The sequence below is a fragment of the Salarias fasciatus genome, chromosome 4 (genome assembly GCF_902148845.1).
Source record: "Salarias fasciatus chromosome 4, fSalaFa1.1, whole genome shotgun sequence".
Taxonomy (NCBI): Eukaryota; Metazoa; Chordata; class Actinopteri; order Blenniiformes; family Blenniidae; genus Salarias; species Salarias fasciatus.
In genome coordinates, this window is record NC_043748.1 from 26,625,452 (window position 1) to 26,767,844 (window position 142,393).

At 49.0% G+C, this 142,393-nt stretch overlaps 4 protein-coding genes and 1 non-coding gene across 6 annotated transcripts; 4 read left to right on the forward strand and 1 right to left on the reverse strand.

Moving 5' to 3' along the window:
• Positions 1-25,807: 25,807 nt before the first annotated feature.
• Positions 25,808-60,907, forward strand: LOC115387289 (cytosolic phospholipase A2 gamma-like). The gene is made up of 14 exons (XM_030089954.1): positions 25,808-25,959; positions 39,378-39,488; positions 41,953-42,095; positions 42,453-42,639; positions 47,311-47,416; positions 47,492-47,632; positions 50,124-50,189; positions 50,264-50,404; positions 50,511-50,657; positions 51,451-51,534; positions 51,747-51,901; positions 52,800-52,971; positions 58,643-58,811; positions 58,994-60,907. Exons 1-14 carry the CDS (start codon positions 25,864-25,866, stop codon positions 59,001-59,003), a joined length of 1,728 nt encoding a protein of 575 aa, XP_029945814.1. The 5' UTR covers positions 25,808-25,863; the 3' UTR covers positions 59,004-60,907.
• A 19,373-nt stretch (positions 60,908-80,280) lies between these two features.
• Positions 80,281-101,182, forward strand: kri1 (KRI1 homolog). The gene is made up of 17 exons (XM_030089883.1): positions 80,281-80,512; positions 80,806-80,882; positions 80,972-81,074; positions 81,368-81,467; positions 82,025-82,079; positions 82,162-82,211; positions 82,308-82,398; positions 82,481-82,558; positions 84,340-84,449; positions 84,537-84,765; positions 84,845-85,015; positions 94,686-94,761; positions 95,547-95,656; positions 95,734-95,890; positions 96,219-96,349; positions 99,927-100,087; positions 100,167-101,182. Exons 1-17 carry the CDS (start codon positions 80,437-80,439, stop codon positions 100,537-100,539), a joined length of 2,148 nt encoding a protein of 715 aa, XP_029945743.1. The 5' UTR covers positions 80,281-80,436; the 3' UTR covers positions 100,540-101,182.
• LOC115387804 (Z30 small nucleolar RNA) lies at positions 99,764-99,861 on the forward strand. Its single transcript, XR_003931420.1, has one exon. It is a non-coding gene; the product is annotated as a Z30 small nucleolar RNA (small nucleolar RNA).
• Positions 101,183-109,059: 7,877 nt separating the features above from the next.
• spc24 (SPC24 component of NDC80 kinetochore complex) lies at positions 109,060-116,580 on the forward strand. Of its 2 annotated transcripts, none has more exons than XM_030089886.1 (6): positions 109,060-109,191; positions 109,995-110,169; positions 110,564-110,708; positions 110,794-110,898; positions 115,628-115,704; positions 116,408-116,580. In XM_030089886.1, the coding sequence occupies exons 2-6, from the start codon at positions 110,004-110,006 to the stop codon at positions 116,509-116,511; spliced, it is 597 nt and encodes a 198-aa protein (XP_029945746.1). In that variant the 5' UTR covers positions 109,060-109,191; positions 109,995-110,003; the 3' UTR covers positions 116,512-116,580. The 2 variants fall into 2 exon arrangements, with proteins under 2 accessions (XP_029945746.1, XP_029945745.1); XM_030089885.1 differs by having other exon boundaries at positions 109,157-109,429.
• A 4,522-nt stretch (positions 116,581-121,102) lies between these two features.
• Positions 121,103-126,118, reverse strand: s1pr5a (sphingosine-1-phosphate receptor 5a). The gene is made up of 2 exons (XM_030089884.1): positions 125,986-126,118; positions 121,103-125,515 (listed from the first exon to the last, which is right to left on the reverse strand). Exon 2 carries the CDS (start codon positions 125,302-125,304, stop codon positions 124,099-124,101), a length of 1,206 nt encoding a protein of 401 aa, XP_029945744.1. The 5' UTR covers positions 125,305-125,515; positions 125,986-126,118; the 3' UTR covers positions 121,103-124,098.
• Positions 126,119-142,393: the final 16,275 nt, after the last annotated feature.

The following is a 142,393-nucleotide window of genomic DNA, read 5'->3' on the forward strand; positions in this document are numbered from 1 at the left end:
TAAATATACCGCGATGCGATGATTTTCTCTCATGTTAACTATTGTATTTCATGCTGGTCACAGACAAGTGAACCAACATTGAACCTTTAAAATCTTTGTATAATCAAGCTGTAAAAGTTCTTGATAAAAAGCCCGTTAAGATACCATCACTGTCAGATCTTCGAGAAATACAAAATGTTAAACTTGATAACTTAATTGTGTTTCCAATGTGCGATTGATTTTCAAACTTGTGAACAACTGTGCACCTCCACCACTGAAAAAATGTGTCCAACTTTGCTCAGAGGTGTCAACCAGGACTTCTAGATCCACGAGCCATCATAACTGCAGACTGCTTCACGCGACTCTTCATTCTCGCGATCGCCTTCTCATATAAAGGGCATCGAACAATGGAACAAACTCCCAGACGAACTGAAACTATCAAAAGACTTAAGAGACTTCTCTTGCAGTATCAGAGAAAAACTTATTGAGAACCAGCGGTGTTGCCATTGAAATGTGATTGTAATTTATTGTTTTAATGTTTATGTCTTTTAATTTGAGGTATATTGTATGACTGATTGGGATTGAGTGATGTGTCAGTGTGATTGTAGAGCTCTGCGATTTATTTTACCAGCTCAGGGACTACGGATGGAAATTCGCCAAGGCTAATCTGGTGTGAAGCATCTTTAAAATAATGTTTTTCACACATTGTCCTGTTCTCCTTATTGTAGATGTTCCATGCTCTGTTAAATGTTCTTTATCTTTATATTTCTGATCTTTACATAATTTTTTTCTCCCTGTGAAGCACTTTGTGACTGCGTATGGCTGCTGTAGGCTGTTCCTGGTTTCTCCTCCAGAGCTAACGTCAGGATTTACCTGGTTTCTCTAAAGCTAACCTTCAGGATGAACCAGGTTTTCTCTTATCCAGCTAAGTTTAGGTTTAAGTTAGCCCAGCCTGGTCATCCAGGACTGACTGCTGTCTCTTTTCGCTCCACAGCCCGTCTTCCTCTCTGAAACTCCAGACCTCTGGACGTTCATTCTCTCCCAGCTTTTGTTTTTCCAGTCTTGGGGAACATTCACGCTGTCGGTGAGTTTTGTGCCGGATGAGGAAACCATCGAGTGTTGAATGAACCTGAACACTGGACGCTCCCGTCGGCCAGGAGACGGCGGCCGCGCAGCCGTCTGGACGTCTCCAACGTCCCCGTCTCACATGGAGGACAGGGTGCAGGGTGCAGTGGGAGAAGGGTGCTTTGTCTCAACTGTCTGAAATGTTTTGTCAATTCAAAGCATGTTGTGGACGCATGATGAGAAAGATCTTCTGTCATTAAAGTCGGTCGGGAGCTGATGCTGAGCCACCAGGGTGTGACAAGAGAGCCACCTGGTGGCTCAGCTGCATGAATGGGATGCTTCACCCACTGTGACCCTTCATTCAGGGCTGAAGAACGACCATGAGAGCAGAGGGGCAGAGCTGACTTGATCTTGATTTTCAGTGAGTGCAGACTGTGAAAGCGCCGCCTCTCCATCCTTCTGACTTTCTGACTTTGAGCAGGAGGCGTCAGAAAAGTTTCCCACGGGAGAACCGGCTCGTGGACTCCTCTTCATCAACAAGGACACTGAAAGTGATGAAGTAAAAAACTGTAAACTGACAGTAAAACAGAGGAAAGAACAAAGATACAAATATTCCATGTATTAAATGATTGAATCCATTTCCGTTCCACCTGGAGCCACTGAACTGAAGCATCTGTAAAGAGGTTCCGCTTCATTTTATGCTCTTTCCTCTTTGCGAGTGGCATCGGCTTCTCTCCCAGGAGTCAGAGGGGATTTCCCTCTCAGTAATGAGTGGTTCTGGTTCTGACTCGGCGGTGGTGATCGGTGCTTCACAGCTCTCCGCTCTTCATCTTGAGTGTCATCTCAGACGGGAGGGCAGGAAGCCTGGCCTGGCCATGCTCTTCATGGTTACATTTGATCGTATGGTCCTTGTTACGCAGCTCTCATCAAACCTGACTCAACCGGTGCATTTCAATCACAGGTACCCACAAAGCTTAATCCTCCCTGAGATTTTGGTGTTCGGTCCCAAATAACCCCTGCAAGGACATAAACAGTGTTATTGTCCTCTGTCCTCCTTCTGCCGTCCTTTTGTGAAAAACTTGGGGGTGATGGTCGACCCTCTGTTTAAATTTGACAAACACATCAGTTCTGCCATCAAGGCCAGCTTCTTCCATCTGAGGACTCTGGACAAAAGTAAATCTTATCTTCTTCTGGCTGATTTTGAAAGTGATCCATGCTTTTATAACTTCTCATCTGGATTAATGTAATGCTTTGTATGTTGGGCTGGACCAGGACTGGACCAGGACTGGACCAGGGCAGGACCAGGGCTGGACCAGGACTGGACCAGGGCAGGACCAGGACTGGACCAGGGCTGGACCAGGGCAGGACCAGGACTGGACCAGGGCTGGACCAGGACTGGACCAGGGCAGGACCAGGGCAATACCAGGGCTGGACCAGGACTGGACCAGGGCTGGACCAGGGCTGGACCAGGGCAGGACCAGGGCTGGACCAGGGCTGGACCAGGACTGGGACCATGCTGGACCAGGACTGGACCAGGGCAGGACCAGGGCAGGACCAGGGCAGGACCAGGGCTGGACTAGGGCAGGACCAGGACTGGACCAGGACTGGACCAGGGCAGGACCAGGCAGGACCAGGGCTGGACCAGGGCAGGACCAGGGCAGGACCAGGGCTGGACCAGGGCTGGACCAGGGCTGGACCAGGGCAGGACCAGGGCAGGACCAGGGCTGGACCAGGGCAGGACCAGTGTAGGACCAGGGCAGGACCAGTGTAGGACCAGGACTGGACCAGGGCAGGACCAGGACTGGACCAGGGCTGGACCAGGACTGGACCAGGGCTGGACCAGGGCTGGACCAGTGGCAGGACCAGGGCTGGACCAGGACTGGACCATGGCTGGACCAGGACTGGACCAGGGCAGGACCAGGGCAGGACCAGGGCAGGACCAGGGCTGGACCAGGGCAGGACCAGGACTGGACCAGGACTGGACCAGGGCAGGACCAGGGCAGGACCAGGGCAGGACCAGGGCTGGACCAGGGCAGGACCAGGGCAGGACCAGGGCTGGACCAGGGCAGGACCAGGGCAGGACAGGGCTGGACCAGGGCTGGACCAGGGCTGGGACCAGGGCAGGACCAGGGCTGGACCAGGGCTGGACCAGGGCAGGACCAGTGTAGGACCAGGGCTGGACCAGGGCTGGACCAGGGCAGGACCAGGGTAGGACCAGGGCTGGACCAGGGCAGGACCAGGGTAGGACCAGGGCTGGACCAGGACTGGACCAGGACTGGACCAGGACTGGACCAGGGCTGGACCAGGGTAGGACCAGGGCTGGACCAGGGCTGGACCAGGGCAGGACCAGGACTGGACCAGGGCAGGACCAGGGTAGGACCAGGGCTGGACCAGGGCTGGACCAGGACTGGACCAGGACTGGACCAGGGCTGGACCAGGGCAGGACCAGGGCTGGACCAGGGCTGGACCAGGACTGGACCAGGACTGGACCAGGACTGGACCAGGGCTGGACCAGGACTGGACCAGGACTGGACCAGGACTGGACCAGGACTGGACCAGGGCTGGACCAGGGCTGGACCAGGACTGGACCAGGACTGGACCAGGACTGGACCAGGGCTGGACCAGGGCTGGACCAGGACTGGACCAGGACTGGACCAGGGCTGGACCAGGGCTGGACCAGGACTGGACCAGGACTGGACCAGGGCTGGACCAGGACTGGACCAGGACTGGACCAGGACTGGACCAGGGCTGGACCAGGGCAGGACCAGGGCTGGACCAGGGCTGGACCAGGACTGGACCAGGGCTGGACCAGGGTAGGACCAGGACTGGACCAGGACTGGACCAAGGCAGGACCAGGGCTGGACCAGGGCAGGACCAGGGCTGGACCAGGGTGCCTGCTGCAGCCGGTCTGCTGACTGAAACCCAGCAGGAGCTCCTCCCCTGGGCTGAGCTCTCTACATGGGCTGCCTGTCTGCTCTCCAGTGGAACTTAAAGTTTTCCTGCTCACTCCTCAGTGCTGGCTCTCCCTTCATACCTGAGTGACTCTCCCACCAGAGACCGGAGGTCAGCTGACCAGCTCCAGCTGGTTGTCCCTAAGACCAGGCTACAATCCAGAGGTGACAGAGCCTTCTGGGTAGTCCTCTCAGTCTGTAGGACAGTGAAGTCCAGACTGAAAACACACCTCTTCTCACAGACTTTTAACACCAGCTAAACTGGAGGACATCTCGGTGTCTTATTTGTCTTATTTGTGTTTCATAAATATGTTTAGGTGGGCCTTTTTATTTTCATCTATTTATTCTGTCTTTTCTTTTTTACTTTTTTGTAAAGCACTTTGGTCAACCGAAGTTGTTTTTAAATGAGTTATATGAATAGAATTGAATTGAATTTCCTCCATCCTACCAGGAAGTGAACGGCTCTTCTGACGGTGAACAGAGGACAAAACCCTCAGAGACAGAGACCCTCAGAGAGAGAGACCCTCAGAGAGAGACCGTCAGAGAGAGAGAGACCCTCAGAGAGAGAGAGACCCTCAGAGACAGAGACCCTCAGAGAGAGAGACCCTCAGAGAGAGACCGTCAGAGAGAGAGAGACCCTCAGAGAGAGAGAGACCCTCAGAGAGAGAGAGACCCTCAGAGAGAGACCCTCAGAGACAGAGACCGTCAGAGAGAGAGAGACCCTCAGAGAGAGAGAGACCCTCAGAGAGAGACCCTCAGAGACAGAGACCGTCAGAGAGAGAGACCCTCAGAGAGAGAGAGACCCTCAGAGAGAGAGAGACCCTCAGAGAGACAGAGACCCTCAGAGAGAGAGAGACCCTCAGAGAGAGAGACCCTCAGACAGAGACCCTCAGAGAGAGAGACCCTCAGAGAGAGAGAGACCCTCAGAGAGAGAGAGACCCTCAGAGAGAGAGAGACCCTCAGAGAGAGAGACCCTCAGAGAGACAGAGACCCTCAGAGAGAGAGAGACCCTCAGAGAGAGAGAGACACCCTCAGAGAGAGAGAGACCCTCAGAGAGAGAGACCCTCAGAGACAGAGACCCGCAGAGACAGAGACCCTCAGAGAGAGAGACCCTCAGAGAGAGAGACCGTCAGAGAGAGAGACCCTCAGAGAGAGAGAGACCCTCAGAGAGAGAGACCGTCAGAGAGAGAGACCCTCAGAGAGAGAGAGACCCTCAGAGAGAGAGAGACCCTCAGAGAGAGAGAGACCCTCAGAGAGACAGAGACCCTCAGAGAGAGAGAGACCCTCAGAGACAGAGACCCTCAGAGAGAGAGAGACCCTCAGAGACAGAGACCGTCAGAGAGAGAGACCCTCAGAGAGAGAGAGACCCTCAGAGAGAGAGAGACCCTCAGAGAGAGAGAGACCCTCAGAGACAGAGACCCTCAGAGAGAGAGAGACCCTCAGAGAGAGACCCTCAGAGAGAGAGACCCTCAGAGAGAGAGAGACCCTCAGAGAGAGAGACCCTCAGAGACAGAGACCCTCAGAGACAGAGACCCTCAGAGAGAGAGAGACCCTCAGAGACAGAGACCGTCAGAGAGAGAGACCCTCAGAGAGAGAGAGACCCTCAGAGAGAGAGAGACCCTCAGAGAGAGAGAGCCCCTCAGAGAGAGAGACCCTCAGAGAGAGAGAGACCCTCAGAGAGAGACCCTCAGAGAGAGACCCTCAGAGAGAGAGACCCTCAGAGAGAGAGAGACCCTCAGAGAGAGAGACCCTCAGAGAGAGAGACCCTCAGAGACAGAGACCCTCAGAGACAGAGACCCTCAGAGAGAGAGACCCTCAGAGAGAGAGAGACCCTCAGAGAGAGACCCTCAGAGACAGAGACCCTCAGAGACAGAGACCCTCAGAGAGAGAGACCCTCAGAGACAGAGACCCTCAGAGAGAGAGAGACCCTCAGAGAGAGAGACCCTCAGAGACAGAGACCCTCAGAGACAGAGACCCTCAGAGAGAGAGACCCTCAGAGAGAGAGAGACCCTCAGAGAGAGAGACCCTCAGAGACAGAGACCCTCAGAGAGAGAGACCCTCAGAGACAGAGACCCTCAGAGACAGAGACCCTCAGAGAGAGAGACCCTCAGAGAGAGAGAGACCCTCAGAGAGATAGAGACCCTCAGAGAGAGAGAGACCCTCAGAGAGAGAGAGACCCTCAGAGAGATAGAGACCCTCAGAGAGAGAGAGACCCTCAGAGAGTGAGACCCTCAGAGACAGAGACCCTCAGAGAGAGAGAGACCCTCAGAGAGAGAGACCCTCAGAGAGAGAGAGACCCTCAGAGAGAGAGAGACCCTCAGAGAGAGAGACCCTCAGAGACAGAGACCCTCAGAGAGAGAGAGACCCTCAGAGAGAGAGAGACCCTCAGAGAGAGAGAGACCCTCAGAGACAGAGACCCTCAGAGCGGCGGTCCTCTCGGCCGTCTGCTCCCCGGGGCTGGCGGTTTGGACTCCTCCGGAGACGTCCTCGTCCTCAGGGCTCCTGTTCACGTTCCTCGCTGTCGGTGGGCTCGGATGTGCTAAACTCACCCTGGATGGATGTGGAGCCTGTACAGAGGCGGCGCCGCGCTTTAGAGATGTCTGGTAGGAAATGGAAGTAACTGCTGGACCAAAACAATGAAAATGTTTGGAAAGACAAACGTCATGATATTTCTGCTCTTTTTATCTGCATCGTCAAACTGGTTTATTTTTTAATCAGTCTTGGACCAGCCCAACAGTAGTTATTTTTACCCAACAAAGTGGGTTGGTCTGTTTAACCCAACAGATGGGTTCACAGATTTAATCCAATCATTGGGTCAAGTCAGTTTGAGTCCGGGTCGATTCTACCATATCGGGTTGAATATTGTGCTCATTTTTAACCCAAATGTTGCATCAAATTAATTTCAGCCCTGGGTCAATTTTACCATGTATACTGGTTGAATGTTCCCAAATTCTGGGTCAAATGAACTACAATTCTGTGTTAATTCAACTAAACACAATGGTTTAGTCTTCCAAAACATTTTGATCCATAGATAAATTAAATTAATATGCATATCTTGTAAACAGCTAATTTTCAAACCCTTTTGAAAATTGAATTGCTACTTAGCAATGCAATTTTTTTTTTTTTTTAGCAGTCTATCGATTTTTCAATGAGGGCGAGCTCTGTCAATCTCGAGAGAGATCGTGGACGAGCCAGGGCGTAGTTTTTATGGAGGAACTGATATGCCCAGTCAACAGATCCCGGTAGATCCCAGGTGCTGCAATGCACCGGGGCTCCACTCCGGATTATTCTGTACAGGAGTCTCCCTTTGCATTCTCCCTCTGCATCAGTTTCCAAATGTGAAGAATATTTTTTTAAATATAACACTCCCACCCCATCCAGCTCCTGTGCAGCGGCGCTTCAGTCTGGGAGGTTTGGGGCTCACGCCTAACAGAAACCAGCTTTCTGACGAAAGATTGAGAAACTTTTGTTGATGAGGTCCAACCCCTGGTTTACGGCCCCACTCCACAGTTTCCATCAAAACTCAACATCACAAGATAGGAGCAGGCCAGTGTAAAAAAAAGAAAGAGCTTTCATGTTGTTATTCACTATTTTAAGTCACTTTTTTCTGCTCTAATGCTGTGAACAAAAGTGAAGCTTCTTAAAATATGCTTAAGGTTTCCACTATTACATTCTGAAGCACTGTGAATTCTAAATGGTACAGTTTGCTAAAATTGAAGGATTAGTAACAATAAGCAGCTTGATAAAAGATGGGAAATCTTTGAAATATTAAAACATAAATATAACCTGGTTATAACAAGGTTTTTACAGATTCCTGCAAATACGACATTATGTAGAAACAAAGACAGGGGTGGTGTCTGATGTTAACACGGACTTGGTAAAGATGATAATTAATGCATACAACGGCAATGCCAACCAAAACTCTATCTCTTCTTTGCATAAGTTCTTGACAGATCATGTGCCACGTTGTACTGGGACTGTCGAAGCTCTGTGGCAGACAGAAGCAGGAATCCACAGAACAGAGGAGGAATGGACTTCCATATGGAAAAGACAATGGACATGCACTTCTTCACTTCTAACCCTTCACTTCAGGAGTCACCAAAGAAGAAGGATACGGTGCACCAGAGGCGGAATCAGAGTCCTCAGAACAAGGTTCCCCCACTAAATAATACCAAAATACAGATATAAAGACCGCAAGCAGACGCTGGAAGATCTGGAGCAGAGAGGAGGCGTTCATGTTATTGCTGTGTGTTTTAAACATTTAAAGACAGAGACATTTTCATTTTCATTGAAAAAATGTGGATTTGGGTCAGACTTGATCTCTTCAGTTAAATTACTGTGTTCAACTCCACGAGCCTCTGGCAGAACACATAACACACATTCAGAGGTCTTCACACTGATTGGCTCCACAAGACAAGGCTGTCCATGAAGCCTTGGAACCAGGTGAGCCGCTCTAAAACCTCAGCCCAGATCCTCCGCTCCACGTCAGGTCCGCCTCCAGGAGAGCCGCTTCAAGGGGACCGGAGTTCGCCTGTCAGATCTGGATCTGAGTTCAGGGGAGCTTTCACACCGGCACAGACGAAGCAGAGTTTCCCAGAAAGTCCCTGAAGTGGACTCTGGTCCAGATCAAACAGGACTGAAGTCCCTGAAGGAGACTCTGGTCCAGATCAAACAGGACTGAAGTCCCTGAAGTGGACTCTGGTCCAGATCAAACAGGACTGAAGTCCCTGAAGGGGACTCTGGTCCAGATCAAACAGGACTGAAGTCCCTGAAGGGGACTCTGGTCCAGATCAAACAGGACTGAAGTCCCTGAAGTGGACTCTGGTCCAGATCAAACAGGACTGAAGTCCCTGAAGGGGACTCTGGTCCAGATCTCACAGGGCTGAAGTCCCTGAAGTGGACTCTGGTCCAGATCTCACAGGGCTGCTGTTGAAGCTCTTTGGCTGTGTTCGAAACTGCATACTGCCTACTACATCCTTCCATACTCGTACTACCCATACTGCATCCTGCATACTCAGTCCATCAGACAGTATGCAAAGTGTTTACACTACAGCATACTACATAATAACCCACAATGCATTGCACTCCTCCCCGAGCCGAAATCGACCTGCTAAAGCTGATTTCACTTTAGCTCTAAACTCTTCAAATGTAGAACTTCATCCAGATTTTTATTTTTTCTTTTTTAATTAGGCGACAAAGTGGTGGTTTAGAGCCGAGTGTGTCGTTTATTTGTCCGAATATCAGCCGTTTAGGATTTTGTTCGGACGAATTCGGCGAAATGTGAGCCAGGCTCCAGCAGGAGGAGTCAGGGAAGCAGGAGAGAAGCAGAGCACACAGGAACCCCGACCCGCCCGGGGCCCCCCGCCCGGGGCCCCCCGCCCGGCGGCCCGGCCTCCAGGCCCGGTCGGGCTTTGGCGGCGGGCGACCGCTGATCACGCCGCCGGCCGCCCCCGCCACTCCGACCGGCTCCCCGCCGACCCGCTCGGCAGCGGGACCGAGAGTCTCACCCGGCGGTCCTACGGAGCGGGCCCGCCCCGGGCGTCGCACCGAGTCGGTTCCGGAGGCCCGGCGGCGGACCCCCGGGCCCCCCGGTACGGCCCGCCGGCGAGCGCAGAGTTTCTCACACCCTCCGGGCCGGACCCAGATCGCGGCCTATGAAGACTGTTGAGAGGAAGAAGCAGAGACAGGAAGCTGGAGGCTCTGCTCTGTCCTCTGCTGCCCCCTGCCGTCCGTCAGCCGCGTCCTTCAGTCTCGCCTGTCCCGGGATGTGTGCTCCTCTCTCTTCCTCCGGTGTTCACCGTTGGTACTATTCTCATTGCAGTGTGGATGATGTGAACCGCTCAGTTATTTCAGATATTGTATTTTCTGTGTCCCTCATCTTGCGGTCTGTGTTGTGATGAGCTCTGTCACTGACCAAACCAAGACGAAGTCATAAAAGAGGAAAAAAGAAAACGCAGTGCCGAAGAGGAGTGCAGCAAATCCAGAGCTGCAATAAAAATGAAATGAACAGTTTTTAATGCTCATCATTCTTTTTTGGGGATGAATGTTTAATTTCACCTCAAACTCAACAATTTTCTAAACAGAAAAAAGAACTGCAGAATGAACCTTGAACGCCAAGAGGTGCACTGAGATTAAAATAATAAAAACTAAATGAAACCCAGTGTCAGCATGGAGGGTGGGGAGCAGTGCTTATTTCTTTAGGAAAGTAACTTCTGATCTGAGCTAACAGCTTGATGGCAGCAAACTTTTCTTGTTGATCCCGTCACTAATCCTGCTCCCGGATTTTTACAAGTCCAGCATGGAGGTTTACCTAGGCAAACAGAGACTGAGTCTGTCCATAGTGCTCAAAGCATTAGAAAAAAGTCAATGGGTAAAAAGCTTAACACCTGTACGAGACAGAATAACTCTTCCAGTAGGAAATACATAAAATGTGGTCTACTAAACATTAGAGCGATCTCCACTAAATCTCTGTTAGTTAATGACCTTATCGGTGACAATAACATTGATCTCCTTGCTCTAACAGAAACTTGGCTCCAGCAAGATGATTATGTGAGGCTCAATGAATGTACCCCTCCAACCTATGTTAATTTCCAAACAGCTAGATCAACAGGTCGAGGTGGAGGAGTGGCAGTGATATCGCACTCCAGTCTTCTTCTTAAACCCAAAACTAATGTTAAATTCAACTCTTTTGAAAGCTTAAAGCCATACTTCAACATTTTTGCAAATTGGCCCATTTAGCGCAATTCATTAGTCATTTCGAACAGTATACTTACTTTTTTTTGTGAGGCGAGCTGTTGTTTATCCAGAGGTGAGTCGGGGAAGGTTTTCAGGACGGACACAATGGAAGTGGATGGTATTTTTGTTCCCCCTCGTCAAACTCATCAAATACACAATCCAACAACCCCAAAACACTTTGGTGGGCAAATTATAATCCACACATTCACTACGCTGTGGAACACCAACAAATCATATTGTAGCGTTACGACACTGAAGCAAATACTGGGAACTACTTTTTCTTTTGAAATCACTACGCCCAGACGCCATGTTTAGTAAGTAGTTCCGTCTCAGCAATCTTCACATAAACAACTCAATCTGGTAATTTTGCATTAATATTTCACAGCGTAGTGAATGTGCGGATTATAATGTGGAGTATAAGCGCTCTCCTCAGATCAAGCTCAGGGAATCCAGCCACTACCGCCACCTGAAATACCTGAAATACTAGATAGTTTCTCATCAGTAAATGGGGCTGAGATGGGCTGTCTCCTAGATCCAACTCCAACTAAGCTTTTCAAAGATATTCTTCCAGTTATCTTAAATACGATCATAACTATAATAAATACGTCTCTAGAAATTGGCTATGTGCCACAGTCATTTAAATTCGCAGTAATCAAACCACTGCTGAAAAAACCTAATCTCGATCCTGATATTCTAGCCAACTACAGACCGATATCAAATCTGCCTTTTATTTCAAAAGACCTGGAAAAAGTCGTGGTTAAACAGCTTCGTCGCCACCTACAGGACAATAGTTTATTTGAGAAATTTCAGTCAGGATATAGAGCTTATCACAGCACTGAGACTGCGTTAGTTAAAGTCACTAATGACTTGCTATTGGCGGCTGACGCAGGTCTAGTCTCAATCCTGGTTCTCTTAGACCTCAGTGCAGCTTTTGATACAATCGACCACAATATTCTCCTGCAGAGGTTAGAATGTGAGGTTGGCATCAGAGGAAAAGCCCTCTGCTGGTTCAAATCCTATTTATCTAATAGGTACCAATTTGTTCACGTTAACCAACAGTCCTCACCGTGCTCCCAGGTCAGTTATGGGGTTCCTCAAGGGTCCGTGCTCGGGCCAATTTTATTTCTGTTATATATGCTTCCTTTAGGGAACATAATTAGAAGCCATGATATCAATTTTCATTGCTATGCAGATGACACACAACTGTATTTATCTATGAAACCTGATCAAACTAATCAAATAGACAGACTCAGTGACTGTATCAGAGAAATTAAATCCTGGATGACTACGAACTATCTCCGTCTGAATCCTGGCAAAACAGAGGTCATTATACTAGGCCCCCATAAACTGAGAGAGTGTCTATCTGAACAGATTATCACCTTAGATAACGTCAGTGTATCCTCCTCCTCTACTGTGAGGAACCTCGGGGTCTTATTTGATCAGGATATCTCATTTAAAGCACACATCAACCTGGCTTGTAAAACAGCATATTTCCACTTGCGCAACATAGCTAAAATAAGAAATATTCTACCTAGAAGCGATGCAGAAAAACTCATCCATGCATTTGTTTCTACTAGACTGGACTACTGCAACTCCCTTCTTGCAGCCTGCCCAAAAAGTGCATTAAAAAACTTTCAGTTGGTTCAAAATGCGGCCGCCAGATTATTAACTGGAACTAGAAGACGTGAACACATTACTCCCGTTCTAAAATCTCTTCACTGGCTTCCTGTCGAGTTTAGAGTTAGATTTAAAATCCTTCTCCTCACTTACAAAATCCTAAATGGGATGGCTCCAACCTATCTCCAAGATGCTTTAACGCCTTATTAACCAATCAGAGCACTCCGCTCTCAAAATGCAGGGTTACTGGTGACTCCTAGAGTCTCTAAATGGACACTAGGTGGAAGAGCCTTTAGCTATCAGGCACCGTTTTTATGGAACCAGCTTCCAAGTGGTGTCAAAGAGGCAGACACAGTCTCCACATTTAAGGTTAGGCTCAAGACGTTTCTCTTCGATGCAGCCTATGATCAGGTCAGCTAGGGACTCTAAACTAAACTAAACTAAACCAAACTAAACTAATCTAAACTAAACTAAACTAAACTAAACTAAACTAAACTAAACTAAATTAAACTAAACTAAACTACCTAAACTATACTAACTAAATACTAGTTTAAATACTAGTTTGCTTTTCACCTGTTGTCCCCCCCTTCGAGGGGGAGTCTTCTCCAGTTTCAGTTGCTGACTCCACTATTACGAGGGCCTATGAACAAGCTCCGTCCGGACCGGGAGGACACCCCTGTCGGTCCTGCCCGCGGACTGGCTTCAGTTCTACTTCTGGGATCCGTGGTTCTTGTGCTGGACCGTCCAACGGACTGTCCTCAACATTGTCCTAGGCTTTACTTCTTATTGTCTCATGCTAGCTGTTGCCAAAGCTGTCCGTCCCTGGGAGAGGGATCCCTCCATACTGTGGTTCTCCCCAAGATTTCTTCTTTTCCCACTGGGTTTCTGGAGTTTTTTCTTGCCGGATGTGAGGGTCTAAGGCGGTGGTTGCTTCGTTTTGTCTCCTTACTGTGAATTTGACATATTAACATTATGCTTATTCACTGTTTTTATTTTTACCAACCAATGTAACATCTTGAAGCCTCTGAGGCAACTGTTGTTGTGATACTGGGCTATACAAAAATACATTGATTGATTGATTGATTGATTTTCTCTTCTGAAGGCAGAGAGAAAGCAGTCGTCCTGGTCTTCACTTATTTTTGACTTTACTTTAACCCGGTCCTGTGGCGTTGGATTTCAGCTGTGAGCCGAGAGCCGAGAGCTGCCAGGATGGATGGAGCTGTGGTCATGTCTGTCCACGAGGAGGAGGAGGAGGAGGAGGAGGAGGAGGAGGAGGAGGAAGAGGAGGAGGAGGAGGATGCGGTGGTCTCAGCTGGAGGTGGTCAGAGACCTGCTGGTCCCGGTCCTCCTCTGCGTTCCTCCAGACAGCAGTGGTCTGGTCGTCACTGATGCTCTGTCCACATTCAGGACGGTGGCGTCTCCTCTGGATGCAAGATGGCGGCGCCAGCAGTGTGCACAGCGTTCCGCCTGTCTGCACTGTGGCTAATACTAGCTTTAATTTGCAAGGATGTTTCATCCCCTCTTGTGTATGATCGCCAGGCTCTACTCGACATCGAAGCATCTTATGATCTATTTAAAAGACAGAATATACATGGAGATCACACAGATCCTTTTCCTTCCTTCCTCTCTGCGGTACCGGAGTACCACCTCTGGTGCCTCCCCGGAGACGCCCCAGGAAGCGAGGGAAGCGCAGCGGTGTTTTGGTGCGGATGAGGGCTTACCTCTGTGCCTCGCGTGGATCCGGTTGTGGGAGATCTGTTGATCTTTCTGGCGGCTTGTGCCTATTTTTGTCGGACTTTCCGATCCCGAGGAGGCGGTGGATCTACCCCGTTGTACCCGCTGACGATGCCGTAGCGGCGGCTTGGCTGCCAGTTCCAGCCGCAGAGTTTTTTTTCCCCCGGAGTCATCGCCCGGCTGGACGCGGCTGGACCATGGGAACCTCCGCTCGCCGTCACACGTCAGGCCTCCAGGAAACAGGGCCGACCTCGTTCTTCGGCTCGCTTTGATCAACGCCAGATCGGTGGGAAACAAATCATTCTTATTAAATGATTTCTTCACATCAAGGGACCTGGACTTCATGTTTCTGACGGAGACGTGGCTCAGTGCTGGTGAGTGCTCGGCGTTTTCAGAACTTCTTCCTCCTGGCTGTTCCTTCTTTAGCACTCCCCGCGCCACTGGGAAAGGTGGAGGACTAGCCACCGTTTTTAAATCCAAATTTCCCTGTCACGAGTCACCGTCGAAAGTATTCTCCAGCTTTGAACTGCAACTTTTTCAACTAAAGCTGAGCGTCCCCGTGCTGTGCGCGCTCGTGTACCGCCCGCCGAAGTTTAATAAGAGTTTTATCAGCGACTTCTCGGACTTTTTGACCGGGCTTGCTCTTATTTCTGATAGCTCTTTAATTATTGGTGATTTTAACATTCATGTCTGTTGTCAGTCTAAACAAATGGTTAAGGAGTTTTTAAATGTTTTAGAATCCTTTAGTCTCACCCAGTCAGTGTCCTGCCCTACGCATGAAAAGGGCCACACTTTGTTCTGTCATATGGGTTGAATGTTTGTGTTGAAGAAATTTGTGACACTTGCATATCGGATCATTTTCCTGTTTTGTTTGCCGTTACTTTGCCCTGCTCTGATGTTAAACAAAATATCCCTGCATGTCAAAGACGCTCTGTGGACTCACTGACAGCAGCACATTTTTCTACTGCTTTTATTGCTCAGGAGGCTGAACTCCTAAACGTGGACCGTTCAATGGATGAGCTCATGAATTTGTTTGATGTTACCTGCACTGGGATCCTTGGTCTTGTCGCTCCTTTAAAAGCCAGACGGCCAAAGCCGGCCGGGGAACCCTGGCTTAATGACACTACTCGTGCGCTCCGACGCAACTGCCGTCAAGCTGAGAGAAAGTGGAAAAAAGACAGGCTGCACGTTTCCTTGGAAATGCTCAGGAACTGCCTTTCGGAATATCAGCGAGCTGTTAAAGCTGCAAAGTCGGAATACATGTGTGATCTTATTTCCAACAACAGTCACAGGCCACAGGTCCTATTTAATGTTTTCAATAGGCTGGTTAACCCTGTTGCTTCTAATGGTATCGTTCCAAGCGCCACGCTGTGTGAAAAGTTTTGCTCCTTTTTTACTGAAAAAATTGTAAATATCAGGTCTCAATGTCCTGCTGCTGGTTCTGGTTTAGATACTGGGTGTTCTCTTGATCCTGTGGCTCTCAGTCTTTTTGAGCCTGTGTTTTTGTCGGAACTCTCTCAAGTGGTCCAAAGCCTAAAACCATCTGACTGTCCACTTGACAGTCTCCCCCCAAAACGTTTAAAATCTGTTTTTGATGTGATCGGATCCTTCATCCTGAAGCTGATAAATGCTTCACTGAGCTCAGGCTGTGTTCCTGACGTTTTTAAACATGCTGTTGTTCAGCCCCTCCTAAAGAAGCACAGCTTGGATCCTTCAGTGTTGTCTAACTAGAGGCCAGTCTCTAAGTTGCCCTTTCTGTCGAAGGTTTTAGAAAAAGCTGTACTTTCTCAGCTGCAGTGTCACTTGAATTTAAACAAAATTGCAGAAAAATTTCAATCTGGTTTTAAATCATGCCACAGCACAGAAACGGCATTGATAAAAATTTTTAATGATCTGCTTTTAACAACGGACTCTGGTCAGCCAGCTGTCCTGGTGCTGTTAGATCTCACTGCAGCCTCTGACACCGTCGACCATGAGATTTTATTACTGCAGCTGGAATCATGTGTTGGAATAAAAGTCTCTGCTTTGGAGTGGTTCAGGTCATATCTTACTGGGAGACAGTTCTCTGTAAACGTCGGCTCTTTTTCATCAGCTAAAGCTAGGCTTACGTGTGGAGTTCCCCAGGGCTCTATACTGGGTCCGACTCTGTTTTCTTTATATTTGTTGCCACTTTGCTCAATTTTTAGAAAACATCAAATTTCCTTTCATTGTTTCGCTGACGATATACAGATCTACATGCCACTCACATCTGAAAGTGGGTCATTCCAGTCTCTTCAAAATTGCCTGAAGGAAGTGAAAGACTGGCTGAAATTTAATTTTCTGAACCTAAATGAGAACAAAACTGAAGTAATTGTGTTTGGTGAACCTGTTCCTGCCTTTGACCTCGGAGTTCCTCACACTTCTTGTGTAAAGAACCTCGGCGTCATCATCGACAGTTCTTTTAAACTAGAGAAGCAAATCAGGGCTGTGGTGAAAGCCAGCTTCTTCCAGCTGCGACTGATCGCCAAAGTGAAATCCTACTTGCCCTCTGACCAGTTGGAAAAACTAATTCATACATTCATTACGGCACGTCTGGATTATTGTAATTCCCTATATTATGGTCTGGATGCTTCATCCATTCATCGCCTACAGCTGGTACAGAATGCCGCTGCTCGCCTCCTCACAGGGAGAAGGTGTTTCGATCATGTTACTCCTGCGCTTCAGTCACTTCATTGGCTCCCTGTGTCTTTTAGAATTCAATTTAAAATTTTACTGCTTGTATTTAAATCTTTGAATGGTCTGGCCCCTGAATATTTGTCTGAAATGTTGTGTTTGTACCTCCTGTAAGAGCCCTGCGGTCATGTGACCAGCTGCTCTTAACCTGTCCCCGATCGAGACTGAAAGCCAGAGGTGACAGGGCGTTTACGGTCGCTGGACCTAAACTCTGGAATGAGCTCCCTCTGAACATTCCTTCTGCTTCATCTGTTGAGTGTTTTAAGTCTTTGTTAAAATCACATTTATTTGCTCTGGCGTTCAACACAGGCTGAGCTGGACATTTTTGTAAGTTATTGTTTCTAAACTTTTGTATTTTTCTATTGGTTTTTTTTCTTCTGTTTATGGTGTTATCAACATGTGCAGCACTTTGGGCAGAGTTTTCTGTATTTAATGTGCTATAGAAATAAACCTTGACCTTGACCTTGACCTTGACCTCCTCTGAGGACGCTGTCCTCTGGCTGGACGGACCCTGAAGTCCCACATGGTGAGCTCCAGCAGGAGCTCTCCATGGTGCTGAAGAACAACAGCCAGGATCTGAACCTGGTCCAGAGTCACGGTGGAGGGACTGGACCACCCTGTTTGACACTATGGACAACACGAGACGCTCCAGCTGTGGACAGGATGGACACCAGAGGGGGACCTGTCCAGAGGAGGGGGGCAGTGGGCTGGACCAGGGGCAGGTGGGGGAGGATCCTCTTCCTGCTCAGGAACTTGATGGGAGGACCTCTGAGTGTCAGTGGACAGCTGGACACTTGCTGCCTGTCTCTCGTCTTTCTGTTATTCGTGGTTCCACTCACCACCAGATGTCGTCTCCCTGCCTCCACCTTCTCCACCTCCCCCACAACCACCTGTGTTTCACTAGTGGGACATGAGGAGAATCCATTTGCACGTCTTTCCAAGCCAACTATGACTGGGGAAACGTGTGCATGAGCATGTTTTTGATTAATTAAAAATTCAGTAGAACCAACTATAAATGAATGGTCTGCCTGATGCTCTTGGGCCAGGCACTCACACACTCTCAGTTTGAATGACACACATCAATCACCAGATATTGTCATCAGTTGTTGGATGAACAACCAGCATGTATTCATCAGGTGAATGAATGAAGCAGTTCCAGACAAGAGGAGGGTGAACTGAACTGATGCACTTTATTTCATATCATGATTTCTTATTATTTCCACTTGGCACATTGGTTTTCCCAGGATTACTTGATACAGTGTGTTTCAGTGATGTGCAGCTGCTCATCAGCCAAACACTGATCTTCAAACACACTCTCCCACCAGCACAATCAACACGAACCGTCCGGAAGCTTCTGGCAAAGTTTGGTTACAACAAAATGTCTGCTGTTCAACATAGTTTTACAATTACAGCAAAAGGAAAGACGAGCCGGCTGTGTGCAGAGAGTTAGGAGTCTCCGTACGGTGGAGGCACAGCAGAATCCAGATCCACTGGGTTTTTAATGATCTCCACCTACAAAACAGCAGAACTCCATCAGCTCCATCCAGAGATTCTGACTGTGGACTCACTTCCTTTACTGACCTGAGGCTGTGGCTTAACTCTGTCGACAGTTTGGTACTGGGGCGGCGCCTCCATGTCGATGGTGGTGCCGCCGTCTACAGTTTGAACGATGATCAGCGGCTGCTGCAAGACCAGAAACACCGAACGTCACCCAGACCTGCTTATGACCATGTTTCAGGAGAAAACACAGCCTGCTCTCTTTATCCCTGTCTGGATCTCCAGGAGGAGCACAAAGTCTCCTCTGGGTCTGGTCCTGCTGAAAGTCTCCTCTGGGTCTGGTCCTGCTGAAAGTCTCCTCTGGGTCTGGTTCTACAGGGTTCTTCCTGTTAAAGGGGGGGCTGCTCGTGAGGAGCTGCTGGGTTTCTCTGATAGAGTATGAAGAACTGATGGGTTGAAACTGACAGTTTTCTAGCAGATCTTGCGATTTTGATTTCATTTGTGATATTTCTTCAAATCAAGCTCAGCCTCTCCTCCTCCTCCTCCTCCTCCTCCTCCTCCTCCTCTTCCTCTTCCTCCTCTTCCTCAGCTAGCAGCAGATGCTAATGTAGAGCCTGACATCCGGCCTTATGTCTGAGCTGCTCTGCTCCTGGTTCTGCTGAGCTGGGTTCCAGAAATGTTCTTTAAAGACGCCAGTTTGTTTTTAGCCCTTTCTGGTTAATTAGCATAGCTGGTAGGTCAACGTTGACTCAATAGATCCGGGGTCAGTCAGGAGTGCGACAAGCCAAAGCTTCATGAGGATTGATGGTATTGTGTGATTGGACAGTTGGACTCACCTCCGAGCAGCAGGTGACTTTACAGGCGTATCCTGTCACGATGAGTGAAACAACCAGCTCCAGGAACTGGAACACTGCTAACACGATCATGTAGCCATGATTATGCTGCAGAGAGAATTTAAGGGCAAAGCTAAGTGTCTCCAAACATTCAAAGCACTTCAGAAATACTGCAGTTCTGGATAGAAGCCCCGACCCCGGCACACTGTCCAGAGGGTGACCCGGTGCTGCGAAGCTGTGGCTACCGCCAGATGTTCTGAGCAACCACTGGAGTTCTTACTTTTTCACTGGGGCCCAGCAGGACAGCGTCCACTATATAGATAGACACAGCGCTCACTGCACTCAGGGCTGCTGTGATGTTGAGGGCCAGAGAGGCGTTGATCTGGAGGGAGAAGAGAGTCCCGACGTTAGGCGGAAAGCTCGGTGGAATCTGAACAAAGGCCGGCGTTTCCTGTTTCAAATGTCTGGTGCAAAGACCAAAGGTGGTCTGTGACAGTCTGAAGTTACCTCTAAGCTAAAGAAATCTCAAACTCAGCATCATCTATAGCAGAATCAGTCCCTTTACTAATGACGTCACACTGCAGTGCATGCTGGGATTAACGGGCAGCTGAAGACGCTGGCTGCCTGCACGCCGTGCTTTGGTGCTGTTGGTTTGTTTTGGCAAGTGAAAGGCGTGGTGCTAACGTGCAGAGGAGGAGAAGCCACAGCCGATCACTGAGGCTCTGCAGGAACCAGGCCGGAGGGAGCAGCTGCTCCGCCTGAGGTTCAGTCACACTGAGCAGTTCACTCATCAGGGGTGTCTGGTCACTTCTGATGTCTCTTCTGTTCATTGAAAAACAGTCGGCAGAGAAATGATCCTGGTCCAGGTCCAGAGACAATGACCAGCAAAAGGCCTGCAAACAGACTGATGCACTCCAGCAGGTCCAGCTGGTCTCAGAACGGTCCAGAACAGGGTCCAGCTGGTCTCAGAACGGTCCAGAACAGGGTCCAGCTGGTCTCAGAACGGTCCAGAACAGTTCCCCGGCTCCTACCAGCTGGAACCGGCTCCCAGTTCTGCTTCACTTTCTTTCATGCAATGTTTCATCACTATGTGTCATTGACCATTTTTCCTCCTGTAGCCTCTGTTTGTTTATATATGAAATGTCGTAGATACAAGAACCTGTCTGTCCTCTCTCCTTCTCTCTCTGTCCCCTCACCCCAACCGGAAGAGCAGAAAGCCGCCACCTCTGAGCCTGGTTCTGCAGGGTTCTCCTCCTCTGAGCCTGGTTCTGCAGGGTTCTCCTCTGAGCCTGGTTCTGCAGGTTCTCCTCCTCTGAGCCTGGTTCTGCAGGGTTCTCCTCCTCTGAGCCTGGTTCTGCAGGGTTCTCCTCTGAGCCTGGTTCTGCAGGTTCTCCTCCTCTGAGCCTGGTTCTGCAGGTTCTCCTCCTCTGAGCCTGGTTCTGCAGGGTTCTCCTCTGAGCCTGGTTCTACAGGGTTCTCCTCCTCTGAGCCTGGTTCTGCAGGGTTCTTCCTTTCCACAGTGTCCTGTGCTTGCTAGGTGGATCTGTTGGGTTTGTAAAAGTGTCTGGAAATGACTACGTTGTAATTGGCAATTTATAAGTAAAATTGAATTGAAAAGCTAATGCCCATAAAAATGTGGGCCACAGCCCACAATGCATTGCGAGGTGACGCAGACTGTCGAGCCACATACAGTCTCTCTGTTGGACTATGCAGTTAAATTTTGAACGTTCTTGGATGAATGTCTGACAAAGGCCAATCCAGTACCAAGACCTAAATACTGAATACGTGGATTATTGCTGAGAAATGGAGCAAAGAAGCATGTTTAAAGATGTTTACATCTATAAAAAATGAATGATTTTTAGACTGAGTCATTTGAATAATCTGGAACATGTATGAAACAAACATTTAAAAATGACAAAAGAAAAATGACGAATCATTCCACATTTTTTTACAAACTAGTCCAAATATTTCTGAATAAAAACCTAAATCAAAAGTTGCATTGATGAGGATTTTTCCTGCTTTGCGAGTAGTGGGAACTCACCAGACATCGGCTCAGAGACTTCTCCGCCGCCACCGTCACAGACCCGGACGCTATGTACTGTGAAGACAATCGTCCTGTCAGTCACATCCACCCAAACCTCAGCTCATCCATAATTTACTGGACCGCCGCTGATCTCTGCAGCTTCCAGCGATGCAGCCGACGCTCAGCTGTGTCTGTCAGCAGGAAGGAGGGTGGAGGTGACGGAGCGGCTGCAGGTTGACCTCCAGTGACCTCCGTCCTGACTGTCCTGAGTCCAGAGGAGGACGGGACAGCAGCTGACCTGAGAGCAGCTGAAGACCAGCCTGGTTCATCAAGACCTTGGCCAGGGGAGAGGGCTGCCTCCACCCGCTCCACAACACCTCCTCCTCCACCACCACTTCCACCAGTGCCTCCACCACCTCCTACCAGTGTTGCTTTTGCAGCCTATTTTGATTTAGTTTTAGTCTTTTGGATGAAATGCTTCTTAGTTTCAGTCACATTTTGGTCATTTCGATAGTTTTAGTCCAGTTTTAGTCATTAAAAAAGGCTTAAACTATACAAGAGAAAAAAGAGACACAGGAAACTGTAAACCAAACAAACATAATAAAATACACTGAAATGACACAAAACCAACAGAACACACTGATGCCTTGGAACATCAAACAATAAACTGGACTAGCTTGATACTTTACAGCCTCAGTAATGCTGAGCTGCTCAGAATGAGAGGGCTGATGGGAGTTTTGCTATTTTTATAACGTCCATGCTGATATAAGGGCTGAGATCTTTTATTAAAACTGGTCTGTCTGGTCAGAGTAACTGCCTGGTATTACATTTGGAGGAGCGATAAAACCAATATTAAGAAATATTATGAGGAAAACACTACCATTAAAAAGAAACAACATTAACTCCTCGGGTACCTGATGGTATGAAACACTTGGAAGTCTTCAAAACTGAAATGACAAACAGAACTAGAGTTTGATAAACTTTGTAAGTATTCCTTACAGCAGCTGAGTTCTGGACAGAAGGCGTTATACACCGTTTGTTCAGAAGAGAGAGATAAATATGGATGCTTCACCGAGCATCACTTCCTTCCGTGTTATTCTCGCTGTCATTGTTGACTTTCTTGTCAGAAAGGAAAGCTTGACTTGTTGGGAAAAAGGAATGAAAATACCCGATGTCGTTCACTACGGATGAGAAAACATGCAACACTTGACTGCCTGTGGCAGTGAGCTGCAGCCGTCAGCCTCCGAGCCCAGGACTCCAGCAGAAATATGGAAAAGTGGCCACTTCGCAGATTCCTGGTGGAGACATCTGACCCACTGGGCAGAGCAGCTGGAATGTTACATGATGACAGAAGAATGAAGGTGATTCTGGGGTCGCAGGTCCAATAAATGACTCATGGCCATAAAGGAGGCAGATCTGATATCAGTTTGATATCTGCACTGAGCTCATGCTTTAATAACCTCAATGCAGATATCAGTTTGATATCTGCATTGAGCTCATGCTTACATAACCTCATTTGATGTTGCATAAGTGTTATTCAGCTGCTCTGCACCCCCCCACCCCCCACCCCCCACCCCCAATTTGGAGAAAGGTTCACAGGTTTGCTGACGGTTGAGGGCGTTGCACCAGCGGCACACGGCTGGCTGCACACTCAGAGCTCAGAATGTTGCGCTGCTTGTTTGGCAAACTCAGGAAATGGCAGTGGTGGGCCGTCAGGGCCTGCAAAGCCTTCTCTGCTGGCCTAAAAAGTATCTGAATTACAGACTGATGTAAATTATATTTTGTCCATAAATAATTACTAAATTATTCCAAACGGTATGTTCCAGTTCCTTTCATAGTTTTCCCGTGGTCGCGCTGCTTCCAGACATGTTTTTTTCATATTAAATCATTTAACCAATCAGATTTCAGGCATCATCTGTTGCTAGGGTCAAAGAAATCTGCCCGAGGCCTTCACTGTCCGTTCCTGATGGCGCAGTGAAGTAAAGTGAAGCGTCAATCAGACAGCTGCTTCAACCAATCAGATTTCGAGTTGGCGACTCAGCGCCTTCTAGCTTCTAACAACAGCAGATCCAGGCCTTCTGATTTACATTCACCAAGAGATACAGTAGGGGGCGGTGTGCACCTAAGTTGTTGGTCGCCTACAATTATTCCAAAGAAGAAGAAGAAGAAGACCTGAAGAGAAATAAAACTTATGCCAGAAATCCCACAGGACAGCTGGACTTTCAGTCCTGGCTTTATGGAACTGAAACACACGGATAATCTATATGACAGAGCAGTTGAACTCTTTTTGAGGAAGGAAAGGAGGATGGATTTTGTTTTCAAATAATCGGGATTTTGGTGAGTAAAATGTTCCTCTTTTCCTAAATAATATTGCTGTTTTATTAAGTTGTTGATGCTCATTGTATGTGCACAGATGTAGTAGGAGAATTGTGCACTTCAGCAAAGGCTTTTATTCTGGCTGCACAAGTATCTATCTGCTGTGCAACAACTCTTTATGTGCATATCTGCATAATAAGATTTTTTTTTGTAGACAAAATAGTTATTGAGAGGTGGATTGGTTCAGGCGGATCTGTTCTGAAGGCCTTAGTGTGAAATGCACGGTCCGCCACTGGGAAATGGTTTGACTGGCTGAGGAACCAGGAAGCAGTGAGGGTCTAGCTGAGGTTCTGCCCATACCACTCAGTTTGAAATGAAACCAACTGGACCTGGGTCCAGGACGTGGCTGGAGCTGGCAGACTGATTACAGTGGATGTTTCTTCAGTGACAGACGGGAGCGATCAGAATCTGTTTTACAGCACACGGAACCAGGCTGGTTCTGAGGGAACCAGGCTGGAAGCAACACTCTGCTCAGTGATGATCAGATTGAAGGAAAGCGAGCCCTGCTGGTGAAGACACACACATCGTGTCCTCCTCCTGATAAAACCTGACAGACGGCTCGACAGAGGAACAGGAAAACCAGACTCACGACTAAAGCTCCCCAACCGAAGACCCCGCTCAGGATGGACACGGGAACGTGTTCGACGGCGTCGGTGATCCCGAACAGGAAGGTCAGCACTCCGATCATGATCTGAACCGTCTGCAGACACACAAGAAACCAGAAACATGTTAGAAACCACAAAGAGAAACTCTGCTGATGCTGAGGGGATCTGACTTCTGACGGACGGACGGACCCGTCCAGCCAGAGCCACCATGTGATCAGAGACGTGAAGAAGTGTCTCACCCCGAGCGCGTTGGGCTTTGCCTTCATGAACCGGTGTCTTCCCTCCAGAAAGACCTGCTGGTCCAGGTTGGGGGTCTGTGGGAGGCCACGGGTGACCTCCGCCACTTTACCCGAAACCACAGAAGAAGAAGCCATGTTCCACAGCGAGATGCTCCGGTGATCCTCCGGGCTGCTCCGCTCGCCGCTCCATTTAAACCCTCCTGTTAATCATTACTGCAGTGAAGATGACAACACAGACCCAGACACACCCCCCACACACACACTACATAATGACATCTATGTGTGTTTGTGTGCGAGTGCTGACAGTAATTACAAAATACTTCACCATAAAACAATTAAAGACCTTCACCTTTGAGCCCTGTTTGCCAACACAAACATGGTGTAATGTCTTCCATGACTTGCTGAAAAGCGAAGGGAGCAGTGTGACCAAGAGACGCCACTCCACAGCTGCTCTCTCCTCACAAAAAACACAAAGGAACAGTTTCAAAATGCATTTTTCCCTCAGAGTGAAGAGCTTCAGTCTGAGGACAGCTTCCTGGGAGCAGCCGTCTGTCACCTGCTGTCACATGTTATCACATTAATCACAGCACTGGGATGTGACGGAGGCCTGTCTTCTACCCACGTCTCTGAGTATAAATATAAACTGTCACATTTAGTGAGCGTCATGGCCACATGTAACCCTGCAGCAAAGCTGCCGCTCGTTCAGCAGGAAAGAAAACACCATTAAAACCTCAACTCACTGGTGTCCAGCAAGGATGGAGGCAGCAGGGTGGAGGGGAGAAGGGAAGGGCGAGGGTGGAGGGAAGGGGGCTGGTGGTGGGTAGGGAGTGTGTGTGTGTGTGTGTGTGAACCCAGCCAGCTCTCCTGGCTGATCGTTGGTCTCAGGTGTTTCCTCTCGTCTCCAGCAGCTTCCTGAGGTCTGCTCCACCTCCTCTATTCTCCAGCTGAGCTCCGGCCAGGCAGCTCAACGCTCTCTTCACTTCCTCCAGCCTGGACTGCAGCAGTGTGTTACAAAATACATATGGAGACATAACCACACTAAAATCAAACACTTGACACTGAAACAAGATGAAGACATGATATTAAAACTGCCTTAAGCTTTTACTTGTTAAACTGAAAAGTCACAACACATGAAGTCAGTTTGGACTCGGTCATTTTAAATCAATTCATCTAACAAATGATACAGAGACACGAGCACCAACACTGAAGCTCAGAGCCAACAGTGAGTGAAGCACTCCACCTTCCTCCACATCAAGACAGGGAATGAAACCTGTCCAATCAGCAGCTGAGGCTGAGGGACGGAGAGCCAGAGAGAGCAACACGAGCAGAAACACCCACGACACTCCCACACGTCTGTCGGACATCTGGAGTGTGTTCTGCAGCCAACATGTGGAAGAAATCAGCTGAGGGAGTGTTTCTGACTCCTGGTGGGCGAAGCAGAGCGCAGCGGCAGAACGTTCGCTGCACTCTGAGCTGAAGGCTAGCGCTCATACCAGAATGATCCGATCTGCTGCTGCTGGGGTTTGTCTGTCACTGATGATTTCAGGAGTTCTGTCACTGTCCGTGGACTCCAGAGAAACAGCTGCTCCTCAGGTATGTTCACTTCTTTTCAACTGCATGATCAGGACATGGATTCTGTTCAGGATACTTTCCTCTCATTTTGCCATAGTTACTCTATTTATTTCAGTGTATGCCAACAGAAAAAAAACAGTTTATAGAATGGGATCAACAGCTAATGATGTAGTTTGTTTTGGAGAGAGGAAAGCTAGAGTTCAGTACGCTTCAACTGCAGGCGACTAAAGGCGGAATAACACTTTCAAAAAGATCGTCTCTCCGCAGGCCAGCTTCAGATAGAAAGACACCGAGACGTGTAACCCTGGCTGGCACATGGTGGGAGCTGTGTCAGGAATAACAGTTTTTACAATAAAACTTCATTTAGTTCGCTGTAATTACTCATATATGAAGACTTCAAGAAAGATTTGTTCTTAACAGTCAAGACCTGGTTGGCAGCCTGGTGCAGACGTGCCACACCGCGACGCAACAAATGTCCTTAAAACACTAATTTCATTACACTAAATAACCATGGGCCAGGTAATGTACTGCAGTCAAAGACTTAAAGATAAAGGTAAAGATACTTTCACCTTGAAATGCAGCAGAAAACAGAAACCACAGTCTCCACAAGCACAACAGGATGAGGAGGATGTAGCGACCAAGCTAACGCTACTTCAGTTTGGAGGATTTTCCTCATAAATAGCTGCATTGATGAAAACCTCGGTGAGATGGCCCACTCTGACGCAGCTCTAGAAGACAGGATGTCTCAGGACAAAGATGCAAGAGGCTGGAATCCAGATATAGTGAGCTGATGAACAGTTAAAGACTGAAACTGAACTAAGAGGGCCGAGGAAACGACTGTCCTGGAAATGAAGACCAGAGAACCGGAGAACTGGAGCTGATAAAAGAATGCACAGCAGAAGGAAGCTGAACACTGATGGAGTTCAGTCAGACCAAGATGGCTGGAAACTGGAGAACCCTTCATCCTGGAGAGCTCATCACTGCAGAGCTCCACCCTTCATCCCTTCATCGTGGAGAGCTCATCACTGCAGAGCTCCACCCTTCATCCCTTCATCCTGGAGAGCTCATCACTGCAGAGCTCCACCCTTCATCCCTTCATCCTGGAGAGCTCATCACTGCAGATGTGGCGGAATGAGTGGTGAGGTGAACAGGAAAAAACAAATCAAAGCACAACGCCACCTGGGGACTTGCACCCCAGGATCTCAAATGCTAAATACATTTTAAAAAAAGCAAGGACCCGAAGGTTCAAAGGATTCACTGGGTACAAGACACGAGTTCAAATTAAAACAAATTTTATTAAATTCCAATTGTTAAAATTAGCAGACTAATGCCAGGCGGACACTGTGCGATTTTATAAATCTGACTGTCGGGGAAATGCTCCCACTGCACGACTGGGTTCGTCACTCGTACTCTATCTGACCCGACGACATGCACTCATACTGTACGACTGCTGTCGGTCAAGATTATTGACAACCACGGCGTCAGTCGGCGTGTGACGGCACGACGTGCTCGAGTGTAAACAACGAAAGACCAAGGTTCTGCGTTCCTATGACGACCACAGCGTGCATGACAACAAGACGGCGAGAAGGCAGCAAGTTGCTGCAGCTGTGTGCGCCGTCTTCTGCGCTGAAACTGGAAAAAAGAAAAGGATTTGGGTACGTGAATGGCTGAGGAGACGTGGTCGTTATGGGATGTCCATCCTTCATCAGGAGCTTGAGGTAACGTTCATGTAAATTAGTAGTTACTGGATGTAACTCCAGTTCTACGAGTAAGTGCGTGCCCGCCTACGGGCTTCGCTAGTGGCACACCTCCAATCTCTGTCCAATCCACTGAGACTATACAAAGCTCGACGCACCAATCCCCTGCACGCGATGGCGCAGCACCACGCCCCACACCGAGGGTACATAACCTCGGATGGCGCTAAGCAAACCCTTCTTCTGACGTAGCAAAAACAAGGGAAGCAGACAGCTGGGCCAGCAGGTAGGCGGGCACGCACTTACTCGTAGAACTGGAGTTACATCCAGTAACTACTAATTCTACTTCGTAAGTGCTTAGCCCGCCTACGGGCTTCGCTAGTGGTACTCACCAAGGCGAAGGCCGTAGGTCGATGAATGTACTCCCAGCTGGCCTGCTGACGGGATTGGTGCATAAGACGGAAGTAAACAAACCGTACGTCCAGAACGGCCGTAGAACTCCCGAAGGACGAGGCGGGCACCTAGCGATGTAGCGCGGCCCACGACGTACAAAGCATCGCCACAGCGACACACACACACGCCGGCCGGGAAACCACAGCGGCAGGCGGTGAAGGGGGGGACCCCTGGCCCGCGTCCCACGCACGGGGAGCGGCAGCGAACCCAAAAACAGCAAGCGGCAGAACTCCTGCCCCTGCAACACCGTAAACAACATCCGCAGACCGCGGCAGAGCCGAGCGGCAGGTGGGGAACCCCTGGTCCGCGAGCCCACCCGGCACGCGGCAGCCAGGCCAGAAGGACCGGAACGGTGAGACGACTGAACTCCTGTTCTCGCCGAAAACCGACATGGCCACAGAGTCAGTGCACATATCCAACAGATACGAACGCACGAAGGTGGACGCAGAGGCCCAGGAGGCAGCCTGGCAGATGTCACTCACCGTGACCCCTCTGCACAGGGCCGCAGAGGCAGCCACACGTCGTGTGGAATGAGCACGAATCACTGCTGGTGGCGAGAGATTCTGTGCCTCGTAGGCAGCTGCAATAGCGCCCCCCACCCAGTGGGCGAGACGCTGAGAGGTCAGCGGGGAACCACGCCCCCGGGCTCCAAACCTCACAAACAGCTGGTCCGTGGTGCGAAAGCCAGCTGTGCGCTGGACATAAAGACGCAGAGCCCTGACCGGGCACAGTGACCGCAGGCGTGGGTCGTCCCCAGACGAACCAGGCATGGAGTCAAACGTCCTGACCCAGATCACTCGCGACCGGAAGTCCGAAGTGATCGCCTTGGGATGAAAGGCCGGGTTAGGCCAGAGGTGCACGAGTCCCCCATCCTGGCTGAACACCATGCAGGATGGGTGGACTGACAATGCGCAGAGATCCCCAACTCTCTTGGCGGATGCTAGCGCCAACAAGATGGCGGCCTTAAAGGAGAGAAAGCGGTCCTCCGCCTGCTCCAAAGGCTCGAAAGGAGGTCATTTAAAGCCCTCCAACACCACATGGAGGTCCCATGGAGAGACCACATGCCTGGGGGGCGGTCGCAACCGACACGCCCCGCGCAGAAACCGCTTCACAAGCGGGTGGCTGCGTGCAGAAAAGCGGCCGAAACCGCCGTGGCCCGCTGTGATGGCCGACGCAAACACCGCCAGGGTGGATGCAGCGCGACCGCTGTCCAGCAGGGCCTGGAGGAACTCCAAAACTCCACCAACGGTGCAGGAGACCGGGTCCAAGCCCCTCTCCGAGCACCATGATGTGAAGAGCTTCCACCGAGACCTGTAGGCCTTGACAGTAGAGGGGGCCCTGGCACTCTGGATGGTGGACACCACCGCTGGGGGGAGGTCTAGTTCCACCAGCCTCACCCGCTCAGCCTCCAAGCCAGGAGCCTCCCGCCCAGGAAGGGGCGGGACCGAAGGGCGCCTCCTGCCTGCTGCAGTGCGTCGGGCCCGTCGGGAATCGGCCACGGGTCCCCGACTGCCAACTGAACCAGGTCCGGGAACCACCGCGCACTCGGGGTGTCCGGAGCCACCACGATCACGTGAAGATTGTGCAACCTCACCCTGCGCAGCAGCGGGGTCAAGAGGTGGACTGGAGGGAACGCGTAGAGGATGCCCGACGGCCAGCTCCTGTGTGCGAAGGCATCTACCCCTAGAGGGGGGGCGTCTGACAACCTGAGCGAGAACCAGAGTGGGCACTGTGCGTTCTCTGCACTGGCGAAAAAGGTCTGCCACTGGGCATCCGAACCTGCGCCAGAGTCGGGCTGCTACCCACGGGGACAGGCCCCACTCGTCGTGGAGTGGGCCTCCCCGGGACATTCTGTCTGCACCGACGTTGAGGACTCCGGGCACGTGACGCGCCCTGAGAGACGCGAGGTGCCGGTCCGCCCACCGGAGGATCTCCGCCGCTATGCGATGAAGAGGGGGAGACCGGGTCCCCCCCTGCCTGTTCAGGTACGCGACCACCGTAGTGTTGTCCGTCCTGATGAGCACATGGCTGTCCTTCAGCCTGGCTTGGAAATGGAGCAGGACCCTCTGCACCGCCGTCATTTCCAGCACATTGATGTGAGTGGGAGTCAAATCCCAAGCACCGCCCACCGCGTGGTGGTCTAGGGTGCCTCCCCATCCCGCGAGAGACGCATCGGTGAACACTTCGACGTGATGCGACACGCAGCCCAGGGGAACTCCTTGCATTAGGAGAGCAGGATCCATCCAATAAAGGAGATCCTGGCGTGCTTGGGGCGGGATCGGGAACCGTTTGCATCCGTCCCACTTTCCCACGCAGCGGAGGCGTGCAAACCACCGTTGCAGCCTGCGCATGTGTAGAAGGCCCAGCCGGACCACTGGGTGGGCCGCGGCCATTAAACCCAGGACGGTCCTGATCAAACGAACCCCGACCAGGGGTGTGGTCACTGCAGACCTCAGGGTCGAGAGAAGGGAGGTCCGTCTCTCCTCGGAGAGGCGGGCAGTCATAGAGAGCGAGTCCAGCTCCAACCCCAGATAAGCCATGCTCTGAGCTGGGGTGAGTGCGCTCTTGTGTCGGTTCACCGTGAACCCCAGGAGCTCGATGTGGTGCAGGACCTGGGTCGTGTGCAGCACAGCCTCCTGATGAGAGGACGCCAGTATGAGCCAGTCGTCGATGTAAGTGAGGATCCTCAGACCATGACGACGGAGGGGCTCCAACGCTGCTTCGACACACTTGGTAAAGGTGCGAGGGGCGAGAGAGTAGCCGAAGGGGAGCCGGTTGTATTGAAAATACCTGGTCCTCACGGCAAAGCGGAGGAAGGCTCTGTGCCTTCTGAGAATGGGGATGTGGAAGTAGGCGTCCGTCAGGTCGATCGAAGTCATCCAGTCCCCAGGTCGAATGCTCTCCAGGAGGTGTTTGACCGTCAGGATGCGGAACCTCCTGGTGGCTATGTGAGTGTTGAGGACCCTCAGGTCCAGAATGGGTCTTACACCCCCGCTTTTCTTGGGGACCAAGAAGTAGGGGGAATAAAAACCCGAGTGCGCCTCTGTCGCGGTCAGCTCCGTGACTGCACCCCGGCGGAGGAGTGAGGCTACTTCTGCCTCGAGAGCGGCTGTCCCCGCAGGGCATGCGAGCCGCGTACGAAGGATGCCGTTGAAGAGAGGCGGACGACAGGCGAACTGCAGGGCATAACCGTTTCTCAGCGTCCTGGACAGCCAGGGAGAAAGCGGTCCCAACATAACACGCCACGTGTGAAACCGGAGCGTGAGTGGCTGTACCACGGCCAGCGGGGACGGCCCACCCGTCCTCCCGGCCTCGGGAGACGGGGGGGCCCCCGGCGAAAGGGCTGTGGAGCAGGCGTCCCCTGAATGAGAGCGGGCGGCCGCCAGGCGGCCGCGGACCGGCGCTTTGCTGGGGACAACCCGAGCAGAGGCAGCGAGATCCCGGAGTTTTCCGGGTCGCTGTCCTCGGTGCTGATGTCGGAGCCTTCCGGATCGCTGGCCGTGATGCTGAAGCCGGAGCCGGGACGCTCAATAGCGGGAGCCCGGGACGGCAGAGCTCCGCTGCTCCGAGGCTCCGCTGTGACAACACACGGGGAAGCCGAGGGAGCGCTGCCGGGAGCAACACCAATAAGGCCGGGATCGGGGCGCTTTACGGCGGACACCCGGGCCGGCGTGAGTCCGCCGCTCGGCGGAGAAACTCCGCTGGGAGCGGCATGAGTGGCGCCGGGGCTGGGGCGCTGCACGTCGGCAGCCCGGGGCGTCACGGCACCGCCGCTCTGACGCCTCGTCATGCTAACACGAGTGGAGGTCGGCGGACAGACGCTGCTGAGAACGCTATGGGTGCGGCCGGGGCCGGGACACCCCACGGCGGGGATCCGGGCCGGGCCGGAGCCGTCGCTCTGACATTTCGAAATGCTCACTCGAGCCGAAGCCGGTGGAGAGTGCAGCCTGAAGCGTTTGCGGGGCGCTGAAAAGACATCAGCAGCGCACCGCTTGCGTGACGCACACAGCGGGAAAGCTAGCGGCTCCAGCGCGCTGCTATGCCCCGCGTCCGCAGCCGCATTGCGGCCAGAGCGCGAAGAAAGCGCCGGTGAAGAGGCGGTTCCGTGCGCATTCCGCTCACCATCCTCAGCCGCCTTATCGCGGAGCGGGAGGAGGGAGGGAGAAGGGCCCAGCCGGGTTTTGCACTTTTCGATCATGCTAACACGGGGGAGAGGAGGGACTGCTGCTCTTTGGAAGATGTAACGGGCCTGACGGCCTTTATTTGCATGTTTGCTGGCAGGTGCGGGTCGAGCGGACGGGGCGCTCCGTGTCTCGGGAGCGCGGGACCGTCTGGGCTGATCGGCGCCCCGGGAGGATCGGCGGAAAGACGGTCCGGTCTGTCCAGGTGCCGAGGTGCTCCAAGGAGCGGGACGCCGCTGGTCCGCGGAGCGGCGGCGCTGCGGCGGCGGCTCACGGCGGCGGCTCACGGCGGGGCTGGAGGTGCGGGGCGAGCTGCTGCGAGCCTCGTGCTGCTGCCTCCAGGCGCTCGATGATCACCTGTATATCGGGCCCAAAAAGAGAAGAGGTGGACAAGGGGAGTCCCAGGACGCCCCGCTGGTCCCACTCAGATAAAGAAGACAGACCAAGCCACAGGTGCCTCATGGCGAGCTGTGCGTTGGCCATGACGCGGCCTCCACTGACGGCGATGGCTCTGCACATGCACATCAGGACTTCGGCCGTATTTTGGACTTCCACGATGTCTTCGGGGGAAAGCTGGGACTTCTCGTGGCAGATCTTGTCCACAGAGCCCAGGAGGAAAGTCATGTTATTGGCTAGGGCGAACGTCAGGTTGCCGCTAGCGTAGCCACGATCCAGGAAGCTCGCCATGCACCTGTCCCTTTCAGACGGCAGCACGGGCTTTCCGCCGGGCCAGGCGGAGGATCGGGGGAGGAGGCACAGCCGAACGGAGTCCTCAATGGCAGGCACTCCGGAGACCGGCGGCCAGCCCTCCACACAAGAATACTCTCGGTAGCCCTTCACCGTACCCTTGGCGGCAAGTGGCGTACCCCAGTCCCGCTGCACGTGAGCTTGAAACGACGGCACGGCGGGACATAGGACCGCAGTCCGGGACCGAGCCCGTGACTGGGTTGCCAGCCCGAGTGCAAAATCACGCTGCACCGGCTCCGGAGGCTGCGGCGGCAGCGCGAGGCCGGTGCGCTCGGCGGCTGAAGTGAAGAGCCCCGCGAGGTGCTCCACAGGCTCACGGGGGAGACGGGATGCGGTGGAGGCGGAGTCGAACCGAGTCGAACTCCGTGACACAAGACACGCTGCTGCTGCTGCTGACGCTGCCGCGGATCTCGGCCCAGTCGTAGGCGGCGGCGGTGGTCTCCTCGGCGTCGTCCTCACCGGCAGGAGCCGGGGAGGTTGTGCCCATGAAGGCTGCTCGCCGCTGGCTCTCCTCGAGCGGCAGCGCGAGGCAGGCCGGGCAGGAGGTCCGCTGGCGGTGATGCTGCCAGCCAAGGCAGAGGAAGCAGAGCTCGTGACAGTCCTGTACGATGAGCGGAATGCCGCAGGAGCGGCAGGAGAACGGCCCGACGCCCGATGGCGACTGGTCCCGGGCCGGCGAATCCATTCAAGTCGAATCTTGATCCGTAGAAGAGGCTTCTAAGTCTCATGGAGATGCTGAGAAAGAAGAAGGGTTTGCTTAGCGCCATCCGAGGTTATGTACCCTCGGTGTGGGGCGTGGTGCTGCGCCATCGCGTGCAGGGGATTGGTGCGTCGAGCTTTGTATAGTCTCAGTGGATTGGACAGAGATTGGAGGTGTGCCACTAGCGAAGCCCGTAGGCGGGCTAAGCACTTACGAAGTAGAACTATATATCGTTTTACTGTAGCTATGATAGTTTCACGTTAGCATTAGCAATTAGCATTAGCATGGAGCCGCACTGAGTCAGCCAGTGTTGCTTTCAACACTATACTGCCCCGGCGAATTCCTCATCTGTAGCCGATAACGTTATGATGAATACAGTTAGCTCCGCCGGCGTCTTCTGCGCAGGTGTGAACGTAGAATCGTGACGTAACGCCACTCACACTGTACGAGCTACAGCGAGAATTTCTGACATGCCAGAAGTTTGATGGGGAGGTTGCAGCATTATCGTTGGATCGTAGCAGCGATTAATCCTTCCTTGTGAGTGTTCTCACACTGTATGGCTCACGACCTCCCGACCGGACGTCCCGACGCTGCGATGTTTCCACGGTGACGCAGCGCGGTCTGCCACGGCAAATTCATGGTGAAATCCCCTCGAAATCGCACAGCGTCCGCCCGGCATAACTCAAAATTAACTAGGGGTTGAGGCCTGCCATAGAAACCTAAACTGGACAGGGCTGGGGCTGTTACCACGACAGCGGTAACAGAAAGGGGGAAGGATCCAAAAACACACAGCACCCGTGACACAGCAAACAAAAAGTGAACAAGGGACCACCACCAGGGACCCGCTGCCGCTCTGGAGCCCCCAGCACCTGCCAAAAGAAAAGAAGAAGAACAATTACACTCACGCAATGATGGCAACCCTCATACCCCAAAACAAAAATCCAATACCCAAACAATATTCAAAGGAAAAGGAGAACAAAGTAGTTTATACAAAATGACAAAACAGAAATCATTACAAAATACTGAACAAAATAATGAAACCAAAGGAATTGAATTTGATAGAAAACAATGAAACAAAGTAATCACTAATAAATGCAATCCAACAGAAGAAAGAAAAAATAAAGAAAATCAAAAGATTATTGTACATTTATAAAAATGCCCCAACACGGCGCATGCCCAAGCTCCAAGGCTCCATGCAGGTGAGCCGCACTTCTTCAGGAGCCCGGACTGTCCATCAGGCCCCGGGGGCAGCAGGGGGCACCGAGGAGCCCAAGGCATGACGATTAGGTGCCCAGCACATCCAGAGAAGGGGAGCCAAAACAGCAGTAAGCCCAGGAGCAGCCACAGCCGGTGACTGCACAACTGTAACACAAATCATGAAATCACACCAGAATATATTGAAATGAATCAAAACAATAAATTACACCTTCCTACCGAGGAGGGATGACACACCTGGCAGCATGAAAGAGAGCACACACAGCCCAATACGGCAGCGGCGGCGGCTGCAGGAAACACGCCACGCCCACACAGACTCCAGGGCAGTCCAGCTCCCAGCCGGTTCACACCGCTGGGAAGCGCAGGGCTGAAAATACCATAGATATATATAGAAACACTAGATGGCTCATGCGCGCTGTAACCCAATGGGGACTAACGTCGTCACATGGCGGCCATCTTGGTACAGGGCCGCTCACTCACTCATCACATTAATGTCAATTGAGCGTCAACTTTGAAATAGCTATAGATTGCTCAATTTTCAATCGATTTTCAAACAACTTGGTTTGTTATAAACATCAGACATGTAGGCATTTAACTGCATGCAAAAAGAAAAGTTGTGATATTAAAATTTTGTCTGCATCATAGCAACGTAACGTTAGTAATAAATCAAACTGTCTGTAAATCCATGAAGAATTCAGTGAGTTGATCGAGTATTTTAATTAGTGTAAATCACTCACCTTCCCTTAGATTACACAGAGCGGCCCAGAGTGGTCCACTGTCCTAAGATGGCCGCCAGTGAACGACGTTGCTGACTCCGCCTTAAGGCATCTAGTTAGGGACCGAGCCCGAGGGCGAGGTGGCCTCAACTGAGGCCACCTTGCCTGAGGGCAAGGCCTCTATTGTTCTTCGTTCGTTTATTCTTATTATCGTGACCGCGCGTTTGAACCCAAATTTGACCCCCTAAACATGCACGAAAACTCACCAAATTTGGCAGGCACATCCGGACCGGCAAAACATTTGATAAAATGGAAAAATTAACCCCATATCTCCATCCGCTCTCTAGCGCCACCTAGAAACGTGAAAAAAGCCCACCGTAACTCACAGGAATGTCGCAGAGAGATCAAACCAACTCTCATGCGTTCGTCTCCTTGAGATCTACAAAAAAGGATCTGATATTTTTATGCTAAATCCAACAGGAAGTCCGCTATTTCAATTTATATGTCAAATTTTGATGAAAATCAGCCGAAAATGACTCCTCCTTTAAAAATTATCTGCTCCGAGAGCGCTTGTCGTGGAGACGTCAGAGTAGTGCCAAATAAAAGAGGACAAGTGTCTCTCACAAAGTTGTTAAAAACTTTTTCAAAAGTCTCAGGGTGTGGATTTTATTAACCCTTAAAGTTTGAAGTCTGAAAACGCACTTGCAACACTACAATGGACAGTGCGACCCGCACGAATGTCGCAGAGAAATAAAATCAACATGGATGAGTTCGTCTCATCGAGCTCTACAATTTACCAAGAGACATACCTATACCTAAATCCAACAGGAAGTCCGTTATTTCCTGTCAAATCAAATGTGCCTCAAAACACTTTTCACTCAAAAACCACTAATATGGACTGTTTCACCCTTCACAGTGTCGTACAGAGAAAAGAAACATATGCACGCGTTCGTCTCATCGAGATCTACAACTTACTCACTCGTACCCATGACCTAAATCAAACAGGAAGTCCGTCATTCACACTTTTATTGTACATTTTTGCTCAAAAACTCTCTCCTTCTTCACCAATTAAGGCTTCCATGGTCAAAATTATAAGTCTGAATGCTCTGAAAACTTGACAGATGTAAAGACAACTAAAATGCCTATCAAAGTTGAGGGTGTTTTTTTCATTTTGGTCCACGGAAATGCATTTCCCCAGCTGTTTTGACCAAAGAGAAACTGTGTGTCTGCCGAGTCACACTCTAACATCATGTGACCTACTTATGCCATATATGGGCATTGAGCCTCAGGGCTGATCTGAGAGCTGCTGTAAAACATTCTGCATATTGTCCCTGCTTTCCACAGTAGATGGCGCTCCGTGACCATAAATCACACGAGTGATGGATTGCTGCTCAAACAGGCAAATGAATGTATGGAATCACACTCACATGGATATATTGGTGTTTGACATAGTGGAGCAGACATGACTATCAAAATAAGAGCCTCACACCCCATATTTTTGCAAAATATGACATTTTTAACAAAGCACAGGGATAATTTCAAATTCAACAGTGTTAAAGGGCAACTCCGGTTTTTTTGATACCTGGACCTTATTTATAGGTGTGTGCCTGCTCATATACTCACTCAGACAAACATGGTGCAGCTTGGATTCCTTCAGAAGTTATTTAAGTCCAACCGATTCAGCGGGTGCCACGGCAATGGAGCTTCCCGCACTGCAATCCATTGCCGTGGCCCCTGCTGAATCAGATGACAGATGCTAACAGCTACATGTTAGTGGATGGGAGATGCTAACAGCTACATGCTAGCGGATGAGAGATGCTAACAGCTACATGCTAGCGGATGGGAGATGCTAACAGCTACATGTTAGCGGATGGGAGATGCTAACAGCTACATGTTAGCGGATGGGAGATGCTAACAGCTACATGTTAGCGGATGGGAGATGCTAACAGCTACATGCTAGCGGATGACAGATGCTAACAGCTACATGTTAGCGGGTGGGAGATGCTGACAGCTACATGTTAGCGGATGGGAGATGCTAACAGCTACATGTTAGCAGATGGGAGATGCTAACAGCTACATGCTAGCAGATGAGAGATGCTAACAGCTACATGTTAGCGGATGGAAGATGCTAACAGCTACATGCTAGCGGATGGAAGATGCTAACAGCTACATGCTAGCGGATGGGAGATGCTAACAGCTACATGTTAGCGGATGGAAGTTGCTAACAGCTACATGCTAGCGGGTGAGAGATGCTAACAGCTACATGCTAGCGGGTGAGATATGCTAACAGCTACATGCTAGCGGGTGAGAGATGCTAACAGCTACATGCTAGCGGGTGAGAGATGCTAACAGCTACATGTTAGCGGATGGGACATGCTAACAACTCCATGTCAGTGGATATTAGATGCTAACAGCTACCTGTTAGCGGATGGGAGATGCTAACAGCTACCTGTTAGCGGATGGGAGATGCTAACAGCTACATGTTAGCGGATGACAGATGCTAACAGCTACATGTGAGCGGACGGGAGATGCTAACAGCTACATGCTAGCGGATGAGATATGCTAACAGCTACATGTTAGCGGATGGGAGATGCTAACAGCTACATGCTAGCGGATGAGAGATGCTAACAGCTACTTGCTAGCGGATGAGAGATGCTAACAGCTACCTGTTAGCAGATGGGGGATGCTAACAGCTACATGTTAGCGGATGACAGATGCTAAAAGCTCCACGTCAGTGGATGGGGGATGCTAACAACTCCATGTTAGTGGGTGAGAGGGTGCTGGAAGTCTATGTAGGAGCAAGGTTCCCAGTGACTTGGACTTCGGTCATCAAGGTACGAGGACGACCTCAGTCGGGCCACCTTGCCAGAGGGCGAGGTCCCGTCCAATGCCGCTTGCGGCTTTAATTTTTATATGATATCTATGGAAAACACACTGCTGGGGCTGCTAAGTGGACTAAAGAGAAACAGGACATGCGTACCTTCGTGGAAAACCCAACACTATCCCACACAGACAGGCCATCAGGACAGCAGCCACATGTCTGTCAGCCCCATGAGGGAGGAAGAGGAAGAGGAAGAGCGGGGCAGGTGTATTTATAGACGTCCGGTAATTACCGGCCACACTGCCTCTAGTGGAGGGGAGTGCAACTCCCCACCCTGCCACACAGAGCTCCACCCTTCATCCCTTCGTCCTGGAGAGAGCCCATCAGAGCGGAGCTCCACCCTTCATCCCTTCATCCTGGAGAGAGCCCATCAGAGCGGAGCTCCACCCTTCATCCCTTCATCCTGGAGAGAGCCCATCAGAGCGGAGCTCCACCCTTCATCCCTTCATCCTGGAGAGAGCCCATCAGAGCTGGGTTCCTATACTTTCAGGGCCGGCAGGGTGTTTTCCTCTAAACAAGGATATCACACATAACTGAAACAGACTTCTGCTTTTCCAGGATCCCTCAGCTGAAGCTGAGACAGCACCGCATGCTCAGCACCATCAGGACCTCATGGAGGGTTCTGTTGAGTCCACGTTGGACTGAAACCTGTGTGACCTGTCTGTAACAGTCTGTCAGAAACCAGCTGGCACCAGGCTGGCTGTCTGCCCCAGGCTGCTGAGCCTGTTTCGTCTGGTGGTGGACAGATGGATGTCAGATGGACCAGCTGGACTTTAGATGGACCAGCCGGACGTCAGCTGGACCAGCCGGGCGCCAGATGTCCTGTCCTCATGCTGTCTTGTGTCTCTGCAGCGGGCGGTGCGCCGCAGCCTGGCGCTGTGTGCCGGAGAGCAGCAGTATGTGGACCAGAGGAAGCAGCTGGTTGAGGAGGCTCTTCACAGGCTCCTCATCAACTGCAGCGAGGTAAGTCAGTCCGCCCTGCAGACACACCTCGTAGTCTTAATGTATCTGTGTGACCACAGGCTGAGGACGGACAGCGTTTTTGAGTGTGATGAAAGATGTTTGACCTTACTGCAAGTCTTTAACAAGTGAATGATCCATCTCCAATCACAGGAGTCTTTATCTCAGTGGGCAGGGAAACACTAATGAACTGAGACTGTCACCTTTATTTGTCTTTTGCTTCTATTTGCTAAAGTGCAAGGCTTCATTCACCATTGACCTCTATCTTGCCCTTCTTGCTGCTGTATACAAGTGAGTTTCCCCGTCGTGGGATGAATGAAGACTAATCTAATCTAATCTAATCTTCATGGTTGTTACTGAGAAACTACAAATGTGTTCTCATGCTGGGATCAATGACCAAACATGGACAACAGTCTCTTTTGTCCTCTTTTTTTTTAAACATAACAAAATAAAGTGGTGTGAGTGGTGTTTCCTGTGGAAAGGTTTCCATAAATGAATGCATATTTTATATCAGACAGCATTAACAGTTGGGGTTTATGATGTTCTTGCTAAATGCAGGATTATTCTGCACCAAACTATCAAAGCAAAGAGCTAAAAATAGGATGAGGCAACCTTTGGTTTCACCAGCACAACCAAAGTATGGATCAGCTGAAAGCTGGAGGCAGAACCAGTTCAAATGATAGGGTTTAGGGTCCGGGTTAGGGTTTAGGGTTAGGGGTTAGGGTTAGTGTTTAGGATCCAGGTTTGAATTCAGGGTTAGGGTTTAGGGTCCGGGTTAGGGTTTAGGGTCAGGGTTTAGAGTCCAGGTTAGGGTTTAGGGTTAGGGTTTAGGGTCAGGGTTTAGGATCCGGGTTAGGGTTTAGGGTCAGGGTTTGGTTTAGTCTTCAAGTTGACGACACATCCTCAGCTTGAAGACAAACTACTCAGTTTCAGAGAAAAGCCATCACGAACAGTGCCTCATCCTCTCGTGCTCGACTGGCCTCATGTAAGGCGGCGTTCAGAGTTGCTCAGTATTAAATGCTCGACTAAGAACTACGGCGGAGAAATGTGTTCAATATGGTCTCAACCACAGCTGATTACGTTACATCCGGTCAAAGTCAATGAGAAGCAGCCTGATCACAAAGCTTTGTGTTGACATCAACACCACCTGAGCAGTGATCACCTTCATCAGATGGTGGTGCTATTTCCTTTTCCTTCTAGAAACTTCCTGCATGCTTGAAGAAAGCCCTCAGCTAAAACTGCTGTATTCAAATGTGCTTCACGCACACTTTATCTTCACTGGGCACACTCACCAGGCATCTCCTGCCATTCTGGGACGGAAGTCTGCTTCCGGGCCAGACAGCAGTTCTGGTGGCCGGGTGTGGGGAAAGACGTGGGGAAAGACGTGGCCACCATCCCTGAGTGTGGCCTGGCTGCTGGTCTCCTGCCACCCTCTCAGAGCCAGGTCCTCTTTCGACGTAAAGACGTCCTTCATTCGTCCTTGACTTCATTGGATCTCTTCATGGTTGGACTCTGCTGTGGTTTGGATTTTCCTGTTACGGTGCGGTTCGAAGGCTCAGGAGCAGACTGCACGAGGAGACGGAGACGAAGTGGTCAGAGCTGGTTTTTTAAAGAACCAGTAGACAGAGTGTCCAGAGACAGCAGAATCGAGGTGGTCCGAGGCCAGGCTCGAAGGCAGTCCAGGGTCAGGACCAGGTGTCAGTCCGGGGCGGGCGGCTGGTGAGGCAGGAAGCCGCTGGGCGAGATGGCGAGCAGAGCGGGTCTCCAGACTGAGAGCAGGGAAAACAGAGTGAATTCCAGCTCGAGGAAAGCTGAATGAACACGTCTACACGCTGCGGCAGATGTTAGGATCCAGCGCCGGCATCCCGTCAGGACGCCACTTACATAGTGGCGACGGAGATTTGCAGCTGAAAACCATCCCAGTGATGCGGCGGCCCCACGCTTCCGTACAGCCTTCCCAGCACCCCCCACCTGAAAAACTAAACAAAGCAGCCACACAGCGCCCCCAAGAGGACGGGACGGACAGCTCCTTTGGGTTTCTCATCAGGATAACCTGGCCTCAGGCTGAATCTTAGGAACTATTGAATTATGTGATTCTGCTTTGGGTTTTGTCTCTGATATCTCACCTCTTCTTGGTTTTTTTTCACACCTGCTCTTACCTTTAGCCATGTGTATTGCAAAGATGGTTTCCATCATGAACACTTGATCACAAACTTTGCTTTTTATACTAAAAGAAACACTCACTGTGTGTCTTCAAACGTGTTTAAGAATGTATTAATGTAATGCAGAGTGAGAAGCCCACATCGCCCCCAGTGGACTTTCCAATTCCTCGAACCATATATATGTTCATGACCTCAGTGAAAGTCCATGGTGAGGAACAGAGAGAACAGCAAGAAAGAAAACTTGTTGAAAGCAGAAGGCAGAGTCATTTTCAGCCTGAGCCGTTCTCCGCCATCTCCCTGTCCAGGACTCGGTTCCCCACATCGTTCTGCTGGCGTCCGGCGGGGGTCAGAGGGCAGCCGTCAGTCTGGTGGGTTCTCTCTATCAAATGGCACAGGATGGCCTGCTGGACTCTCTGCTCTACCTGGGGGGAGTTTCTGGCTCAACATGGTAATACCGATGTTCACATGCCGAGCTGATGGATCTGATTGATCTCTCTTCATCTGACTGTCTGTGTTTTTCTGTGGTAGTTTACTATCAGTGCTATTTCACTGAAGAGAGTAGAGCCTGCTTCATTCTTTAAAGCGTCTTTAAGGTAACTGTGTTCTGACACACAGCCTCGTGTGAGCTGAGTCAGAATAAAGATGGACTGATCGGCCTTGTCAGTGCATGAGTATCATATATCGGTGCATGCAACCTCAGAACGTCAGTATATGCTGAGCTATATATGCTCAGAGTGAATCCATGAATGATCTACTTATTTCTATCAGAAATGCTCTTGAGCCGTGTTCCCTCTGCTCTCCACAGGTCGATGGCCTCTCTGTACAGTGACCCTGAGTGGAGCTGGAACATGGACAGAGCCCAGTCCAGGCTGTCAGGGGACGGGGTGGAGCTCCAGGACGCTCTGGGATGGTTGAACAAGACGGCAGCAGAGGATGGCTTTTCCCTGAGTGATGTCTGGGGGGTGTTGACCTCTGCAGGCATCATGAAGCAGGTGCTTGTGTCTGAAAAAGAAATGATATAACATTCGGCGTGTTAATATTGACAGTGTTGACAGCAAGTTACCTCAAATTTGAAGACAAATCATCTTCCATCTATTTTTTTTCCATCTGTCTTCCATGTAATTCAGAGTGATAGATAGATAGATAGATAGATAGATAGATAGATAGATAGATAGACTTTATTGTTCCACTGGCGAAATTTGTCTTGGGCAAAGTGCAAAGTGCTACATCAACATACGTATAAAACAACACAACATAAACCCCAGTAGCAGAAGTACAACATAATGAGAAGAGCACTGGCATGTAGGACACACATTCCTGAGAAGCAACACAGACCAGTAAGAGCAGGAATGTCAGTCCTGCAGCAGCCGGCAGCCGGCGCCAGTTAGAGCTCTTCACCATATGCCGGCTGTTCAATAATACAATAGAAACGTGAATAAAGGAAAGTTTCAAACGGTTCGTCTTGGTGTGACACTCTCTATGGCGTCTACCAGAAGTTACCAGCTCATACTCAGAAACAAGAGTGTGAGAAGGATCAGACAGTCCTCTGTTAGCCAGACTGAGCTCTGCCTTCTCCAAGATCCTCTGAAGAGATGGAGAGTCCTTCTTGTCCTTCATGGCTGTTTTTTCCATTTTGGCTAGTCTGGCTTTGACCTGGACAGAGAGAATCCCGAACCGAGCTGCCATACCATAATCCCAGACCTAATGATACTGCCGAGCACTGCATCAGAGAAGGTCGACATGACTTCCAAACTCACCAAGAAGTCTGAGCCTGTGTAAAAAATGCATTCTTTGGGCTAATTTGGCACACAAGCAATCACCATTCATTCATACTTTCATTCATCAACATTCCATTTGAGCTGGTTGTCCATTTGGATACCAAGATATTTATATGAGGCAACCTGCTCAATCTGCGTCTCCCCCAAGACCACGGGTTCATGGACACGTACACCTTTAAAATGGAACACCATTTCTTTGGTTTGGTAGCAGTCAGAATAAGGCTAATCTCACACCAAGCTTCAGAATGATTCACCTCTGATACCCCTTTCCCACTGCAACTAGCGGGTCGACCCGCGTCTTCGACCCGCTAACGATCAGCTAACGATCGGCTTTTTTTTTTTAAGACTCCTTTCCCACTGCATGCAGACGCGGGTCTAGCCGCCTGCTGGCTAGCAGCGATGCTGCGTTTCCCCGCGCTGATGGTGTCCCACGTTGATGACATCATCAGCACGACAGAGCAAAACGAAAGTAAACAACGCAGCAGAACATAGTCCCCGTTACCTCTAGACAAATCTTCTCTTCCCCACGGATCAAGAGAAGCTCTCTGGTCTAGGAAATCACACGCTGTGTCCAGAAACAACAACTAGCGCGCTAACCTAACCCCGCTGTGTCGACATCATCATGTAAGTTCCTGGATGTGTCCCTCCCACTGTTGGGGCGACAGTAGCTCAGATGGTAGAGCAGGTTGTCTTATAACTGGAAGGTTGGCGATTCGATCCCCGCTCCCGCAGGGATAAAACTGTTGTTGTGTCCTTGGGCAAGACACTTCACCCACCTTGCCTCGTATGAAGGTTGTGAGAGTGAATGGTTGGTGGTGGGAGGGGCCGATGGCGTCAGTCTGCCCCAGGGCAGCTGTGGCTACAGCAGCAGCTTACCACCACCCAGTATGGAGAGAATGAAGAATGCAATGTGAAGCGCCTTGAATGTCCAGAAAAGTGCTGTATAAAATCAATGCATTATTATTATTAAAAGCCGCTACAAACTCACCCGGCAAATTACCAGGTCGATTGCAGGGTCAACGACCCGGGTCGAAATCACGGGTCAAACCTTTTCCCACTGCCATGAGGAGCCAATAGTTAGCGGGTTTAAACAGGTTTTTTGGCCAGTGGGAAAGGGGTATTAGATATCCCACCGCACTTCCAGCACCTCTGAAGACTAAGAAGTACAGTCATCAGAGAATTTTAAGATGTAGTTTTTTAGCTCCTACAGTCATCTGATTAGATGGTAAAAAAAGAAAAGGAGAAATCACGCCCCCTTGTGGCACACCAGTGCTACACTGTCTAGTGCCAGAGAGTGCAGAGTTAACCCTGACCGGTACAGAATGAAACCATTTAATCATAAACAGATTGACGTTCATGCTGGAGAGCTTTTGTACCAGAAGCTTAGTGTCAAAGGCTGAGCTAAAGTCTGCAAAGAGAGCGCTGGATAGGCCTTCGGTTACTCTAATTTATTTTATCTATTTAACCTTTATTTAACTAGGAAAATCCCATTGAGATTAAAAACCTCTTTTTCAAAGGAGTCCTGGGGGTTACAAAGTTAAAATTTCAAATACACAGTGTTATAAATTACAAATAGAAAAAAAGAAAAACAGCTGCACATAAAAGATGCTGTCTCAAGATCTCTCAACCTTGTTTTAAGAGAGCTCAAAGGAATGAGTTCAGTTAGTTTGAGTCCTTTTGCAGCTTGTTCCATGTATCTGGAACTGAATATGCAAAGGCTCTTTTTACCAGTTCTGTGCAGGCAAATGGAACAGAAAGCAATAAATAATCATTTGAGCGCAGACAATGAGAGTCAACATTTCTCTGTGTGATTAAGTCGCAGATGGAGGAGGGCAACAGACCGAGCATGGCCTTGTAGATGAAAGTATACCAATGTCCAAGTCTCCCAGTGGACAACGAAGGCCGTCCCACACGAGAGTACCGATCACAGTGATGGGTCTCGGCTTTACAGTTTCTAATAAATCTTAGAGAGGCATGATAAAGACTGTCTATCTTGCGAAGGCATTGAGCAGTGTGATCCATATCAAGCAAATCTCCATAATTTAAAACTGATAAAAAAAAGTTGCAGAGACAAGCCTCTTTTTCACGTTAAAAGAAAAGCAGAACATATTTCTTAAGAAAAAGCCCAATTTCAGTTTGAGTTTCTTTACCATATTATCTATGTGGGGTTTAAAAGTGAGAGAGTCATCAAGCCAGACACCAAGGTATTTCAACCACCTCTATAACACCTCCTCCATAAGTGGAAACTGGTGGAATAGTACAAGAGGCCTCCTTCATTTTAGCTTTTAAAAACATTAATTTGGTCTTGTCAGCATTTAAAACAAGTTGTAGTGATAGAAGTGTGTGCTGAACCACATCAAAAGCTTTCTGCAGGGACCCAATGGCTTGGGCAGCTGTTGAACCACAACAGTAAATAACAGTGTCATCAGCATAAAGATGAATATTGGCATCAGACACATTTTGTCCCAGATCATTGATGTACATAATAATAATAATATTAATAATGATAATAAAGAATTGTATTTATCATGCACTTTACATTTGTAAAACAAATCTCAAAGTGCTACAGTGGAGTTTAAAAACAACAATGACAATTAAAAGTAACAAATACAGGCTAAATCAATAAAAGTAGTTGAGAAAGATAAAACACTCATACTTTTACACAACATAAAATACAATAAGGTACAAAGTTAAATCATTCAAAAGCTTTCATAAATAAAAACGTTTTCAAACAAGATTTAAATGAGTCCACCGACTGTGGCGCCCTCAGGTGGGCAGGCAGGGCATTCCACAGTCAGGGTGCTGCAGCCTGGAAAGCCCTGTCCCCCATAGAGCACAGCCTGGTTTTGGGGAACGTCAGCAAATTGATGTCGGCGGAGCGGAGGCGTCTGGTCGGGTAATAAACAACAGGGTCCCATTATCGACCCCTGAGGCACCCCCTTGTGGACATTGTCAAGGTCAGAACAAAGTCCATCATACTCGATACAGAGTCCGGCCGTCCAGATCGTTTGTGAACCAGGCAACAGCATCATTTGACAAACCCAAACAGACGAGCCTATGCTTCAAGATAGCATGGTCCACTAGCTGTTGACAGATCAATAAAAAGTGAAGCACGGTACAACTTTTTATCAAGAGCTACACATGTCATTGACCACTTCAGTAGCTGCAGTGATGGTACTGTGTTTTTTCCTGAAGCCTAATTGCAACTTTGACAGAAGTTCAGTTAAGGATAGGAACTCTTTTAGCTGATCACTGACAAGGGAGTCCTCCTAAGCAGCACGATGGTTCTTCCTGGCCTGCATTAGGAGCTGATCCAGCACTTTGTGCACCCCCCCGTCACCTCTGTTGAAAGCCCATTTCTTGTCGTTGGTGCACTCTTTTACCTCCTTGGTGTTATAGGGCTTGTTGTTCGGAAAGTGTCGAATTGTATTTTTGGGCACAATATTTTGCACACAGAAGTTAATGTAGTGTGTAGTAGTCTCAGGAGCCTCGCTCAGTTCCAAGTCATGGAAGATGCTCCAATCCGTGCAGAGAAAGCAGCCCTTCAGAGCTGTTAAAGGATTAATTCCACTAACACATCCAACTCTGTGGTATCACATTTCCTCATTTTGTGCTTGTGGGCCTTAGACTCCGTCCAAATAATCCATGGTTAACCAACAATAATGCACACAAAACCCTTGAACACTCCTCTTTTTAATGCGAGGCCATTCAGAGTGTTATTTTAAGCTGATGACCTCCAGCTATTCGTGTGAGCCAGTGCAGTTTTACCTCTTTATGTTCATTTAGGAACAACGTCCCCATCTCTTCACTTCATGAAGAAATGCTAGTTGTTAACTCAAGGTAGCACAACTTGAGGAAAAAGACAAATGTGTTTTGTTTGATCAGATGGATGAGCGGCGTCTTTCAGACGAGGCCAACAGGAATGCGTCCAACCCTTACCCCATCTACAGTGCTGTAGAGAAGCATTGCTATTCACATGGACCAATAGAAGGTACTTCAGTGACACGTCGCTCTGCTGGCACCGTGTGGATGTTTTTCTGATTTAAAATGTGCTTTTCTCTCTTAGCTAAGTGGTTTGAGGTAAGCCCTCATGAGGCTGGATTCACGGAGCTGGACCTTTTTGTTAATACGTCTCTCCTGGGCAGCAAATTCCAGATGGGAGACCTGCTGGAAAAGAAACCAGAGATGGACATGATCAAACTACAAGGTGTGTGTAGCAGCTGCATCAACCTAATACGGGACAGCAAGGCTGGAATTAGGAGCTTGGCAGGAACTCAACAATTTAAGCCTGGTCCACACTACAGGATTTTTTCAATCTTCCCTGATTCAGAGAGACACTAGAAGACAACGGGGGACAGATCACACCAGATCTTCCTCTCCTGATCTTCTAGTGAGTGGAGTCATTTGGAGCAGAACACACTGGAAGATTCTTCATCAGAGAATCGGCTCCTCATTCTTCCAAATCTCGTGTAGTCAAACATGACTTTTTGCGGTTTCCCTTCGGTCCTGTGTTTGCATTCATCTCCACTGTTAATAAGCGGAAAGTTCATTCTCTCAGGTCATTCATGTGTAACGCTTAGTAAGGGTTTTTAACAACTGGATTGAAGTAAATAAACGTTAGGGTTGAGTTATTGTGATGGAGGGGTGTACAATAATAATAATAATAATAATAATATAATAATAATAATAAACTATTTGTATAGCACACTTCTAGATCATTGTGTCACAAAGTGCTTTACACAAACATAAACAACAAGGGATAAAAACACAGAACAGAAAACACAAAAACAGGACAAGAAACAACAAAATCACAGAAAAGCAAGACTAAAGAGATGAGTCTTAAGCTGCTTTTTAAAGGAGTCGACAGAGTCCGCTGATCTTAGACTAATTGGGAGGGAGTTCCAGAGAGTGGGTGCCACCACCTCAAACGTGCGGTCACCTTTAGTTTTCAGTCTCGAACGAGGAACTACCAGCAGGCCCTGATCAGAAGACGTCAGGGACCTGCTGGTGACGTAAGGCAGTAACTGTATCTGACTTAACAAAAGAAACCAGGTTCGTTATGGGAGCTCGGAAAGTGAATGAAAAACCATTGGAAACAGAAATTAAGTTTTTGGTAAATTGTATTAAATGAAAAGTGTATTGACAGACATAAACAATAATAAACAACATCGAATAAAAGGCCCAACACAACAGAAAATTCAACAGATGGGAAAAAAACCTTCAACCTTATTTACAGTTCAGGTGAAGTTAAGACCTCAGCATTCAATTTGGTTGTTACTTGGTTCACAGTCCATGCGATCCTTGTTTGGTTTGCAAAGTTTAGTTCAGTTCATTCAAGTCTTGGTTTGTTCGCAAAGTTTAGTTTGTTTTTATAATCCAGGCTAATTGGACGGAAGAGAAGGTCCTGCCAGGCTTGATCAGCTCGTCGAATCTTGTTCAGTGTTTTTTGTTGGAAGGAAAAAAAACCTGACCGTCGGATGTTGTAGTTTATAAAGCACAGAATGAAGCGGATTTGAGGCAGGAATGGGTCGGTTCTCATTACCGTGTGGGATTTCTGATCTCAGCATTTAAGCTCAATTTCTCCGCGGAGAGGGTTAGCTGCTGCAGCACACAGTCACAGCCGGAGAAACAGGAAGTGAGCTCGGGCTCGGCCATTTTTGTTCAGTGCCCTCTAGTGGTTTGGTCCAATCAGTGCAAAAGGTGGGACGGCGTGGCGTGGTGCGTTCATGAGCAGTCAGGTAACATGGGCTACACATGCATCACTCCTTCAGCGTACACCAGTACACAGTTTGACATAACTTTCTTATAATGTATCCTCCATATTTGATAATAATTGAGCTTATTAATGTGTTTTTTTTTTACTTTTGATTCCAGAGTGAAACATTAGAAATAAGTTATTAGTAGCACTCTGTGACAAATACAAGCTACTTTTTTTTAATAACTTCAATCATTCTTTTTTGTCCCCAGAGTGGATAGTTTAGACCAGAATAAAAACATATTTAGCTTCGATTAGGAAAAGTTTCATTATACGTCTATCTGCTTTGCTCGCTCTGACGGGGCAAAATCAGGCCGGAGGAGGGGAAGCCACTGAGCCTGACATGAGAGACAAATGAGAAACGCCACGAACACAGACAGGGCAAGACAAACAGACGCATTCTGCCCGTTTCCTGGCCATGATGCTGTATTCCAAGATGGCCACCTGCAGCAATACTTTGATTCATCTGGAAATTAATGGGAGCCTCAAAAGAAATGGATATAATGAAAAGAGTGGATGGATGGAGCTTTTCAAAGCTGTAGCATCAAAGTTATGGAGAACGAAAGAGAGAAAACTTGCCGGTAAAATGCTTTGTTTACTTCCGGTAGACGTCGCTACATCACGATCGGCCCCCGTCCAATCACAACGATTCACAGCACCCAGCGTTAACCGGGATTTAATCCTTCATTTTCCTCATGTAAACATAAAGGAGAATAATTTCATTCTGAATTACTGAACTCAGAATAAAGTAATTCTGAATTCAAAGCACTGTGTGACCATGGGCAGAGTTTTCATAAACGCTTTCATAGATTCCACAAAAGGGCTCAAAACTTTCTGGGTTTCTTGAAGTTTACAGTTTGAATTTCAAAAGTGAATTTTTCCACCATAATGAAAGAAGTGAGCCACTGTCTTTACATTGATCCTGGCTTGTCTGGTGCTGCAGGTGTTTTCGGTTGTGCGTTAGCTCATGAGGAGCTGGTCGTGGAGTTCGTCCCCGACTGGCTGAGAGGTGAGCAGAACTCTAAATGTGCTTTACTTCCCCGGGTCAAATGGGTTTTCTCATGCACTTCTCCATATGTGCAGTGGGCGACTCCGTAAATGTTCCTGCTCAAGAGTACCTGCGAGTATACAACACTCTTCACAAACTGATTGGTCTGACCAGAATGACCGTTAAAGATCCTGCTGGTTTGACCCAACTGGACAAGCTGCAGAAACGACTACAAGGTGGTGAATGTTTGATATGATCCTGAATGTGGTTCTGTGTGTTGGTGCAGTGATAAAACAAATGTGTTCATGAAACTGGAACAGCCAGCTGCGTTATCTTTTCCAGACCAAGTCAGTCGGAATGAGTCGGCCTTGCTGGAGTCAAAGAGCTTGGAGGAGAGAGAAGCTCTCTTCCAGCGGTGGGGTCTGGACCTGGTGACCACGGTCACAACCTGGACTGAAAGTCTGGAGGACGGACCGTTCAAAGCTCTCGGTCAGTCCGCAGCCCGGACACACACTCCTCTTCTGTCAAACGCTGTTTTTAGGACAATATTAATATGGTACATGTTTGAACTATTAATGGACACTGTAACAATCAGTGCTTCCAAAAAAAAGCTTCTCAAACACAGAACACTGTTTTCCTAAGCTACAGTTCAAACTTTAAATTACTGTCATTGTTTCCATCATTTCTTTATTTTAAACAACTAAAAGACACAAAAGTTCAACCATGCTGCGACACCCAGAGGCAAAAAGCATGCATTGAGAGCATTTTCAAAATATGCTGAATGCCTTTATAGACCAGGAGCCACAGAGTCAGGCTTCCAGTCTTGTTTTCGGGTTTTCACACCGACGCACCAGGCCCACCGAGGTCCGCGGATCGCCGCGGCGGTGGACTTCACTGCGCCTAGCACAGCGGGGCTCCATTCACAGCCCGCTCAGTGACCTGAGCGATCAGTCCTGATCTGAACCTCACAGAAGATGTCTGGAGGATGGTAGACAAAGATCAGAGACACCAGATGAGCTGAAGGCTGCTGTCAAATCACACTGGACTTCATGACAGCAGAGCTACAAAACACCTGCATATCTGCATATTGTATTTTTTTCTTTACATTAACATTTCAATTTGCCTTTTTTTTAATAGCTTTCGATATAAATTGGATTGCGTTCAACATCATGATTTCACAGGTTTCATTAGCTGCAATTTGAACACATTGGCACTATAATGTTTTCATTGCATTTTACTTTTTCAGTCATACAATGCTTTCTTCTGTTCCAATGTTCTTTAGTTTCCATGCTTACTAAGCAAGTCATTCCCCTGATTCTGAAATGGGAGTGGGGTACGACTGAAAACTTCCTCTACAAGTATCAAGGTGAGACATCTTATCACTTCAGTTGCAGGTTCAGTTCACTTCTCTTCAGTCTTCATTCTACAAACCAAAATGCTGTTTCAACCTTCAGTGACAAGCAGTTTCAGTAGTTTATACTTTTTAAAATTGTATTAGTAAATCAGTACTTTTAAGACTGTGCTTTATGCACTGCTTAACATTCAGCATCTTCATTCTGCCTTTATTTTGGCGAGCAGATTCAACAGTTCCAGCTTGTCTTTTGATGGAAGAAAGATTCCAACTGGTGGACGCCGGGGCGCTCATCAATGTGGGCTACCCTCCGTTTCTGGGAGACAAGAGAGATATTGATCTCATCATTGCACCAGAGTACAGTGCTGGAGACATGTTTGAGGTACTGTAAGCTACTGGCTGAATCTCACATCGACAGCAAAACAGAACTCCTGCAAAACGATGTTTAAACATCCAAATGATGAAAGTAATAACACCATGTGATTCATGTTTGTTCCTGGGTGAAAGTCCATTTTCCTCACTTCCACACCTGATAGATCAAAGATATGGCCGTTTTGATTTTAAACCTCTGCTTTAGTGTCTTTTGTGATGAAGTAACTGATTTTTAGATAAAAATCACCACATTCACTGCTTAGGGAGACAGCTTTTGGAAATACAGAGCTGCTGGACCCTGGACGGCTGGGAAAACTTGAAAAAGCCTCAGATGCTTCAGCTGTCAAGTCAAAATGGAACTTTATCAAAAAGAGTCCCTAAAAGGAGGGCCTCCACCCTGACCTCCACCTCCACCTTGACCTCCCACCTCCACCCTGACCTCGTGCAGGGCGGCGCCCCAGCGCCCTCTTGAGGCCGGGGGGGTGGGATGTGTATGTGCAGTGAGCTCAGAGTCTGAGAGTTGGTGTGTTGAGTGGGCCGTGGTCCCGTGGCCAGAGCATCCAGCCTTCAGAGTGTACATAGGAGGAGGTGAAGGGTGCAGGAGCAACACGGCGCTTAAGTCCTCTGCAGGAAAAAACAGAAACCTGAACAGTACTCTACTGCATTCTTTTAGAAGCAGGAGACAAAACAATTTCATGTCCCCAACTGAAGGTCCATTGGGTCTCAAACTTGACAGGAAAACGTTTTTCACTGATGACAGACTCTGAAAAACCACACTGGAGGAATTTCATGAATGAAATGAAAACGGAATGAGCTGGGTTGGTTCCCTTCATTGCAGTTCTGTTATACTATAACTTTGAGAGTATCCACTTGCTTGAACAATAGTCACTCCGCTCTTTGTCAAACAGACTCTCACCCTTGCCAGAGACTACGCAGCCAAGGTGAAGAAACCGTTCCCAGTAATAGACGACAGGATCTTGGAGGACAGAGATTGGCCGAAGGACTGCTACGTGTTTGACGGAAAGGAGAACGAGCCCACCATCATCTACATGCCCCTCTTCAATAGACACAACTGCAAAGGTTTGGAACACGACACTGTGCCACTGCTGTAAGCCTTTACCTCTTCAGAACCGCTGTAGACGTTTGTGAAATTTAGACTTTGGCTTTTGCATGTGGTTTATGTCATTACTGTCAGGTCCTGAAAGCTCAAAGCTACTGTCTGTTCTGCTGTTCACTCCCTGTTCACGGCTCCATACTGAACTGATGCACGGCCCTGAGGAGTTCACTGGGCGCCCTCTACTCAGACACACAAAAGAAAGAAGTTAGAAGGGTGAAAAATGTGCTTCCCACTGAGGATCTGTGTCACCCCCCATAATTCTCACTGTCATCCCTCCATCACTGGGTCAAATCTGTGTCTTTGTTCGTAATTTCCCTACATATAGCTGTGAGTGATGTGTGTGGCTGATGCACTATGGGAAGCCGTAAGCCTGAAGCATCAGACACTGGAAGGTGGCCCAGGTGGAGGTGTGACTAACCAATCAAACCTCTAAAGCATTAGTTAAAAATAATATGGCAGATGAAGGAATTGTGGTGTCCACCGGGTGAGAGTAGCTCACATTGGAAGCGGCGGGGTTTGGTGGCGTGGGGAGGTGTGGTCCACTGCAGGAAGCATCTGCCTCTTCTCCTGAGGACCTCCACCCTGGAGACCCTGACGTTTGAGCATGTCTATGGAGTTGAGTGACGGTGCAGGAGCACAGGCTGAACAAGCTGCCTGACTTCTGGCAGACGATCCGGCTGCTTTCAGCATATTGAGACCCAGTTCCAGGTGGGAGGCGTCAAGGCGGACTTCTGTGTGGTAGCGGCTCTGGATTCGTCCACCACCCGAAGAGCGATGGGATAATGATTCCTGCGGGATCCTCCGGCCCAACATAAGCACACCGGCTTGAGAGCACAACTCCTCCAAGAGTTCCAGCTGTTGGACGCAGAGCGGCAGAAGAGCTGCTGTCTCAATGGCTCGGTAGACAGCAAACCCACGGAGCTGATGGAGAACACGTCGGCGCTGCCGGGAGGATTTGACACCTCCTTCCTATTCATCCACCTGTTCCCGCGGCAGCTGCCAAGCCCGGCTCAGACTGCTCTGGCCAGCTTGCCTCTGGTGCCCATGAAGGACTCCCGAGTTCTGGCGAAGGAGCCCGGCAAGATCCTGATCGCATCCTGCCCCTCAGAGTCCTGGATGCTGGAGCTGCAACTCCAGAGGAGGACTGGCCTGCCACAGTCGCCGCCGTGAGGGAGTGGCAGAGAGAGAACACCCCGGCGGGCAACGCGCTGCAGACCGCCGTGGTCGTTCCCCGCGCTGCAGACCGCCGTGGTCGTTCCCCGCACTGCAGACAGACGTGGTTGTTCCCCGCGCTGCAGACCACCGTGGTCGTTCCCCGCGCTGCAGACCGCAGTGGTCGTTCCCCGCGCTGCAGACCGCCGTGGTCGTTCCCCGCGCTGCAGACCGCCGTGGTCGTTCCCCGCGCTGCAGACTGCCTTGGTGGGTCCCGGTGCTGCAGACCGCCGTGGTCGTTCCCCGTGCTGCAGACCGCAGTGGTCGTTCCCCGCACTGCAGACCGCCGTGGTCGTTCCCCGCACTGCAGACCGTCGTGGTCGTTCCCCGTGCTGCAGACCGCCGTGGTCGTTCCCCCCGGGGGAACCGCCGTGGTCGTTCCCCGCTCTGCAGACCGCCGTGGTCGTTCCTCGCGCTGCAGACCGCCGTGGTCATTCCCCGCTCTGCAGACCGGCGTGGTCGTTCCCCGCGCTGCAGACCGTCGTGGTCGTTCCCCGTGCTGCAGACCGCCGTGGTCGTTCCCCCCGGGGGAACCGCCGTGGTCGTTCCCCGCTCTGCAGACCGCCGTGGTCGTTCCCCGCTCTGCAGACCGCCGTGGTCGTTCCCCGCGCTGCAGACTGCTGTGGTCGTTCCCCGTGCTGCAGACCGCCGTGGTCGTTCCCTGCGCTGCAGACCGCCGTGGTCATTCCCCGCTCTGCAGACCGCCGTGGTCGTTCCCCGCGCTGCAGACCGCCGTGGTCGTTCCCCGCGCTGCAGACCGCCGTGGTCGTTCCCCGCGCTGCAGACCGCCGTGGTCGTTCCCTGCGCTGCAGACAGACGTGGTCGTTCCCCGCTCTGCAGACCACCGTGGTCGTTCCCCGTGCTGCAGACCGCCGTGGTCGTTCCCCGTGCTGCAGACCACCTTGGTCGTTCCCCGTGCTGCAGACCGCCTTGGTCGTTCCCCGCACTGCAGACCGCCGTGGTCGTTCCCCGCGCTGCAGACCGCCGTGGTCGTTCCCTGCGCTGCAGACAGACGTGGTCGTTCCCCGCGCTGCAGACCGCCGTGGTCGTTCCCTGCGCTGCAGACAGACGTGGTCGTTCCCCGCTCTGCAGACCGTCGTGGTCGTTCCCCGCGCTGCAGACCGCCGTGGTCATTCCCCGCGCTGCAGACCACCTTGGTCGTTCCCCGTGCTGCAGACCGCCGTGGTCGTTCCCCACTCTGCAGACCGCCGTGGTCGTTCCCCGCGCTGCAGACCGCCGTGGTCGTTCCCCGCTCTGCAGACCACCGTGGTCGTTCCCCGTGCTGCAGACCGCCGTGGTCGTTCCCCGTGCTGCAGACCACCTTGGTCGTTCCCCGTGCTGCAGACCGCCTTGGTCGTTCCCCGCACTGCAGACCGCCGTGGTCGTTCCCCGCGCTGCAGACCGTCGTGGTCGTTCCCTGCGCTGCAGACAGACGTGGTCGTTCCCCGCGCTGCAGACCGCCGTGGTCGTTCCCTGCGCTGCAGACAGACGTGGTCGTTCCCCGCTCTGCAGACCGCCGTGGTCGTTCCCCGCGCTGCAGACCGCCGTGGTCGTTCCCCGCGCTGCAGACCACCTTGGTCGTTCCCCGTGCTGCAGACCGCCGTGGTCGTTCCCCACTCTGCAGACCGCCGTGGTCGTTCCCCGCGCTGCAGACCGCCGTGGTCGTTCCCCGCGCTGCAGACCACCTTGGTCGTTCCCCGCGCTGCAGACCGCCGTGGTCGTTCCCCACTCTGCAGACCGCCGTGGTCGTTCCCTGCGCTGCAGACCGCCGTGGTCGTTCCCCATGCTGCAGACCGGCGTGGTCGTTCCCTGCGCTGCAGACCGCCGTGGTCGTTCCCTGCGCTGCAGACAGACGTGGTCGTTCCCCGCTCTGCAGACCACCGTGGTCGTTCCCCGTGCTGCAGACTGCCGTGGTCGTTCCCCGTGCTGCAGACTGCCGTGGTCGTTCCCCGTGCTGCAGACCGCCTTGGTCGTTCCCCGCACTGCAGACTGCCGTGGTCGTTCCCCGTGCTGCAGACCGCCTTGGTCGTTCCCCGCACTGCAGACCGCCGTGGTCGTTCCCCGCGCTGCAGACCGTCGTGGTCGTTCCCCGTGCTGCAGACTGCCGTGGTCGTTCCCCGCGCTGCAGACCGCCGTGGTCGTTCCCCGTGCTGCAGACCGCCGTGGTCGTTCCCCGTGCTGCAGACCGCCGTGGTGGGTCCCGGTGCAGGGAAACAGCAGACAGCTGCTCCCGAGCACCTGTTTTAGTGCCGTCATTTCATTGTTTTTATTTTTTTCATCATTTTCCATCCATCCATTTTCTAAACTGCTTCATCCTTTTCAGGGATGGAGCCATTCCCAGCTGCTGCAGGCGAGGGCAGGGTACACCCTGGATATGTCGCCAGTCTGCAGGACAAACAGACAACCATGCACACTCACATTCACACATTAACCTGACATGCATGTTTTTGGACCGTGGAATCCGGAGAACCCGGAGTTAACCCACACGGGGAGAAAACATGCAAAGAAAGGCCCCGAGCCCCACCTTTGAACCCAGGACCTTCTTGCTGTGCGGCAAGAGCGCTAACCACTGCACCACCGTTGGGCCCTTTATCACCCTTGTATTTGTTTAATTACTCACACTCCTGTTCTACATGTTCCTGTCTATTGATATTCAGCACTTTGTTGCAGCAGTGGTTGTTTGAAAGTGTTTTATAAATAAAGTTGAGTTGGGTTAGGGGGGAAGCATTACAAAAGTATGCGATTATAGTAATATATTACTTTTTGCTGTAAAACAGTAATATTGTGTTGAGAATTAAGTTTCAAGAATCTCATAAGTGTTACAATCCAAGTAATGTGCAATGTAATGTCTGTCTTAAACATTATCTACATGGCCACTAGGGGGCGCTCGATTTTAAAACGTACCCCATGGTCTAATTTGAGGCATGAATTAATGACCACCTGAGTTGGGTATGTAACGACAAGTAACGAGCGTTACAAGTAGTTAAATTACTTTTGATGGGAACCAGTAGTGTAACAGCACTACTCCTTCTCGACTGGTAGTTAAACTAGCGTTACAAATGAAACGCTACGATCGTTACTTTTACAATGACTGCAAATAGAGCAACCAAATATTATTACTTAAGCAGAGTTTTTTTTATTACCACCAGTAGATGAACGGCGGCCATGCGAGCAGCTACTGGCTCTCTCTCCCGGGTCAGGGCTGATGGAACCGTCAAAGTAAAATTGGTTGCCTTATATAAATTTGTACCCCACTGACAACACTGCACTCCCTCCTACTGTAAATGCCCCTTTTACAGGAACACTCCGAAGATCAGGGACCCACGCCCTTTCCCTGTCATTCACAAAGTCAGACAAGCTCATAAATCCCTGTGTCTCTGGCTCCCAGCTGTTAGCATCGTAGTAGCTTAGCTCGAAGCTTAGCTGGAAGTCAATCAGAGCCGGACGACGCAAATGGACAAAATCCTCCTTCCAGTGGTCCAGGGGACGGCGTGTCAGCACGTGAAGTAAATCTGAATGGTTATAAAACATTTTAAAAGACGTGTTTTCTTTTCAATCCGTTAAAAAAAACGTTTTGCTACACACAGACCTGCGCATGGCAGCGCTCCGCGGAGGATATAAGGGAGCACAGCTCCGGAGCACTACGCAGTAACGAGTAGTGTAACTTCTTTACTATTTCCATGGAGTAATCAAGTAGTGTAAGGCACTACTTTTTTCAAAAGTAACGAGTAACGGGTAACTCTTTACTTTTTTGAGTAATGGACCCCAACTCTGATGACCACTGTGCTGGCTTTCTAGGGGAGGACAGTCTCCCCATTAGAGTTTCATAGGACAGGTTTCTGCAAGTGACTGCCAGCTGGAGAGGACCCAAACATGTCTTCAGAGCTTTGACTGAAGACAGTTAATTCACTGCAGAGGAATCAGGGAGTGAGGCAGAGAGGAGAGTCGGCAACCAGGAAGGAAGAGACACGAGGAACCACAAGACAAAGACAGAGAGCAGACGGACAGGGAAAGACTGAATAGTCCGGGAAGGCAGAGGAGACGAGACGCCACAGGTTCAGCGAAAGACTGGAAAGCTGAAGTGAGGGAGACAAGGACCAGGGACGGAAGCAAACAGGACAAACTGGGAATGAGGGAGGAACGGAAGGAGCAGGGACGATCCTGACAATGCCAATGCATTCATACTGTAACTACTGGGACTGTAATTACTGAGAGGATATCACGAACAGCTGTTTCTTTTACTGGCTGATTTCTAGTTAGGTTTTCATAACAGTTGTAATAAAGGATTGAGAAGCTGAAGACTGAGACTAGGGTGCCATCAGAGATCTGTGTATGAAGGCAGAAGCATGACTGTGTGCCGCAGAGTTAAACATGAAGTGACACTTCACCCTTTCTGTTTTTTTTTTTTTTTTTTTTATGTAGATGCAAAACAGTTCACCGAAAACATGGACAAGTTCTCAACCTTCCAGCGCCCCTTCAGTCAAGACATGGTCGAGTCCCTTTTGGCAACGGCAAAAACTAACATGAAGAACCACAGGGAGACTCTGCTGAGGGAGATCAACAAGGCCGTCCTCCGCCGACAGAACAAGAGGTAGTATTGAAAAGTGAAGGTTAGCCAGATCAGAGACTGTCCAGCTCAAAGCTTCATGTTGCTCCACTTCTGCCAACGTCTCTGAAAGACACTGAAACAGGAGGAGAGCATATTACCCGTCAGTGGCTGTCAAGTTAAAGGAGATGTTACAAACTAATAAGAGGTTTCTTCTTTTCTTTCAGGAAGTCGTAATAGAGCTGGCCAGAAAATCAGAGAAGGACTTCCTACATGTGCTCTCTTGTCCAGCCAACATACACTAACTGAAGGCACTGGACATGTTTCCATAATTCTTTTAATTCTTATTCGTAGTTTACATGAATTAGTTATTTAGTAATTCTTATACATAGTTTACATTAGCTGTGCACTTTACACACTCTTCTGCGAATGCATTTCTAGAACAGTCCTGTGTGTGAACAGCAGTGAACCAGCTTTGCTTTTTTTCATTTTGGCAGAGGGGTTTTATATGTGAAAACACCACAAAGAAGTCAGTTTTATTAAATATACTTTTATGAACAAGTATACCATTATTACAATTAGTGTACTTTATTATTAGTATAGTTCAGGTTTTATTAGCTATGCATGTACAGGTTAAAGGTTAAAAGTACCTTTTTAATCCCTAGAGGAGAGATTCCGGTGGCCACACAGCGCAGCAGACACATCGGTACAGATTACTGACATATCAGTAAACTAACACAACTTAACAGAAAGCAGACCATCATCAGAAACGCCCCATAACAAGACTGGTTTAACAGGACCCCGCCCTCCTGAGCCTGTCAGTCCTGCAGTGCACCGAAAGGAGTCGTGCACGGTGGTTGCCTTGCTGAGCAGCAGGGGGGGTGATAGTGAGGATGGACTTAATCCCCCTCCTCCTTCTGTTCCCCACCAGTTCGCCAATAGCCTCCCCCCCCCAATCACCGACACACACCCTTTGAATGGCATCAGTTCCCCCGGCACACCACAGCAAGAAATCCTGCACCATCCAAAACGGACTGGTAGGAAAGGCCCAGCATTTCTCTGCAGACATCAAAAAGAGGAAGTACTGCTCTGCCCTGTTTATATGCTGCATCAGCACTGACCAGTCCAGTCTGTGGTCCAGGTGGACACCCAGGTATTTAGTGACCACCTCCATACACTCACCATCGATCTGCACCGGTCGGTGCTGTAGCTTCTACCTGCCACGGTCCACCGCCGTGAGCAGGTCGACGCCGCCTCTTCCTACATCGCTTTCTGTGTGGACAGCATTTTCCCCTCCAAGACTGTCACAACAATTTCATGGTTTTTTGCTGATTTCCCAGCAATAAACCACGGATCACCGAGGAGCTCAAAGAAATCCTCAACAAAAAGAAAAGGGTCTTTTTCACTGGTTCAGAACTAGAGAAAAAAAGGGAAGGTAAGCGGGCCATAAAAGCAGCCAAGCTGAAGTACAAAACCAAAGTTGAGGAAAAATTCACACAGGGGAACCTCCGCTCAGCTTGGCAGGGCTTGAAGAACATGGCCGCCGTGAACACTGCCTCCACCTGCAGAAGCTCCACCCATGGGGACGGCAGCAGCCCTACACCTCTGCCCAATGACCTCAAGTCTGTTTCCACCAGGTCCGAAAGAGACAGCAGCACAGCCCGAAGAGATCAGGTCCACACTTCACTCACCTTCAACAGAGAGAAGGTGACCAGAGGCCTGAGGGGGACCGGAGAGACCAGCGCCCGGGCCGGACAACATCAGTGGTGGTGTGCTCACACTCTGTGCAGAACAGCTGGGAGCAGGTGGAGGTGTTTGAAGTGGAGGGGCGAGGGTTAGTGTGGTTAGGCTGAGTGTGGATGTTCTGGCAGGAGGTGCAGGCCGGCATCTTCAACCACTGCAGCGTCAGCTTCCTGGTGGATCTGCTGCACAGCATTCTGGGACTGTGACAGGCTGTCTCTCCGTGGTCTCACCCCCACCTGAAAGTTTAAAACAATGAAACCTTTATGAACACATTAAAGATGTCATTGGAAAAAATAAACAAGCTCCAATATATTATGCTCCCATGTGAGATCCCCCACATATATCATTATGACCAATTTTATGTACTACTTATCTTGTATCATCCAAATATCCAGAGAAGAAATGTAATAAAAAAAATCAACAATTATACATGAGTGTGTGTAATACATTTGGCACTGTGGTTTCAATGTCAGTATTTCAAAAAAATATTTCAAATAATTTCAGAAAACGGACACAAGCTAAGTGACAGCGTTCACACCTGGTTGCCTCAGAACGGAATTTGTGGGATTCTGGGAAGGAGGTTCTCTTCAGTAAAGGAGAGGAGGGATTCTGGGAGGTCCTGCTGGCTCTCTGCGGCTCTGGGTTCAGACCAGACTGTGTGTTGCTCTGTTCTTCACTCAGCTTCACTCTATAGAGCCAAAAAACAAACAAACAAACAAAACAACAATCAACTGAATTGTAAAATACCAGGAGTTCCTGCGGCTGCTGTCTTCAGTCACCAACTTGTTAAATAAACTGCCTTTTAAGACAAGAAAGTGTGTGAAATGTGGGAAGTTCATTATAAAATACAATTCCAGTTCTGTATTGCCAACAACTCAGGACCATTTCAGTGTTGTTGATGATCGCTTTTCCTTAGAAACAAAGATATTTCAGCGCCGACTGTGAGTGTTTCCATGATGAACAAGTCCATTTTGGCCTGGAGTTTAACTCTGACATGTAAGTTAGCAGATCTACACACCTTAGACTTTACAGGAACGTTGTCCGTGTTGCCGATTCGATACTGTCCCGGCGCTCCACAAAGCCAGAAAAAAAATACTTGTATACTTGTATGAACTGTCGATTAGATAACAGTAAATGTCGGCGTTCTCCAGATCGGGGAGTTCTTGGGTCTCAGCCGTGGATACGGGTCCTGCTGCAGCCTGAAATCCGTAGTTCCTCCCGGTACCGGTCGTACCCGGTACGTCCAGATTGTCCACTTGATCTGAAAACACACCAACATCCCTCCTCTCCTGATCAGTCCACATTTTCAATGTTAAAGAACACCGAACACGCACTACTCTCTATGAATGACATCGCCTATCACTGGTTGTTTTCACTCCAATATGGCGGCGGTCCTCCGGTTGCCAACTTCCGGGTCACGTGACTGCAGATGCTCTCTACACCGTCACCTGGAACACCCAAACACTTCAGCAAGACTCCTGTTTGCTGATGTCTCCTCGGCATTGAACAGCCTCCAGCCTCACAAACTCTCCACCTGGACCACCAGCTCATCCTGTGGATCCTGGACTTTTTAACCCACAGGTCAACAACACCGTCTCTGACGTCCTCCACACCTCCACTGGTCCTCCCCAAGGCTGTGTCCTCCGGTCCTCTTCATCCTTCAGCATGGATGACTGCAGATCCTCACAGCCAAACTCCCACCTGGTCAAATATGCAGACGACATGTCCTCCTGTCTCTGGCGACAGGACGTCTCAGTCCTCCTGTCTCTGCCGACAGGACGTCTCAGTCCTCCTGTCTCTGGCGACAGGACGTCTCAGTCCTCCTGTCTCTGCCGACAGGACGTCTCAGTCCTCCTGTCTCTGGCGACAGGACGTCTCAGTCCTCCTGTCTCTGCCGACAGGACGTCTCAGTCCTCCTGTCTCTGCCGACAGGACGTCTCAGTCCTCCTGTCTCTGCCGACAGGACGTCTCAGTCCTCCTGTCTCTGCCGACAGGACGTCTCCGTCCTCCTGTCTCTGCCGACAGGACGTCTCAGTCCTCCTGTCTCTGCCGACAGGACGTCTCCGTCCTCCTGTCTCTGCCGACAGGACGTCTCCGTCCTCCTGTCTCTGCCGACAGGACGTCTCCGTCCTCCTGTCTCTGCCGACAGGACGTCTCATGGTGTGTTCACACCGGACGTGTCGTGAGCGGCGATTTTCTATGCGAAGTCTATGTGGACGAGCGTCGTGGAGCGGCGGAGGGCGGGGCGGCGCGTCAGGAGCGTCAGGAGCGTCAGGAGCGTCAGGAGCGTCAACTTTCAAGCGTTTCGAGCGTCGACGCCCACGATGCGCGACCCCGGCGTCAGGAGCATCGTCAGCGTTGCTTTTTGAGAGTTGGGAAAACTGAACTTTCGACGCGCTGCTGCTGGGCGTCAACCAATCAGAGACGATCCCTCCGGTGTTACGTCACTACGTTTCACGTCGTTTACGTCAGGACCAGGAGTCCGTAAAAGAAAGACAACGATGGAAGAGAAGTTGATTGTGGCTGTGAGCGCTCGTCCCGAGCTGTACGACACGTCGTCTTTCCACCACCGAGACAAGAATAGAAAGGATCTTGCTTGGGGGAGGATCAGCGAGGAGATCGGGTCCCAAGTAAGTTATCTAAACTTTTCATCACGCTGTATCGTGTACATTCAGTCAGAACATTGTACAGCCACTGCTCTCTGTCCCGCTAAAACAAATGTTTATACAGAGGAAATGTGACGCCGTCTAGCTTTATTTAACAAATAAAGCCGAGCCGCTCTGCTGATGCGATCCGCCATAGCTGGAAACAGAAATCAGCCTCCTGCGCGCCAATAAACTGACGCGCATCAAGAGCGTCGTGAGCTTTGTGTCAAGCGTCGCGCCTGAAGCGTCACAAGCGTCAGCTTCGAGGCGTCCCGAGCATCGACGACGCCCACGACGCGTCCGGTGTGAACGCAGCATCAGTCCCACAGCTCCGTCCTCCTGGAGTTGGTGGACTGGTGTGAACCAGCAGACACAGAGCCAGCTTCTTCCCCAGGCCACGACCCTGATGACCTCTCAGTGAACAGAGCCTCAGGATCTACAGTAAAAACTGATTCTTCAAATAATGACTGCATATCACTGTAATCACTGTGTTAAAGATGTTATTGTATACATTGTTCTCTCCGTGTTTTCCTTTATAAATGTTCATACTATTGTAAATATTGGGACTTCCTGCTTTTCAGAATGTTTATATTTCTTGGTGGCCTCATTTTATACTTTCAGATTTTGCCTTCAGAGTATGTTTATTTAATGAAGTCTATATGGTCTCCAGTTTTATGAAGTTACTGTTGAGACTTTTTTTATTATTGCGGAGAACGTTATTGATGTTATGGTCTATTTGTTTACGTCCTTGTCATCGTTAATTAAAGGATTGTAGTTGTTAAAAGCTTTCAACTCATCACAGTGTTTTTTTCCCGCAGTGACTTCTTTTCTGGGCAGCGAGGGCTGAGGTGAAGGCCCAGCTGTAGTGCTCACGGTTCGCCACTGATTTATATTATCATTCGATGTTTTTTCCCCCCATCTTTATTTATTGAGCCTTTTGAAACAAAATCTGACATACAACACGACAAAATATACACGGTACAGTGAACCCTCGTTTATCGCGGGGGTTATGTTCCAAAAAGAACCGTGACACGTTGTGACTCACATATATTTCAACGTTCCTCTGACTTTGCCTCGTTAATCCACAAAGCTAAAGCAGACTCCATCCTTACAATGGTCTTGCTGCGGACAGTTTTTTTGCATCCTTGTTAAAACGGGGCGACAGTAGCTCAGTTGGTAGAGCAGGTCGTCTTATAACCGGAAGGTTGGCGGTTCAATCCCCGCTCCCGCAGGCGTAAAACTGGCGTTGTGTCCTTGGGCAAGACACTTCACCCACCTTGCCTAGTATGAAAGTTGTGAGAGTGAATGGTTGGTGGTGGGAGGGGCCGATGGCGCAGACTGGCAGCCTTGCTTCTATCAGTCTGCCCCAGGGCAGCTGTGACTACAGCAGTAGCTTACCACCACCCAGTATGGAGTGAAAGGGTTGATGTGATATTGCAGTGTGAAGCGCTTTGGGCTCTGTCAAGCAGGGTAAAAAGCGCTATACAAGCACCATTTACCATTTTACCAAAACTCATTGCTGCTGTCATCCTTATGTTATTTTCTCCTTCTTTATGGAACAAACCGAAGATTCATTTATTCCGTAATGGCGCCTGACAGCCGCACAGCTTCTACCTTCCTTCAGCATGTCCAGAAGTTGAACATTTTCTGCAATAGTTAGCATCTTTCTCTTCCTTTTGGGCGGGTCCTTAGGTGCCTTTGCCGGTGCAGAACGTTTCATTGATAAATGGCCGTTGTCAACATGGCGGATTAGACCACGTAGTTTCAACTTCCTGTCTCCCGATTGAGCAACGTAAAGGATAAGTATGGAACCGTCTGTTCGAACTCAGCTGCAAACCGCCCCAGTGCAAGCTCCAGGTTCGATGGAGCCAACAGGATAATGTCATCTGCAAAAAGCAGAGACAAAATTGTGTGGTCCCTGAACTAGACCCTCTCCAGTCCTCAAACTGGACCTCCTTCGGGCCCTGGCTGCACCTAGAAATTCTGTATTTATTAAATATGAACAGAACCAGTGACAAAGGGCAGCCCTGTTTGAGTTCAACATGCACTGGGAACAGGTCCGACAAATTCCCAGCAATGCGGAGCAGACTCCAGCTTTGGCCATACAGTGTCTTACCTTCCTAAAACTTTAACAGCCCATGCCAACCTTTTCTACCTAAACCAAGCAAAATTCCTACAACAAGCAACTGGATCTCTTTTATTTATGCAATGTGCAACTTTATGAACTCTGACCGAGTAACATTTATACTGACTTCTGAAACTTTGTAAGTGTTTAGTAGTGTATTAGTATTACAATTGGTATGATACCGACATTATATAAATAGGCCCAATACAGTGGTTGATGACATATACTATTCATTTTGGTCATGCCGTTTCTGAAGAGCACTCAATGGAAAATGTCTTAAAAAGTGAAAATAATTTAACATTTGTGGTTGACTATTCATCAGGTAAAAACATCAGAGTTACTTGTGTTGACTAGTTGGACAAAGTTACAAACAGAAGTGGCTCGCGAGCATTTTCCTGCCTTTTTTTAAGCACATCTGTGTGCTCAGAGTGGTGTCTCTGTCAAGTTGGAACGTGGTCTCATATTTCTGTAGAATGCTGCAAACTGTTGTGTTGCCACCACTGAGAACCCTCCAAACACTTTTCCACTCCCTACATCTCCAACACAGTCATGCCGAGGCCACGGGTCAAAGGTCAACCTCAACAAGACTCCCCCACCCCGAGGCCGTCGGTCCCAGCTTGGTGATTTTATAGCTGACCTTCTTCCCGGGCGGGATGTGTCTGACAGCGTTGTCGTCTGCCTCTGACTCCTACGTGAGAGGACAAAATCTAGATGTGTTTTTTTTCATTGAGGACACTCTCCTGGCCTCGCCCGGGTCTCCGAGCACCCCGGCCCACGTTTTCCGCTTCGTCTGGGCCCGAGCTGTCTGGAGAGGTTGGGGAGAATTCGGCACGGGCGAGAACGGCCGACTGGTGGGGCAGAGTTCGAGAGGTCAAGAGGTCAAGCACACGTTTCACTGAATAACTCCGGAATGGTTGGAGCTAGGAGGATGAGGCTTCAATACATCTCTCCTAGGGGGTTCCCTGACGTGCCTGTAAGATTTCCTCCCTCTAGCCCCAGCGGAACTGTTTCGGGGGGTCTTCTGAGCCCGCTCGGGGGTGTTGGGCTCGGCGCGCACGTGTGAGACCGCGGAAGGTGGTGCTGCGAATTTGCGTTTGATGCCTACGTTTAATGAGCGCGACCCGGACACTTTTTTCACTCTGTTTGAGCGTGTAGCCTCAGCCATGGCTTGGCCTGACGCAGAGAGATCCTTTTGCTTCAGTGCGTTTTGACTGGGAAGGCGCAGGAAGCATTCTCGGCTGTGTGCACGCAGGATAACCTAACCTACCAGGGGGGGAAGGCTGCGGTGCTGAAGGCGTATCAGCTGACGGCGGAGGCTTAGCGCCAGAAGTTTCGGAGGTGGGTCAAAGCTGAGCGTCAGACTGACGTGGAATTTGTGAATGAATTGTCTGCGCACTTTAAACGATGGTGTACAGCTGCGGGAGTAACCACGTTCGAGCGCCTGTCTGAGCTGATCATTGTTGAGCAGTTTAAAAGTGTGTTGCCAGCGCGTGTGGTTACCTATTTGAACGAGCGTGAGCCGGACAGTGTGGTTAAAGCGGCAGAGCTGGCGGATGACTTTGTGCTAACTCATCGGGTGTATGGTGGCTCGAGTGGGCGGCCTGTTTCCGGTGAGGGTTTGAAGGAGGCGATCGCTGAAGTGGGGAAGTTGGAAGCTGGGCATAAGAGCGCGGGGCAGTCGAGGCGTTCTGGAAAGGCAGAGACGTGGCACTACTGTCGTGGGGTAGGCCACTGGAAGAGAGAATGTCCTCTCTTAAAACATGATGGTGGGTCCCCGGCTTTGTGTTGTGCTTTAGCGTCGGAGCAGATCGCGGAGAAGCCTGTGAACCGTGGTGGCTGCTCCGGGTTTGAGCCCTTCATAACCTCAGCGTGTTTCTCTGGCGGGGGGTGCGGAGTGCGTTGGTGTGGGGGTGCTCTGTGACACGGGCGCCAAGCACTCTTTTATGGTGGAGTCCGGGCTGCCTTTTTCGAACGAGTCCCAGACCGGGGATTTCATAGTTGTGCGCGGTATGGAGTCGGGACATGTGCCGGTTCCCTGGCATAATGTGCGGCTGGAGTGCGAGTTTGTGTCTGGTGTGTTTCCCGTCGCTGTGCGCCCCGGGTTGCCCTTGGAGGGAATCGATATGGTTTTGGGTAATGACATTTGTGGAAGCACGGTGTGGGCTTCTGGACCGCCTCCCCCGGTGGCAGCGGAGGAGCCGGTTCTGCCCAGCCTAACTGACTCAGATGGGGTTTTCCCAGTTTGCGCTGTGACGCGCTCAGGCTAGGCGGAGTGGCGACGCTGAGCAGGCGGCGGTGGCGCCGGTGCAGTTGCCTTTGTTACCTGGTGCTGTGAACAGGGACGACTGGGTTAAAGCTCTGAAGGCTGATCTTACACTCGCTCCGTTGTTTGTGTCGGCCGTGTCAGAGGATGAAATACGCAGCATGGCGCATGGTTATTTTGAGCGGGATTCACTACTGGTGCATAAGTGGTCTGGTTGCCAGGGTGATGTCGTGTGCGCTCCAACTTTTCAGCTGGTGGTCCCTGAAGCGTTTCGGGCGCAGGTGTTAAAGGCAGCACATGATCAGGGTGGACATTTTGGGGTGCGGAAAACGTATTTGGGAGTTCTCAAGCATTTTTTCTGGCCACGAATGAAAAAGGATGTGGGCGCATACCTTAGGTCGTGTCATGTGTGCCAGCTGACTGGTAAACCTAATCAGAAGATTAAGCCAGCTCCGCTCCAGCTGATTGCTGGGTCCAACGAGCCCTTTGAGCATTTGTTGATTGACTGTGTGGGGCCATTGCCGGTCTCAAAATCGGGTTGCAAATTTTTGCTAACAGTCATGTGTCACACTACACGATACCCTGCGGCATGTCCTTTGCGTTCAATTACAACCAAGGCGGTCGTGAAGGCTCTGTCACAGTTCATCTCCATCTTTGGCATCCCTAAAGTCATTCAAAGTGATCGTGGAACTAATTTTACATCTCATGTTTTTTGCTCAGGTCCTGAAGGTGCTGGGAGTGAAGCATAATTTGTCCACGCCCTATCACGCGCAGAGCCAGGACGCGCTGGAGCGCTTCCACCAGTCCCTGAAGTCACTGTTGCGGGCATTTTGTGTGGAGATGGCTCGGGACTGGGATGAAGGTCTGCCATGGTTAATGTTGGCTGCGCGTGAAGCTGTACAGGACAGCACAGGGTTTAGTCCTAACGACCTTGTGTTTGGGCATTCGGTGCGGGGGCCATTGACCGTGCTTAAGAGTGGCCTTATTTCAGCTGAGGCGCCTGCTAATTTGATAGATTTCATGAATGGTTTTCGTCACCGACTGTACACGGCTGGATGCTTAGCACGAGAGAGGCTTCGGTCAGCCCAGCAGAGTATGAAGGTTCAGTACGATCAGCATGCGGAGCGTCATGTGTTTAGTTCTGGAGATCAGGTTCTGGCGTTAACTCCTCTTGTGACTTCTCCTTTTCAGGCGAGGTATTCGGGGCCGTTCACTGTGAAGGAGAGGGTGTCTGACCTGAATTATGTGCTGTTTACTCCAGGGCGTCGGAAGCCTACGCAGCTGGTCCACGTTAACCTGCTGAAGCCTTATTACCAGCGTTTGGCTGGGGGTGACGTGGGTCCGGTGCTTGCATTGGATGCGTGCGTGGTGGCGTCTGAGAGTGATCACGTGCCGGGTCCGGACGACAGGGTGCCGACTGGCCAGTTGAAAAACTCAGAGTCGCTTAATCAGCTGGATTCTTTGCTGTCTCATTTGTCCTCAAGTCAGCGTGTAGAGTTGACCGAGCTGATTAGACGGTTTCCATCATTGTTTGGCGATGTTCCTTCTCGCACTACGTGGGCGGTGCATGACATCGATGTGGGGGAAGCACGACCGATTAAGCAGCGCTTTTATCGGATGTCCCCGGAGAAGCTCCGGATGCTGGACACTGAGGTCCGTTATATGGTCGCTAATGGTGTTGCGATTCCATCTGCTTCCAGTTGGGCTTCTCCCGGTATTTTAGTGCCCAAACCAGACGAGACTCCCCGTCTCTGCACTGACATGCGTTACTGGCAGGTGCCACTGACGGAGCGGGCCAGGGAAATCGTGCTATTCCTGGAGTGCATCGGTGGGCTTGCCCACCGGCGTCCAGGTAATTGTGTTGAGTCTCGGCGAGGTCCCGTCCTGTCTGGCCTGGTCCTGTTCTGCTCTTGTTTAGGTGTCCTGACGTCTGGCTCCGGTCCCCTGTGGGTCCCGTCGTTGCTGGGTGGGGGTTTGAGGCTCCCTCGTCTTGTGGTCCTCCTCTTCCTGTCTGGGTCCTGCCTCGCTACTCCCCCTCCTGACTGGGTCCCGCCTCGCTCCTCCTCCTCCTGACTGGGTCCGGCCTCGCTCCTCTTCCTGTCTGGGTCCCGCCTCACTCCTCCTCCTCCTGTCTGGGTCCGGCCTCGCTCCTCCTCCTCCTGACTGGGTCCGGCCTCGCTCCTCTTCCTGTCTGCGTCCCGCCTCGCTCCTCCTCCTCCTGACTGGGTCCGGCCTCGCTCCTCTTCCTGTCTGGGTACCGCCTCGCTCCTCCTCTTCCTGTCTGGGTACCGCCTCGCTCCTCCCCCTCCTGTCTAAGTCCCGCCTCCCTCCTCCCCCTCCTGTCTGGGTCCCGCCTCGCTCCTCCCCCTCCTGTCTGGGTCCCGCCTCGCTCCTCCCCCTCCTGTCTGGGTCCCGCCTCACTCCTCCCCCTCCTGTCTAAGTCCTGCCTCGCTCCTCCCCCTCCTGTCTGGGTCCCGCCTCGCTCCTCCCCCTCCTGTCTGGGTCCCGCCTCACTCCTCCCCCTCCTGTCTGGGTCCCGCCTCACTCCTCCCCCTCCTGTCTAAGTCCTGCCTCGCTCCTCCCCCTCCTGTCTGGGTCCCGCCTCGCTCCTCCTCTTCCTGTCTGGGTCCCACCTCGCTCCTCCTCCTCCTGTCTGGGTCCCACCTCGCTCCTCCCCCTCCTGTCTAAGTCCCGCCTCACTCCTCTTCCTCCTGACTGGGTCCCGCCTCGCTCCTCCTCTTCCTGTCTGGGTCCCGCCTCACTCCTCCTCCTCCTGACTGGGTCCCGCCTCGCTCCTCCTCTTCCTGTCTGGGTCCCGCCTCGCTCCTCTTCCTGTCTGGGTCCCACCTCGCTCCTCCCCCTCCTGTCTGGGTCCCGCCTCGCTCCTCCTCCTCCTGACTGGGTCCCGCCTCGCTCCTCCTCCTCCTGTCTGGGTCCCGCCTCGCTCCTCCTCTTCCTGTCTGGGTCCCGCCTCGCTCCTCCTCCTCCTCCTCCTACGGCTATTTAAGCTGACGAGTCTCACCTGTGGCGGCTTCCTGCCCTGCACTGCCACGTCTCCTCGGCTCCCTCCAGCCTCCTCGTCAATGGCCTTTGTACTTGCATTAATAAATTGGCGTTAAATCGCTCATCGGCATTTCCTCATCTTTATCCTGTCGGGGCTCCAGAGCCAAGCCCTGACAAGTGATTAAACTATTTTCATATATTTAGTCAATTGAAATAAATCCTGATTGTGTTAATGGAGCTGAAAACTGATGACTGGAGTTGTTTAATGTGGTTCAGCATGTGACTCTTATTTGTTATTTTATTCATATTTGCATTTTCAGGGATTTTTTTTAAAACGTATTTATTTACTGTAGTATAACTACTCACAATACCCAGGGCAAAACAAGCGACCTTAACTATCTTTATTGGAAGCCATTTCAACATAACATAAGATAGAGTATGACAGAGAGAACTTCCAGAATATAACATTGTTGTAGTATTCTAGTGTTGGTTAATAAAAATTGTTCTTTTATTTGGTTAAATCTTGGTCCTGTGTTTTATTGTCCAGGTGAGGTCGTTCACTCGGGCTCAGTGTGCAGCTCCCCTCCTGCTGATCAGACAGACAGACTGGCTTATTAAGGCAGTGTTAAGATGAGGAAGAGGAGCTGGAACTGTTGGGAGTTACTTTACAGCGTCAGACAGTGTTACTGCTACCTGTGATGTATGTAAAATAAACATAAAAATATATTAAAAAAAAAAAACCCTAGTGAAAAGTATCGGAATCGGTATCGGCGATACTGGCCCAGTAATTACTTGGTATCGGATCGATCCCAAAATTTGGAGTATCACCCACCCCTACTGCAAGACCAGTCTCCTCTGCACCCAGCTGGCCGGGGCATCAATCAGGTGATTGAATTCACCTGGTCTTTCTGGCAGAGCCAGCTCACTGCCAGTTTTGACAGAACACCCGCTAATACGCTAGCCCACTACGCAAAGAGCGCATACCTACACTCAATTAGCGTAACTCCGCCCCAGGCGAGACACCGTGTCTAGCGGAGAAGAACACAAGCACCACCGCAGTGGAGGAGCAGTACAACAGGCGCACCGCGATAGCGTAAGTGCTGTCCGCAAACAACGCAAATACTGCTCCAGCGGGATACGGCCGCAGCGTAGTATCGCCGCACCCGGCGTAATGCAAACAGCGAAGCCCCGCTACAACCGGCGCAACGCAGACAGCGTAAGCACTGGATAATCGGCGCAATGTAAACAGCGTAGAATCACGGCAGCAGAGACACCACGCCACAGAGACACCGTGTAAACACCAGAGAAACAGCCCCATAGTGGAATACCGCACCACAGTGAGGAATACAAACGGCGGAGATACCGCCCACCGCATCGTACCGCTAATACTGTCTCACCGCCAACAATGGAGCATGGCTAACGCCGCAGCACGGCTAACCACGTAGCACCGCAGGTAGCGCTCAACACAGCCAGCTACCGCAATACTCCCCCAGGCTCAGCGCCGCAGCGGAGCCACCAACCGGGGAACCCCGACGCGGCTGTTCCCACCGGCCACGTACAGTCAGCCCGGCTACCCAGCCGGGCGGAGGAAGCACAACGGCGCGCCCGTACGGAGGAGACGCGCTCCCCGTGGGCCGACGCCCACGGCGGACAGCCGTACCAGCCAACGGGAGCGTCCCTGTCCTGATGCTTCGTGTGCTCCCAAAAATATCCGCAACCTTACCGTCGTCCGGAGGGCGGAAAGATCTCACCACGAAGACGGTGGAGGGGATGGAATCGGTTTAGCCTTGGTTACAGCCTTTGGAAGGCGTTCCGCAGCTCCGACTTGAATAGTCACAAGGCTCCCAGCAACCAAGCCAGAAATCGCCAAAATAGGCAGGTCCCGATTCTCCAAGCCTCGAACAGAACGCGAGGAGAAAAAAGGAAACGAACCTGGTTTGCTGACCGGAATTTGTAGTAATTCCTGGGTCACCCAGGGGTCACAAGTGACGTTGTTGGTATACATACTCGAACTACACATGCGCAAAGGGAACATTCCAGTGCTTTCAGCTTGTCTGAAATCGAGCAGTTTCCATCTAAATGTGGCCCTGTCCCACATGGATGCCCCATATCTTACCTTTGTCCACCTGAAACATCCAGCGATCTTATCCAGCACCACTTGGCTCCTGAATTCCAAGTTCTTCCTCTTCCTCGGTCTCAGCATTCCCTCTCTAACTTACGAGGGTGTACCCAAAAAAAACCGGAATTTGATTATAACTTTTTATGTATTACATTTCAAAATAAAACACCACCGTCGCCTTCAAAATAATCTCCATCCGCATTAATGCAGCGCTCCAGCCGTGTCTCCCACTTCACGAATGCGTCGTCAGACCCGCGCGTAAAAGTGCCGTTTTGTGCCGGCTGCGATTTTTCTGTCACTTCCTCCACATCTGCAAACCGCTGTCCCTTCAGCTCCTTCTTCAACTTGGGGAACAAGAAAAAGTCACTCGAGGCTACTTCTGGCGAATAAGGCGGATGGGAGAGGAGAGTCATTTATTTTTCCCCCCCTATAACTGCGTGAGGCGCAGCGCCGTGTGCGCTGGCGCACTGTGGTGGTGGATCAACCGGCTCCACTCCGCCACTCCGCGGGCCGCTTCCTCCTCACATCCTCACGGAGCGTCTGAGGACTTCCATGTAGTAGTCCTGGTTTACAGTCTGACCTGGAGGGACAGACTCGCTGTGGACGAGACCCTGGACAGCCAAGAAGCAGCTCAGCATTGTTTTCACGGCTGAGCGCACCTGACGCGCGGACATCTGGCCCTTTTTAAACCACCCGAACCACTCATGGACCTGATTCTTCCCCAGAGCATCATCCTTGTAGGCTTGCTGCAACAAGGTGAGTGTTTCTGCTGCTGTTTTTTCCCAGCAAAAAGCAGAATTTAATGTTTGCGCTGCTCTGGCTTCACAGTCAATGTCGCCATTTTGGAAAAAATCGCAGACCTCCTCTGCACTCTGTTACTATAAATAGCGCCTGACAGGCGTCAGTGTCACTCTCGGAGCTCAAATTTCTCACAGATGTGCACGAGGCTTACCTGCAGCACATCTGACGGCCAGAAGTCGGAACTCCTTATTATTATTGTTTTCTGACCAAATTCCGGTTTTTTTTGGGTACCCCCTCGTATACTTCTGTTGTCTGTTGTAAATATTTGCTGTACTGCTGTAACATGATTATTTTTATTGTTTTGACTTTTTATCACATATTGGTTATTATTTTCCAGTTTAGCATAGTGATCAAACATTGTACATACTTGTGAATGGTGCAACGTGGTGATTGATTACACAGCTCATTTGATATTTCATCTGTTAAAGGACCTATATCATGCAAAATCCACTTTTTTAGGGTTTTTAGCATGCCACAAAGTTGAATTCCCTTTCAAACCACCCCCAAAATGTTATTTCCTTTCATCCATCAGGTCTGAGTAATCTCTTTCATTCTGCTGCTCTCTACAGCAGCCCCTCCCTTCGGGGAGAAAACAGCTCGTTTGAAAGTCTTCAAACCTAAGTACGTCACAAAAGTTGAACTCCTCCTACCACTCTTCTCCCACCCCACCCCCGCAGACAACAAACCACTCTCCTCTGACCAGCAGCAGCTGATTCACATTTTCCACTGAGGATTTTCCACTCTTTCTTAAGTGGTTGTGGTTAAATCTTGTCCAGTTTTTTAAGAACATTGCTAATGACAGATAAACAGATCTTGAAATTCTTCTGCTTTAGCAAGTAAGGTTCTGCCATACAAGGTCAAATCTCTCAGTAGCCACATTCTAAATGTATTAGTTATTTGGTTAATTATTGGGGAAGTAACTCTAGTTTTAACAGGAATATCATAGATCCGTTGGTCTTCACAAGTTTTCAGTGGTAATATCACAGATCCGCTCCGATTCATCCGTCGTCCAGATATATTTGAAAATTCTTCAATACACTGCACAACCGTCCATACTTCTCTTCGATTCTGCACAAATATAGCAGTATCATCATCTAACTGAGAGATCTTGAAAGAATTCCCAAATGCTCGAATGCCCTCAAAATGATACGCTACAGTATCTGTTGTTTTTAGCTTGTGCCGGAAGTGGAGTTCCCTGGGATTACGTTTTTCCGGCAAAAAAACAGGAATAGGGTGTTCCTAATAGACGTCACGGTCACATGACTTTCCCCAGCGATCGCCATGTTGGAGGACACACACTGCGGTCACGCAGCTCAGCTTTCAGGCGGACTCAACAAACTAATCGGTACATATCATCGCTCGTGCGTGACCAGAGTAGTCCTGACTGACGATGGTGAGCTTCTGGCCATTGTTGGTTGTGGGATGCGGGCAGACCGCGATGTGGGTCGTTCCTTTTTTCGGATACCGGCTGCAGTCATGCACCACGGAGAGCAGACTCGAGAAGTGTCGCAAAGAAGACGGGCTGGCTGGCTCACGCGGATCTCAAGAGCCGATGTAAAGGAATCCAGCGTAAAGTACATGAGAGTCTGCGATCTCCACTTTGTATCCGGTAAGATCAGTGTTATTACTCGATGATTTGATGCAGCATTTGGGTAGAATGTCTGACTCTTTATCTATCTCACCATGGAGAAATTTTCCATGGCAGAGGTGCAAAGCACACAGAGGGGGGAGCAAAACAGTGAGGGAATGTGCAAAGAAGGAATAAGAATAAGTAATGGTGCAAATCTTAATAAGAGTAGTTGTAGGATAATAGGATAACATTAAAGATGTGAAAGGAGGGAAGACCTAGCTTTAAATACAACATCAATCTGAAATATAGCAGGAGCTTTAATATATATAGAAGTTTGTAAAGTATGATTTAGTGCTACGGAATGGATGTATGATACAGCGACCATGGCTGCAAGACATTATGGGTTGGGGTTACAGCTCATCTTCTATACAGTCTAGTCTATGAAAATTGCAGACGATGTAATGACCTGCTTTGTGACACTGAATTTTAAAAGAAAATCCTTTTTATTTTTTTATTTATTTTTTTTTTTATGTCCCTCCACTCCAGGACATCCATCAGACCTGTTCCCCCCAGACACAACTGACTGGTTGCCATCAGTGAATCTGGGCCACAACCAGGTCCCGCCACCGCCTCCAGGAGCCCAGGCCCGTGCTGAGCGTGCCAGTAGCCGCTGCAAGAAGCGGAAAAACCTAGAAGCTGCTGAGAGTTTGGTGGCTCTACAGAACACGTCATCAAGTGCCTGTGTGACCGGCGATTGTGAACCGATGGAGGACCAGACCCACATGCAGCAGCCAGAAGAGGAGGGAAGTGGTCAGGAGTGCCAGACCGATCTCACTGGTACCCTGATCACCGGCATGCAGGAAGAGATCAACCGTTTAACGGCAGAGAATTTGGAATTAAAAAACAAAGTGGCAGCTGCTGAAATTGGCGAGGAAACATTGAAAGATGATGACGAGGTTCGTTTTTATACAGGGCTGCCAACGTATTCCATATTGATGTTGGTTTTCGGACTTGTGAAGGACCACATCAGTGTCACTGCTCGCAGCTCACTGACAAAATTCCAGCAGTTTTTTATGGTGTGAATGAAGCTGCGGCTAAACATGTCTGTCCAGGACCTGGCATACAGATTTCATACATCCACTTCCACAGTCTCCAGGACACTTGCACTCTGTGTTGATGTACTCTATAAAAGGACCAGTTTTCTTGTGAAGTGGCCATCACGTGAAGAAATTCAAGTGACAATGCCAATGGTGTTTAGGATCAGCTTTGGAAATCGTGTTGCTGCTATCATAGATTGTTTCGAAGTGTTCATTGACAGACCTACCAATCTGATGGCACAGGCACAGACATGGTCGAACTATAAACACCACAACACTGTAAAGTTCTTGATCGGGATAACACCTCAGGGGTCTATCTCATTCATTTCACCTGCTTGGGGTGGCCGTGCAAGTGACAAAAAAATTACTGAAGAGAGTGGATTTTTGGACAAGTTATTACCAGGGGATGTGGTATTAGCTGACAGGGGGTTTGATGTTATGGACAGCGTTGGACTTATGTGTGCAGAGGTAAAGACTCCTGCCTTCATGAAGGCCGGAAGCAGCTCTCTATGGCAGAGGTCATAGACACCAGAAAACTTGCCAGTGTTCGCATCCATGTTGAACGTGTTATAGGATGTGTACGCCAGCGTTACAGGATCCTTGGCGGACCTCTACCCACAGACTATTTACTCACCAAGGATGTCGACAATAAAACTCTGATGGACAAAATTGTGCACTTGTGCTGTGCACTCACAAACCTTGGTGACACTGTTGTGCCTTTCGACTAAACTGCAAATGTTTGTGTGCAGTAATGCAGAACTGCTGTATCCTTGTTTATGGAAATGTTGGACTCCATGCTACTGTTTTTTATGTTTCCGTATTCCATGTATCACATGACCTGTGTTTGAATTGCAAAATAAAAGTTTGTCTTTACTTTTACTCGTGTACCTGTTGAATGAAAAACACAAAGACATAAGTCCAGTCCTAAAAACAGCTTTACTGTCTTCACAGTCACTTCAGTATATTTAAACTTTTTCATCAAGCTGGGCACACACCGAAACACACCTCCAGCAAATATACATGTCTTTAGAAAAAAACAACAGACGGACAGATAACTTTAAAATAACACCTGCAGATCAACCACTGCCACACCGTGACATCTCACATCCGACTTCAGTAACACCTCCGACAGGTGTAAAGCAAATCAGGAGGTGTGTTGTCGGGACCTGCTGTTAACGATTCTTTGTCTTTCTGCTTCTGCATTCAGGGCACAACCATTTACACTTTGGGGTTTTCTTGATTTTCACGCAGCCGAAATGGAACCGCTGAATTTTGCAGTTTTCATTGTCACAGCCCACCATAGGCAGTTTCTCTTCTCCTCGGCATACACACCATTTTGGAGGTGAACCGGGCGTCTTCAATCTGTTGTTGACTTCTGGGGGGCACTTGATGGGAGACAAGGGAGTGACACTTTTCCTTGTGAAGTACCGCCCAGTTAGCTCCGGCATAATCACCTGGTGGAAAAAACTGGAAGCGCTGGCTTTGATTTTGTCCCACAGGGCTGCATCAGGACAGATCCACTCGCAATGAGAATTTGTCTCCGTCCACACAACAAAATCGGCACAGGTGGCACCACACACAAACAGCTGGGTCTGTCCCTGGTAGTGGTACTGGTGGTCTTTCTTAAGGTGGTATGCTGCACCATTGTCCACTGAGGTCAGGCAGCTGTGCTGAGTGGGATGTTTACTGCAGTAGGGGCATTTAATCTGGAGGACCCCTGACCCACAACACTGGCATGTAATGACAGCGTCAGGTGTGGCACCAAACTCTGGAAACGAAGTTGATGACCAAACCAGAGTCACGCACTGAGTCCAGTGTGGAATTGTGATGCTTGGTCTTCGTAGTCCCGGCGTGCAGCTGCCTCATGAGCACAGCCCCACTCTGTCGCAGCTGATGAAAATTTTGCCTGATCGGGATAGCAGATTTTTTTTTATCAGGCTCAGAGAGGGCTTCTGCAATGATGTCCGGCAGGCTGCCTTCATCACTGACGCTGTGAGGCGGCCAGCTCGGAAACTGTGCCACACCTTGGACTTCGACTGACTTCTCGTGGCTGCTTCCACTGCTTTGGCCTCTTCGTAGGAGATGTTGATGTGTAGAGTCCGACAGTGCTCAATCAATGATGTTATGTCCACACCGCAGCACATCTCGGACCGCAAATCAGTCAGTGGTTTTGGGAACTGAGGCTCACATAGCCTCACCACAAACTGGTGGGTCTGTTTGTCAATCATTCTGACGAGCTGCTTTCGTAAGGCGGTTCTACGTGCTCGCGCCCAATCAGCTTCTCCCTTTTGCGCATTCAGAGTGTTTCTGTAGCCGTGAGCTTCTGAGCTAGTACTGACCGATGGCGAGTCTGACATAATGAAACTGTAGCTGTTTCGGAAAACAAGCTTTATTTATGAACGAGGCGGATCGCAGAAACTGTAAACAGAGCCGTGCACGTCCGGAGAAGAGGAGATCGCGCTTGCACGCTTCCGCGTTTCCTGGGAGAAGCAGGAGAGCCGGGCGGATGGTCTGGAGCATGGCGTTGTTCAAAAAGTGAGTAACAGACGTTTGGCTTCATGTTTTCGAGAAAATCCTGTATTAGACCTTTAACTTGAAAATAGAGAATGAGAGGTTTTAAGAAACTTTAAGGAATAAAATGGAATGAAAAAGGAAGAAGGTGAGCTCTTTTTTAAGATTATTTTGTGGTGATCTCCTGTTTCATTTTGCAGATTTTCTAAAGACAGAAAAGTGAGGAAGAAGTGGGAGATCGCTCTGAGGAGGGAGAATTTCCCAGCGAGGAACTCATCTGTGCTATATAGTGAGACTTCAGAGAGCAGGACGTCCACAGGACAGGACAGGTTGTCCGCCTTTGAGATGCCATTATTCCATCCATCTTTTTTTTTTTTGTTTTTTTTTTTGCACATATAGTCAAAACAATATGACTATGTGGATGGGAATGGAAAAATAAAAAAACAAAAGGCTTGAACAAATGCCGCTTCTGCACAAACTCAAAGTGAAAAAAAATGACCGTGTAAAAGGCGTACATAAGAAGATTACATAAAATCCAGCACAAAAATAGAAAAAGAAAAAGGGAAAATAAAAGAAAAAAACCAGAAATCTTACAAAAATAATGTTTTGATACACACAGACCTGCGCGTGCGCAGTGCTCTGCGGAAGGACATACCGGAGCGCAGCATTGGTAGCCATAGACTTAAAGCTAGGGTCGGCGATCTTGGAAAACTAGCATGTATTTGAATGTAGCATCTCCCAAGGCTCCGCCCAGCTCCCACCCCATTGGAGGAGCTCCGTTGGGAGCGAAGCACTGGACACGGAAGCGCCGCGCGCACGGAGTTTGTGATCGCCTCCACTGTTATGAACCTTTCTGACTGCTGCACACAAGGCACAAAGCAGCGCAGCGCGCCGCTCCGCTTCCTTCTATTTTTCACGCGAGCGCCGAGAGCGCCTTGGCAACGCGCTCTGAACCAGGGCCAGTGCACGCCATTGAAATGTATGCGCAGGGGGCTGGTAGAACGGCGAAGGGATTTGATTGGTTTCTTAAGAGCGGTCCGCGTCTTACGATTGGTCGGAGTTTTTACTGTCCTGTGGCCGCTACAGTGGTCAGATTTTTTCTGCACCTTTTTCCGTCCTCATAATGTATTGACTTCTCCCAGGGGGCAGGGAGCATTTCACTCAGGATGACTAAAAGTGCTTTTGGACAACATTGTCTACCCGAGCTTTAAGCAGCTGTGCACCAGTATATCCTTCTGCAGAGCACTATGCCAGTTATTAATAATTATTCAGACATAGCAGGAACCTAGCTCTAAACCTAGACATATCAATGATTAATTATTATACTATGGCACTATTATACTATTTTATTCATTATAAACATTCGAAAATGCCAAAAATTGTGGCCTCTATCATGCCTTTTTGAATGATGATTTGCAGATTTAAAAAAAGCGTAGTATTGAGCGAACTATGATTCATTTAATGCGCTGAGACTTCACTGCTCCGGTCAAACAGCGGCGCAGAGCGAGGACGACCGGACCAAGATGGCGGCCGCGTTTCTCACAGCGCCCATTCGCGGTAGCGGGCGATGCGGGGTCTGCTCTTTATTATGTCTATGGAGAATGAAGTCTGGATGTGAATGAAAGGCTGCGCTCGCCCCCCGGAGGCCGCTCGAGGTATCACAGCCTGCTCCGCTCACCGGAAGCCACGCACCAGCTAACTTCCATGTGCTGCTCCGGAGATGAGATGAGCTCTGTAACCTGGAGCTTATCTGCAAACTGATCTCACTGTACAGCTACAGCCAGGTTTCGGCGATGTCGGAGCTCAGGATTAACTCCAGTTTCGCGCAGAAATACGACAAATACCGACAGAGAGAAGAGTTACAGAGACGTAAGTAGCTAGTAGCTAGCAGCTAGCAGCCGAGCTAACCAGTCAGCGTGGGGCAGCAGAGAGCCTAGCCCTGTAAAGGTGCTCTGTTATAGAAGGAGTTCGCCTCTTAAAACATAGTGCTTCCGCTTGTTTACCTGTTAGAGAACGCTGTGACAGCGTGTTTAAATGTTAGTGGTGCTGTTAAAGCCTGTTAACCTGTTGAAAAAGCAGTGCCAGCTTGTTTACCGGTTGGAAAATGTCACAGCCGATCTGATAGTGATGGTGGTCAAGCTGTGGCTCGTGTGTCTGTGCAGTGAAGGACCGGTATGGAGACCAAGCAGATGACAGCGACTCCGACTCGTCTGATTCCAGCTCTGATGGCAGTGAAGTGGTCAGCTGTTGTCCCCTGATGCCTCTGCTTCTGAAACGCTGTGATCAGCTGCTGATGTGTTGCTTCTTGTTGTCTGTCTTCACTTTTAGGAGCTGGATCCTGAAGTGGAGAAGGACTTCTATAGAACATTGTCACTGTTGAAGAAGAAGGATCCCAAGATCTATGAGAAAGATGCCAAGTTCTACACAAAAGGTTCATGATCAGTTGATGAAGCTGTGACGGCTGTGGCCTGCCATCAGGCGCTGGGATTGGCTCCAGCGCCCCCAGCAGGATAATGAGTGAACCTCTTAAGGCGGTTCATCCTCTCATTCATCACCCAGCGCTGTTTGAAGAACTCCTGCTCATCTGCACGTCAACAGCTGATCCTGCAGACATGAGCCTTCAGAAACTGAATCCTGTTCTCACCTGGCTGTCATTCATGGCTGTGTCACTGCTCACCGGTGTGTGTGTGTGTGTGTGTGTGTGTGTGTGTGTGTGTCATCCAGATGAATTCTCCAGTGAAGCCAAACCTTCAACTTCCAGGACGGCAGTGAAGCCCATGTACCTGAAGGACTATGAGCGGAGAGTCATCCTGGAGAGAGAGGGGTGAGCCTGACATGTCTCACTGATCGGCCGTGATAAAGAGGATCAGATGGTTACTGACGGTCCAGTGCCCATCCCCCGCCGCTGTCCCGCGGCCTCCGCCAGTCGTCCCCAGACCGACTGTCACATGGGAAAAGTGTCTCCGTCTCAGCATTTACATGAGCCCGTCCGGCTTGAGCCTCCTCCGCCTCTAAAGCAGCGCTCGGCCGCCCTGCAGAGCGACGCCGACACACAGCAAACATCACGGAACGGATTTCCTCCTTTAAGAAGCACAGCGGCCGTTTTCCTGAGACCGACGGTAGAAAATGATGACGGTTGGGCAGTAAAATCAGCAGCCTACTCTGAAAACAAACCATTCAACTGACCTGACTTATTTTGAAGAGAGAATCTGCTGAAGCGAAGTTTGAAACATTAACTTATAAAGTATCGTGACATCTGGGTGGATCCGTTGTTCTGAAGTGAACCGAGTGTCAGAACTGGTTTGAATGGTCGTCTGGACGTGAGCAGAGCCGATGTCCTCGGTGAGCTGAACACACACTGCTCTCTGCTCTGCTTCACAGCAAATATGAGGACGATGAAGACAGTGATGGTGAGGACGCTGTACGGAGGAGAGAGGTGGGCCAGCTACAGGCGTCTTCCTTTCTCGCGCTCAGACGGTGTTTAACCTCAGTTTAACCTCAGTGCTTCTGTTTGGCAGCGAGCGGCGTCTCCCAGTTACGTGCAGGAGCAGCTGGAGCTGAAAGACAGGTAAACCCGGGAGGTCCTGCCGTCGTGTCCCGCCGTCGTGTCCCGCCGTCGTGTCCCGCCGTCGTGTCCCGCTGCCTCACCTCCGTCCGTCCGCAGCTTCCGGAAGTTCGTCCAGGACAGCGACGACGAAGACGCCAGCGGGGTGTCGCAGCTGCTGACCAGGAGGGTGAAGACACAAGAGGAGCAGGTGAGACGCCCGTCTGAGACCAGGGCTCAGAGGAGGCCCGGGTCTGCAACCCAGTCCACAACCTGTCTCCGTCTGTCTGCAGGAGGAGGAGGAGGCAGACTACCTGGCCTGGCTGCGAGGACGAGCGGAGCTGGACGGTCCAGAGGAGGTGAAGGACATGGTGAGTGTGTTAGAGCAGCGGCATCCCGCCTGTGGACCCGTCCTGCTTTTGGACCTGTCCAGCCTGTGGACCCGTCCCGCTTGTGGACCTGTCCAGCCTGTGGACCCGTCCCGCTTTTGGACCTGTCCAGCCTGTGGACCCGTCCAGCCTGTGGACCCATCTGTGGACCAGCCTGTGGACCCGTCCCGCTTGTGGACCCGTCCCGCTTGTGGACCCGTCCAGCCTGTGGACCCATCTGTGGACCAGCCTGTGGACCCGTCCCGCCTGTGGACCCGTCCCGCCTGTGGACCCGTCCCGCCTGTGGACCCGTCCAGCCTGTGGAGCTGTGGGAGTGTCCCTGTCTGTGCGGTCCGGAGCCTGGGCCTGTCTGGGCCTGTCTGGGCCTGTCTGGGCCTGTCTGGGCCTGTCTGGGCCTGTCTGGGGTCCTGCTGCAGGGCCTTCTGAGGCCGGACTGTTTCCAGCGTTGTGTCCTGGTGTGATCGGGACTTCTGGACGGTCGCCCGGTTGGAGAGTTGAGATCTTTTTCTATGGCAGTTGTGCTGAATGACCACTAGAGGGCTCTGTCTCATTGGCGTGCCTCATCGTGGGATTGAAGCTGTAGTTATCAAACTGAGACTGCGTGTCCAGCTCCGCCGTTTCAGCCGTCAAGTTGCCGGTGTCTTCACTACGCCGTGTCATTTTTCTTCCATTTGTTGTCAGTAAACTCCGTCGTGCTAGCCTGTGAAGCGGCAGCCGTTAGCTAGCAGCAGCAGCTCTCTCTCTGCAGCTTGTTGGCTGTTTCCGTGGCAGCTGCTCTCCGCCTGGCTCCGCCTCCACCCAGCAGGATTCCCACTGGAAGTGTGTTAGCAGAACTAACTGCCACACAGCGCTCCGCTCGTTAGCCGCTATCGCATAGCTGAATCAGCGTCAATACCGCACCTCCTGTGGCGGTGGTTTTTCTGTTTAGCAGAGGTGGCATTACACCCCATCTGTCATGTAACTGAGGGAACGTTTCAGCGTCTGGTTCGTCGATGTTATCAGCTGAAGCTTTCAGGCAACGTTATGTTCCCCGAAAACCCCTACGCGCCTACTGATGCTCCTAAACGGTTCCGATTGGTTATCCATGGTCCTGTTTGTACATGTTGACACCCCCAGTTTTCATAATCTTCTTCAAACCGGACCCGGTGTCAAGGGGGGGGCGCCCCGCCCCGCCCCTCCCCGCCCCCTCAGTCAAAGTCCAGTATTCCATTAAAAAACATTTAGTTTTCAGTCTCTCATGTCCTTAAAAAACAGCAGCAACCTCCGCTGGCCTGGTCACATCAGTATGAAGTGTTGTGCTCTTCAAAACTAAAAAAAGAGGAGAGTCCAGCTCTGCTGGAGGGGAGAGCTGCTTACTTTATCATTTGTTTTGTTACCATTTGTGCTTTTTAGCAGTGTGGTTAATGATCATACGTTGTTGGACATGTTATATCAGCGCCGCTGATCTGTGGCTTCTGTTTTGGTGTCGCTCCGTTACGTTTTCTCCACCTATGCCCCCCCGCCCCGGTCCGCCCCGGGCCGCCCCCTCGTGTCGCCCCGGCTGGCTCCGGGACTGCTTCAAACCCTGGGCCCTGAGGCAGAAACTGCTCTAAAGCTGTCGTGATTGTATAGTTCTGCCTGTTTTCCAGAGGAAACGGCATTGAGAGGAGTGAGAGCTGCTTCTGGCAGAGATCCATGAAAACCTCTGTGGTCCAGAACCAGGAGCTGCTTCACACCTGATGGATTCTGTGTGTGTGTGTGTGTGTGTGTGTGTGTGTGCGCAGAAACACCTGCGGGACTACTGGAACGACCCGGAGCTGGACGAGAAGGAGCGCTTCCTGAGGGATTACGTCCTGAACAGAGGCTACTGTGAGGACGAGCAGGACGACCACCGGTTGGTTCTCAGCTTCCTCGTGGTGTGTGTCCGCTGGACGGAGCGGGCTCGCTCCGGGCGCAGCGTCTGAAGTGTGTGCGCCGTCAGGATCCCCACCTACGACGAGCTGGTCCAGGACCAGCTGAAGGACTCCGAGGAGGAGGGGGAGACCTTCCTGGAGCGACAGGAGGACTTCGAGAGAAGCTACAACTTCCGCTTCGAGGAGCCGGACGGCCAGCAGATCAAGACGTACCCGCGCAGCATCGCCACGTCGGTGCGCTCCAAGGACGAGCGCAGGAAGCGCAAGAGGGAGGAGGTGAAGGAGAGGAAGAAGAAGGTGCGTGTCCCGAGCCGAGCGGCCTCAGACCGGAGCCCCTCGGCCGACCCTTGACCCCGGCTCCCTGTGCGGCTCTCAGGAGAAGGAGCAGAAGCAGGAGCAGCTGAAGCAGCTGAAGAACCTGAAGAGGAACCAGATCACGGAGAAGCTGCAGAAGCTGCAGGAGCTGACGGGGAACCGCGCTCTGGCCTTCAGCCAGGACGACCTGGACGGGGACTTCGACCCCCGGCAGCACGACCAGCTCATGCAGGTGAGCAGCAACACGCCTCGCTTCCTGGGTTTCCTTTCATTTTCCCCCAGAGAACACAGGACGGAGCAAACAGATACTGAAGACATCCTGCTACGCACAGCAAAGCGCAGCAGTTTTCTCTTAAAATTGGCAATCCCACCCCTCACTTCTCTTTGGATAGCGTCTTATTCTTGGAAGTTAGCTTACCCCATTCAGCTGGTGACATTTTTCAGTTGGTAGTGTCGGTAGAAGATATAGTAGGCGGAGCAGAATCCGCATTTTGATGGAGTCAGTCCTTGAAGATCGATGAAGGCATGGTCGGAGGTTCCCTCTGGAAATATCTGATTCTCAATTCATCAGCTTCAAACAGTTTGTTACATCTTGTGTTGTCCTGTGAAATATTGATGCAAAATGACCAGATTGAGTTGTTTATGTGAAGATTGCTCAGACGGAACTACTTACTAAACACGGCGTCTGGGCGTAGTGATCTCAACAGAAAAAGTAGTTCCCAGTATTTGCTTCAGTGTCGTAACGCTACAGTATTATTTGTTGGTGTTCCACAGCGTAGTGAATGTGTGGATTATAATTTGCCCACCAAAGTGTTTTGGGGTTGTTGGATTATGTATTTGATGAGTTTGACGAGGGGGAACAAAAATACCGTCCACTTCCATTGAGTCCGTCCTGAAAACCTTCCTGACTCTCCTCTGGATAAACAACAGCTCGAATCACAGAAACAGTCAGTCTGCTGCTCTGATGACTGAGGAGTTGAGCTCAATGGGCCAATTTGCCAAAGTGTTGAAGTATGGCTTTAACATCACGTGTGGATGAGGTGCGCGCACGTTTGTGTGTGAGGGAGAGAGAGATGTGGTGTGTGTGCGTCACCCGGATTGTTGTGATTGACAGACATATCCAAGCGACGCCGGACCGGGTCCCGACACCCGTCCCGTCATGAATTCCTGTCCACCGGGGTCCTCGCGGATCGGTCCGCGGACGTCCGCGCGGCGTGCACGTGCCGGTCGCGCCGGTATAGACCTGCGTCAGAGCGCCACAGCAAACCAACCGTGCAGTGAAGTGACTCTGAGGCCGTCAGGCTGCTGCTCCGTCTACAGAAACTTCCAGAGGATGGAAAACTGGTGGACATAGAGAGCAGACTGTCGGGAGGGATGAGAAGAGATGGCAATGAAAGTGAAAGTGTAGTCGCTCGGGCGCCGCCCCGCAATTCAGAAACAGAAAAGCTAAATAAACTCTAATACTAAATGATAACAGACCAACAATGTATGTACTTAATTTTCTATAATCTGCAATAGAAGAGCAGATACACAGTCTGGAGCAGCAGAAAGCTCCCAGAGGATGCGTGGATCAGCGCGCATGCGTGGAACGCACACCACGTGACCCAAATGTAGAGTACTCGATTACTCGAAGAAATAATCAACAGAGTACTCGATTCCCAAAATACTCGATAGCTGCGGCTCTACAAATTACAAAGCAGAGCATCAGGAGAGACCTGATCCACATAGCCGTTAGTCTAACAGCCCACAAGGCAGCAGTGCACGGAGGCCACGAGTAGAACATGAAGAGTGAGTAAAGATTATGCTGGGGTCAGCAGGGGGTCAGCAGGGGGTCGGGGGGTCAGCAGGGGGTCAGCAGGGGGTCGGGGGGTCAGCAGGGGGTTGGGGGGTCAGCAGGGGGTCAGCAGGGGGTCGGGGGGTCAGTGGAGACATCATGTGGTGTCTCGTCCCACTACAAGGCCCACCTCTGTTGAGGGCAGACAGGATGTTTCTGAGATCGTCTGGGTTCTTTATGTTGCAGCTCAAGGGCCTTGAGGTGTGAAGAACGGCGTCGAGGGGCGGTTTGCTTCTGTCTTTTTGTTTTTCTTTTTTTTTTTTTTAGTAAAAGGGTACTGTCAGGGCTGGGCGGTATGGCAAAACTTTCATATCACGGTTTTATTTAAATTCATACCGGTTTCACGGTTTTTGACGGTATTTTTTTTCGTACAACAGTGTTGTTACTGGGGCTGCAGCTATCGATTGTTTTAGTAATCAATTAATCTATCGATTCATTTGGTCGATTAATCGGATTTTATATATATATATATATATATATTTATATATATATATATATATATATATATATATATATATTTATATATGAATATATATACGTTTGTTTGTTTTTTTACATTTCTTTTTATTTTGGCGAGCATAAAACTCACCACGGACAAAAAAATGAACTACTATTGATGCTTGCTTAACATGTATTAAACTGCACAGGAACACTCATTGCTAGGATGAACACTGCACTTTAAATTCACAAATTATTTAAATAAAAGATAAAATTCCTGAGAGAGGGCTAAGGCCTCACCTTCATTATAAAAAAAAATGCACATGAACGGTGATTAAAGAACACTTAAAGTACGGCAGGCAGTATTCTGTATTATCAAACGGTTCCTATTGATATTAATGTACCGTCTGTCTTGTGAAAAAAACAAACAATAATAAAACTCAGGCTGAGTCCAAAACAGCACATTCACCTTTTTAAACTGGCAGCTCCCTAACATTTTAAACTGCATTCAAAGGAGGGCAAAACAGCAATTTCAGAATACAGTCACTTTTCTTTAAGCGTCAGCGTGGTGCTGTTAGTGTTTCGGGCATTCAGGGCATGAATTAACGACCATAGTGGTCATTTTGCGCCGCCAGCTCCGCTTGGCACTGCAGACTTTGCACCGAGCTCTTCCCTTTTTTTTCATTTAAAGTTGTCCCAAACTTTTGACATTTTCTGGCGTTTTCTTTGTCGTGCTTCCTCCTTTTCACCAGCATTTTCTTCATTCTGCTCTTCAGCGCCCCGACGCGCCGCGAAAACGCGTCTGACGCGTTGCGACAATGCGCCGCGTCCGACGCGTCCGCGTCTCGTCGCTGGTGGAACGCGCGTTCCCGTTTGTTTTCAATTGACGCAATCGCGTAAAGCACTTGGCGGTGTGAACGCAGCTTTATTATCCGTTTCTCACCTGCTTGCTCCAACATGTCCGTGCGTCCTACACTCTCTTGTGGAAACATGCTGCGCTTCAGTTCCGGGCGCTACACGCTGGCGGTTTCACGGTAGTTTCACTGTACACAATTAATAAATGAATCCTCGAAGCGACAGAATTTAATTCGAAGCTTTTTTATAATCGAATTATTCGATTTATTCAATGAATTGTTTCAGCCCTAGTTGTTACACACATTTTCTTCTAATAATAAAATAATTACTGCAGTTGATTGGCTTTAAATAGCTCATTTGACTGTCATAAGGACTGCATCATGTTTCATTTTCATGTCCAGATTGCGTGATTGCGATCGTTATCTGGACCCTGCTTGTTGTTTTGTTTTTTCTTTCTCGTAGTCAGTCCCTTTAGCGAACGCGTCTTGAGTGGACGTCTGGCTGCTGCTGCAGGCTGAGCTGTGGATGTGGAGGCTGTGGATCTTAGTTTATGACGTTCCTGGGACTCTACAACGTGTTTTCGGCTCAGGTGGTGAAGCTAATTGCTACTGTTAGCACCGCCGGCTAACACTTCTGCTCCACAGCATTTGCAAAAGACAGTTGTTTGGTCCACGTCCGACCTTTTAAAGCCGAAGAACCTCCAAACCACAGCCGTGGCTCCTCTCTTTGGTATCAGTTCCTCTGGGTAAACGGCGTGCTTCACTGTGAGCTCTCGCCAGCAGCCAGCAGCACGCCGTGTTGGTGTGCAGCAGTGAAATGGGTCCCTGCTGAAACACGTTCCAGACGTTGTTTGGGCTGTTCACCGGCATTGCGGTATATGAAAAATTCATATCATAATGAAAATAAAAACCGGTATTCGGTACAAACCGGTATACCGCACAGGCCTAGGTACTATGTTGTGTTTTTAGGTGTGTTTTTTATATTTCTGAACAAAATTACTGCTGTCAAACGATTGTTTAAATCAGATTAATCACACTTTTCTGTTCGATTAATCACGATGATCACAGTATATTCACCATATTTTGTTAAAGTGAAAAATAAGTTTGACAAAAATGTTTTTGTTTTTTTATTGCCAAAAAATGGACATGTCTCTTCAAGACATTTTGACTTAAAGGTGCTGTAGGCAGGATTCCGCATCTCCGCCATCTTGCAAGATGGTGATTTGACCCATCTAAGATGGCAGGATCAGGAAACAGGATCAGTTATGCATATGCGCGAGTTTGATGCATTTCATTGCCCAAGAAACAGCTGATTAGCGCAAAGAAGAAGAAAAAAAGACCATTAGGGGTGGGCGATATGGCAAAAATGTCATATCACGATTTTTTAAAATTAATATCACGATCACGATTTTATCACGATTCTTTTTTTATATTGATTTTTCTAGACTAATTTGCAAGTTTGACAATTTTTTTCCCCAATGTTACACATATAAAATGTATTTAAAGGTGCATTAAGGAGTTTGCAAGTTTTATGTGAAACAGCGCCCCCTGCAGGCCTTGGGCGTAATGCAGCTTCGTGAAACACTCGTCCCTGTGGCTCGCGTGCACGGAAGAGGGGAACTCCTTCCTCGCTCGTTTAGTAGCGCTCGAGTGAAATGTAAGTTTCCTCTCCCTGGTGGAGTCTGTGTGGAGCTGCAGTGCTAGAAGCCAGTCTGTTCTGACTTCCTGGAAGATCCTGCTCAGTTGTTGCTCACTAAGCATCTGGTGGAGTAATGGCGGACAAAACGAAACCTAACCAGCCGGAGCGTGCATTACGTCATTCCTTTCAAATTCTCCCCCAAAAAAACTCTGGAGCCGGACCGGCACTGTGACAGTTTAGCCTGTTAGAGGTTCTGGTAATGAATCTGTCAGGGCACATTGTACACAGCATTAAAAATGTGTAACATATTTATGGTGGAAAATAAGTATTTTTAAGGTTGTAAAACTCCTTAATGCACCTTTAAACATGTAAAACCCTAAAAGAAAAAAAAAGATAATTTAAGCTAGAGAAACTGGCTTTAATTTAAATAGTACAGTTTTTTTAATCAAATGTGCAATGAACACAAACATAAAAAGTAATGAACAGCAATAGAGTGCACTTTTGTAACAAAAACTAAACACACCAAATAGATTATTAAAAAAGGTCAATAAAAATGCAAACAGCTGGTTACCTCTTAGATTTAGAACAAAAACAATTTAACTTTAACATCTATAACCTGAGTGAATAATACAGCTGCTGAGAACTATTTTTTGTTCAGAGATCTAAGCTTTGATCTCCTTTTAAAAATGAGGTAAAAGATAAAAAACAATAAAGTACACTTTTGTAACACAAAAACTAAACACATCAAATAGCTTTTTAGCAGTTTTAATGGGATATAGTTTTAATAGTTGCGCTATCTGACCACTAGAGGGCTCTGTCTCCACTGAAACACAGCCCCTCATAATCCCATTAAACCAAAGACGTTCCACTAGTGATCAGACTAAAGGGTCGTTTCAGCTGTTAACTTGATGGTTTGTTCACTAAGAGTCTTTTCACATTTCTGTGATTTGTTGTACATAAAATCCCTCATGCTAGCTTGTGAACTGCTAGCGGTAGCTCGCTAGCTAGCGTTAGCATCGGTGCTAGCTTCAGCGTCTCTCCCTCCAGCTTGTTGGGGTGTTTCCATGGCAGCTGATCTCTTGTAGATCCTGTACTGCTGCTGTAAACCAGCTCTGCCTGACACAGCCTCCACCCAGCCTCCACCCAGCCTCCACCCAGCAGCAGCTCCAGTCAGAGAAGCTCCACAGCGCTCCGCTCGCTGTTAGCTGCCTTTGCGTCCCCGAACGCAGCTCTGGCTGTGGCTGCCTGTTTTTTTTGTCATCGTTAATGTTGCTCCACATGTATCTATTATGTGTGTGGAGAACTGCACTAGAGGGAATATTTAGTTGATATTATCTGAAGCTTTCAGGAAACATCACTCCAAAAAATATTATATATAGGTGAAAAAACAACGAGGAGAACGTGCCCTATAGACGGTTTAACCATCTTTCTGATTTATGAGATCGTCCCGATGTTATAATCCTTAACGATCTTATATCGTCATAGCGCACACCCCTACCCGGCATCAATGGTAGAACTGTGCAACAGCGCTTCCGGGTTTAATGATAGAATTGCGCAACAACACCACGACCGTAAAGGCGACCCGGCTTCAATGGGTTAAAAAGGAAATTAAAGAAAAAATAAACATATGTATCCAACCAAGTCCAAATCGGGAGGAAACTTCCGATCCCGAGCGAGTCCGTAATCACGTGATCGGGGCCGATTTCTGATCACGTGATCGGATCGGGACGTCCCGAGGCAGAATCATTATGAACATGCATTAAGGCATTAATGCTAAACGGACATATTCAACAATGCCCCTAAACAAAACGGCAGTCTTGTTGCATTTAGTATCGATAAACCGTGTGAACATGTTGGCTGCGGCTCGGTCCCTAACAAGGACTAACTGCGCTTCTGCTGTGCCAAGGTTGCTCTCAGCTCCTTGTTGTGCTGCACTCCATTGATCTTTTCCAACGTTGAATTCCATCGGCTGGGTACAGCCTGGACAAGTGACTCCTCTTTAGGACCCTGGGCGGCTTGTTGTGCTCTCGGCTCTGATGTGTTTGCAGGGCTGTGTTTGAAATGCCCTTCAATTTTGCGACATTTGGCCAAAGACACGTCAAATCCACTTGGGGAAAAGCTATGGCGATCCCTCGTCCAGCGTGGGCCATGCATGGGAGATGCTATATGGTAATATTCTTGCAGCTGCTACCGTGTTGTGAGCGCTCTCTGTTCCCAGTGTGCAGATTTGTCAGCAGTATTCCAATCGCAGCAGCTTTTGTGAGCTGATCAGCACATGCATTGGCAAAATGTCTTTCTTCTGTTTTGAACACGCTCAAAGCAAAAGACTGTCACTGCCACTTTGCATCAGTGAGGTGAGCAGTCACCCCGAGGTAACTGATTACTCACGGAGGTCCGGAGGTCCCCGCTAAGAGAAATGAATGCACAGTCGGCCAGAAGTTGTTGTTCAGCAGTTCTGTTGGTGTTTTGCAGTTGCAGTAGTTCCCCTGGAAGGTAGTTTGTGCCTCGGATCAGCAGGAGCGGTTTGCAGGTGTTGAAGCCCCGGTCCTCAGCCGTACTTCATGGCCTGCGTTCTGTGGCAACCATCTGGCATCCTGTGGTCAGTGTACCGGCTGTACTTTAGGTGACACCATGACGGCTCCCACGGGCGCACTCCTCCAGCGCTGTGTGCCGGGCTGGCTTGTTGTTGTAGCTTTCGTTCTCGTCGTCACGCTGAACACGTGCTTTGCTCGCAGGTGATATTTTATGCTTGTTGTGCTCCGATGGTAAGAGAGCTCTTGGCGGCAGTATGTGCACTGTACCTTGTTTTTAATGAGTCCCATCCGGATGTCTGTTCAGAGAATTTTCTTTCTTCAGCTACATGTGACTGGGGCAGTCGCAATGATTACAATATTCGCCAATCACGATAATTACCGTGAATTATCTATTTTATCCTCAGAGTTGCATAAAACTCAGACTCTGGCGACATGGTGGAGCGCCAGCAGCAGCCTCACGAACCCTGCTGTTCCCCTCTGCGTTTTGGTTTTAAGCCCAGCGAGAAGGCAGAGCCCAGTGTGGAGGAAGCCATGTGTGAACTTTGCCGTAAAAACTGCTGCAGCCAGTCAAAAGTGCTAACACAACAACTCTGAGACAACATCTGCAGACCCACCGTCCACAGCAGCACGCCTTAAGCTACGTTCACACCGAACGCGATTTTGCGTCAAAAAGCGCGTCAACGCGAGAAGCTGAACGCGTGTCAATTCTGAGGTCCGACGCTGAACAACGCGGGGCCAAAAGCCGCCTCCCCACCAGACGCGACGCGTCGTGTCTGGTGGGGAGGCGGAGCTCCCTGTAAAATGAAGAAGTTTTGTCCCAGAGCTCTGGGCGAGTGTAAACAGCCATTACAAAGGCCCGTCCATGCATCACATGTCCGCGTGGGTGCGCGTTGCGCGTTGGTCCGCGTGACGTAAAAATCGTCATGAATTCCTGTCCGCTAGGGTCCCGCGGACCGATCCGCGGACGTCCGCGCAGCAGCCAGAAATTGAGACCGCGTTGCGCATTGCGCGCAGGTCGCGGAAGTGTGCGCCTGCGCCAGAGCGCCATAGCAAACAAAACATGACGGTAAAAGTGAAAGCAGACGGAGCTCCAGCCTGATGGCTCCACTTAAAGACACCGAAAGAGTGAAAAACTGGTGGAAAGAGAGAGAGACTGTCTGGAGGGAGGAGAAGGTCTGCAGACAGAAGTGAAAAAGTGACTAATCGCTCCGGCGCCGCCCCGCGATTCAGAAACAGAAAAAAAAGGCTAAATAAACTTTAATACTTAAAGATAATGTACTGGTAATGTATGAGCTTAATTTTCTCTAAATAAACCGTAATAAAGGAGCAGATAAACAGTCTGTAGAGCCGGAAAAGCTTCTCGAGGCTGCGTGGATCACCGCGCCTGCATGAGACGCACAGCTGAGCTCAAAATGTAGCATGGGAGAAAGCGCGTCCGCATCGGTGGAGCGCGGAGCTTCCAAGGCGGACGCGGAAACGCGTACATGTGAAGCATGGACGGGCCTTAACACGCTCCTCCATGGTCGTAGTGCTTCTCTGCGGACCGGTTCCCGCTCCCTGGCCGACGTCACCATGGACACGCTCTATGATTGGTTTGCCGCAAAATCGCGACGCGCCAAAGTTCAGATTTCCCAACTTCGGCGTCGGACGCAAAATCGCGACGCGTAGCGCCAACGCCCCGACGCGCCGCACGACGCGTCGTGACGCATCGTGACGACGCGCCGCGTCCGCCGCGTTGCGTCTCATCGCAGCTGGAACGCGCGTTCCCATTTGTTTTCACTTGTCTTTGACGCATAATCGCAGACAGCACTTGGCGGTGTGAACGTAGCTTTAGAAAGACGGCACCGGCACAGTCAGCAGGTGGCGCTACAGCAGCCGGTGCAGCCGTCGGCTGGCTCTTGGCAAATCTTTTGGATGACACTGCTCGAAACATGAATTGCTCTTATTCCTTAAGGTGTACAGTGCAGCACAGAATGCTACAGGTCATTATAATAGTAGAATAGGAAGAAGAAAAAGCAACAACGACAACAGGCAATATGGTCATCAGTCGCAATTATTTGCCTGACAATTAATCGTCTCCAAAAATTGAAATGGATGCGAGAGCCCTGAAGGTGTGTCCTGCCTTTGGAGCGGTGGTGTGTGAAGACAGAACAGGCGTTCTGGCAGCAGCCTGAGGGGAACACTGTCGCCATGAGGGAACACTGTCACCGTGAGGGAACACTGTCACCGTGAGGGAACACTGTCACCATGAGGGAAGACTGTCACCATGAGGGAACACTGTCACCGTGAGGGAACACTGTCACCGTGAGGGAACACTGTCACCGTGAGGGAACACTGTCACCATGAGGGAACACTGTCACCGTGAGGGAACACTGTCACCATGAGGGAACACTGTCACCATGAGGGAACACTGTCACCATGAGGGAACACTGTCACCGTGAGGGAACACTGTCACCATGAGGGAACACTGTCACCATGAGGGAACACTGTCACCGTGAGGGAACACTGTCACCGTGAGGGAACACTGTCACCAGGCAGGCAGTCCTGCTGGCTGGGTGTTTAAAGACGGAGCGGTTCTCACCTGGAGGCTTTCCTGTCTGCAGAAGCTGTTTGGAGAGGAGTACTACGGACAGGACGAGGAGGAGAAGCCCCAGTTTGAGGACGAGGACGACATGGAGGGTAAGAGCTCCGCCCGCCTCGCCCGAAGGCGGCGCGTCGTGTCGCCTCGCCCGAAGGCGGCGCGTCGTGTCGCCTCGCCCGAAGGCGGCGCTTTCAAAACAAATTTACATCGTGTTTATTTACAGGTCAGGTTATAGAGGATAAAAGATCAGAAACAGAAATAAAACCAAACAGCCTAAAACCAGCAGAGCGGCTGGAGGCTCCGGCCCCGTGGTGCTGAGGAGGCTCCGGGCCGTGGTGCTGAGGAGGCTCCGGGCCGTGGTGCTGAGGAGGCTCCGGGCCGTGGTGCTGAGGAGGCTCCGGCCCCGTGGTGCTGAGGAGGCTCCAGCCCCGTGGTGCTGAGGAGGCTCCGGCCCCGTGGTGCTGAGGAGGCTCCGGCCCCGTGGTGCTGAGGAGGCTCCGGCCCCGTGGTGCTGAGGAGGCTCCGGGCCGTGGTGCTGAGGAGGCTCCGGCCCCGTGGTGCTGAGGAGGCTCCGGGCCGTGGTGCTGAGGAGGCTCCGGGCCGTGGTGCTGAGGAGGCTCCGGCCCCGTGGTGCTGAGGAGGCTCCGGGCCGTGGTGCTGAGGAGGCTCCGGGCCGTGGTGCTGAGGAGGCTCCGGCCCCGTGGTGCTGAGGAGGCTCCGGCCCCGTGGTGCTGAGCGGTGTTGGTAGTGTCTGTAGCTGATGGGGGGTCCAGGAAGCTCCAGCAGTCAGAAGGTTCTGGAGCCGGGTCCAACGCTCGATGGGACGAGTCGGCCATGAGCGGAGAAGACGAGCGGCGAGGCTGACGGTGTGCTTTTCTTGCAGAGCCCTGGAACTGGGACACCTGGACGGGCGAGGAGCGTGAGGAAGAGTATGTCCAGGACGAAGAGGAGTCCGGAGCTGCCGGGCCTCACTGTGACGATGAGGACTTTAATGTGCGCAGCGGTTTGAAGAAGGCAGAGCGGCGGGAGTGTTGGACCCGTTAACCCGGCTCGGTCCTGTTGTGGTGCAGATGGACGCCGACTTCGACCCGAGCCAGCAGACCGCCCCCAAGAAGAAGAAGAAGAAGGAGCGCAGGAGAGCCAAGGACCCGCCTCCGACGGGGAAGAGGAGGAAGACGTCCCACTTCGCTGAAGTCATCACGCAGAAGAAACCCGTGTTCGACCCCCGTGAGTGTTTGAGACAACGGCTACACCTCCACCCCCACCCTGCCCCAGACCAGGACCCTGCACCTCCACCCCCACCCTGCCCCAGACCAGGACCCTGCACCTCCACCCCCACCCTGCCCCAGACCAGGACCCTGCACCTCCACCCCCACCCTGCCCCAGACCAGGACCCTGCACCTCCACCCCCACCCTGCCCCAGACCAGGACCCTGCACCTCCACCCCCACCCTGCCCCAGACCAGGACCCTGCACCTTCACCCCCCCCCCCCTGCCCCAGACCAGGACCCTGCACCTCTAACCCCCCATCCACCTGTGTCCTGGTCTGGTTCCAGAGGACAGGAGCTTCCAGCAGTACCTGGATGAGTACTACAAGCTGGACTACGAGGACGTGATTGACGACCTTCCCTGCAGGTTCCGCTACCGGCAGGTTCTCCCCAACGACTTCGGCCTGTCCACTGACGAGGTGAGAGGATGGAGGACTGAGACCCTCACCACTGAAAACACTCCTGGTCCTGAGTGGACTGACCCCTCCTCTGCAGTCCTGTAGAGAGTCAGTGTGTACAGCTGCTGCAGTCCCACACCCAGAAGCATCAGTCAGGGCTCCTGCAGTGGTTCCTGTGTCTCCGTGACAGTTCTTGTAATGGTTCCTGGTTCCTGGTGTTGGTTCCTGTTTCTTGGTGATGGTTCCTGGTTCCTGGTTCCTGGTGTTGGTTCCTGTTTCTTGGTGATGGTTCCTGGTGTTGGTTTCTGGTTCCTGGTGATGTTTCCTGGTTCCTGGTGATGGTTCCTGGTTCCTGGTGGTGGTTCCTGGTTCCTGGTTACTGGTGTTGGTTCCTGGTTCCTGGTGTTGGTTCCTGGTTCCTGGTGGTGGTTCCTGGTGTTGGTTCCTGGTTCCTGGTGGTGGTTCCTGGTTCCTGGTGTTGGTTCCTGGTGTTGGTTCCTGGTGGTGGTTCCTGGTTCCTGGTGTTGGTTCCTGGTTCCTGGTGTTGGTTCCTGGTTCCTGGTGGTGGTTCCTGGTTCCTGGTGGTGGTTCCTGGTTCCTGGTGTTGGTTCCTGGTTCCTGGTGGTGGTTCCTGGTTCCTGGTGGTGGTTCCTGGTTCCTGGTGTTAGTTCCTGGTTCCTGGTGTTGGTTCCTGGTTCCTGGTGTTGGTTCCTGGTTCCTGGTGGTGGTTCCTGGTTCCTGGTGGTGGTTCCTGGTTCCTGGTGTTGGTTCCTGGTTCCTGGTGGTGGTTCCTGGTTCCTGGTGGTGGTTCCTGGTTCCTGGTGTTAGTTCCTGGTTCCTGGTGGTGGTTTCTGGTTCCTGGTGTTGGTTCCTGGTTCCTGGTGTTGGTTCCTGGTTCCTGGTGTTGGTTCCTGGTTCCTGGTGGTGGTTCCTGGTTCCTGGTGGTGGTTTCTGGTTCCTGGTGTTGGTTCCTGGTTCCAGTTCCTGGTTCCTGGTGGTGGTTCCTGGTTCCTGGTGGTGGTTCCTGGTTCCTGGTGGTGGTTTCTGGTTCCTGGTGTTGGTTCCTGGTTCCAGTTCCTGGTTCCTGGTGTTAGTTCCTGGTTCCTGGTGGTGGTTCCTGGTTCCTGGTGGTGGTTTCTGGTTCCTGGTGTTGGTTCCTGGTTCCAGTTCCTGGTTCCTGGTGGTGGTTCCTGGTTCCTGGTGGTGGTTCCTGGTGTTGGTTCCTGGTTCCAGTTCCTGGTTCCTGGTGTTAGTTCCTGGTTCCTGGTGTTAGTTCCTGGTTCCTGGTGGTGGTTCCTGGTTCCTGGTGTTAGTTCCTGGTTCCTGGTGGTGGTTCCTGGTTCCTGGTGGTGGTTCCTGGTTCCTGGTGGTGGTTCCTGGTTCCTGGTGTTGGTTCCTGGTTCCTGGTGGTGGTACCTGGTTCCTGGTGGTGGTTCCTGGTTCCTGGTGTTGGTTCCTGGTGTTGGTTCCTGGTTCCTGGTGTTGGTTCCTGGTTCCAGTTCCTGGTTCCTGGTGTTAGTTCCTGGTTCCTGGTGGTGGTTCCTGGTTCCTGGTGTTAGTTCCTGGTTCCTGGTGTTGGTTCCTGGTTCCTGGTGTTAGTTCCTGGTTCCTGGTGGTGGTTCCTGGTTCCTGGTGGTGGTTCCTGGTTCCTGGTGTTGGTTCCTGGTTCCTGGTGGTGGTTCCTGGTTCCTGGTGGTGGTTCCTGATTCCTGGTGTTGGTTCCTGGTTCCAGTTCCTGGTTCCTGGTGTTAGTTCCTGGTTCCTGGTGGTGGTTCCTGGTGTTGGTTCCTGGTGGTGGTTCCTGGTTCCTGGTGTTGGTTCCTGGTTCCTGGTGGTGGTACCTGGTTCCTGGTGTTGGTTCCTGGTTCCTGGTGTTGGTTCCTGGTTCCAGTTCCTGGTTCCTGGTGTTGGTTCCTGGTTCCTGGTGTTGGTTCCTGGTTCCAGTTCCTGGTTCCTGGTGTTAGTTCCTGGTGTTGGTTCCTGGTTCCTGGTGTTAGTTCCTGGTTCCTGGTGGTGGTACCTGGTTCCTGGTGTTGGTTCCTGGTTCCTGGTGTTAGTTCCTGGTTCCTGGTGGTGGTTCCTGGTTCCTGGTGTTGGTTCCTGGTTCCTGGTGGTGGTTCCTGGTTCCAGTTCCTGGTGTTAGTTCCTGGTTCCTGGTGTTGGTTCCTGGTTCCTGGTGTTAGTTCCTGGTTCCTGGTGTTGGTTCCTGGTTCCTGGTGGTGGTTCCTGGTTCCTGGTGGTGGTTTCTGGTTCCTGGTGTTGGTTCCTGGTTCCAGTTCCTGGTTCCTGGTGGTGGTTCCTGGTTCCTGGTGGTGGTTCCTGGTTCCTGGTGTTGGTTCCTGGTTCCAGTTCCTGGTTCCTGGTGTTGGTTCCTGGTTCCAGTTCCTGGTTCCTGGTGTTAGTTCCTGGTTCCTGGTGGTGGTTCCTGGTTCCTGGTGTTAGTTCCTGGTTCCTGGTGGTGGTACCTGGTTCCTGGTGTTGGTTCCTGGTTCCTGGCGTTGGTTCCTGGTTCCAGTTCCTGGTTCCTGGTGTTAGTTCCTGGTTCCTGGTGGTGGTACCTGGTTCCTGGTGTTGGTTCCTGGTTCCTGGTGTTGGTTCCTGGTTCCAGTTCCTGGTTCCTGGTGTTAGTTCCTGGTTCCTGGTGGTGGTTCCTGGTTCCTGGTTCCTGGTGGTGGTTCCTGGTTCCTGGTGGTGGTTCCTGGTTCCAGTTCCTGGTTCCTGGTGTTAGTTCCTGGTTCCTGGTGGTGGTTCCTGGTTCCTGGTGTTAGTTCCTGGTTCCTGGTGTTGGTTCCTGGTTCCTGGTGGTGGTTCCTGATTCCTGGTGGTGGTTTCTGCTTCCTGGTGTTGGTTCCTGGTTCCAGTTCCTGGTTCCTGGTGGTGGTTCCTGGTTCCTGGTGGTGGTTCCTGGTTCCTGGTGTTGGTTCCTGGTTCCAGTTCCTGGTTCCTGGTGTTAGTTCCTGGTTCCTGGTGGTGGTTCCTGGTTCCTGGTGGTGGTTCCTGGTTCCTGGTGGTGGTTCCTGGTTCCTGGTGTTGGTTCCTGGTTCCTGGTGGTGGTACCTGGTTCCTGGTGTTGGTTCCTGGTTCCTGGTGTTGGTTCCTGGTTCCTGGTGGTGGTACCTGGTTCCTGGTGTTAGTTCCTGGTTCCTGGTGGTGGTTCCTGGTTCCTGGTGTTGGTTCCTGGTTCCTGGTGTTGGTTCCTGGTTCCTGGTGTTGGTTCCTGGTTCCAGTTCCTGGTTCCTGGTGGTGGTACCTGGTTCCTGGTGTTAGTTCCTGGTTCCTGGTGGTGGTTCCTGGTTCCTGGTGTTGGTTCCTGGTTCCTGGTGTTGGTTCCTGGTTCCAGTTCCTGGTTCCTGGTTCTTGTGGTGTAAGAAGTAGCTTCCTGTTGTAATCGGTGTGGGGGCTGGCGGTTCCTGCAGGTCCTGTGTGTCCTGCTCTCTGCGGTGATGAGCGGTGGACGGTGACTGACCGGTATTGTCCTCCTCCGGGACGCTCTGACCGGGACGTGATGCCCCGTTAATCTTCTCTCTGAGCGGAGAACGTTCTCTCCTCGCCAGGCGGAACCGGCTCTCCTCTCCTTCAGCTTCTTCTCCTCGCTCAGATTCTCGGCGCCGACGACAAGGAGCTGAACCGCTGGTGTTCCCTGAAGAAGACCTGCATGTTCCGGTCCGAGCAGGAGGAGATGAGCGACCTGAAGAACTACAAGATCAAAGCGCAGAACGACAGGAGGAAGAAGGAGATCCTCGGCTCCATCTATTCCCAGTGAGTCGGAGCGCCGGGCCGCGGCGGAACGCCACCGCTTCCCATCAGGTCTGAGCTGCTTTACTCCTGTGATCCACAGGGGCGACAGAGACCCAGAAGAACCCGCCACCAGGGGGTGCAGGAACCCACCAGATCCGCTGAAGGACGGCCAGGAGGAGGACGAGGAGGAGGAGGAGGAGGAGGAGCTGCTGGTTCCCAAGAAGAAGGCGAAGCATGGAGAGGAGCCGGAGGAGGCGGAGCCCAGGACCAGCAGGCCCGGGCCATCCCAGAAGCCCCGGCGCTCAGGAGGCCGCCTCCTGCTGGGAGCCGGCGGCGTGAAGATCGGCGGGCGAGAATTCAGCAAGCAGAGACTGAAGGCCTACGGTCTGAACCCCAAGAGACTGTACTTCAGACAGCTCGGCAGGCAGAAGAGAAAAGCCCAGGAGAAGAAGGACAAGCAGAAGAAGCCCTGATGGTTCTGACAGAACCACAACCTCCTCTGTTTGGAGAACTCGAGATCTCGTGGAGCTGGCAGTTGGAGAATTTCCACATGATGTAAAGAATAAATCTGCATTTGTGTCTCTGTCAGTGGAGTGTGTGGCTCAGGGGACGGGACGGGACGGGACGGGACGGGACGGGACGGGACGGGACGGGACGGGACGGCTGCAGTGAAGACAGACTCTGGTCCTGGAGGAGGAAGCTCCAGGTCTTCTCCTCCGTCTCACACCTCTATGAAGGAAGCGGCCGTCAGCACTGCTCTTGACCAAATGAGAAGAATCCTGCAGACAGACACTCACCTGTGAACATGCACAGTGAATCTGAACAGTGAAATGTCTCACGTCTGTAAGAATTCACCCCTTCATCTGACACAGGAAACTGAGCCGTGGCGGAGGTCTGCCTCTCTGGGTGCCAAATTCTAGTTTTTATGAATATTTTTATGAAAAAAAGAGTTTTTTCTCAATAGCTCACAGGTTATTTGACCTATTTACTCCAAATCACTCGTGAATCCCTTGACTGTAGTCTCTTTCAGACACAGCTTTTTGTTTTAGCTTTAAAGCTCATGTCCGGAGTTTTGAAAGAGAGAGGTTTTTTTTTAATCCAACATCTCAGGTTCCCCCTCCCTCTGCTTTCATGAGCGACCAAGCCACGCCCCTTTAATTGTGCACGCTATTATCCCTCAAATGATCTGAGTCCTGCAGCATCCTCCATGTTGAGCTGTTTCCGGTGGATGTTCAGCAGACGGTGGATATATCTGCTGCAGAGCTAACTCTCCTCTGCTGGGCGAGCGCCGTGCTCTCTGGCTGCTCCACACTTTGATTGACAGCAGGACAAGGCGGAAGCTGACCGGCGCTTTCTCGGATAACATGGGGGTCTATGAGACGAAGGCGGGGCTCATAAATACATTTTTATATTGCTTTATGCTAATATTATATTGTAGTATGAACCAGACTGACACATTGAAGCTCTGTTGAAATATGATACATACGTTGGAAACGAACAGAAACTCCGGACACCAGCTTTAAATATTGCAGAAATTTTATATGAATATTTGTAAGCGAAATAAAATATTTTAGCTCAATATCTCCCAGTTCATTTGACCCATTGACTGAAAATCAGCATTAGCACAGGCATTCCTTCATTTACTTTGTTGTCTTGTTTATTTACTTTGTTGTCTCGTTAATTACGAATAAGGTGAGTGTGATCCGCGGCACTTAACGTTTGTTTTGCAATCCTCTCGGTTTCGATTTTACCGTAGTGCGTAGTGCACACCGCTGAACTGCTGTCTGCTCACTCGGCTGTTTGTCAGAGCGCCGGCTGGCTTGGCCGCAGTTCTCGGGGTGTGTGTGGCGAGTGCGGTAAGCAAGCTGAAATGGGCTTCAGACGCTGGACGTGCACGCGCTACGCGGGACGGGTGGTCACCCTACTCAAACCGTTTTCACCAACCGTAGCTCCATAGTTGAATCATTCCCAGGCAGCAGGGGGCGCTGCAGGTTGAACCCCTCTTTTTTTAATTTATTATTGAAAGAAAGAACATATACAAATTCTCATGGAGGCAATCGCTCAGACAATCAAGAAATAGGAATACATGCAAAAAGATAAGAATTATAAAGGGGGGGGGGGGGGGGGCAAACAAATCAACACAAGTCAACATCAACACACTGGTCTGGGTCTGCTATGTTGAAATCAAACCAAAACAAAAAGACATCTCGGTGTATTTGTTTGGAACAGCACCCAATATTTTAGAGACAAAAAATTATTTTTAGAGACAAATAAAGGAAAAACTGATTTTTTTTTTAAAACAAAGGGTTTTTGTTCTTCCATTTATTACAATGTAAATGATATTTTCCCAACAACAGAAGTTGTAAACAGTGGATAAAGGTTTGTCTGGATACGTTTTGTCAGTGGTGGGCCGTCAGGGCCTGCAAAGCCTTCCCTGCTGGCCTAAAAAGTATCTGAATTACAGACTGATGTAAATTATATTTTGTCCATAAATAATTAATAAATGATTCCAAACGGTATGTTCCAGTTCCTTTCATAGTTTTCCCGTGGTCGCGCTGCTTCCAGACATGTTTTTTTCATATTAAATCATTTAACAAATCAGATTTCAGGCATCATCTGTTGCTAGGGTAAAAAGAAATCTGCCCGAGGCCTTCACTGTCCGTTCTGATAGGCCAGTAAAGTAAAGTGAAGCGTCAAACAGACAGTTGCTTCAACCAATCAGATTTCAAGTTGGCGACTCAGCGCCTTCTAGCTAGCTACACTAGCTACAGCAGATCCAGGCCTTCTGATTTACATTCACCAAGAGATACAGTAGGGGGCGATATGCACCTAAGTTGTTGGTCACCTACCGCAATTATTCCAAAGAAGAAGAAGAAGACCTGAAGAGAAATAAAACTTTTTTTTTTTTTTTTTTTTTTTTTTTTTTTTTTTTCCTTCAAAACTTTATTTGTGACAACCAATCGTCAACAAGACAACATTACAAATTCCGTTCAGTTAATGTCTCATGCTAATTTCTCTGACATTTTTTTTTTTTTTTATCATACAGAAAAAATTTACATCAACTCTCGATGGGAGAACAGAACAAACAATGAAACAGACCATATATATATAAAAAAAAAAAAAAAAAAAAAAAAACAAAACAAAACACTGCAAGCTATATCCAGTCTGTTAAAGCCTTTCACACAAGCCTTGTCCACAAAAGTACAAGCGATCTTCAAGGTTAAATTAACAACATAAGAGGAAGCATTAAAATTTAGAATTATAACAACAGATACTTGGAGATATCTTCATACAAGACATTGCAATTCTCATCAGTGTCTTTAAGCAATGACAAAGAATTTGTATAATCTTTCATTTCGATTTTAAAGACCATTAGAGAAGGATTATTGTTCTGCCATTTATTTTTGTGTATATGATATTTGCCCATAATAATTACCAGGTTGCATATTCTAAAAATTTCTTTAGGTAAGTTGTAAACGCCAAACAGTATTTCGACACATTCAAATTGAGTAATAATTTCTATTTTTGATTTCAGCCAATTTGTTACATCTTTCCAAAATTCTTTTATTAATTTGCATGAGAAGAACAAATGCTCAATTGTTTCATTTTCATTAGTACAAAAACAGCATGGCTCCACCTCGAAGTTAAATCTTTTTTTGAGCGTATCTGCTGCTGGATAGTAGCCATTCATTATTTTAAATTGCATTTCTTTAATTTTTGCAGGTATTGGCCACTTCATGAATTTAATATATTTATTTGATATCTTTTCATGGTAGTTTTTAAGCTTAATATTTTGACTTAAATCGTGAAATATTATGCCCTTAAGGATCTTATTGACCATTTTGTTGTTACATTTTTTGTCACTTAAATTGATCTCATCCAATTTTAATTTTGGCAAGGTTATTTGTTTTTTATTGTATTGTAAATAGTTTTTAATTAAGTTCAATAAAGCTGTGGGTATCGCTTTGCATATTCTGTTGTACTCTTTTAATGGGCTTTCTATGTTAAATTTTTCTTTTGCTTCATTGTGACTCCGAAAATTACCCTGGTCATCCAACAGATCTGTGACAAAAACAACCCCCTTTTCATACCAACTTTTCAAAAACAACATTTTCCCTTTTACTGTAATGGCTCTATTATTCCACAAGGTGGCGCCATGAGGGGTAAAATTATGAGCAAATATCATCTTCCAGTAATGGAGAACTTGTTTGTGGTATTCTGCAAGTTTAATTGGTAGTTTTGATTCCATGTAATCACACTTAAGAAGAAATTCTAAACCTCCCACTTGATTGAAAATAGATTTTGGAATGTGATACCAAATTGAATTTGGATTAGCTAAATACCCTTTTATCCAGTTTAATCTGAAAACTCCAACCATGGTTTCAAAATCAATTGTTTTTAGACCTCCTTTATTATAGTCCTTCACAAGTTGTGATTTCTTGATGTAGTGAGTTTTATTACGCCAAATGAACTGATATATAATACTGTTTGTTTTCCTGATATTTTGTGGACTAATATAAAGAGAATAACTGGGGTAGATCATTTTGGATATTCCTTCCGACTTTGACAGTAAATTTCTTCCAAAAATTGTCAAGTCTCTTGTTAACCAATGATTAAAACTTTTTGTTATATCTTCAATTCTTCCACTAACATTTTTTGACTGTCTTATTCCCATTTCTTTTGAAATACAGAAACCCAGGTATTTGACTTCATTTTTTACAGGAATCATCTCTAGTACTGTGTCACAGCAGTCATACAGAGGTAATATTTCACATTTTTTCAGGTTAAGGTAAAGTCCCGATGCCTGAGAAAAAAGAGAAATTACATTCAATGCTTTTTCAAGAATTGATTTATCCTTTAGAAACAACACTGTATCATCAGCAAATTGACTTATTCTGTATTCTTTGCCGCAAATTTTTATTCCCTCTAGAGCTTCATTACTTGTTACTAGATAAGCCAATAGTTGAGTGCAAAGAATGAATAGTTTTGGTGAAATCGGGCATCCTTGTCTTATTCCACAGGATATTTCAATTCTTTTTGTAATGCCTGAATGTAGTGTTACATAACTGTAAATCTGGTCATAAAACATCCTGATTATCTTGCAAAACTTATTGCCAAAGCCGAATAATTGCAGAGATTGAATAAGAAAATCATGTTCAATAGAATCAAAGGCTTTGAAAAAATCAACAAATAAAATAATGCTGTCTGAGTCTATAAGTGTCTGATAGTCCAGCATGTCCATGACTAATCTGACATTGTTGTGAATGTGTCTGCCTTTAATGAACGCTGACTGGAATTCATCTATCATTTTATTCAAGATACCCTTGATCCTATTTGCAAATACTAAAGCTAGAAGTTTATAATCGTTACAAAGAAGTGTAATTGGTCTCCAATTGTTAAGCTCCATTGGATCCTTATTGGACTTTGGCAGCAAGGTTATCAAACCAGTTTTCATTGTTGAGGACAATTGACCACTGTTTATACAATCCAGATATGCATTAAATAGTAATTGTTTTATCTCTTGCCAAAAAGCTCTGTAGAAGTCTATGGATAGGCCATCAATACCAGGTGATTTACCAATTTTCATTTGCTTTAAAGCCCCTTCTAACTCTGCTAGCGTTAATTCCTCTTCCAAAATTAATTTATCCTCTTCCGTTATTTTTTTAGTTACATTATTTTTTATTAAATTCATGAATTCTTTGCATTTGTCCTCCTTAAATTTTTTCTTGTATAAATTGCAATAGAACTGACTGACTTCTTCTGTAATTTCATTTGAATCTTGGATTGTAATTCCATTTTTGTTTAGTTTGGTAATGCATTTTTTGGCCTGTCTTCTTTTTTCGAGACTATAAAAATATGATGAATTTTTTTCCCCTTGTTCAATCCACTTTGCTTTAGATCTTACAAAAGCACCTTTTGCCTTTTGCAAAAACAAATCATCTAATTGGTTTTGGAGTAGAAGAAGTTCCTCATTTTGTTCAGCTGTTCTGTTGGACATACTACATAATGAACTGATTTTATTGACCAGTTCCTTTTGTTTTAGTTTACATCTCTTTGATATTTTTTTCCCCATTTCAATAGCTATTTGTTTCACTCTAAATTTAAACCATTCCCATTTACTTATGTTTGATGAATCTAATTGGTTCACTTCGGTGCAAAGTGTTTTTACCCGGATACAGAATTCTTGGTTTAACAGTAGAGAGTTATTAAACTTCCAAACATTACTTGACTTCGGTTTTTGTTTAATTATTGTCAGAGACAAATTAATAAGACAATGATCTGTTAGAGGAGATATTTGGATATCACATTTCGATGTCATACTGACCACATTTTGAGACAAAAGCCAATAATCTAGTCTTGAACATAGGTTTGTATCAGCAGGACTCATCCATGTATATGTCTTTGAATTGGGGTTTGTCTCCCTCCAATAATCCACCAAGTGATTTGCTAGACAAAAAGAGCTGAAGGTATCATCAATGTTAGGTTGTAATCCTTTGGGAGGTTTCCTGTCCATCCAAGAATTAGGAGCTATATTAAAGTCTCCTCCTGTTATGATGTTACTAGTTCTATATAGCTCACTCCATTCGCTAATATCTCGAGATAGCTTGGACATCATACTTCTGTTGAGAGATCTGTTGTTGTACCCATATATGTTGATTACAATGAATTTAAAATCAAATATCTCAAAGATCACCATTATCCAATGACCATTTCCATCACTTTTGTAGTCAATGATTTTACCTGCAAACCTGTAAAATAAAATCATCACTCCCGCTGAGTGAGAAGTTCCATGTGAAAACAAAATATTATCTCCCCATTGTTGCTTCCAGAATTTTTCATCGTCTTTAACAGAATGAGTTTCTTGTAGTAAAATGAAATTTGCTTTAACTTCCTTACAAAATAAAAACATGGCCTTGCGCTTAACATTATTTTTTAAACCTCGAACATTCAAAGAACACAATTCAATCGACATAGTTATGCAGAAGAAAACAACAAAAACGCTTAGATGAACCTAAGGTACATTTTTAGGCAGGAGTAATTATTTGTCCTTTATCTTAATCTACATTCTTCACAGTGATCTTCAATAACCTTCAACAAAAGCAGTGAGCTCAAATTAGGTTTTTTTTTTTTTTTTTTTTTTTTTTAGCCTGTAACAGGTGCCTCTACTCTTTTCCCGTCAATGATAGCATACCCCTCTTTCAGGAAGGCTTTCTTCTGGTTTCGCCGAGCTTCTGCCACCAGAGGAAACAGCTTGGCCCGTGCCTCTCGATCCTCTTTGGACCAGTCCAACCTGAAATGAATGTTTAGTTCTTTGCAGACTCTGGCATCCTTCGTCCTCTTCCATATCTCGTCCTTCATGGTCCGCATCCCGAACTGGATGATGATGGGTCGTGGTCTCATGTTGTAAGCCGGATCATCTTTCTTCCCCAAACGGTGGACAGTGTCGACTTGGTCTCGAAGTTTATCCACTGACACAGGAATAACTTTTGTTAAAATGCCGATCACCTTTTCTCTTGTATTTTCATTTTCCTCCTCTGGGAGCCCGATCAGCTTGAGATTCCATCTTCTTTTGTATCTCTCCATCTCACGGCATCTTTCTGTCATTTCCCTGTTCTCTTTTGCCAGCTTTTCAACTTTGGCTTTGAGTTGGTTTGTTTCTTCTTCATTCTTCTTCACCGCTTTTTCATTAGTTTGGATTCGCAGCTCAAAGTTTTCCAGCTTTTGCTCGAGCACATCCAGTCTTTCTTCAAATCTTTGTGACAGAGCGCATATCGCTTCATAAAGACTTCCCATGCTGACTTCTTTTTGTTCTTCTCTCTTTTTCAGTTTCTTTGGATTAGGACTTTGTATCGGAGTGTGAACATTCTGAGGCTTTGTTGAAAGCATTTCCATTCCTTCTTGCTCAATTAAGTCATCGAAGCATGCTTCACCTAACCCAGCCACGCTATAGTCATGGTCGGTGAGGCTAGCTTGTAGCTGGGGCTTAGCATTCTCTTCTGACGGTGCTATGCTCGTCATTTCTCAAGATTTTGTCTCCACCCTATTCTTGACACCGATTTGCTCACCTTGTAATCTCTTCAAAGTCCACTGTTTCTTGAAATTCAATGATTTGGACGAAAATTTTCGTTTTCCTGCTGCTGCCTGCTAATTTGCAGCCTCTCACTCCGCCATCTTGGATGTCCCCCAGAAATAAAACTTAAGCCAGAAATACCACAGGGCAGCTGGACTTTCAGTCCTGGCTTTATGGAACTGAAACGCACGGATAATCTATATGACAGAGCAGTTGAACTCTTTTTGAGGAAGGAAATGAGGATGGATTTTGTTTTCAAATAATCGGGATTTTGGTGAGTAAAATGTTCCTCTTTTCCTAAATAATATTGCTGTTTTATTAAGTTGATGCTCATTGTATGTGCACAGATGTAGTAGGAGACTTGTGCACTTCAGCAAAGGCATTTATTCTGGCTGCACAAGTATCTATCTGCTGTGCAACAACTCTTTAAATGCACATCTGCATATAAGATTTTTTTTATAGACAAAATTGTTATTGAGAGGTGGATTGGTTCAGGCGGATCTGTTCTGAAGGCCTTAGTGTGAAATGCACTGCATTTTGTAATATAAAATATCACAGAGGTCCAAACTCTTAACTCTTAATCCAATCTTTAACATCAACCCAAAACTTTTTTTGAAAGAGGACAGAAAAAAAAAATGTTTTGAAGTTTCATTTGAGTCATCAAAGAATCAACGGTTGACTCCCTCCCGGGCCGCAGGGGGCGCTGCAGGCTGGCTGCAGGTTGACTCCCTCCCGGGCCGCAGGGGGCGCTGCAGGCTGGCTGCAGGTTGACTCCCTCCCGGGCCGCAGGGGGCGCTGCAGGCTGGCTGCAGGTTGACTCCCTCCCGGGCCGCAGGGGGCGCTGCAGGCTGGCTGCAGGTTGACTCCCTCCCGGGCCGCAGGGGGCGCTGCAGGCTGGCTGCAGGTTGACTCCCTCCCGGGCCGCAGGGGGCGCTGCAGGCTGGCTGCAGGTTGACTCCCTCCCGGGCCGCAGGGGGCGCTGCAGGCTGGAGCAGACTTCGCCACAGAAGAAGTGCTGAAGGCGCGCCGCGCTCGGTTTGAAGCGGGAGAGCAGGTAGGACGTTCCGTGTGTTCAGCTGGAGTAACGCCGGTTTCCCGCTGCAGCCCGGGCGGTTTCCAGAGGCAGCGCAGCGGACTGCTCGGCCAGCCCCTCGCTGCTGCCGCCGCCGTGTCTTTAACGCCATAAAGTCCGTTTCGATACGAACAGAGTTGAAGCTCGCGCTGTGTAAACGCTGCCTGGCCCTGGTTTTCCGTCTGGACCTCCTCCGGTGTTGTGGTCTTGTAGATTACTGGTAAATATTCTCTTTTTTTAATTCCCACAAATATAGGAAAGGTTGTCGATGTTCAGTGTTGGTTACCTGGAAACGTTTTCTCCTCGTTACAACGTTAAAGCGGCTGATTCGCAGTGCAGAGAGAGAAACAGCCGCTCCACTCGTGAAAAGCTTCTTTCCTGAAATGCTGAATGGGAAGAGCTTCAGCCTCCTCCGTTTAACACTTATTTATCTAAAATACAGTTACAAGTAACGGTCCTGTTAAGCAGTATGAAGAAACCACGGCTCTACCTGTCAGTCGTGTTTTTCATACAAAAAGTAGGGAAACGTCCGGTGTGGTAATGAAGAGCAGGTTTTACTGAGGAAACCAGTTTCTCCTTGACTAAAATGGAGGCGTTAGTTCGTGTTGTGTGTGTTGTGGCAGTCAGAACTCCAGCTTTTCCAGTGTGTGAACTGATTTAAAGAACACTTCAAAACGCTGCCTTGCTAAATGCGCTGTCGCGTCAGAAATCCCTCACTTCTGCCCCCGGGTGGATGTTCTGGGCTGATGGAGCTGCACGCTGCGTGGTTGTGTTTTGCTCTCCAGCTCCTCGCCATGGCTCAGAGGCATGACTTCCAGGACCTGGAGGAGACGGCGGAGGCTCTGGTGGCCTTCATCAACAACAGCCAGCCAGAGCGGCTGAAGAGGGTGAGGAAGGAGCAGCAGGCGCTCGGCGACTGCCAGGCGGAGAGCGTGAAGACGGTGACTCAGATCCTGAACGGTGAGCTTCTGTCTCGTGCGTCCCGCCGCCTGCTGTGTTTCCACATCTCAGTGTTGCAGCCGCTGAACAGTCTGGCGCTCTGGCCGAGAATCCATTGAAGCAGCACCTGATGGGTTTTGAACACGTTCTGCACACCTTTGAGAGCCAGTGCTTGATTAACGCACAGATCTGATGAAGGAACGGCGTCTCTGGGTTTGACTCGGCGTCGCTGCTTTTTCCAACACGGTTCCGTCTCGCTCCTGGACAGCCGTGGACTTTTATCTGAATTCGGTCTTTTCTGGTGGCTCCAGTTGGAGCTGTGTCAAAACCCGGATCCTGTCCATGTCCAGCAGCAGAGACGACGTTCTGCTGAGCCACGCTGATGTCCTGGTGTCTCTGTGCCTCGTCTCTTCAGATGTGGCTCGGGTGGAGGAGAACATGAGCCAGATGCTGCTGGACTCTGAGCAGAGGAGCAACGCCAGGGAGGAGGAGCTGCAGAGCCTGGAGGAGCAGCTGAGGCAGAGCCGGGCCAGGAGCCAGACCGCCGACTCGGAGCTGCAGTATCCTTTACCTCCTGAGCCTCCTGGGCCTCGGGACCCTGCGGCTGCCGGCCTTCGTCTCCCAGCTTCCTTAGCGCTCCTCCAGGCTCCTGCAGCGAGAGCTGGACCATCTGAGGAGCACTGAGGCGGAGCTGGCGGCCCTTCAGAGCGAGGTGGACGAGGACACCACCGAGGTCATCCCCTCTTCAGTGTGAGCATCTCAGTCCAGTACTGTCACCCCCAAATTCCACATCCTCCGTGTCCGGTCCGGTCCGGTCCGGTCCGGTCCGGCCCCCGCAGCAAATACGTTGCTATTTTAATGACTGTAGCTGATTCCACATCCTCCGTGTTACGTCCACAGCTCTTAAAGGAGGAAGGAAGTAACACAGAACCCAGATGTTAAAGGCAAAAGAGATGTTTAATAAATAAAAAGGGTTTCAGAAACTAAGGGACACCAAAAGTCAACCTCAACACATGATGGGAAAAACCAAACTACTCCAAAAGGTGATCCTAACTAATAACTAAACACAAAACCACAGGCTTCTTCCTACGAAGCCAATACGCAGAGCAAACACACAGATCAACACGACAATCAAGCCAGACGAGTGAGGAGCGACAGGCCGGAGTGATCCTCCCGCTCCGGAGTGATCCGCCCGCTCCGGAGTGATCCTCCCGCTCCGGAGTGATCCTCCCGCTCCGGAGTGATCCTCCCGCTCCGGAGTGATCCTCCCGCTCCGGAGTGATCCTCCCGCTCCGGAGTGATCCGCCCGCTCCGGAGGGATCCGCCCGCTCCGGAGTGATCCTCCCGCCAGGCTTTTGAAGAGGAGGCTCCTCCCAAGGCCGCCCGTGATTGGAGGGTGGCCTGCTCTCCCAGATGGTCTGGTGCCCCAGTCAGTACTTCAGTTATCCCCTCCATGGACATCCTGAAGGAGAAGCAGAGGGAGAAACCATCCCACACACACACACACACACACACACACACACACACACACACACACACACACACACACACACGCACACACACCACACACACACTACAAACACAGCAGCAGCCATAACACTCCGCTGCGCCACGTTCGGCTCCGTCAGTCCAAATAGAGCCCAGGTCTGTTCCTCTGTCCGGTCCGGTCCGTCCAGGTCTCCAGACACACAAATGTCCACAGTTCAGATGCACCAGACAGGAAAGAGAACTCCAACAGCCTCCGGCTTTATGCAAAATAAAATCATTTTGTCTTTATTAAAAACTTTAAACTGTTTAAAGACATTTTTTTTGTCCTCATATTAATTTTCAGATATATCATGAATAGACATCCCATACTGATTAAAATGTACACTTTTAAAAGCGGGCAAACAAAAACTAAAACACACTTTCAAGTTGACAAGCTTCTGTTTTTCCTGTAATCCAGCTATAGTCCCACGTTTCTGAATGTTTACACGGCTGCATTCGTGTTTTCTACAAAATACATACTCAGGACCATGGATGCGTTTTATTCTGAAAGGCCTGAATCTGCTCCTCGCTCCTCGCTCCTCGCTGCTCTGCTTCTCCGGCCGGCGGAACAGAGGCGCAGCGTAGCGATCCGGAGCTGTGGGTTCTGAGAGTACGGAGCGCGGCGGACACGGAAGATGTGCAGTCTGGGGGTCACTCTTCACAGTACTCTGAGCTCCAGCAGTGAGGCTCCTGGGATGAGCCTGGGAAACCGGGTCACTCCAGACAGACCAGCAGGGTGAACAGAGTGCTGCAGGGGTGGCGTTCGGCCGCAGACTGAGACGGTAAAAACATCCAGTATGTGTTGAGGAGGGCCCGACCGATACGGCTTTTCTGAGGCCGATGCTGATTCCGATATTTGACAGAAAATAATTCCGATGTCCGGTTTATCAACCGACTAATTTACAAATTATTTAATGAATCAAATAATTTCTGTTCCGGTCCCTCACCACTTGCAATAACAAAAATATGAATTGCAGGCAGAATGTTTTACTGTTTTACAATATTTTGTCCTTCAGTTTTTGTTCAACTTTACAACACAGAGGAATTTTCAAGTTCAAAAACATGTTGTCTTTGACAGAGTTGCATTTTGAATATATAATGGTCACAAATAGTCCGACACTAATATTACTGCAGAGCAACACAGTGAGATGCTGTTGCAGCTGTCACGTTGGAGTAGTTTCTGCCAAAGTAAAACTAGGAGTGACCTGACATGACGGTTGCTGCACACACTCAGTAGTGGTAGTCATTATGAGACATTATTCTGCAGGAATCCAGTACTTCACACCAGTATGTGAAATTAAGAATGTTGTGGAATTTTTGGTGAATCAGAGCCAAAGATGAGGAGTCCAGGTGTTGACGCTGCACAAGCAGGATTTATTGAGGATTACAGGGGAAGCACACACCAATCAGCTGATTGAGAGCAAGGCTGTGGCTCCGACGAGGATCCAGCCCGACTCTGCAGGACTTCCAGCCATGCCAGGTCATATAGCCAGATCTCACCAGACCAGCAGACGCTGTTTCCAAGTGAGTTCAGACAAAACAGAGCGGCCTTCACACTGTGTTCCTGAGAACTTTGAAAACAAAGCATTATTCCACATCAATCCCTCCTGTTGTTAAATTTCAATTTAGACAAAACCAGACACAAAATAAATTTGAATTTTAACAATAATCTGACTCACTATCGGAGACAGTAAAGCCAGACAAAGTAAAACCATCATTCATTTGCATCACTTGTCAATATTAATGTTTCCCATAAACATCAATAAGATCAGTTCCTCCAAGTGCATCGTCATTTTTATTTTATATGTCCTAAGTTACCGATGTTTCAACGACCATTTCCAACTGATCCACTGTCACAAAAACACCAAGCAGCTCTCAGTCATGGATGCACAGTTTAAACCGATCAGCACCATAGGACAGTGACAGCTGCAAATACCTTCATGCCACACAACAATCCTGGTCCAGGCCGATCAACCAGGGAGGCAAAAGACAATCAGTGGCCGCGATGTGTCCAATCAAGCTAAACTAAGAAAAGAAAGAAAAACCATTAAAATCAGCAAAAACATTGAACACAACAATAAAACACTGAACGTCTGGTGGTTCTCAGAGTCAGTCATCAATGTCAGTGTTAGTTTGTTAGTAAGTTAGTTTGTCAGTCTCCTGGCTCGTCATCTTCGGCTCTGATTCACCAAAAATTCCACAACAAAGAATATATCGGCGTTCAGTCGGCAAAAACCCGGCCGACGTTGATTATTGTGAAAAGGGCTGATATCGGCCGGCGAATCGGTCAGGCCCTGGTGTTGCAGGCCAGTTCTGCCTTTTGACCTTTCCCTGTTCTGCAGCTGCTAGCATCTTTTGAAGTGCCTTTAATTTCCAGCTGCTTTTCTAAAAGCACATCTTCTCTGCATGGACTGAAGCAAAGTGACGTTTTGAGTTGTTCAAAAACACAGTTATCGTATGTGTGCAGCCCTCGTGTGTGTATATGGAAACACACAAAGATCCCGACTCGGGCTGGGTGATATGGCCAAAGAAATGATCACGATTTTTTTTCATATCAATCTCGATTATAATCCCGATATGTTATAATGTTTTTAAACCAGTTTTAAAGCATCTGCACTGAAAACTAGAACTATAGAATAGTTTAACATTTCATTAACAAACCTACTTGGTTAATAGCAATGCAAATGAAAGGATATAAACATAGAAAAGTATAAGAACAATCTCACTTAACAGTGCAGTAAATAGAAAAAAAAAATCCAGCACCAAGATAATAAAATCTTGCAAAGCACCGTTTTTTCAGTAAAAGAGAAGAACTGAACGATCGTTAGTTAAAGTGTGACAGTTTACAGCCCTGAGGATTTTTGTTGCTATAAAAGATTAAAAAACTAAAGAAACCCTGTGGGGATAATGAAGGTGCTTTAGGTGCTTATTTTCAAGTTCTGATGCTAAATATGCTGCTGCCATCATTAATGCTTGCATCAAATGTACAAAATTTAAATCTAGATTGAACAGATTAGACTTAAAATGTAACGGTACAAAACTACAATAATATAAAAATATGGACAAAAGTAATCGTTTCTCTCCTCTCAGAATGTTGCTCGTACGGCGCAGTGGCCTGGAAAGACGACACTGGCTGCGTTTACGTGCAGTCAATGTTCGTGTTAAGATCAATATTCTGGTTTCTGAAACATTTGGAACAACTCCAGGGATCTCCCCATCAACCCACGGCCACACACGAATGCATTTACACTTCCTGCCACTAGGTGTGCTGTTTGCATGTTCAACCCTATTTTACACAGACACCACAGAAGAAGAAGGGCTGCAGCGCTGCAGGCTCTCTGCATGTTGTTAGAAACAGAGCGTTGGCGGCAAGACGTGGTGACATGTTCAATGATGCGATGCAGCGTTTTTTCAGTGAAAGAGAAGAACTGAACCGTCGTTAGTCAAACTGGATCACCAGTAGTTCCTGGACTCAAAAGACCAGACTCCTGGCGGATCGGTGAGCTAGCAGCGGTGAGCTAGCAGCGGTGAGCTAGCAGCGGTGTGCTAGCAGCGGAGCGGGTGGAGCAGCCTGTCCTGTCAGCAGCAGCCTCATCTTCAGAGGAAAACGCCGAGCCATGGCTGACTTCCTCTGCTTCGCTGCCCTCGGTTCAGCTCATCTCTGGTTACTTCTCAGACAGCTTACAGGCGGAAGCTGAGCAGGAAAAAGCCGACTATGATTGGCTGTGTCACGCACATTTCTGCCATGTCTGATCGAGTAAATGTGCTCACAGCTGATCACCGTGATCGACTGGAAATTAATCGCGATCACTAATCACGATCATATAATCGCCCAGGCCTAATCCCGACGCTCGGGAACTCCAGCAGAGAACTGCAGTCCAGAATGAGGCTGCTGCAGGATGCAGGGTTTCACTGCCTGATGAGGACTAACTCTGACCCTGGTCTGCCCCAGGTACGTGGCCCAGCTGTACCACGTCATAACCCGGATCAAGTGGGAGTACGGCTCGGCCCCGGGGCTGCTGGAAGGAGGTACGACGCCCTCGGACCCCTGGAGCTCCATCCTGACGCCACCAGGCAGCGGCGGGACGGAGGCTCTGGTCCTCGCTTCAAGTCTCTCGCCGTGGTGGAGGGGGTTCTTTGTAACCCACCAACTGTCCCAGGCTGCCATCCTCACAGCCAGAAGGTCCTGGGTTCTAAGACCGCCCAGCCCTTTATTTGTGGCGTTGGCACAAGGCATTGTGGGTATTGTAGTTGATGTTATTGTTCGGCTGATTCTCCTGTGAAGTCAGTATTATTAAGGAGAAACCAAGAAACCAGCTCCGAGTCTGAACCCACAGACCTGGACCCGTTATAGACTGACAAACCTGGACCTGCTGTGGACCGACTGACCTGTTCACCATGTGGATCCAGGTTTCAGCATCTCCATGTTTCCTGGCCGTGGCGCCGCCGGTAAAGCGCTGCCGGTCGCCACGGTGAATCTCTGCTGTGGCGGAGACTCCACACGTCTGGGTCTGAACGGTGGAAGTAGATCCAGCTGCAGACCGCAGAGCCGACAGAACACTACAGAACACCCACTGTGACGTCCGGGTCCGGGTCCGGGTCCGGGTCGGGTGATGACATGATTCCTTCACGTCTTCACGTCCGTTATACTTGCCGCCATGGGCGTGTTTTGGAGGGCCTGCGTTCTGAAACCCGGCCCTGACCCCTGCCCTCTGTGTGTTTCCTCCTCCAGTGCATTATGGGGCAGACCTGGCCACTCCCATCAGCATCGACACGTCGACTCGCTCTCGCTGGGACGTCAGCGACCAGCTGTGGGGCTTCGTGGGCCTCCAGTGAGGCGCTGCTGCTGGTCTGTCCGTGGTTCCTGTTTGATAGAGTGTGAAATAAAACTCTGCTCCTGCTGTCTCTGTGTGTGTGTGTGTGTGTGTGTGTGTGCTCGTGCGTCTCCAGCTGAACCTGCTCCAAACTCTCGAACACACACTCTCTTCTAGAAATCCTACTGTCCCTCATGGCTGGGCTTCAGATGAACTTCTTGGATAAAAGCAGGAGACGAGCTGCTGAAGCTGCGAGGCGTTTCAGGGTTTCTGACCACTGCTGGAAAAGAAAATCCTTCATAGTGGAAGAAGGAAAACCAGATCAGGGAGTGTGTATCATTTGGTCTCGGAGCGTAAAACAGCTGCAGACATGGAGGCGCCACTAGGTGGCGTCATGTGACCACTGCTGTGCTGACCGGAGGTCATGGGCTCACAGCCAGGCCTCATCGGCTCAGTGAAATTATTAAATGGAACATCAGCAGAGGAGTAAGACAGGGCTGTCCCCGGAGTCCTCTGTTCTTATTAGTAACACGAATCATGAATGTTCATGTTAAAAAGCATCATTTTGAGGGTATTCCAGCATTTGGGAATTCTTTCAAGATCTCAGTTAGCTGATGACACTGCTGTATCTGTGCAGGGTGGAGGGAAGTATGGACGGTTGTGCAGTGTACTGAAGAATGCTCAGATGTCTCGGGACGACGGATGAGTCAGCAGATCTGTGATGTTACCACTGAAAACAAACTGGAGCTCTGGCCTCGGAGTGATCATTGATTCAAATCAATTTGAGCGCTGTGCTGTAAATTTTGACCCAATGATGAACCAATGAACTAATACATTTGGAATGTGGCTCATGAGAGATTGAGCCTGTATGGCAGAACCTTGCTGGCTAAAGCCCGCCACACACTGCAGGATTTTTTTAATCTTCCCCGATTCAGACACCACACACTGCAAGAAGACAGAGGACAGATCTCACCAGATCTTCCTCTCCTGGTCTTTAGTGTGTGTGTCGCTCTGGAGCAGAACACACACCAGCAGATTCTTCATCAGAGATTCGGCTCCTCTCTCCTCCAAATCTGGCGTCGTCCAACGTGACTTTGTGCTGCTTCCCTTCATTGCTGTGTTTAACATTCATCTCCACTTTCAATAATAAGTGGAGAACTCATTCATTCACATCGGCACCGCTCCTTCAGTGCAGACCCCCCCCCCCCCCCCCCGGAGCACGGACTGTCGGGACCTTGTCAGAAAACTGAAATGTTTCAGTACAGAAGAGGGAAACATAGTTTCAGATCATTTTCTTATAATTTACCCTCCACGTTTAATAATAATTCAGCTTATTAGCTCATCTGTGTGTGTGTGTGTGTGTGTGTGTGTGTGTGTGTGTGTGTGTGTGTGTGTGTGTGTGTGTGTGTGTGTGTGTGTGTGTGTGTGTGTGTGTGTTTCTTTTACTTTTGGCTCCTGAGTGCAGCAGTAGAATAAAGTTATTAGCGGACCGTGACAACTAAAGGCTACTTTTTTAAATCACCAGATATCTTAAATCATTCTTTTTGTCCACAGATTTGATAGTTTACACCAGAATAAAAACACGTTGAGCTTTGATCAGGTCAGTTTCATTACAGTCCGCTCTCTGAAGGCAGGAGTCAGCGGAAAGGTTTTTTTTATTATTATTATTATTTCTTCCCCATTCTTTCGTGATGGTTAATAATTGAGATGAATTAAAACATTGGGATTATTGCAGGACTGGCGGAGATGCAGATATTAGATCGGAGTTTGGGTCTGAATGGAGGAAACAGTTCATCCAGGAGCGACAGGATTAACCTTCACTTCCTGTACAGCTGAGTTTAGGAGCTCTGGCTCTTCTGTTTCACTGACATATATAGTGAATATATTTCACAGACATATATTCAGCTGAGAGGGGATTTTTTTAATCAGCAGCACCTTGGTGAGACGGAGCTGTTCAGCCAATCAGGGAGCTTTATTCCGAGGGTGTGGACAGCTCTACTCGGAGCTGATCCACACACTACAGGATTTGCGATCGGAAATATTAAACATGTTCATTATCTACGATCTCCTCTTCCGACGCCTCCCGAGAGGCTCCGACCGGAAAACATCTCTCTGAACCCCCGGCACACCAGAGGAGGATCGGACCGAACTCATTCCATGCTCCCGACAGTCGGACCTTGTCGCCTTCGGTCAGGAGGAGAAGATCGGGGCAAAATTCGGCCTGATCATCCTGTAGTGTGTGGAGGCCTTAAAGCAGAAGGAATATCAAGATCTGTTCATCTGTCGTTAGTGATGGAGATGAGCCCAGATGTTCTGAAACAACTGGACTACACTTTATTTGATTTCATATGAAGAACAAGGTCCACGATGTAAAAAGGGAACTCATGCAGTAAGAAAGCAGACGGGGGATGGAAGGATTACGTTTTCAAACACTTAATAGTGCATTTAAAATGAATTATTTATGCCGATTAATAAGAGGAGCTCAACATGTGGAATGCTATCCCAAAATATGTATTTAATATGGTGGGCGGAATTCAGTTCCTGCTTAAATGTGATTGTAAAACAGAAAATCCCCCTGCGCTGCTCTCCCGGAGGCTGATCTCCAACCAGCTGCTCTCTGGAACAATGAAAACATCACACACAAAAACAAAACTTTATTTTTCAAAACCTGGTTTGATCATGGAATTATCTGGCAAATCAAATAATGAACGAACGAGGTGAAATAATCAGCTGTAACAGATTAATCATGAAGTACAAAATCTCACTTTCACAAATAGAATATAACATTATTGCTTCAGGGATTCCAAAAGGCTGGATTCGTTTATTAAAAGGATCCAAATTCAACCCACAAACTCAGAAAATTGAAAATCAGATATTAATAAATGGAATGGATATAAATGTTCAAACAAATTGATCAGAAACAACATTGGGCCCACAGGTGGAGCTGCAGCAGCGTCCTGCTGGAGCTCCAGATCCGGGGGAACAGTCTGGAACCAGGCCTGGAGGCTGGAGAGAAGGTCTGCATCAAGAACAAAATCAAAGAAACAACCTTTAAAATCCTTCTTAATATTTATCCAGCTAAAAAAAACATTGCAAAGATTTAAGTTAAACACAGCTGCTGTTTCTGTGCAAAGGAGGTGAAACAGTCCAACACCTCTTCTCTCAGCGGAGCTTCAGTCAAACTTTCTGGACTAAAGCTGGAGTTTTTTTGTCAAATAGAACCAGGAGAGCCACATTCTGTTCAACACCAACTTCCACCAGAATAAGGAATACTGCTGGGGAGATTTCATATCCACTGAATGAAATGGGCGGAGAAGAAACCGAACTGGAACCACTTTCTAGAAGAGCTAAAACTCTACATAAGAAGCTTCGCTAACATTGGAAACTGAAAGGCTGTAAAGACTCTGGCTCCAATGGAGAAATTCTGCACCGATCTGATGGATCAGTAAATCCCTGGTCCGGTGTTTCCTTTGCTTATTGTTTTTTCTCTATTTTCCTATGAACGTAGTTATTTTGGTTTAATAAAGTCTCCCCTGGCGGCAGAGCTGATACTTCTGAATGTAATGACATGTGAACGGTGTGTGTCTGTCTAAATGTTTTATGTTTGTTTGTACTGTTCCTTGTCTTTGTTAAAAAAAAAAAAAAGCCAGGCCTCCTCAACAGGCTCTTCATCCTTGTTTCACTCGCACTCCCAGACAGCCTGAAGCCTCACAGGTCGGCCAGAGCACCTGTCAGGAAATGCTCTGGGCAAATACACTTTCTACCAGGAAACAGGGGCCCAGCCCGGTTCCTGCAGAGCCCGGGTTCTGCAGAGCCCTGTTCCTGCAGAATTCTGGCCTGTAAAGATGGGCACTGGACTGAGTGCTGTCTGGTGAGGAGAGGATCACCGGGTTCAGGGCTGAGACACCCAGAACATGCTGGGAACTGTGCCAGACCAGGCCACTAAAATATGGCAATGTGCTTGAAGTAACCTGACACATGGGCTCTGCTGCCTTTTTCCAGTATGGTAAATGGCTGCACTGCAGAACCAGACCCACAGGAGACTTCCTGCAGAACCAGACCCACAGGAGACTTCCTGCAGAACCAGACCCACAGGAGACTTCCTGCAGAACCAGACCCACAGGAGACTTCCTGCAGAACCAGACTCGGAGGAGACTTCCTGCAGCAGCAGCAGTTCAGGGTTCTTTCTCTCTCGTGTGGTTTCATTACGGGAAGCAGAGTGAAGAACTGCTGAGCAGCAGCAGCAGCAGCAGTGGTTCCGTGTTCCTTCATCACAGCAGGGGGTTTGCATGAAGGTGAACATTAGTTACAGTGTTCTCCACCACGTTCAGCTCTCTCTTTATATATATATATATATATATATATATATATATATATATATGTATGTATGTATGTATGTATGTATTTATATATATATATATATATATATATGTATGTATGTATGTATGTATGTATGTGTATATAAATATATATATATATATATATATATATATATATATATATATATATATATATATATATATATATATATATATATATATATATATATGTATGTATGTATATATTATTGAATAAAGAAAAGAAAATAAAGGAAAAAAGAGAACACTGAGCAGTCTGAGTTGTAAACAATAAAATATACATATGTACATATAAACGTACAGGACACAGGCACATCCACTAGTAAGCATTTACCATTAACTCAGCTGACATTCAAACACATGCTTTGGGCTTTCCATTCTAGAGAGCTGGCACTCCTTTGGAGAATGACAGCAAGATCAGCGGGTCAGTATTCTAACAAGGGATTCCATAAATCTAAAAAGAGTTTGGCATTACCTATTAATTTTGCGCTGAACACTTCCATTGGTAATACCTTAAAAATGTCTTTATACCATTGACTTACTGTTGGAGCCTTTTCTTTAATCCAATTGAACAAAATATATTTTCGAGCCAAAAATAAAAGCTTACAAAATAATTTGAATTTGCTCTTTTCCTTAAATTTGTTCGGAGATGGCAGACCCAATAGGTACTGACCCGGATCTTTACAAATCTTCATCTTCAGTATTGAACTAATTTCCTTAGTTATACACAGCCAGTATTTAGACACGTTTGGACAGCTCCACTGACAGTGCAGGTAAGTACCATTCATATTTTTACATTTGAGACATAAAGGCGACCTCCTAGAGTCAATCTTGTATTAGTGCCCTGACATTATGTCCATCACAGTCCTGTAAATTAGCACACGATTGCTTGATAATAGAATTCTTCACATTAAGATTCATTACGGACTTCTCTATATTTGTTGGTAACGTTACATCCTCAGAGACTTTGATATTCGCCTGAAAAAAATGTCTGACCTGTAAATAAGCAAAACAAGTCCTTTTGGGGAATTTCATACTTGTTCTGAACTTGGGCTAAAGACATAAGAATATGACCATCAAACAGATCACCAGTTACTCTTACTTTCATATTGTACATCTGTGAAATACAGCACTATTAACACCTGGTAGAAACTCAGGGTTATCCTTCAACGGTGTCAGGTAATGCAGCTTTGGAGTTTCTGAAGTGTATTTATTCATGTTTCGCCAAACATTTATGGAGTTGCCAATAAGCGAATTGTGATTCGTTGCCTTTTTCCTCCTCATAAGTTGACTCTTCAAAGAGTAAGGAGTCCATGCCCAGGATTAGAGTGGATCATCTTTTTCTTTCAAATACACATCTATCCATTCATGAATAATTCTACTATGACATGACCAGTTATAAAGCATAATACTGGGAAGAGCAAGTCCACCTTTATTTTTGGGTAATTGAAGAGATTTGCAACTCAGTCTTGGTTTTTTCCTCTCCAAATAAATTTTGAAAGGTCTCTTTAATTATCTCTCACATTTGTTTTGGTTAACAGCACTGGAAGCATTTGTAAAGGGTAAAGAATTTGTGGTAACACATTCATTTTGATTAAATTCACTCTGCCCATCCAGGACACTGGAAGATCCACCCATCTGGTGAGATCAGCCCTAACATTTTTATGTACCACATCAATATTCTTTTTCAAAATGCTCCTAACATTTGGCGAAATATGAATGCCTACATATGTAAATCCAGAGTCAGACCATGTAAATGGAAATTTTTCAGTCCTCCTACAATTCCCCAGTGGCATAGCGACTGTCTTCTCAAAATTAACCTTATAACCTGATAGAGAACAAAATGTTTGGATAACCAACTTTACAGCTGGAATGGACCCCTCAGGACTAGTAATAAACAATAAAACATCATCTGCATACAAAACAATTCTATATTCAGATCCTTTCATTCCATATCCAGAAATACAGTTGTGACATCTAATAGCCTCGGCTAATGGCTCGATAGCCAATGCAAACATTTGCGGGGAAATTGGACCTCCCTGGTGTGTTGATCTACCCAGGCCAAACTCTCTCAATCTCATGCCATTCACAACATTCAGCTCTCCTGATGAGCTGGCATCTCCTGTCCTCCGCCGTTTCACTGCCGGTTTGAACACGTCACAGAGCAGCCGCTGGAATCCACCAGAATGAAAGGTCTCCACGGCACCGCCGCTCCCCCGCGGCGCCGCCGCTCCCCCACGGCACTGCCACTACCGCCGCTCCCCCACGGCACTGCCACTGCCGCTCCCCCGCGGCACTGCCGCTGCCGCTCCTCCACTTCACATTTGTCTACTAATCCTTTTATTTTCGTTTCCTCCACAGCATGACCACCATGTCACTGAATCCACAGCTGTTGCTGGGATCCATTTACAGCCCTTTTCTGTGGTTTTCATCAATCGTCTAATACTGTCCAGCAAGAAACAGGAGAGAAAAGGCCTGAAACTTGAAAACGCGTCACAGATGTTACAATATTTATTTCAGTATATTAGTAAAAAATGTGGAGGAGATTCTCAAATTTCTTCAAAAGAGACATTTATGATGAAATGAATCGATAATTCACCCAGATTAGCGACAATCAGAATGTAAAAACATCTTAGAACCTGAGCTTGAGAAATACTTGAATCCGACAGTAAAAATCCTTCACATCTTTATTCAGTGCACGTTTCAAACTGGCATCGTAACTTAAAGCGAGGAGTGAAAAACAGCAGAGCTTCAGAGGGTCCACGGATCCACAGCATGTTCAGATCCAGGCTTGTGTCAACGAGGAGCTGCTGCTGCTGAGCCAGAGCAGCTGAGGCCATCAGCCAGGCGCTACATGACCTCCACCCGCCTCCGCCCCCACGCCCCCACATCCCGGCTGCTGACCACACCCCGCCCGGCGGAGATTAGAAGGCTGTGGCGGGCTGAGGGTGTGGGCCTCCCGCTGGTCCCAGCGTGTGATTACAGGAGCCTCCGGCGGTGGAGATAAGGATAGGCTCCGGCTCCGGGCCCCTGAGCGTTCTGGGCTGATCCTATTTTTCACTTTCATTCCTCTTCATGTGAAAAGTCTTTCCTCCCAGAAGGAGCGGCTCCGGGCCTGTATGCTCGCTTTATCGCATGAAACTCCGCAGACGTTACGCTCTGAACAGTTTGTGTTTGTTCTGCGGCGCTGCACCAGCGAGGCTCCGCTCCTCATTCCGACGTTAGTCTGTTGGAATATTCCGGCTCCTGCGTCATGTGTTCGCAGTCCGTGGATACGTGGCTTTGATGGCGGAGGGTGTGAAGTTCCCAGAGGACACCGTGGTCTCCAGCCCCCCCTCCAGCCTGTGAGAGGCGGCGTCCATCCTGCTGGAGCTGCAGTCCAGGAAGGGCACGCCCAGCTTCTTCAGCCGGCCGTCCGGGGCCAGCAGGCAGCGGCGGCACAGCAGCCGGATGATGGCCTTCCTCATGTCCTTGCTGGTTAGCGTGTAGATGATGGGGTTGAGGAGCGAGTTGAACATGGCGATGCCCAGGAAGTAGTCGGCTTTGAAGAGCACCTGGCAGGTCTGGGCGGGGCAGCAGAAGTCCAGCAGCAGGAGCACGAAGAGGGGCAGCCAGCAGGCGATGAAGACGCCCAGGACGATGGTGACGGTCTTCAGCAGCGCCATGTACTTCAGCGACTTGCGGTAGAGGCCCTTCCTCTGCGGCGCCGAGGCCAGCCGCTGCGTGTTGGACTTGACGATGCGGAAGATGCGCACGTACAGCACCACGATGGCCAGGAGGACGGCGCTGAAGACGCTGACGCAGAAGAGGATGTAGCTCTTGGCGTAGAGCGGCAGCACGGTGGAGCAGCGCTCCAGGCGGCCCATGCAGTTCCAGCCCAGCACGGGCAGCACGCCCAGGAACACCGCCAGCACCCAGCTGGCGCCGATCAGGGCGAACATCCGGCCCTGCTTGTCGCCCTGGTACGGCTTCATCCTCACCATGGTGACGTGGCGCTCGATGGCGATGGCCAGCAGGCTGATGACCGACGCGGCCAGCATGATGAACACGCCGCCCTCCCTCAGGAAATACAGGACGGGCGTCATGCTCAGCGTGTTGGCGCCGGACGTCACGAGGTTCACCATGTAGGTGAATCCCGCCAGCAGGTCGGACAGAGTCAGGTTCCCCAGCAGGTAGTACATGGGCATGTGGAACTTCTTGTTCTTCCAGATAGCCACAAGCACCACGGCGTTCTCCAGCACGATGAGCAGGCAGACCAGCAGGAAGGCCACAGCCTCGGGCTTCATCCCGTCCTTGTATTTGTTCTCCTTCAGCTTCCCGGTGTAGTTGTAGTGCTCTATGATGACTGCATTGCTCTGGTACTCTCTGAACATCCGGAGCATTCCCGCTGAGGGCGGCGGAGGCCCGGTGGAGGGGGCCGCAGCGGCGTAGGCGGCGTGGAAAGACTCCGTGGCCATTGTGGAACAGGATCCCGCTTGGCCTCCTCTATTTCCAGAGTCTATCCACAGTTTTTAGCATTCTGTCCACTGCTGAGGCGACACCAGAACACAAAATGTTCCTTCAGATGTTATCACAGAGGATTTCCTGTGGTTTGAAAAGTCGCCTCCAAAAAAGTCTTTTTTTTACTTCAGTGGTGGCGATTGTCCCTGGGAGGTGATCAGAGCCGGTCTGTGTTCAAGAAGGGAGAGAGAGAAGGTTAGAAGGATAATCTGAGGATTAAGACCGAGAAACACACACACTATTAAATTCACTTTTCAGTCTGCTCTAATGTAGAGATTGTGCTATGATGGAAAGTCAGCAGATGCCAGTCTGATGCTGGAGTGAGTTTGGTAGTTATTTTTAATGCTAATGCAGAGTTTAAACTAGTTCTATACACAAGATCTCGTCTCTCCATGAAAAAGTCCGTATATGCGTAATTACGCATAAAAAAAACTCAAACTGGAGAGAAGGATTCTAAAAACAACAGTATTCTATGGCTGAAGAGTTTAGAAAGTTATCAGGAGTGAATTTGCACGCCTATAAGGATTTTCCCGTACTCACACTGAGTACTGGAGAAACTAGAAGTGGAGTTTGAATTGTTTCCAGGCTGTGAACGTTTACGAGAAAAAAAATTAAATAAAAAAACCAGCTTTACGCACCTTTGATGACTTGTGCTTAAATTCCTCAAAAGTCGCTGGAAAACAGCAGAAGTCTGGCGGTCCGAGGACAGCAGCAGCTGACTGATCCGCGGCACGCAGCGCCTTGGCACACAGCGCAGCAGTGGGCTGGGCCACACACACACACACACACACACACACACACACACACACACACACACACACACACACACACACACACACACACACACACACACACACCTCTCTCTCTCTCTCTCTCTCTCTGTCTCTCTCTCTCTCTCTGTCTCTCTCTCTCTCTCTCTGTGTCTCTCTCTCCCTCTGTCTCTCTCTCTCCCTCTCTCCCTCTCTCTCTCTGTGTGTCTCTCTCTCTCCCTCTCTCTCTCCCTCTCTCTCTCTGTCTCTCTCTCCCTCTCTCTCCCTCTCTCTCTCTCTCTCTCTCTCTCCCTCCTCTCTCTGTCTCTCTCTCCCTCTCTCTCCCTCTCTCTCTCTCTCTCTCTCTCTCTCTGTCTCTCTGTCTCCAGGTTGAGTTGGCTCTGGCCCAGGTTCTGGTCCAGACTGTTCTGTCTCCAGCTGGACCAGTGGACGGGTGTGTGGCTCCCTGGATCGGTTCATGGAGTGTTTGCTGACGTCCCTCCAGAAGCCCGTTAATGTGAAGAGAAAGGTTCTCATTAGAACACAGTCACAGTCTGGGCAGGATTTCCACTCTAAATATCTGTGGCCCAACTCAAATGAAGTGCGTCTATATATTACAATATATTAGAGAATGTCCAGCTTGTTTTGGTCCTTTAGGTCCAACCTTGACTGTGTAAACCCAATTAATTGAGTTAGGTCTCCTCATGTTTTGTCCACTACGTAAAATAAAGCAGTTCAAACGGTGAGTTCTGGATTATTTGAGAACTCAACACTGCCGTGGCCCTGCGGACTGATGCTGCACAGCCAGTCTCTGCTGCTGATTGCTCTCAGCAGCAAGGAAGTTGCATAATAACATTTTTAAATTTGGAGTACCGGTAGTCACAGCATCAGATTAAATGCACAACAACACTGTTTGACATTCTGGATATCGGCGTGACGTCACGCACCACGTGATCTTCCTCAGTTACCAGCCAGAGGGGCAAACAGCGTGGAGGGGACCGTAGCGACCGTGAGGGCTTGCACAGTGATTAAAACTTTTATTTTTTTTATTATTAAATGTTTCAATTTTCCTCTATTTAGCCAGTGATATTTGCCCCCAAATTTAGTTTTTATTTTTTCCAGTCTATTAATAACATGTATTTTATTTTTACATTTATATAAAAAATAATTTCAAATATATTTCAATTTCTACAAGATTTTTTGCTTCTGCTTTGAACATCAAATCCTCAGGAATTAAGACGCCTTGTGTCTTACTGATCCATCTATAGATCCAATCGCACGCTGAAGGAGAAGCTCTTCAACAGGCATTGATAATGATTTTATCACGATCTGTACAGATGTAGCAAATGCACCGCCTCCAGATACATCCACCGCTCCATGGTGCACCTGCTCTGACCGACAGTCTGGCCCGTGGCAAGGTGGAAGAGCCGGAGTGTGAAGGAACCAGCAACCTCCAGGACCAGGGAGAGACCGGCGGGAATGACTTTCTTTAGATTTCCAGACTCTTCCAGGACTTGTGAGGAGGGAATCATATGTGTGTATATATATATATATATATATATATATATATATATATATATATATATATATATATATATATATATATATATATATATATATATATATATATATGTGTGTGTGTGTGTGTGTGTGTATACATATATATATATATATATATATATGTATATATATTAAATTCTGGTTCATTATTTTTTCTGGGAATATGAAGTGTTTGTGGTATCTTGGCAATATATGATAAAGCCATTATGTTTTAAAACATCATTATCAAAGTCATGAAATCATCATTTGAAAATGTGTTCACTTCAGTCATTAAATAAAATCAGTTTAAAACATGATCTGAGTCCAGAATAATAGAATAATTTTCAATGTTGGGTTGATGATACTTGAATTTGAAACACATAAAGTTGGCACATAGTTGCATGACTTCACAAACTTACTCTGTACATTACACTCCATGCTCCAGCACGCAGCTTTGCTTGTTTTCCTCACGAGATTTATCAAAGAGAATTGAGACATCGACTTTGTTCTCAACATTTCGCCTTTATTGTCAACATCCTTTTTCCACTTTATTCTTGACATTTCAACTTTTTTCTCGAAGTTCATGATGACATTCTTTTTTACCCCTTCCAATTTTTTTTCCTCACGGGTGGTACTAATGCTCTTCCGTACTTACCTGTTACAAACTGTGCAGAACAAACATACATGTAGTCCAATTTCGGTAGCCGCAGTTTTCCCGGTGTTTTGCTGTCGGCCGTTCTGTTTATAGCCAACAGCCACTTCCTCCTCCTCTCCGGTTCAGCAGCCTCGCTTGGTATCATATAAAAGGACAAGAGAGACTGTGGAGCTACATCGTTGGCGCAGTGAAACACACAATTCTTCACCATCGTTTTATATATCTGTGTCTCTCAATCTATAACAAATACTGAGCAAGAACAAGCTCCACACAAACGCTCTGCTAGCAGCAGTGTCCGTGATTGTTTGCCCCTCGCACTGGTTGCTGAGGACCGCTCGCACCCGGACGTGCTCAGTTCCCCGGATGTCCGTGGTCGAGAATGAAAAGTGTCCAAACTATTCAGACTGACAGAACAACAAGAACACCACTATCAACATCAGGGTGTCAAAATAAACCACAAAAACCATGTTAAACCTTGAATATCTCATCCTAAACTCCCATGATGCATTGCGGCATGACCATCATCGCAGCCAGCACTGCAAACCCCCGTTCAGACATATTCGTGTTGGTACGGAGGGCCAGACATTACTGTCACATCATGGAACAGGCGCAGGCCTTAAGTAGGAAAACAAAACGTTCATGTGTCCAACAGGGGCTTGAGTCAGCTTATCGAGGGTGAGGAACTGCATGCCGAACTTCAGGATAGGTTCTAAGACAGAACCCTGTGGAACTCCATGATCAGTAACTTTTCAGCTGTTGAACCGTTTACAGAAGAAAACCATCAATGATGGAAAAAGTCAGGAAGCAGTTTAGATTATTCTGACTCCTGAATGACCTCGTGTTGTGAGTCGCTTCATCTTTTGGTGACTTTCCTGCAGCTGTTCTGTGACGTTGCTGAATGAGCAACATTTCCAGTCAGAGCCAAGGTCATTTCGTGGATGAAGGTCGCTGAGCGTCACCATCAGACGGCGGGAAATTACACAAGAGTCCCGAGAGGAGCGCAGCTAAACAGGAAGCTGCTCATTGTGCTTCGAAAGGAGAGGGATATCCTGGACACACACACACACACACACACACACACACACACACTTTAGTGTGCATAATTAGGGCCTGACTCATCCCCAGAGTGGTGGAGCGATGTGGCGTTCAGGTGCCTGCTGGTCTTCACCTCTGGTCTGGAGGGTCTTGTCTGTGTGTTGAGCTGTTGCCCCCCTCACCTGCTCCCTCAAAGACCCCCTGCTGCTGTCCGAGAGCATCAGCTGTCTGCTCCACCCTGCTCCACCCCTCGCTCCACCCCGCCGGTGGGGGCTGTTTAACTGCTGACGTTAATGCGCCTGCAGACAGGAAGTCGGTCAGCATCTCCTGTCAGAGAACACCCATGACTTGTTCTTTGACACAGCAGGAAGTTCCTATATTGATAGAGCCTCCCCCAGGTTTTGGATCCAATCCCAGTGTGATACAGGGTGGGGGCGGGGTCGGCCACAGTCCCTCAGAGCCAGCAGGCAGCCTGCCATGCTTCTGGACGGCAGGAACCTGGAGACTCGCTGTCACTGCACCACCGCACAGCCCAGAAAACAGACAGGGATGTGCAAATACTTTTCAAAATAAAGTGAATATTTGAAATAATAATAATAATTCATCTTTTTAGAGGCAAGAGGCCATGTTTGCTTCCTTCCAACAAGTGGTAGGATTAAACTCAGAATTCAACCCAACAATCCGGGCAGTAACAAAAATCCAGGATTATTTTCTACCTATTGCAGACGTGAAGCGGTTCTTGGAGTGCTGCGTGGCGGTGCTTAGCACTAGCCTTCCTCCAGACCGTCACAAACCGGTCCTGGTCTTGTCCCGGCTGCTCGGGACACGCTGCGGGGCTAGGCTTGCTAACACTCCTCTCACTGCGGGAGCGGGCTGCGAGCCCTGCCGCTACCTGGCTATAGCTAGCGCTGTCCTGCCCCTCACATCTGCGCAGCCACTCCTCTAACTCGGTTACCCTGGCCTCCAGCGCTGTCAATACACTGCACTTTACGCAAATACCCCTATCGTCAAGGGAGGCAGGGTTCTGACTCAACATACGGCACACTGAGCAGGAAAGAAAAGAAGACAGAGGGGAGGACGCCATAGCGGTCCCGGCGGACCAAGCTAGTTAGCACGCTAAGCTAGTTAGCACGCCGGTGGCGCTAACGGTGGAGAAGAAATGTAATTCACGAGAGATCGCTGGTCAATCGGGGGCGAAAGTAACCCTGATTTTTTGATGGCTTCGTGAATAAGTAATAGCAAGAGAGAGACAACAAGCACTTCAGTCGCTCGCAAGCTTCAGCAACACGGAAAACACTCAGCGGAGTGACGTCAGCCTCAGTGTTCACTCAACCTTGACTCGCTCCACGCCTTCCAACATGGAAACACGCCTGCGCGCACACCCTGAACTACGGAAGCCGCGGCAGACCAAGCCAGACGCCTGGCGCTTTCAGCGACTGCTTTCCTAAATAGTAAGCGTAGAAGAAGAAGTTCCGCTGTTTATATTCTGCTGTGAGTGACCGAGCTGTGGACAATCACAAACGTGATTGGCTGCTGTTTTAAAGCTTTGAATTCGGTGTCCTGCTGAAAGCGCCAAGCGTCCGGCTCGGGCTGCCGCAGCTTCCGTAGTTCAGGGAGCGCGTGCAGACGTGCATTGAGGAAGTACAAGAGAGCGCTGTTAAGGCTCGGAAAATGTACTAAATGACCTCATTAAGAATTAATTATGGACGTTACTGCACAGGACACTTGGATTACAGCGGACGAGCAGTATGAAGGAAAATAGGCACGTTTTGTGGACTTTATAGACCTTTTTTTTTCCGGGCTCTAACGGTCCCTGTTAAATGGAAAACGAAAATCCCCCCGGAGATCCGGCTGCATTTGAGACATCTTTAAAGTGCTCCAGAGTGTTGCTCAGCATGAGGGTGAGTAGAAAATGAGGCCAAATTGTTTTTTGGGTGGAGTATTCCTTTAAGCATAACTGTGAAAAATTTCACGTCCCAAAGACACACAGGCAGCTCACAGCCAGTGTTTGTTACTACAGTCCCCCCCCCTTCTTCGAAAAATCCCGAAATGCTCCGGCGCCTCTGAACCAGGAGCAGAACCAGGCTGGGTGGACATGTCCAGGAGCTGGAAGGCAGCTGGAGGACGATGGAGGCTGTTTGGAAGATCCTCCCTGCTGCGGCGCTCCGGGAGGCGGTCGGGCTGAAGCGGCGGCGCTGTGGGAGAGGGGGACTGTTTTACCCACAAGGCTCTGCGGTAAAACAGTTCCTGATGAAAGACGGCATGGCCCTGCTGCTCCATCCGCCGTATCCCCTCCATTTAGCCCCGTGAGACTTCTGTCTCTTCCCAAGAATGAACAAGGGGCGGAGCTTTGATGACGTGGAAGAGGTGAAAAAAAAATCGAAGGACGCTCTTAGAGGGACCGTTACCAGCAGTCGTATCTCCAGTATCTCCCCTGCTGTTTGCTGCACTGCAGACGACCAGAGGGCTCCTGTCATGTGACCACGTCATGTGACGTCTGGCCTCAGCGGGTTTCCCGGTCCGTCACGTCGTTCTCCAGTGGAGCAGCGAGTGCCTCAGTGTTCCAGTCCAGACGGGTCGGAGGCCGGTTCAACGCCGGCAGGTCTCTGCCTCCTGACTGATGGTAAAGAGACGAGCAGACGGCTGCATCAGGGAAGTGGAACCAGGAAACATTCTGATAGTCATGGCTCACCATAAACCAGTGTGGTCTGTTGTGTTCACATCGCTGCACACACACTATAAACATGACCCATAATGCATCATGAGGTTCACTAGGCTCAGTGCAGCATCAGCTCATTTACAGAGTGTGAGTCTTGCTCAATGGGAGTGTTTTAGCCTTCGGTTTGGCAGATCCAGTCTAAACATTGTCATTAGTGTTAATATCATTGATTTCTATCATGTTTTCTCCTGCAGATTTCACTCCGACCAGCGACTCAAGAGTCTGCAGCTAGCATTTTCCAACATTCACAAAACTGAGACCGTGTGGGCCCAAAATCCCAGAGATCTACAGGCTGTTCTGTGACAAAGTGTGTGATAACGTTGTGACACCTGTGGGGAAAGAATATGACTGGGAAAACTAAAGTACATGGTGTAGCCTGCTTTTGCTCTCATCTTTTCAGAACTGCGACGTTTGAAACAAATGAAACGCAGAGTTTTGAAAAGTGGAGGTGGATACGATGTTCTGACTGCGGCCTTCAGTCACTCTGCTCATGCAGCAGACCTAAAAATAGACATAAGGACTTTTATATCATTATCAACCCCCATCAGTAATATTAAAAAGAAAAATGGATTTGTAATAACCGTGAGCCTGGTTGACAGAATCAGAAATTCTAAGGAAACATGAAATCAATAATCCATTCAGCAGTAATTACAAGAGTGACAGCAGCTGCTTGGCTGATAGAAACACGGATCTCCACCTGGTGTACAGCAGGCTCCCTGTTCTGCAATTACATTCCAGCCTAACTCTACCTGCAGCTGAGACACAGCTGATCATACCCGGCGGTGTAATGCTGCTGCTAACTGTGCTCATGATAGAAAACAAAACTCCTGCACTGTAGGAGCAGCAGCAGTACCAGATTAGAGGCTCAACACTTCTCATTCCAGGTTTGACATGAAAAGTAACGGAACTATTTAGTTCAACTGAAGAAAAAGAACACAACAAAACACAACTACCAATAACAGTATTAACATCAGAACATCGAAATAAACCACAAAAACAATGTTTAAATCTTGAATATTCCATTCCAAACTCCCATGATGCATTGCAGCACTACCACCACTACAAAACTACTGTTCAAACACATTTATTTTGAGTTGAAGAGTGGTACTGGGGGCCCAATGAAGTACAATTAGGTCACATTTATGAAACATATTTAGGTTTTGTTGGACATAATATGCTTTAATTAGAAAACGAAATTTTAATGTGTCAACTCTAAGAGGGGCTTGAGTCAGTTTTTTGAGTAACGTGTGTCCTGATGAAAGGAAATATTGAAGGATGACTGGTTTACTTGATCTTCAAAAAGGCTTGAGAAATAGGATTGTCCATGTTTCTGCACCATTTCTTATGAAGGCTAGTGCACTGCAAACTCAGTGAAGAGTCTGAGGCTGGTGGTTGAAAGATGAAGTTTTAGAAAAAGCCTCCTCAGTGGTGCGTCTGGGTGGAGCAGGTGTCTGGAAACTTCACACTTCGCTCGCGAATGTTTCAGTACATGGTGTGTGTGGGTATTTCAGATAACACTCTCCTCAGTATGTCTTCTCCATGTGGCCTCATCTGCATCTGGTGGTCAGACGCTACGTTTCACAAAGCAGAACGACGACTGACGTGAGATCAGAGCAGATAGCATCTCGCAGCTGCAGGAAGCAGAAACTCTTCTGTGTGAAGTGAAGAGACACGAAGGTGTTGAGGCTTCGTCCTCATTAGATCACAGTCCAGCGGCTCTGTGATCGAGTAGTTCTGTCTGCAGGAAGCGCTGGACGCGTCCTTCAGAGGCTGGATTCACAGAATGTCCTCATAGTGAGAGGAGTCCCTCTGTTTGACCACATGTCCACCATTCACTGATTCACACGCACGCGCACACACACACAGGCTTGTTGCCCATTTGCTTACTTTCTGCTGACATTTTTTGCTCAACCCCACCCTCCCGGGTTGAGGTCGTGACCTTTCAGGTGTTTCAGGCCCATGGCCGTGTCGTCGTTGGTCCAGGCCGTCTGCTCTCTGCGCCGGCTGCGTGTGTTTTGTTTTCCCATGATGCCATGCTTTTTGCTGCTGCGCTGTCCTGAGGTTTTGTCCTCATCTGGACAGGAAGTCTGTTCCTGGACAGGAAGTCTGTCCTCCAGCTCCACGGACCGATCTGCTCAAGGTTTCCACCACACAGATGTTAAAGTGACACTGGATGCTGACTAACTGCTTTCAGGCTGTTGACATGTGGAGTTTTGTTTAATACACTGCGGAGTGAAGGATAAAGATGGATGGATGGACAGAATCTCCATTGCCATTGAGCTAAAAGAACAACGAAACTGTGTCTTTATCTTTAAAAACACCTGTTTTTGTTCATTATTGCGCTTGTTCTTAACACCTTTGGAAAGGAAGTATAAAGGTCCGTTCATGCTTTAGACATGGGTCCGTGCGACTGAGGCGTTCTCCTCCAGCGTCCAGAACCAGAGGAATGGAGGCTTTCTTTAATTCTGCTTTAGAATGAGAATACACCAAACACTTTATTCAGAATTAGCTGTTAGCAAGGTCAACTTAAAGTGTGAGTCACTTTTATCTGGAATTAAAAGTCTCATGTTAATGTAGCCATAAAGGTGAGTAAGTTGAAGCCTCCCTCTCTCAGCTGATGTGGGGTCAGGGTCAGGGTCAGGGGTCAGCATGCCTGCCATGCTTTGCAGAATCTCCTGTTGCACCCGGCTGCTGTCAAATTTGTTCTACATGTGAAATGAAAGAAAAAGTAGAGGCTGGAGAGGGTGGGGTGGAGATCAGCGAGGGCAGCAGCAGCAGCAGCAGCAGCAGCAGCTTGATGAGTGTTAACCACACAGCTTCTCACTCTGCAGACCAAGTAGACCTGAGCGTCACCGGCCCGACAGCAGAAAACAGGTCGGGTTCTGCCCGCCCTTTCCTCCTACCCATAACTCCCTTCTTGTCTGTTTGGAACCACATCAAAATGTTCAACTCATTCCCTCCAGAAATACAGCTCGCCCTGGGGTCTGGAATACTGCCTGCTGGGAATGTTTTCAGCTCACATGAAAGATGAGGGGGAATGAAAGGAAGCAGCATGTCTTGCGATGCATTTTCACAGGAAGTCATTATTTACTGGTTTGGTTGTGTGTGCGAAGGCTTCGGAGTGGCGTGGGTGTTTCGTGACCCGGTGAGATTCCTGAAGGACCCAGACCCTGTGTCTGTCCTCTGCCTCAGAGTTACTGTTTAACTTCTGCACAGAGCAGCAGATCCACGTGAACACAGTCAGAAGTCCTCAATCCCTCGGCTGGTTTTCGCGCTGATGGTCTCCGTCGGTGACAGCGCTGACAGGCCAGACGTGTCTGGACGGAAAGACGCGCTTATCTCAATGAGTGGCTGATTTCTGGCCAGAGGTGAGGAGGAGTCCAGAACGCATTGTTCCGAGGACAGTGGCAGGTCTCTGTGGGTCTTCCTGGAGCAGATGACCCCCAGCCCCCCAGATAACCTGGTTTCCTCTCATTTGCACAGAGGGACAGAGCAGGTTTGCACCTAAACCATCCATGATGTTTGAAATGAACAGGAAAAGTTGGTCACTTCATCTTCTCATGCAGGAACCACAGAGCGTGGAGTCTGCATATCTGTGGCCTGAGGTGAAGTGGGAACCAGAAGAACCTTCCAGAAATCTCAGAAATGTTGTCCAAACAACCACCAGTGGAAAACTGGAACACTTTTCTCATTTGTGTGACACAGGTCTGAAGAATCGCCTCCAGAACAGTGACAGCAGCTTGATCCTCACTGGGCACGTTTACATGGACCACGTATAAGCGGATTGTACGTGGAGCGGATTGTACAATGTGTCATGTAAACGACCGAGTGGATCCGCTTCACTCGGAGCGGATTGTAATTTGGAGCCGATTGTATGAGGTGGTCTACGCCGATCGACAATCCGCTCCGTGTCCCTTATAAACGAGCCTGACAGCGGAGCGGATTGTACTGGGGGAGTGTTTGTTCTGCACATGCCTGTGACGTGCCAGTAAACGGGAAGCAGCACAGTCAAAAAACCAGCAGAGAACGCCACGGTGGTTGAAAAACACTTTTTTAGTAAAAAATCCCGACAGAAAAAACATTGGAGAGGCGAGATGGAACCAAATCGCGCAATAGCGAGTTGTATAAAGAGCTCTATAACAGAATACAAGCATCGCCGCTGGTGTTATGGATTAACTGGTTCCCGTGTTAACGAATGACGGCGGAGGTCTGTGTAAATACATTTTGATTACAGCAGTTGTTAAAGTAAGACTCACAAATGACTTTAAACGTACACACTCACTGTAACTGTCGATAGTCACAAGTTAACACGGGCACCAGTTAATTCGAAACATCGACACGCGGAGCAGAGCTCACAACGAGACGTGCTGCTCGACACAGCGGTGCTGCAGCCAGGGGAGCAGCTGCTCCTTCATCAGGTATCATGGACTTTTGGGACATTATTTGAGCAGATATCAGCAGATAAAAACTCTCTGCTCGGCGCTGAGGACTGCTGCTGCGGAGCTAAAGACCTGCAAGGTCCTCGTGAGACTTTGTGCGCATGTCACAGGACGCTGTATAATCCGCTTCACCCAGGGTCCTTGTAAACGAGGATTCATCGTGGATCGCTTTGTATGCCGTACATGTATACACTCCGTTTAATACGATTGTTTACAATCGGATTGAAAAAAACACCATGTAAACTGGGCCATTGAAGGGTTTGACGGGAACAGCGGGCCAAAAAAAAAAAGGACGTAAAGAAAAGGACGATGCTCCAGCTGAGCGTGAGCAGCTCAGAGCCGTGTGTCAGACAAATGAAGAAAGAACAGAGTCAAGCCATAACACCACCAGAGCATGCAAGAACAGCAACCGAGGCTTCGGCAGTTCGGTCTGTCCGGAGAGACGAGCCGCTGACCGCCTCGCTGCTGGGAGGCACCTGAACGGAGGGCTGGGTACGGCTGCTCGTCCAGCCCAGAGGGGCAGGCCTGCGCTCCCTTATCACCACTTGTCATCAACTCTCATATCCTCACATTGTCCCTGAGGAAGTCTGACTCCCAGCTGTATCCAGAAAGTTCTCCCAGCCCCCCAGCCCTCCAGCCCCGCCCCCTCCTGGCGCCAGCCCTGTTCTCGGCCTCGGACTCTTTTTTTAGCCTGCAGCACGCGGGCTTCCCATGTGTCTAAATGCAGCGCGAGAGTCTTTTTCTGCTTCTTGGAGGTGGGCGGCAGCTGTGGCCTCTGTGACGTCTGGCCGGACCAGGGGAAGGGTCACAGGGTCAGGGGAAGGCACAGAGCAGATGGGGGCTGTTTAGGTCTGCAGAAACCACCGGACCACAGGCGGACTGAGTCTGTCTTCTCTCTCTCTTCTGCTGGGTTTGCTTCTTTTACCTTTTCCTATCGCCTCCAGAGCTGCAGGACTCGGTCTGCCGCTCACGGCTCTGGAGGCCCCAGGTTGACCGTCCTGAGGTCGCCCTGCCCAGCCTCCTGGAGACAGTCAACAGTCCCCAACCATATGCAAAGACCACGCCCAATCCTTATAAATAGAATGAAAATAAAATGCCTATGTCATTTTACAACCACAAAGGAGGGCCGTCTGGGTGAAGCAGGACCTACAGTCACCCTGTTCTAGCCCCTCTGCCGCTCATCTAAGAGTTCAGAAAAATACACGGAAAGAAATATTTTTCTTCTATTTTTTCAATTTTATTTGCAAACTTAACAAATGTTCAATAGAAGTCTCTTCTCCAGGCTGAAAATGTAAAACAGCTTCAATCAAACGAGTAGAACCAATAAAATCACCAAAATGATCACAGAGAAAACAGCCGAAGCAGCAAAAATCATCAAAATGCTAAAAATGGCTTTGAAAAAAAAGTGAAACTGCTCACAAGAAAAGGTACAAAAAAATATTCAGAAAATACAACAAAAACAGTCCAGCAGACAACATCAGACGACTGGAAGAAATAAAAAGAACAGAAAAAATATCTAACGGAGTCGGAATGGAGTCAGAACAAAACAATGAACATAGCAGCAAAACAGCCGAAAGAGTCAGAAAAGCCACAAAAAGCTACCGGTTCAATCCTCAGGAACAGGGAGAGCAGCTAAAATGTAATAACTGCTGTTTGTGACATGAAAGTCTCAGATTTTTGAATGAAGACATGTATCTCCATCCGTTAGTGTTCACTGAATATTATATGTGATGATGCATCCTTTAATGTGGCTGCTGTGAGTTTCCAGCCTGAAACTCTCTGAAAGCCACGGCCATCCATCCCAGTGAGAGCTGGATTCTGAAGGGCCTCTCCACCAGCTGGTTGTTTTTTGGGTTTTGCTTCTGCAGCAAGACCCACTTCCTACAGCCCGACTTCTTCAGAAGCTCGATGATGTTTGAGCTCTGTTGGGAATGAATGACTCTGCATTTTCTTCTTACTTACGTAAAAAGGTGGTGCCGAAGTCTCTCCAGCAGCCCAGTGTTACACCCTGCGTGATATGAACTTGAAAAGGCTTGAGGAGCAGACCTGCTGTGGCGTTTGGTGCTGTGCTCGTGATCTGTCTGAGCGTGCATTTCAGACCCTTTCACAACAGGAAATAAATCAGGGCCCGTACATGCCAACACACCATCCTGTCTGCGGTCATTTTCAAGACTTAACTCAGACAAATCAATTTAGCCAACTTTTTGTTCATATCTTAGGCTCCACAACGCCTGGAACACAAATTCCCAAGTTTAAGAAAGTTGATTAAACGTAGGCGCTGCTTTCGCTTCCAGGATACTGTCACTCAGTAAAACCACGGTAGAGATTCTACATGGCAATTTGCATCGAGCTGTTTCCACAGTGACCTGGTTTACAGCTCCACCAGCTGTAAACTGAGCTGACTCGGGGTCCCTGATCCTCACTCTGCATATCAGCCCACTGCGCCCGAGTCCTGATAAGATCAGCCTGTCCAGAACGGGGTCCCTCACTATCTCTTCTTCTGTCTTATGTCTTAGATAATCACAGCTTGCATTCATGGACTCATTCATGGAGTTAAATATAAGGAAAGAAGTCTTTTGTCCACCCTTGTTTTCCCATCATGGTTGCAGAGATGTTCAGGGGCCCCGGACTTCCAGCTCATCAGGAGCAGGAGGGAGGGAGGGAGCAGCTGTTCTGGCTTCAGACATCCGGGACCGACAACCACAGGCTGCAGAGGCATGGCCGTGAGACGCCTCATCAAACCCAGAGCGAGAACCGCTGCACTGCTTTACAGAAGAAGCGTGGGGGCACTGGTGGATGGAGGTGGGGTTTGACCCAGATACCCGTTTCAGCTTTAGTCAGTCGAAAAACTTTCAGCCACAAATTCAATTCCCTGAATCAGAAGACAGAGAAGCGTGCCATGTTGGCTTGTGGTTGAGCTGAAGGTGGCGAGAACTGTGTCTGGGTTTCTCCTCAGCTCTGCTTCGATCTCTGCTTTCAGTCCTTCCTTTCCTTCTCGTCTGCTCAAACTGCACTGATGCTCAATTTTCAATCAATCAATTTATTTTTGTATAGCCCAGTATCACAACAACAGTTGCCTCAGAGGGCTTCAAGATGTTACATTTGTCGGTAAAAGTAAAAACAGTGAATAAGCATAATGGTAATATGTCAATATTTACAGTAACGAGACAGAACGAAGCAACCACCGCCTTCGACCCTCACATCCGGCAAGAAAAAACTCCAAAAACCCAGTGGGAAAAGAAGAAATCTTGGGGAGAACCACAGTATGGAGGGATCCCTCTCCCAGGGACGGACAGCTTTGGCAACAGCTAGCATGAGACAATAAGAAGTAAAGCCTAGGACTATGTTGAGGACAGTCCGTTGGACGGTCCAGCACAAGAACCACGGATCCCAGCAGTAGAACCGAAGCCAGTCCACGGGCAGGACCGACAGGGGTGTCCTCCCGGTCCGGACGGAGCTTGTTCATAGGCCTTCGTAATAGTGGAGTCAGCAACTGAAACTGGAGAAGACTCCCCCTCGAAGGGGGGGACAACAGGTGAAAAGCAATGAACGGACTAAAGGGAATAACATTCAGACATTAGAGGAGGACAGGGCTCAGTGCACCGTACTTCCCACAGCATTCTAGCTCCTGGGGCAGCTTTGTGGATACTTAACTGTTTAAACTAGTATTTAGTTAGTATAGTTTAGTTTAGTTTAATTTAGTTTGGTTTAGTTTAATTTTGTTTAGTGTAATTTGGTTTGGTTTGGTTTAGTTTAATTTAATTTAATTTAGTTTAGTTTAGTTTAGTTTAGTTTTGTTTTGTTTAGTTTAGTTTGGTTTACTGTAGTTTGGTTTGGTTTACTTTAGTTTGGTTTGGTTTGTTTTAGTTTAGTTTAGTTTAGTTTAGTTTAGTTTAGTTTAGTTTACTGTAGTTTGGTTTGGTTTGTTTTAGTTTAGTTTAGTTTAGTTTGGTTTACTTTAGTTTGGTTTGTTTTAGTTTAGTTTAGTTTAGTTTAGTTTAGTTTAGTTTAGTTTAGTTTAGTTTAGTTTAGAGTCCCTAGCTGACCTGATCATAGGCTGCATCGAAGAGAAACGTCTTGAGCCTAACCTTAAATGTGGAGACTGTGTCTGCCTCTTTGACACCACTTGGAAGCTGGTTCCATAAAAATGGTGCCTGATAGCTAAAGGCTCTTCCACCTAGTGTCCATTTAGAGACTCTAGGAGTCACCAGTAACCCTGCATTTTGAGAGCGAAGTGCTCTGATTGGTTGATAAGGCGTTAAAGCATCTTGGAGATAGGTTGGAGCCATCCCATTTAGGATTTTGTAAGTGAGGAGAAGGATTTTAAATCTAACTCTAAACTCGACAGGAAGCCAGTGAAGAGATTTTAGAACGGGAGTAATGTGTTCACGTCTTCTAGTTCCAGTTAATAATCTGGCGGCTGCATTTTGAACCAACTGAAAGTTTTTTAATACACTTTTTGGGCAGGCTGCGAGAAGGGAGTTGCAGTAGTCCAATCTCGCAGAAACAAATGCATGGATGAGTTTTTCTGCATCGCTTCTAGGTAAAATGTTTCTTATTTTAGCTATGTTGCGCAAGTGGAAATATGCTGTTTTACAAGCCAGGTTGATGTGTGCTTTAAATGAGATATCCTGATCAAATAAGACCCCGAGGTTCCTCACAGTAGAGGAGGAGGATACACTGACGTTATCTAAGGTAATAATCTGTTTGGATAGACACTCTCTCAGTTTATGGGGGCCTAGTATAATGACCTCTGTTTTGCCAGGATTCAGACGGAGATAGTTCGTAGTCATCCAGGTTTTAATTTCTCTGATACAGTCACTGAGTCTGTCTATTTGATTAGTTTGATCAGGTTTCATAGATAAATACAGTTGTGTGTCATCTGCATAGCAATGAAAATTGATATCGTGACTTCTAATTATGTTCCCTAAAGGAAGCATATATAACAGAAATAAAATTGGCCCGAGCACGGACCCTTGAGGAACCCCATAACTGACCTGGGAGCACGGTGAGGACTGTTGGTTAACGTGAACAAATTGGTACCTATTAGATAAATAGGATTTGAACCAGCAGAGGGCTTTTCCTCTGATGCCAACCTCACATTCTAACCTCTGCAGGAGAATATTGTGGTCGATTGTATCAAAAGCTGCACTGAGGTCTAGGAGAACCAGGATTGAGACTAGACCTGCGTCAGCCGCCAATAGCAAGTCATTAGTGACTTTAACTAACGCAGTCTCAGTGCTGTGATAAGCTCTATATCCTGACTGAAATTTCTCAAATAAACTATTGTCCTGTAGGTGGCGGTAAAGCTGTTTAACCACAACTTTTTCCAGGACTTTTGAAATAAAAGGCAGATTTGATATCGGTCTGTAGTTAGCTAGAATATCAGGATCGAGATTAGGTTTTTTCAGCAGTGGTTTGATTACTGCGAATTTAAATGACTGTGGCACATAGCCATTTTCTAGAGAGGTATTTATTATAGTTATGATCGTATTTAAGATAACTGGAAGGATATCTTTGAAAAGCTTAGTTGGAATTGGATCTAGGAGACAGGTTGAGGTTTTAGAAGACATTACAATTGAAGTAATCTCAGCCCCATTTACTAATGAGAAACTATCTAGTATTTCAGGTATTTCAGGTGGAGGCAGTGGCTGGATTCCCTGAGCTTGATCTGAGGAAAGCGCTTCACTGATTTTACCTCTAATGGTTATGATTTTATCATTAAAGAATTTAAGAAAGTCATGGCAGTTTAAAGATTCTGGGATTACTGGTTCCACTACAGTATGACTGGTTGTCAGTCTGGCTACAGTGTTGAATAGAAACCGAGGGTTATTTTTGTTTATTTCTATTAAACGAGAGTAATATAATGTCTTGGCTTTAAAGAGAATTTGTTTATAGCTTAGCAAGCTA

What these genes read in the sequence shown, in the direction of transcription:
- LOC115387289 (XM_030089954.1), top strand. Translation starts at nt 25,864, where the DNA reads ATGATCCGATCTGCTGCTGCTGGGGTTTGTCTGTCACTGATGATTTCA. An exon ending in CTGCAGGCATCATGAAGCAG is followed by an intron (nt 42,640 to 47,310) that starts GTGCTTGTGTCT and finishes TTGTTTGATCAG; the next exon opens with ATGGATGAGCGGCGTCTTTC. An exon ending in CTTCCTCTACAAGTATCAAG is followed by an intron (nt 51,535 to 51,746) that starts GTGAGACATCTT and finishes TTTGGCGAGCAG; the next exon opens with ATTCAACAGTTCCAGCTTGT.
- kri1 (XM_030089883.1), top strand. Translation starts at nt 80,437, where the DNA reads ATGTCGGAGCTCAGGATTAACTCCAGTTTCGCGCAGAAATACGACAAA. An exon ending in GTGACGATGAGGACTTTAAT is followed by an intron (nt 95,657 to 95,733) that starts GTGCGCAGCGGT and finishes GTTGTGGTGCAG; the next exon opens with ATGGACGCCGACTTCGACCC. An exon ending in TCGGCCTGTCCACTGACGAG is followed by an intron (nt 96,350 to 99,926) that starts GTGAGAGGATGG and finishes CTCCTCGCTCAG; the next exon opens with ATTCTCGGCGCCGACGACAA.
- spc24 (XM_030089886.1), top strand. Translation starts at nt 110,004, where the DNA reads ATGGCTCAGAGGCATGACTTCCAGGACCTGGAGGAGACGGCGGAGGCT. An exon ending in ACCGCCGACTCGGAGCTGCA is followed by an intron (nt 110,709 to 110,793) that starts GTATCCTTTACC and finishes GCGCTCCTCCAG; the next exon opens with GCTCCTGCAGCGAGAGCTGG. An exon ending in GAGGTCATCCCCTCTTCAGT is followed by an intron (nt 110,899 to 115,627) that starts GTGAGCATCTCA and finishes GGTCTGCCCCAG; the next exon opens with GTACGTGGCCCAGCTGTACC.
- s1pr5a (XM_030089884.1), bottom strand. Translation starts at nt 125,304, where the DNA reads ATGGCCACGGAGTCTTTCCACGCCGCCTACGCCGCTGCGGCCCCCTCC.